Genomic DNA, 140,209 nt, shown 5'->3' on the forward strand with positions numbered 1-140,209 from the left:
CTAAACTGGTCACCAGTCAGCCGCAGTGCACACATAAAGACAAACAACCATCCGCACTCACAATCATACCGCCACCAGCGGCGGGAATCGAGCCCGCGCCTGTCCGCACCGAAGTCAGGCAAATGAAACTAAACACTATGATCCGGCTGAATTTAGGTTACTTCAAGCCGTTTCTTCACAAGACTATTTACATTTTTACAAAAGATTTATGTATTCGCCACCATAACATTTCAGAAAAATGAAATTCAGTTTTTCTAGTAAATTCTTTCTGAATGTCAATCTTTTGTAGTTTAAGTTGAATATACAGAAACTGTATTTGATGAATTATTTAAAAAAAGGTTATTTTAACAATTTTAATACTGTCAAACTTTTGTGTACCACAGGAGGAACTGGCATAGCATACATTGGAGAAGCACTCACCCAGATGTTGTGAGCTTTCAATGACATTAAGCACTTTCACCTCTGTCATCAGCCGCCTTGTGGTGTATAGGTTCACTCGCCTGATTTCGATGCGGGCAGTTGCGGGCTCAATTCCCGCTGGCGGCGGTATAATTGTGAGTGTGTAGGGTCGTTTCTCTCTCTCTGTGCCCTACGGCTGAATGGCGACCAGTCTAGGGTGTAGTGTGCCTTTCACGCAAAGTCATCTGGGTTAGGCTCCAGTAACACCCGCAACCCTTTCAAGGATGCGCGGTATGGGAAATGAGATAATGAGATAATGAGATGATGAGATGAGACCTCTGTCATCATGATGACTGCTGTAAACTTCCTCATTCCAATCCAGTTTCATGACAATTGAGAGCACAATGTTGGACACGGTTTAATCAGTGTTTCTTACCAATTAAAGTGTCAAACGAGTGTCACTGACTTCTCTGCGAACCAGAAAATATCCAGCGTTTGCACAGTCCACAAAAACAAAGAAAATGGTCTTATTTGACAGTTTCTTGTTGGCCAAATCCAGTTGCGATTTTATCTTAGTAGCTCTCATTAGTTACAGCCGCATCTTCCTTTCGGGTTTGATACTCGGCCATCTTCTCCTCATTTTCCTCCTTCTCGTGTGAATTCAACTTGGGGAATTGCGGGAGCTCGCAGTAGGCCGGCGGCAGGCACGGCACCAACTGCACCCCGTCGCTGTCTGTGAGCTGCACACAGCTGTAGAGCTCCTGCAGGGGGCTGACGGGGGAGGGGGCCGGCGGGGGTGCACTTGGCTGCCCCATGGTGCTATAACTTCCCTCTGTAACGGGCCATGACGTTGGCGGGAAGCCCTGAGGAGGTGCCACGCAGTACGGGCTTTGCACATACGTTGTTGAGAGTTGATGGTGGATACCAGTGGGCAAGTCTTGCGGGACGGTGAAGGCATCTGTCACCTGGCCGGGTGACTCTTTGGGCGCGGTGAAACGGATGCTGTCGAGGTGTACTGGTTCCCAAACTTCATTGTCAATGATACTGGGAGGGAAGTAGCTGTGGAAATTATTGAGGTGGTGGTTTATTTCTTCTAAATTCCCCTTCTGAGGACACAAAAAAGGGGACAAAAATTATACCCTTATAAAAGAGTTTATGTTAACCCTACATTTGGAAAATGTTGGAGAAAGACAAAGTGCTTAACTTTGGTTTATCAAGTGATTAATTGTCCTAGATTATGCCGTTCTATATGTCCACACGAAAGACAAAAAACATGCTGCACAGGAACTCACAGATGCAATGACGAGTGTGAATAAATCATCTCATCTCATTTTCTGAACCACTTTATCCTCACTAGGGTAGCGGGGGGTGCTGGAGCCTATCCCAGCTGACCTCGGGCCAGAGGCAGGGGACACCCTGAATGTTGGTGGCCAGCCAATCGCAGGGCACACAGAGACGGACAACTATTCACGCTCACACTCATACCTCGGGGCAATTTAGAGTGTACGCCTATCACACATGTATTTGGAATGTGGGAGGAAACCGGAGTACCCGGAGAAAACCCATGCAGGGGAGAACAGGCAAAGTCCACACAGCTGAACCGACCTAGATCTGAACCCACTCAGCCGCCGGGCTGCCCAGCGTGAATAACTGGCTTGAAAAATCCCAACTACGCCTTTTTGCACCGGTGAATCGTAATATAACATAAACAAATGTAAATGAACTTGGATTACGATGCAGACATACTCAAAAACAAGTTTAATCTAACCTTACACTAAACTTAATTCTAATTTTGTTTTACATTTTTATACCTTTCCCATTGAAATGAACTAAAAACAAATTAATTCGTTCCTACCCTCTGAAAAACACGAAAAACAGGATATTGGATTGGAAAAAAAAAGTTTTATTTCTTCTAATCGCCATCTATTAACAAAGTAAAGGTTGGCTGTTTGACCCGACTCCACCCTCACTTTCACTTTCGATGGGCTGTTTGCTGTTGTATTCCGTTCAAAATGTTCCGAAAATGATGCACACAAATGTCCTCAGAATAGTATAACGCATGACCACTTGCCAACGAGAAGTAGTCTTGAATTAGCGATCGCTCCGGCATTCGCGCTGAGTGACGGAAAAAAACACTGAAAAAAATGCAAAGCTCCGCCCAGTGCTCGTAGATATCTGTTATACACAAAAGAGATGCGGCAAAAAAGCCAGTGCGCTATAATCATAAACAGCCTCACACGTCTTGGCCACCTGGCTTTCTCGCATCTCGAAATTTTTCTCGTATCTAGAGATAATTATTTGCTCTAAATTTTACTCGTATCTCGAAATGCTCGTATGTCGGGGTACTCGTATGTCGAGGTACCACTGTACACTTAAACATATCTAAGACGGTCTGAATGTAATACTTCTCAAAAAGTGCGACAAATAACAGTGACCCCAACGTTTTTATCCAGGGAAAAAAAACAATGTAGTCCAAGACCTTAAATACCTCGGAATCACCCTTGACTCTCAACTTGTCTAAAAACAACAGATAACAAAAAAACACAATTAAATTCAATTTGTCCAATTTCAGGTTCATTAGAAACAATCTAACGCCCGAGTCAGCAAAACTATATTTTGACTCAATGATCATATCAGACATGACTTACTGCCTAACAAGTTGGTCATCGGCCTGCAAAACAATCTCTAAAATCAATTGAAACCATTATAAGCACGCTCTGAAAGTATTGGACAGAAAACCAAAAACGCACCACAACTGTTGAATATAAAAAAAACACACACACACAAACGGCTGAGCTGGGACAATACTGTTAAACATGCAGATTCCACCTTAGTTTACAAAATCCTCCATCACAAAGCTCCTCCTCCACTCCAAGATTTTGTACAAAAAAATTCCAACACATCAACAAGGGCTGGCTCTAGAGGTGACTGTGTAGTTCCCTTCAAAAAGAGTGCATTCAGCCAAAGCACCTTCTCTGTCCCTCCCTCACATACCTGGAATTCAATACCAATTAACATACGTGAACCTCTGCCAATCATCTTAAAGCCCGGCTGTTAGACAAACAAAATTGCGATCACAACGCTGTCTAAAACTGTGCTACTTGTGTGTGTGTGCGTGTGTGTAGCATGTGTCGTCGTTTATGTTCAACCTACACAAGGGACTAAAGATGGAAATGAGCTCTCGGCTACAATCTTACATATGTACATATGTATGTTCATTAACATGAATATGAATATGTTCATTAATATGTGCTGTCCCTTATTAGTTAAATCAAACTGTAACTCAGTTACCTTCAAATGAAGTGAGTCAATGCCAATAATGCGCGGTCTTGGGATAGGTGGCAAGAAATATTCTTTCACTCTGTAAGGTAAAGCAGTTGGACGCAAGATTTCAGGGAAAGGCACACTCAGACTTTGATTTCACATGACGAAAAGGAAGGTAAATCCTCACATGACACATTGTGGCGAGACACGCACGGCGATAGCAAGCAACACCACGACGCATGCGCTCGTCACCAGAATTAGCACCAGCAGTTTGTCTTCTTCAGCAAAGAAATGAAGAAAAAAAAGATAAGATTAGATAAAATATGAAAAAAAGAAGAAGATAAGATTAGACAGAATATGAAAAAAAATGTTGACAACATTTTTTTTGTTCCGTCAGCTGATCAGTGGCTTGCGGCAAGAAAATTGCTCCCTGCGACGTGTGTGTCACATTTATGTGCTGTGCTTTTGCCTTTTTGTATCAAATCGATACATGTTCACCCCCCACGGAGACAACTCCACACGTGAGGACATTACCGTCAGTGAGTTCATTGTACCTGCTGGAGCCTGGGAAGGAATGCTCATCATCCCCAGCTGGCTCCAGTCGCTCCAGATTCCGTAATTGTGCGAGCGGCAGCGTACCCGAAGCACGTAGTCGTCCATGGGAAGGCCCAGCAGTTTGACTTGAGGCTCCCGCATTGAACTCTTGACCTGCCGTCGATGTGACAATTTGAACATTTTTTTCCCAACTTTAGTCCTATTTCTTATTGTATTCCTCTTTTACCTTCCACTTGTCGGGTTCACTAACTCGTCTGTATTGCAGCTCGTACACCAGCGTGATCCAGCCGTACTTGAGGTCGCCGGGTCTCGGGTAGACCCAGGACAGCAGTACGTCATGGCCTATCTCGTCCCCTTCGGCCTTTATCAGTTGATACGTCAGGTTGATGGGCGCTTCGGTCTGAACTGTGAAAGGGATCGGAAAATATAACGTCCAATCATTTGCCATGGACTCTGATTTGGAAGGATGAGATAGCCCAGGTAAATAGGCGATGAATGAAGAAAAATCTTTTTTTAAACTAACTTTCAAAAATAATTGTATTGTATTTAAAATTATTTATATATTTTTTATTACATACTCCTCTTTTTAAAATAACTTGATATTCATAATTTATAATAAGAATCATTTTTTCCCCAAGTTTTTACTATTTAGATACTAATATTTTTTTTCCTCCTAGAATGGATCCTTCAAATGGAATTTCATTCATTCATTCATTTTCCAAACCGCTCTATCCTCACTAGTGTGGCAGGGGGTGCTGGAGGCTATCCCAACTGACTTCGGGCACGAGGCTGGGGACACCCTCAATTGGTGGCCAGCCAATCGCAGGACACGAGGAGACAAACAACCATTCAAGCTGACACTCATACCTAGATGCAATGTAGATTGTCCAACCAGCCTACCATGCATGTTTTTGGAATGTGGGAGGAAACCGGAGTACCAGGGGAAAACCCACGCAGGCTTGGGGAGAACATGCAAAGTCCACACAGGTGGACTGACCTGGATTTGAACCAACGACCCCAGAACTGTGAGTCCGACGCGGTAACCACTCATCCGCCGGGCTGCACTAACTGAATTATATTTAAAAATATTTAGATCAGTGGTTCCCAAACTATCTTACCTGACGCCCCCCTGCTTGCTTCCAGTAGACCCGCACGCCCCCCCCCCCCTCCCTCCCACTTCCTCTTTTGCTCATGTGAACTTAGTGTATTTTATTGCATTTATTTCTTAGCATTGTTCAGGAAAACAGATCTATGTTAATAGAAAATGGGTTGGACCGTTGGAGTGACTGCTATAATAATATTTTGCATGTATTTAATGGCAGATATTTGTTCTTTGATTTTATTATTCTTATAATCTATTTAAAAAAATTTTTAGCAGATGACTTCACGCCCCCCTTGAATTCTCTTTACGCCTCCCTAGGGGGGCGCGCCCCCCAGTTTGGGAACCACTGATTTAGATATTCTGGGATTCTATGCTCATATACATTCACTTTCATACACTGCACTAAATATCTATCATCTGTTACATTGACTCATGTTACTGCTTTCAAATCTTTTCATTTCGCTGCACTTACCAATGTCAGCCACATCAAAGCAGTGCTCTGGCGACGTAAAGTTTTGTTGCGCCGTGATAGCCGTGACGTTCATGCAGTAGATGTTCCATATGGCTGTGTGGCTGCTGTCGAAATGGCAGCTGTTGGGACCAGCGCTCTTGTAGTCTGGACACTCACCTTTAGGCTCTTTGCTGAGTGAAAACAATTAAAAAAACACTTTAAACCAATGGACAATTGCTTGTCCTTCTCTATTCGGAAATATAAGGAGTGTGCTTTTACTCTTTGGAATAGGTGAGCACGTAGTTGACCTCCTCCCCTTCCGTCAGTTTGGTGAGTGGATGCCACCTGCAGGTGAACACCTCCATGTTGGGCGAGCGGCAGTGGTAGATGAGAGGCCTGGTTGTCACGGCATCCCCGCCTGCAGGTGAGGAATCTTCAGGTTAGTCCAGTGTTTTTCAACCTTTTTTGAGTTGCAGCACACTTTTTTCACTGAAAAAGATCTCAAGGGACACCACCATCTGATAATCTTTTAATTTCAAACTATGTCACCTATATTAACAATAGTCATTCTCATCAAAGTTTTATCAGCAGGAATCACATAAACCTCCAAAAATATTCCAAAATCCAAATATTCACACTGACCTAATGTCACCAAATGTTGATGTCTGCGAACCCTGAACAACTGAACAAAGTTCAAGCGATGCAAAAATAAGTATTGTAATGTTTTTAATCGCATTTTATGACTTTTCTCCAAATGTTACTTAAATCTCCTAATATTACACACACTTTATGTCGCCAAAAGTTGATGCCCTAGAAACCAAACAACTTTCGGTTCACGTTAGAGAAAAATAAGCAACAAAATGAGTGTTTCACAATTTGAATCTTGTAATAGTATAATCTATAATTTAACGTTCATCATATATTTTGATTTTAACCTTGCAATAGTTCAATTTTAATCCCGTTATATTCATATTAATTGTTCTATCTGAATATTACATTGTATGACTTCTTGCAATTTCCTGCAGCACACCAGACCATTGCTCACGGCACAGTGGTTGGAAAACACTGGGTTAGTCAAACACATACTCTGCATGCACGTTAACATTCATATTAGTTGCTCAGACATGAAACCTACACTTAGTGGAGGTTCAGCATCGAATATTTAGCTTCGACATCGCTCTTGTTGAATAACCTCGGGCCGTTGACACGCCTCGTCAAACACGCGCAAAGAAAGACGGCCCACCGAGCGAAATTGATGGCCGTCCGCAGCAGGCGGGAACATGGTGGCCACCGCACCATTACAGAAAGATAACCGTCACAGAGTCAAGCAGGCGGAAAGGCTTGCAGCGATCATTCATCGCCAGCCTGTCAAAGTCAAGTTTTTGGAGTGATATTTTGTTCTAAAAAACATTTTTTAAATAATTGTTATGGTCAAACAATTAAACTGTATTTTTTTATTGATTGATTTATTTTCATCAATGAGCTAAATTATCTAGATGAAAAATATATTTAATGTAAACAATTTTCCATACCTTAAAATTTAAACATTTAATTTTTGGTAGAGATTTTGCTTGGATTCAATGTTTACAGTGAGCATTATTTTCCAATTGTTTGGTTGCCATCGACGACGATTGATGCCTGAGGAAGGGCAGGGACTACAACATTTTGACTCATAACCTGTATCCGTTTTAGCTACCGCAACCAAGATGGCGCCGTTCAAGTGGCAGCCGGTGGCGGTAGCTCCGTCCACTCTTGCTGGTTTGTGTTTTTGCTGCTTTTCTGTCTTAATGATTTGATTTGGTGATTCTCAATTATCCTATTTACTTTAATTTGCTTTGTACTTTGTGCTTTTGCTTTGTTGTTCTGTCTAATCACCCTCTTACTACTGCCACAATAAAATTTCCCGAAAATACGGGATGAATAAAGTTATCCAATCCAATCCAACCTGGAATTGAGGACAAAAAAAGTCCATTCAATTTCAAAATGGAGTGGATGTCTATTGCCATCATTGGTAAAGAATAAGATAAAAATCTCAAAACGATAACAAAAAATACAAGAACAATTTCTATTGTTTCTGATGATTTAAATTAAAATCTTGTCTATTTTTTCCTGAGTGGTCATAAAGTCTGCAAAAATGTTTTGAGAGAATTGCTGAAATGTATTAGAAAGCTTAATGCAACTGGTTCAAGGATTATTATAAAGCAATTTTTCACCACAAAATTTGTACAAATTTTTAAAGAATATTTTTTCCTGACCAATGGCTTCAACTGAAGAAAAACTAAACGTGTCCTTTAATAATCATGGTGGGTTATGAAAATCTAAAAAAAGATCAGCGGGAAAACAATAAAACAAAAAGATTCATACCGGGAACTGCAAGTTTATTAGCCACATTTTTCCAACTCCTTGTTATCGCAAATTGTAATCCGTTTATCACATGGCACTAATGCAACGCATTTAGGCCTGTAGACATTGTCGAGGCGATCTGCAGAAACTGATGATGAATCAGAATGTTCAAAAAATAAGAAAACATCCAGTGAGCGAGAGTTTCCCTAACGATGTCAAAGGTCAGGGGAGAATGGCCAGACTGGTTCAATGTGATAGAAAGGCAGCAATAACTCAAATAATTAGCGGGATAACGTGCCATGGCATAAAGTTCAAATGATCTCAGAGCAGCAGAAAAAATTTGCCGTGACCGCATGACGCTTTCATGTCAATATGGCGCAAACACGGAGGAATGATTCCAATAACTAGAAGGATTAAAGCAATTCTGGGGGGTGAAAGGAGGTCCAGCAAAGTACTAGCATGGTGTACCTAATAAAGTGCCAGATGAATCTAACTGCACCTGCTTGGCGCTTGGTGAAATTGGGTTAACATCTGCGTGTTAAAGCGTAACTATACTACACTGCTCCAGTATGGTGGTCAAAACACACATTCTTTATTGATTTAGCCAAAAAGTAAAAGAAATATAGGCTTTAAGATTACCCAATAGGGTGGCCCGGCGGTTTAGTGGTTAGCCGTCGGCCTCACAGTGGGGGTTCAAATCCAGGTCGGTCCACCTGTGTGGAGTTTGTATTTTTTCCCTGGGCCTGCGTGTTTTTTTTCTGGGTATTCTGGTTTCTTCCTACATTACAAAGACATGCATGGTAGGCTGATTGGACACTCTAAATTGCCCCTAGGTATGAGTGTGAGCGTAAATGGTTGCCCGTCTCCTTGTGGCCACCGATTGGCTGGCTACCAATTCAGAGTGTCCCCCGCCTGTGGCCCGAAGTCAGCTGGGATAAATTCCAGCACCCCCCGCGACCCTAGTAAGGATAAAGCAGTTGAGAAAATTAGATGAGATGAGACTACCCAATAAACACTTTAAACATTAGAAAAGTATCCCAATTTTGTATGAAATGTGTATGCAGATGTGTCTGCAAAAAAAGAGAAAAAATATAAGAAAAATATTTATTAAGCCATTAAACAATAAAATTTTCCAATAGGGGTAATTCCAAGTGGCCTTTAAGTACACATGCTTAAACACACTACTTAAAATTATGTTACGCACTCAAAAAACCTCAAGAAAAAAACTATGTAATGACAGAGGGTTGAAGCCACACCAATCAGGAACTAACCACCGGCTGGAGCTGATCAAAGAGGCTTTTGGTCGGAGGGTTGCGCAAACTCTGTCGGTCTGGGGCCAATCCCCCTGCCGGACCCTGCAGCGGCTAACCCTTCACGGGCTGGCTCTAACCTCCACCTACAGCACGCTGACCTTGGTTCCCGCATCATAGAGAGGCAGCTTTCCTCAAGCCAAAAAAAAGACCTGCAAGGTGTTGGGAGATAACCAATGGGAAAGCAACTCTACCCCGACAATTTCAAAATAAAATACCAGGTACAGAAAGTATATTTATTTTTCGCAGGAAAGTCTGAAAAAGATGATAATTCTCCATCTTTCAGCAAACGACAATGCCGACCTGTCTCCTCCTTGAATTGGTGACCAAGGAAGTAGCTTGCTAAGTAACAAACAGACAGACACAATGGTCCCGCAACCCCCTCCCTTGTCCCCCTGCTATGCTAGGTCTCACCTGCCGCTTGTCCGACCCTGGATTGGCTGTCCGGTTGTTGTCGTGTGTTGCAGCCAATTGATGTCATAAGCAGACAGAGCAGCAGCCCCACCATCCTTGCTCAATCTGTCAACACAAACAAACAGACTTTTCATAACTCTGTGGGAAAGTTGGCCCGCAGCAACGGGAGCTTTCCCTAGTCATGAGACATATCACAAGGATGAACCCACCCCAAACACCCCCCCCCCCTCCTCTACCGCCCCCTCACCAATATCAAATCACTGTAAAACATAGGAGTAAGCTCCAAATGAAGTACCATCGGTTGAAAACAAATTTACAAGTAAAAAGGACATTTCTGGGGAAAATGCGTGGGGGTTGCTTTGCTCTCGCATGGGTCATTTCCTGTAGATTTCCAGTCACTTCCTATTAATCCTGAGGCATTTCCAGGGGATTTCCTTATAAACCCGTTCACTGACATTGGAAGGTATAGACATCCAATATAGTTCTATTGCAAAGGCTGGCATACAATTTAGAGTGTCCAATCAGCCCACCATGCATGTTTTTGGAATGTGGGAGGAAAGCGGAGTACCCGGAGGAAACCCACGCAGGCCCCTGGGAGAACATGCAAAGTCCACACAGGTGGATCGACCTGGACTTGAACCCAGACCTGTGAGGCCGACACGCTAACCACTCGCCCCACTGGGCTGCCCTCTTTTTAATTTTAACCATTAAAAAATGTGTTTGAGCTTTTTCGAAAAATGTTTCTTTAATGCTATTGAAAGAATAGGGCCATTGAATAAATATTTAAAATGTGAAAAATGCTCCTTTAGAGCAGTCATAACAAAAGGAAAGTCGTTGATTGATTTCTTGAGTGTGTTTCTATGCCAGGATTACTAAGTGATCAATGTAAAAACTCAAATTTTAGAGCAAATCTGATTAATTTCTCATGGTTCGGTGCTGGCCAACGAGTTAATCATTGTTTCGTGTACTTGCAATAATCTTTGAGGCTAATAATAATAATATAATCTGTCAGAAATCAATAGAATATGACCTACCATTTCAATGTTACGAGTGGCTCCCTAGTGAGCTGTCACCTGTCGGTCATCCCTTAAGGTTAGTTAGACTCCACCTGTTTTTTTTCTGAGCATAAAAGCTTCTTACTTTAATCAGCTTCGGTAGCGCTCACTTGATGGCCGTTGTATAGTCACCAGGTTTCATGGGGATCTTTGAAATTGACCCAATTGGCCGGCAACATATTTTTACACCTTCAACAGAGTCATCCAATGGTCTGTCAGTCCAATAGCCTTAAAGTTGATCAGATAAAGGATGCAGCATCCTTTCTGGATGTCTGCTTGGTGATAGACGACTTCGGAATTTTTCCAAGTCGACAGTAATGTGACGATTGTCAAATCTATCTCGACGGGTCGCGTTTAATGTCATGTCAATTTCTACACTAAATACCTAGCAGATAGTACACATGAGACAACATATCAACTGAGGCATTTGTCATGATGACTCATGGCAAGTACGCCCGTATATGGGAGGATTTATAATGATGCAGATGATAGGTTAATCTATTTTTTACATTCAGATCCAAGTCAAATTACAGTCAAAAGGCGATAGTACGATCAGTATATATATAAATATATATATATATATATATATATATATATATATATATATATATATATATATATATATATATATAAATATATATATAGTATATATATATACATAGTTGAATGATTTTTTTAACATTTTAAAGCAATTTTAATGCTAATTTGAGGCGTTTAAGGCAGGTCTGTGGTGGAATCATTACATTTGGTAAAGGTCTTTTGAATGTTAAGTCACAGCCAAGACAGAATGATTTGGTGTTTAAAAGCAAAAGCAATTCACATTAAAAACAGGATCCATATGTCGAAATAATGCTAGTTATATGAACTCACAGGTGACAACCAGAGACATTTTTTAATTAAAAAAAAAGAGGACATTGAGCTTTCCATGATTTTTAGTTTTAGAATGTTTATTCATCTTTTTCTTTTTTTCAATTAATAAATAATAAATATTAAAAAAACACTTAACTTTTTTTAATGAGGAAAAAATTAAAATATATATTAAAAATTGATTTTTTTAAAAATCCTGAGGTCTTTTTGAATGGGAAAATATTTTTCATAAAATAATTCAACCACGTCCATACGTTTTGTACTTTGTTTTTCTACTTAATAAACAAAAAGATGTGCACATAAAGAGAAAAATGACAGACTATTTATTTTTCTTTTGTTTATTTAAATAAAAATGAATAAAAACAAGTAAATAGATCAATAAAAACATTAAAAGTCAAATTCATGGTGTGACAAAAGTCAACTGGGATAGGCTCCAGCAATCCTTGCGATGATAAGTGGTACAGAAAAATAATGAATACAAACAAATAAAAAAACAAATGAATTAACCATCAAAATAGTGATCGATTCATTTGATCATTGAGGAATTCCGACGGCCCTCCTTTTGCAGCCTGCCAAAAGAAACCATTGCTACAATGGCTGCAATCGACATCTAATCCATTTGAAATGGAACTGCCAGTTCAAATGAGATAAGAAAAATCAATTCTGCTGAAATCATTGAGAAAAACATCTGCTCCTGGCATGAAAGCAGAAGTATCAAATAAAGTTTGACCTACTGGCTCTCTACAATATCTGTGTTTCATACAACAGGTTCATCCCAAACCATGACGTTAGCTTGTAAATAATGAACCACTTTTCCACATATTAGCAACAGTACTGTAAATCGTCACAGCTCATAAACTTGCATGTAGGGTCAAAGTATGTAGCCATCCAGACACGCTCTTATCTAACAACTGTTCATCAAGGATGTACACATCCACCAGATAGCGAAAGTCTTTCCCTCCGTAATTTTCCGATTCACAATTTCCATGTTCAACTCACTCAAACAAATTAGAATTTTCTCTTTGAAAGAGTGTGATGGTCAGCAGAGTGCCTTCCAGTACATAAATACACGCATACGGTCGTTAATCTAAAGCAATTGGACTAATGTAAAAAGACTGTAATGTGGTTTTCAGAGGATTGTCTTCTGTAGCAACAAGCCTGAGGCTCAGAAAGTATCCTTTTGTTCCATGTCACAAGATTCATTGCTTTTAACTGTAAACAGTATAGAGCAGTGTTTCCCAACCACACTGGTGTGCCGTGAGCAATGGTCAGGTGTGCCGCGGGAAATTGCAAGAATTCAAACAATGTAATATTCAGAGAGAAAAATGAATATGAATATAAGGATATTAAAATTGAACTATTACAAGGTTAAAATCAAAATATGGTGAACGTTAAATTATAGATTACAGTAATACCTCGACATATGAGTGCCCCGACATACGAGCAATTTGAGATACGAGTAAAATTTCGAGCAAATATTTCTCTTGAGATACGAGACAAATTTTGATATATGAGCATACAGCGGACGTGAGAGGCTGCTCATAAGAACATCATGGGCACTGTCTTTCTGGTCGCAACTCCCTCATGTGATGTCTCTACGAGCACTGGGCGGAGCGTTGCATTTTTTCAGTGTTTTTCCCCATTAGTCAGTGCGAATGGCGGAGTGATCGCCAATACGAGGAGTATACATACGTATAGTACTTCTCGTTGTCAAGTGGTCGTGCGTTATACTATTGTGAGGAAATTGTGTGCCTCATTTTGGGAATATTTTGAAGGGAAGACAAAAGCAAACAACCCTCAATTGGTTGCATCTGAAAGTCAGGGTGGGGGTGGGGCAAATAGAGCCAAGAAAGGTATCAAAATTTAAAACAAAATTTGAATTAAGTTTAGAGTAAAGTTAGATTAAACTTATTTTTGAGTGTGTGTGCATCGTAATCCAAGTTCATTTAAATTTGTTTATGCAATGTTACGAGCGCGTTGCCGTGCAAAAAGTCTCCCCGCCTCTCTCTGTCCGTCTCGCTCTCCCCTCCGCGAAATCCGTCTAATTTTAGTACTATTAAACACATTTTAGTACTATTAAACCACTAGTTTTTTGTTACTTTGTTAATAGATGGCGAATTAGAACAAATAAAAAGTTTTTCCAATCAAATATCCTGTTTTGGGTTTTTTTTCAGATGGTTGAAACGAATTAATTTGTTTTTAGTTCATTCCTATGGGAAACGTTCATTTGAGTTACAGGTAAATCGACATATGAGCTCAGTCCCGGAACGAATTAAGCTCTTATCTCGAGGTACCACTGTATACTATTACAAGATTCCAATTGTGAAACAATCATTATTTTGCTTATTTTTCTCTAACATGAACCGGAAGTTATTTGGTTTTGAGGGCATCAACTTTTGCCGATGTAAAGTCTGTGTGAACACAACATTTTTTTTTATGTAATATTAGGAGAATTAAGTCATATTTGGATAAAAGTCATAAAATTATCAAATTAAAAACATTACATTACTTATTTATTATTATTTGTTCAAGGTCCGCAGACATTAACTTTTGGTGGCATTAGGTCAGTGTGAAAATTTTGATTTTGGAGGTTTATGTGATTCCTGCTGATAACATTTTGATGAGAATGACTATTGTTATATATAGGTGACATAGTTTTAAATGAAAAGATTTTCAGCTTCCTCAGGATGAGCTAAGGAAGTTAAGAGATTCTCAGAATTTAAGAAATGAAAACACGCTTGACTGAACTGCTAGACAACATTGAGCTGTTTTTCCACTTTTGCAAGCCAAAAACATATTTTCTTTGAATCTACTACCACTATGCCAGTTACTTGACAATGATTCGTCATTGTTTCTCCAATAGGGAATTTTAAGAATGATATTACAATCAAATGGATGATCTAAAATGACAACGGCACTACTGTCATTTATTTATCAGTTTTTAAGTCAAATATTGCTTACTTGCTGGATATTTTTGACTTGCAACCAATGACGCTATAGAAAGACCATTGAGGCAATATTTCACCCTTTTTGTGTGTGGAGAAGAGTCCTGTTGCTTTTGTGCTTTTAAAATTAATCCGTTAAAGAGTGCACTCATTTAAGTCATTGGCTGCCACTGACGGCACTAGACGTCCAATCTATTTTGACTGGGAGGGACGAATGAACAAATGTTCAGTTGCCCCTAATGGAAAGGTCTGAAATCATCTGAATGATGAGCTTTCACAGTCAAGTACTTCCAAGTTTAAATCATTTAGATGTTTCTTGTTGCCAATGGCATTCAGGGAGTTAATTGTCAATATTCTCTTTATATATATATATATATATATATACAGTGGTACCTCGTCATACGACCGTTCGTCATACGGAATGCTCGTCTTACGGGGGAAATTTCGATCGAATAATTCGCCCGTGATGCGGTCAAAATTTCATGATGCGACCAAGCCAGGTCGCCATGGCATTTTTTTGTTTTTGCATCTCTTTCGTGTAAAAAATATGTCTACGAGCACTGGTGGGCGGACTTTGCATTTCCACACGCGTTTTCCCCCCACTTGGTCTACATTTACATACCAGGTAAACAATACGTATTACAATGGATCGGCAAAGTTTTGCTAAGAAAAGGCGACCGTTGACAATGGACATGAAACGCGAAATAATTGAAAAACATGAGCGTGGGGTACGTGTTACCGAGCTCGCTCGGCAATACGAGAGGAATACGTCAACCATATCCTCCACCCTTAAGCAGAGGGACGCAATTAAGGAGAAGAGGCCGACCAAAGGACTATCTATCATTTCCCACCGGCGCAGTGACATTCACGACGAGATGGAGAACCTTCTTTTATTGTGGATAAAAGATAAACAATTAGCAGGAGATAGCCTGGCCGAGTCTACAATTTGTGAAAAAGCCAGCCGAATTTACATAGATTTGATATCAACGAAAGGAGAGCCTTCAACAACTTCACAAACATTTAAAGCGAGTCATGGCTGGTTCGAAACATTTAAAAAACGATCTGGAATACACTCTGTAATCCGACACGGAGAAGCGGCGAGTTGCAATTCGAAAGCTGCGGTGGAATTTATTAAGACATTTGCCTTGATTATCGCCCAGGAAAATTACACCCCCCAGCAAGTTTTCAACTGCGATGAAACTGGTCTTTTTTGGAAAAAATGCCCAGGCGGACAGGATTTAATCGACCTACAGGAGCGTGAACATTTGTTGCCGGAACTTAGTAGCGAGGAGGCGGTGGAATAGGCGGCTACAAAAGATATCAAAAACATGCTCGCGAAGTGGCAAGAGGTTTCGGATTTTATTGAAAAGACTCACCCTGACAAACTGGCAAGTGGTCGCGCATCATCGTATTATGATGACATTTGTATTCGACATTATCGAAATATTTTGAAGGGTAGACAAAAACAAACAACGCTTGATGCGTTTGTTTTGAAGACTTCCGCGGAGCGGCCAGGTGGTGTCAACCCGTAGAACTAAGTAAGGTAAAAAAGATTACAACTAATTTAGAATTTAGTTTTGTTTGAAGTTACATTAAAGGTTGAGTGTCTGTTTTTTTAGTTATCCAAGTTAATTTAAATTTGTTTGTTCGTTTAAGAGTGCAATGTTGCCGTGGAGAAAGTCACCCCGAACTGTCCCCCCCCCCCTCCGCCTCCGTGTGTGTTGTTCTCTTCCCTCCGCGAAATGTGTCTAATTTTACTCCTATTAAACACATTATTACTATCAAACCACTCGTTATTTATTACTTTGTTAATAGATGGTGAATTATAAGAAATAAAACATGTTTTCCAATCCAATATCCTGTTTTTGGTGTTTTCTTCAGATAGTTGGAACGAATTAATTTGTTTCCCATTCATTTCAATGGGAAACTTTACCTCGAGTTACGAGAAACTTGTCATACGAGCTCAGTCCCGGAACGGATTAAGATCGTATGTCGAGGTACCACTGTATATATACACACATATATATATATATATATATACACACATATATATATATATATATATATATATAGTCAGTTTAATCAAAAAATGCTTCAATAAAAAGAGATACAACTGCTATTATTCACTTTATTACTTTATTTTATTTTACTTTAAAACATGTCTTTGATTTTAGTTAAAACGGTATAGGCAATTTATTAAAGTTTTATTTGTTACTAATGTTATTTGTAAATTTTAAAGTGTTATTGGTGGGCAAAACATGCAGATTGTATTTCTGTTTTTCTTCATTTTAAGCTGATTAAAAGTCTTGTCTCATTTTCTGACCGCTTTATCCCCAGTAGGGTCGCGGGCGGGGCTGGAGCCTATCCCAGCTGACTCCGGGCCAGAAGCGGGGGACACCCTGAATTGGTGGTCAGCCAATCGCAGGGCACAAAGAGACAAACAACCATTCACGCTCACACTCATACCTAGGGGCAGGGGCAATTTAGAGTGTCCAATCAGCCTAACATGCATGTTTTTGGAAGGTGGGAGGAAACCGGAGTATCCGGAGGAAACCCACGCAGGCCCGGGGAGAACATGCAAACTCCACACAGATGGACATGACCTGGATTGGAACCCATGACCCCAGAGTTGTGAGGCCAACGCGCTAACTACTTGGTCCACTGGGCCACCCGAAGCAGACCCGAAATTTTACAATTTATTTGTGAGGACTCAGGTCGGAAGGAGGAGTGGTGATTTATGATAACAGATTAAAGCCTGTCTTTTGTAACGAAAGTTAAACAAGACTGCATAAACATTTACATCTTTTATATGATAATAAACATGTTTTGCCGATTTCAATTGTTTAAATGCCTGTTCAGCATCGAGGTGCCAGTCTTTTTGCTCTCGAATGAGCGCAAAGAGCCACATTAACTACATTCAGCGTAGCCAACACAATTTTGTGACGCATATTCAACAATTCAAAGCTTTTCCAAAATTCACACTTACCGCAACTGGTGTGTGTTTCTCTGTTCAGTTCTCCTGTTTATTTATCCTTAACATCTTGCGGCGTTTGTTCCCATGACGTCCGCAGAGCATGCTATGGCTCTGCGGCTCTGCCTCCAATTGCAATGACATTACAGCGTTTTCTCTATTTTATCCAAATTATCTATCTTATAACAAGTAATTCTTAGTTTAGTATCCACACATCGTTTTAGTATACATTTTTATAAACATTTTTTTTAAAGTCAGTGTTTTAGTATACTTTTTTTTTCTTTACTTCTTTCAAAGTAATGATGTGGTTACATGTTATCCCCAGCCTGCGTGGGTTTCCTCCGGGTACTCCAGTTTCCTCCCACATTCCAAAAAACATGCATGGTAGGCTTAATGGACACTAAATTGCCCCTCGTTATGAGTGTGAGCGTGAATGGTAATTTGTCTCCTTGTGCCCTGCGATTGGCTGGCCACCAATTCAGAGTGTCCCCCGCCTCTGGCCCGAAGTCAGCTGGGATGGGCTCCAGCACCACCCGCGAACATAATGAGGATAAAGCGGTTCAGAAAATTCTATTTCAAAGGTGTGGTTTCTATCTCACTAAGTCATTAGCCTCAATTAAATACAAAAGCTACTTCTTACAGCTGCAATAGCAAAGGATCGTCTTATAAACATACTTTCCCCCCTTAAACTTGATCATGTGTTTTAATGGAAGCTAATGGAGTGGACTCGCCTTTTTGAGGAAAACAACTGGTGAATCGCCGGCTGACTCTTCACAGGTAGAGTTTCTTTCTTCAGGTATGTCTTCCGTCCGTCCGTCCGTGTCCAGCAAAGCGGGGGCTCAACTCAAGTCCCAAAGGGGCGAAGGTAAGGCAGCTGTCTGGGCAGCCGATCTTGGTGTGCGCGTATGCCTCCGTCTGTGGGCGTGTCCACTAACCTGAGCGCGCTTGATTCCATTGGAGGCGCCTCGGAATCCGAAGACCAACCGAACAACGCTTTTTCTCTATATACAAGACACATACTCACTCCAAACTTTGACGGCGATACACGTCCAGTCCGTTTTCACTGCGCCGGGCGTGCAAAATGAATTACACGCCAATCGCCGTCAATGGCACTTAAAGGTGGCTCATGCCAACTCAAGCCTAATAAAAAAAATCCTGGATTTATACAGCTCTAAATCATAGAGCAATCAAAAAAGCGTCATAGAAAAGCAGTTGGCATTTAAATATTGAATAAATAACACTAAATAATTTATATTAGCAGAAGATAACATGACATTGGCAAAGCTCATTGGACGAAAACATGATGTTGAGTTGTTGTTGGATGAATATTCATTCATGGAAATATATATTTTTTCCAGCCAAATAAGAAACATTGACTGGAAAACAATTGAGGATTGACCTAGCCTCGTTCAGTAGGATAGGCTCCAGCACCCCACGGCCCTTTTCCTGAAGATGAGTGGTACAGAAGATAAATAAGTAATACCTAACAAGTCAATTATGTAGATCTGCTGATCTTTTATTTCAAACTTGACACAGAATAGAAGGACATTTGGGGTTAGAAATGACTGAAAAAAGCAACTTTGCTCTTGTAATTTTCTGCCACATATTGATCAATATTAGGTAATAAACCAAGCATTGATCATCTTACTTTATTGATTAATTTTTGGAAATTTGACAAATTTCATTCAAGTTGCTAAGACAAACTTGATTTTGAGAATTAGATGGATGAACTCACAAAGACATCAGATTTAAAAAGAATAAGTCATGTCATGATAGAATGAAATAAGCCATCTGCCTCACAGTTGTTGAATTTTAAGATTCTACCCATTTTATATATGGCTTTTCTTTAGGTATACCCCCCTCCCTCCTACAGTCCAAAACGAAAAGCCTTCCTGCACTTTGGAATCACCAACGCAAAATGTCTTTTTGTCATGCATATTTGAACGTGTTTTTTTCACTCCGTGTGAAATGATCCCAACCTCAAATTCAGTTTACGTCACCCCAGAAATGATATGAAAAAGAGCAAAATGTCTCAAACCTCCCAGCCACGAGCGATAATGTGCTTAACGCTACTCAAATATATTAAACCCTAACCACAACAAAAGAGATTAAGAGTTTTGAAATGGTCAGTGCTCATGTCACACTAACTATGCAAAAGATTTAATATACCTAATCCCCGATTTGCAGATTAGAAGAAAATCATAGTAAGCATGAAATTGTGGTGGATGTAGGTTTGGGTCAAATTTAATGACTCAAAATAATGTTTTTGTTTTGTTTTGAATATTTTTACTCATTATATCATCTTATTACTGCAAACTAAAATAATGAAAATACAGAACACCCATTTATAGCTCAGATCTGAGGGTGAAACACTAACTAATAATTATCAGTATATGTTTAACGAGCGGCCAGGTGGATTAGTGGTTAGCGCGTCGGCCTCACAGTGGGGCCTGTGAGATTCAAATCCAGGTCGGTCCACCAGTGTGGAGTTTGCATGTTCTCCCTGGGCCTGCGTGGGTTTTCTCTGGGTACTCCAGTTTCCTCCCACATTCCAAAAACATGCATGGTGGGCTGATTGGATACTCTAAATTGCCCCTAGGTATGAGTGTGAGAGTGAATGGTTGTCCGTCTCCTCGTGCCCTGTGATTGGCTGGCCACAGATTCAGGGTGTCCTCTGCCTCTGGCCCAGAGTCAGATGGGATAGGCTCCAGCACCCCCGCCACCCTAATGAGGAAAATGAGATGAGATGAGAAGTATTAAAAAGTGATAAAAATCCAGTAATTATTCTCATTTTTATATTTTAAATATATTTCTATTTCCATTACCGGTCACCATATCCAAAGTGGCCAAGTTCAGCACCCCCCACAAACCCTGGGAGTATAAATGAAATGCAAAATTAATGGGGCAACATGAATAAAAATGAAAGAAGTAAACATGTCTTTTTCTCAATTTTTTAACAAATATTATAATTTTTTCTCTCGAGGAAACATGTGCATTGCATTTTAGAAAGAAACGTGAGTTTAACACCTGATTTAGTTTTGCGGGCCACATAAAAGGATGTGGTGGAATGTTTTTATGTCAATATTTAAATCCCAACTGTTTTTCTGTGAAGCTTTTTTGGGATCTCTATGATTCAGAGCTGTATAAATCTAAGAAGAATTTTTTTTTGGCTTTTACTGCCATTGACGGCTATTGACGTCCAATCCGGATCTGGCAGCCGGGTCTAGAGTTTGACACAGGTGCAAGAGCTGAACAACCATTCAAACTCAAAGACATTTTAATGTAATCAGGGGGAAATTGTTAACCACAATCAAATGTATGCATGCATTGCCTTCAATATGCGACAATTCAGGATGGCTTCTGCTAGAGGGCACTATGACATCGGTTTGATTGCTGCAGAGTGAAAAAATATAAAAGTATCACCACCAGAAGAGAAGAACATTTTGGATTAAATTTAAGTATTATATTTTAAAAATTGTATTAGATGGAAACACAATTGTTACTTATTAAATGTGCAATGTATGACTTGTGTTGTTTCCAATTTGATTGTATACTTGTTTTTAACAGTGCTTATTTTCATGTGACTTACATGATTTTTTAAATGTGATTTGAAGCACATTGAATTACGTTGTGTTGAATTCTGCATTACAAATAAATTTGCCTTGCCTAATGGTGATCTTGTCATAATTCTTTCCCAAGTACTTTAACCCCTTTGATGCCAAGATTTAAAAATCTTTTACTGGTGTTTTTGCTTCAAATCCCGCTGACAATTGAAATACAACACCTCAAAACAATTAAATAACACACACATGATAAAATAAAATTTCAAAAAAGAAAATATGATGATAAAATTATTTTATCTATGATGGAAATTAGCACTAAAAAATGACTATTTGTCAACAATTGTCTTGAGTTAAACATAAAACATTTATCATGTTTTACCAGTAGACTTTCGCATGTCATCAGAGTTCAAAGCAGGCATTGAATGATGTAAAAATAGATGTGTAAAGAATTTCAATTTATAATCATCTCCCCCATGAGATGTAATTAACATGATTCTCCACTCGACATTGGAATGAATCACGCTGAAGCCAAATGTACGCTTAGAATACGCTTCGGCGCTTACAAATAAGAACAAAGCAATTTAGCCACTTGCCTGAAGGAGCAATTACCTGCATAGACAGGGAGAAAAGCAATTATTAAACAGGAAATACGCCCATGAAATACATAATGCATGTGTATGTATATTTTTGTATTGGTGTAAGTCATTTACTCGTGTACTGCCATTGACAGTGGTAGACATCAAATCTATTTCAACTGGCACGTCTAGCATGAAGTGAACATGTTTCACTGTCATCAAACCAATGTGCATTCGACCCTCCCGGTCAAAATAGATTGGACGTCTATCATCCTCAATGGCGGTCACGGAGTTAACAGTGCTGTGAAATACAATAGAAAGGGCCTTTAAAATGATAGGCATAGTTTGGACAAAAAGACATTCAAAATGTGACAGAAAAGGCTAAATAATAAAATTACGTCCTAATTAGTTTCCTTTCTCAGTGCCCATTAAAAAATGTCCAAACAAAAGATGATGTCCTACCCAGTATGAGCTACAGACTTCTCACAGTCTGCCAGTATGCTTTTCTGTTGTTACCTTTCTGATATTCTGTGGATAGACAAACTAAAGATGGCCATCTGTTCTGGTTGTGACATCACAACCAGAATTGCTGGAAAAAAGTAGGCATTCCCTTATGCATTGTTTGGTTGGGAAAACTATGAAATGGTAAAAGAAAGAAAAAACTAAGGGGAAAAAGAAAGACAGAAAGAAAGAAATCAAGAAAAATGAAAACAAGAATGAATAAAAGCAAGCAAGAAAACACACCTCAGTTGCATGCCAAATTCATTTTTATGTACCTATGTAACATTACATTAGTGGTATATCAGTAAATTTTTTTACGTGTTCACTATTTCATAGCCCCTCTGAGGTTTAGGTGCCGCTACCCCTGCCTGTAAGTCTTTGAAATAGGAAATGTAAAGCAATTCATCCTCTGTTTCCTTTAGGTGTTGAAATTTCCGTGACTTCCTCCACGTTGTTAACAGCCGACATCGAATTACTATCAAACGGTTACCTGAAAAGTGAGCGTGAAATCTAGTTTGAAGCAAAGAAGTTTGTTGCTTCCATATGTAAAAACCAATCAAAGAGATAATCTAAGAAACACAGTGTGGTTTCATCTGCTTAGTAGGAATGAGTTGGGAGTGAAGAAATATTGGCTAATATGCCATCACTCAAGAGAAGGAGAATATTTCAAGATTGCAGTGTTCAGGCCAACTTCCCTATTTGCTCAAAACAAAAAAACGTTGACTCTCTAAGTGTAAGCATTCACTCTTTTTCTGCTTCAGCCCAACATTCACACTCCGACTCAGGATGGGGAACTTGGCAGCCAACGAGGGTCTCTCCATCTTTGTCATTGTGAGAATATTTTACTCAATACGATATTTATGCAGTGATTTTAGTATATTTCAACATTTACAATGCTGTAACTTGATTTTATTTCAATCTGTTGTCTGTTTTTCCTCTGTCTAAATGATAACTTCCTTAAAAAGTTTTTTTTTAAAAAAAGTTAATCAGACATCCAGGTGAACACAGTGTAATTAATTAAAAGTTTTGGAATGAAAAGTGTGTTATCAGATGGAGTGTATGTGCTTGGCTGTTTCAGCTCGTCTGGCTTGGGATTAATGCCTTCCTCTTCGTCCATTTCTACATGGCCTTTTTGGTCGACAAATGGTTCTACACCCGTGTGCTGCTTGGGGTGAGTAAAGATTCCAAATGATGCAGAAAAAGTCAAAATTCAGTGAGGAATGAGAAATGAAATGAAGCTTTTCTTTGAAAAATAAGGGCATGGTGTAGACATTGTATGTCTTCATGTTTTTTGCATTAAAAGTTTATTTAAAGATCGAACACTAGAAATGAGAGATTGATGACTTTTCCTTTTCCTTAAAAAAAAATACATGATCAAAAACAAAAAGAGAATACTCACCTGTCTCTTAATTGTTGTTATTAATTAAAAAGAAATCTAAATGAAGATGTACTCTTTAATCTTTTATAATTAAAAATTGCAATTTGAAAAATAGAAATGAGACAAAGATAATATTTAGAGTATTAGTTTTAAACAAAAAAAGCGAATTTAAAAAACAAAAAATATTTGTTCTTGTTTTTTTCCCTTTTTATAAGGTAAAAATAAAAATATGGTGTCCTCCGCCTCTGGCCTGGAGTCAGCTGGGATAGGCTCCAGCACCCCCCACGACCCGAATACCTCATACTTCACACTCATACCTACGAGCAATTTAGAATGTCCAACCAGCTTACCATGCTTCTTTTTGGAATGTGGGAGGAAACCGGGGTACCCGGAGAAAACCCGCGCAGGCCCAGGGACAAGATGCAAACTCCACACAGGTGGACTGACCTGGATTCGAACTGAGGACCCCAGAACTGTCAGGGTGACAAGCTAAGCACTCTGCCGCCTTCTATATATAGAAGTAACACTATATAAAACAGGGGATGGCCAAATCCGGTCCTCAAGAGCCCCTATCCGGTCTGTTTTCCTTATCTCAGTCCACCAACACACCTGAATCAAATAATCACGGTCATTATCAAGCTTCTGGACAGCTTGCTAATGAGTCTCATCATTTGATTCAGGTGTGGTAGAGGAGGGAGATAAGGGAAACAGACTGGATAGGGGCTCTCGAGGACCAGACTTGCCCACCCCTGATATAAAATAAATATAGAATCAATTTACTATTAGGAGGCTCAAGAAAGATAATTATTTTTAGGTCAAGAATATCCCTTAAATGTTGTCCATTTATGATATAATCAATTAGTCAATGAATTGTGTGCGTCCTAGATGACAGAAATAGTTGCAGAGAGAATTGTACCTATGATGTGACCAGTGACAAAGACCAGTTAGTAACCAATAGGCCAAGAATTGGGAAGAAAGGTCATATAAGGAGGAATCAGGGCAGAAGATTGGCAGTTTGCTAGTAATGACTGAGGGTGAATGGTGATTATTTTTCAGCATGCTCTGTCATGGGCTCGAGCTCCAGCCGCCTGCCTCAACTTCAACTGCATGCTCATCCTGTTACCCGTCTGCAGGAACCTACTCTCCTTCATGCGTGGTTCCATCCAGGTAGCTAAACTTCCAACTCTCCTCTGCTTCACTCAATTCTTGTGCTAAGTGGATAAATGTGCAGTTCTGCAGCCGCACGGCCGCTCGCCAGTTGGACCGAAACATCACCTTCCACAAACTGGTGGCATATATGATCGCTTTCCACACAGGTAGCGTTTGCTAGCCGCTCATGCAATGTCTCACAATGTGTCATCTCTTTAACATTTTCCGGCTCGCCATTTATAGCCGTGCATATTGTTGCACATTTGTTCAACTTTGAGTATTTCATGGACGCTCAGTTGGACCGCAACAGCAGCCTTCTGCCTTTTGTTCTGTCGGAAATCGGCAATGATGACAACGCATCCTTCCTCAACCCAATTAGGTCCAACGAAACGGTGAGTTAACAATAAGGTTCCACCATTTATTGATAACTCGACAATTACCAAAGTAGTTGATGACTATTTTGAGAGTTTATTGATTGATGACTCCAAGATGATCCAAATTCAATTATTGACTACCATTCAAGGCCATAGTAGGTATAGCAGTGACCGAATGAGTTAAAAAGTGTGTTTTGTGATGAGGAAAGTTACTATCTTTGCTACATTTGTGATGTCAGTTGGTCTCGATGGCAGCAAATGAGTGAACGGTCAATTTTCTCTTTTTTTCCGGTTCATTTTTCCCCTCTTTAAAAAAAATTAAATGGAAAAAGCAAATAATCTGTTTTAAGCAAGTATATTCTTATTATATATCTCATCTAACCTCATTTTCTGAACCGCTAAATTGAAAAAGAAAAAATCTGTTTTAAGCAAATATATTCATATTATATTTCTCATCACATTTTCTGAACCGCTTTATCCGCATTAGGGTCGCGGGGGGGTGCTGGAGCCTGTCCCAGCTGACTCCGGGCCAGAGGCAGAGGACACCCTGAATCGGTGGCCAGCCAATCGCAGGGCACGAGGAGACGGACAACCATTCACTCTCACACTCATACCTAGGGGCAATTTAGAGTGTCCAATCAGCCTACCATGCATGTTTTTGGAATGTGTGATGAAACCGGAGTACCCAGTATAAGTATACTGATGTGTAGCTGATGAAAGCAGATGAGTATCTTTATAACCAATCAAAATGAGATTCTCAGACACCTGCTCTTTTGCTGTAAAATGCGAATAACAAGCAAGCAAAGTCCACCTTTCACAGACAGCACTCACAAATGTAACAATAAATGACACGACTTAGTATATTAGAGCTCATTACAAATTGCAAAAAATAACAGTTAAATAGTAGACTACAAATAATCATTTGCGGCAGCCCACGTTCTATTATTAGCAACAAAAAAGCTCTGTCCATTATAGACACCTTCTTCTTAACAGAACCCAACAATTGTCATGTTCACCACCATTGCCGGTGTGACGGGTGTGGTGATCACGTTGGCCCTCATCCTCATCATCACTTCCTCAATGGAGGTCATCCGCCGCTCCTATTTTGAGCTCTTCTGGTACACCCACCACCTTTTTGTCCTGTTTTTCATCGGACTGGTATTCCATGGCTTTGGGTAGGAGATCGCCCTAATCAAGTTCATTTATTCTACGACAACCACGCTCATGAATAGCCATTTTTTTAGGAGGATTGTACGAGGACAGACATCTGCCAGCCTAAAAACAAACAACCCACTGGTCTGTGCAGACCACTTTGACGAATGGGGAAAAAATGGGACCGAATGTGCGGTTCCAGTGTTTGCTGGGAATCCACCAATGGTAAATTGGCAAGCCAACTGGCTTTTAGTTTTCCACACATGCTCATATCCTCGTTTTATTTTTTTTTCAGACCTGGAAGTGGATTGTCGGACCCATGATCTTATACGTTTGCGAGAGGCTCGTTCGCATCTATCGATCTCATCAAAAAGTGGTCATCACGAAGGTGAGTTCTCAATCGGAATAAATGACAAGTTGTGATTTCCCAAAAGCCCAATCAGACAAAAATCCACCTCGCAGGTTGTGATGCATCCTTCAAAAACTCTGGAGCTACAAATGAAGAGGAAAGGTTTCCACATGGAAGTCGGCCAGTACGTCTTCATCCAGTGCCCATCAGTCTCCAGGCTGGAGTGGCACCCGTTCACCCTCACCTCAGCCCCGGAGGAGGACTTCTTCAGCGCCCACGTTCGAATCGTCGGCGACTGGACTCAGGCGTTGTACGAAGCCTGCGGAGGAGACAAAACCGAGACTCAGGAAGCTTGGAAACTGCCCAAGTATGAACACAAATGGTCTTTTTTTCTCTTGAAATGGTCTCTGATTATGTCTGATAACAATTACTGGCAATTTTTGGAGAACCCATTGAGAGCTCATCTTCTCTCTAGGTGGCCCATTGTGCCATCGTAATTCTCACCGTTTAAAGAGTAGATGCAGACGCAAGCGACCATCCAAAGAAACAACGTGATCTGAGCAGCATCAAGTGGATGTTGTGCTGTTTGTCCTGCTTTAAAAAAATGGCAAATGCTACTCATTTTTAACCGGTCAACATGGATCATTGAGGCTCTCATAATAGAATGATTTATCTTACAGAACTCTTCACAACAAATTCGTAAAAGGTGCTACAAAACTATGACCATCACAAGAGAATGACCTCACTAATTCAATTTTACGTGGATAAATTGAATTTCACACTTGTTTACCTTAAATATTCCAGCCAGAACAATGTATCAGGCAATGTCCACTTTTTTCAACAATTCTGGTTGTGACATCACAACCTGAATTGATGATCATTCTAGTGCTGCGCTAGCAAGCCCATATTGACATAATGGTCAGACGTCAAAAAGAGACTAGCGTGTCTAGGGATCGCATGCTAGCAGACAGTAAAATCATCTCATTCTGAATGGAGCATAATCTTTTTTTGGAGAATGTTTTAGTGGGAGGGGCTAATGCATCCGAAAAAGAAAGACTAATCAGGCTCTAATTTTAGTATTAAACCTTTTCTGTCAATTTTTGGGATAAATTATTTTCCCAAAAATTGTCTGCTATCATTTTAAAATCAATTGGTGTATTTATTTATTTATGTCTAAAATGTCTTTTGCTGTGTCTGTATTCTCACCCTCTTGCTACTGTGACCGTGAAATTTCCCAAATATGGGATGAATAAAGTAATCTAATCTAAACTAATTTTAGAGCACCTTTAAGCCTTTTGCCCTGGGTTCCTACAGGGTGGCCATTGACGGACCCTTTGGCACTGCCAGTGAGGACGTGTTCCGGTACGAGGTGGTCATGCTGGTGGGGGCGGGAATCGGTGTGACTCCTTTCGCATCGATACTCAAGTCTGTGTGGTACAAGCGCATCCAGAACCAGGACGTCTTTACCAGAAAGGTAATTCTAAGGTCAACTCACTTTCAGCGAGTAGGAATCATTTCTTTCATGTCCTTATTCAGATCTACTTCTACTGGCTTTGTCCGGAGACTCAGGCCTTTGAGTGGTTTGCGGACTTGCTTCAGTCGCTAGAGGCCCAGATGGCAGCGAAGAGCGTGACGGACTTCTTGAGCTATAATATCTACCTCACCCGCTGGAAGGAGGAAGAGGTGTCTGACTTCCACTGAGGTTTTTCCAGCCTTTCATGGCAAACATCTTTAATCAAACTCTTTGTTTCCAGGCTGCTCACTTCTGGGTGCACCATGAGGAGGAAAATGACCCAATCACAGGGCTCAAGCAGAAGACTCTTTACGGGAAGCCTAACTGGGACAGTGAGTTTACCAGCATCGCGTCAAATCATCCTGGGTGAGATCAGACATTTCACTTTCAGTTGAGTCAGCAATCCTGATTGTACTTTATTGCAATGAGTCGTCTGAATTTGTGCGTCCACAGAACCAAAGTGGGAGTGTTTCTGTGTGGACCACCACAGTTGGGCCAGTCGCTGGAGAAACAGTGTTTGTCAACCTCAGAAGCTGACGTCAAATTCATCTTTAATAAAGAAAACTTTTAACGTGTCCGTCGACACCGAGTTGATGGCCATGAGTATGACGATGCAATCAAACATGCCTGTGAATATTCTCATGTCCGCAGGAAAAATTTGGAAATGTACTTAAAACAGGGGTTCTTATGTGCATGTTTTGGCCATTCTTTTATTTCTCCCGAAGTTAGTAAAACAAAAACGTAAAATGAGCCTACTTCTGTTTTATGGATGTCAACACCAACAACAAAAAAATATAAAATTAATTATCCTGTGTCAGCCCGGTGACCAAGTGGTTGGCATGTCAGCCTCACAATCCTAGGGTCGAGGGTTTGATTTGAGGTCGGTTCTCACTGTGTGGCGTTTGCATGTTCACACTGGGCTTGCGTGGGTTTTCTCTGGGTTCACCGATTTCCCTTATCCCAATCTCCAAGAATCAATGTGATATTTCCGAACTCTTTCTCATAACATCGGCTAGGTACTTAAAAAAAGAAAGAAAAGTAAAAGGAAAAATAAATAAATGAGGAAGTATCCCGTCGCTAGAAAAGAAATTATTTTTAACACTGTGTCGATGGGGTGAGATACACACAAAAAGTTGATGTGACAGTCCAAAACATAATTAATTTTCCAGTTCTCCAGTGTTATTTTTTTTCCGATACAATTCAACCTCATGATAAAATAAAGCTGTTATCTTTCCAATGAGCAAGTTTTCCAAGAATTCCAAGTACAGTCAGTCTTACCCAACTTATGAAATTAACATCCTCAAAATGTTTTTCGGAACTTGGATTTTTTGTAAGTAGAAGCGTATTTTACAAAGAATTAGCATAATTTGTTCCACGATCTTTAATACTACACTGTAGACCATTTAAAAACGATAAATGTAGGATATGCTCTAATAATTTTAGGCAACACTTTGACGAATCTTAAAGCTAAATATTTAGGAGCTCCTTTTTGCACTCATAAAATGTAATGGTTAAGGGACCAAAACTGTCTTGACCTTGTGATTGATATTTTGAGGAAGCTAATCTTCTCTCACATATGCCTCTGACCAGCTGTTTTGCAAACAATTGCACAAAATGACAGAAATAAAATAGTCGGTATTTTCCACATTGAGATTGTTCTGCTTTAGTAGTTTCATAACCTTGCTTCTGTTTTTCCACACAACTTAATTTCATAAGTAGAGGTACAACTGTACTTTTAACAAACTATTTTATTCTTTGAAACAAGTACACCCCCATTATTTTTGAATATCCATTGAGTTGTCAGAGACATGTAATCATTTTAATTATTTGATTTGAAATATGTGTAGGCTGTGTGTTTCAAAATAAATGCCCCCCTGAGTGACGGTGAAGTGGTTCACTCAGTTGACTTTGGTGGGGACAAGCGTGGGATTGATTCTTGCTTGGTGGCGGTATATGCCCTATGGCTGATTGGCAAGCAATCTAGGGTGTAGTCCATCTTTCACCCAAAGTAAGCTGGGATAGGCTCCAGCACCCCCCACAACTTTTGTCTTGGATAAGCGGTACAGAAAATGAATTAAAAGGATCACAAATTTTTCCTGCTTTCAAACCCTGCTGTATCTGCCAGTCGCAGCTCTTTCTGGCTAGGACTTACACCCCAATGCCTTTAAAATTTACTAGCTGCCACCATTCAGAGCAAAATGCTGAAAATGCTAAACTACTGAAAAATAAGGTGGGTCAAACAATGGTGCCTCTAATTTTTTGTTTGTCTGGGCAGAAAGACAACCTCGCTGAGCACACTGAGTACCAGAGTGAGCAACATCATCATTGCTCGCTATGGGCACACACCAGTATCACATCTGCCATAAGCAGGTGCATGTCTACTACACATAAATGATTTAGTAATAATAAAATGTAATGATTAATATCTATGAATGGGCGGCCTGGTAGGTGAGTGGTTCGCGCGTCGGCCTCACAGCCCCCCCCAAAAAATGGGGATTTTATTTTGTGCGCTCCATATGATTTGCTGTGTGCAGAGAAGACGAGAGTAGTGCGCAATTGCAACAACAACAACAACAACAACAGCAGGGGTTGGTGCGTCCATTAGGTGCAGCAGGAATAGAAATACAAAAGTCAATTAAAAGCTTTCAAGAAGAAGCAAAAGGTCGTTGCGTGTTATTTTATTGTGGGTAATGGGGTAGTACCGACTTGTTTGCCAACTCGTCTTTACCTGCGGCTGCCAAAATGTACTCATATTCAAGACAAAATGCAAAAAAAGAAAAATTTGGACAAACTTATTGTAACAATACCTACAAGTGGAAAGACAAAAAAGTAAAAAGGTATGAAGGACAGTAAAATAAAACACAAACCAATCATGCTTGCTTGTTATTTTACGCATTTAAAAAACAAGCTCATTTATACACAAGTATACTGAAATTGAATAAAATACAAGAAAATAAAATTAAAAATGACATAATATAATGTGTTAGTTTTATTCTCACTGTAGCGTGCATAACTGAAATTTAACCTGGAGCTGCTGCCCCTGGTCAAATCTTTTCATCCTTCCTTATTTTCAATATTATGTACAGTACAGCCTTAAAGGTGAAACCCATCTTCTGCTCTCACAGCCATGGTAAGGAAGTGCCATTTTAAATTTCTCCGTTCACATCGAGGTACACGCCTTGCATTCTAGGCGATGGCGACGGCAAAAACGCTGACCACGCAGTACATGGTGCGGCTTTCCCACCTCACAGTCGAACTCCCTGCAAAGACGTGAGTATATTAAACCACATGCCCATTACTCAAGTTAGCCTGGCTGACGGTTCTTATGTACCATCCGCAGCCGTGTCCCAGTAGCAGGAGTTTGCCGTGTGCAGTCCAGCACCGGTTTTCTGCATCAAGGCGCATGTTACTATAGAAAAATAAATAAATATTAACCAGCAATAAACAATTGGAATAGTGCCGTATTTAATTTCATGAATAATCACGATTAAAAGAAACAAATGAGCGCTTATCAGATGGTCACAAATGACTGTCTAGTCAAACATACCGATGAACTTGTAGTGTTTCCCCAGTTTGACTAACTGTTTAAGGCAACGCTCCACTATGGCGGAGGTCCATTTGTTCACCAGATTCGGGTTGTAGTCGTCTTTCCCCACTACATTCTCAATACACTGGAAAACAGTACACAAGACACACAGTACTTGTCAGATGACTGCACGGGTTGCATTACTTAAGAGGCCCAGAGATGAGGAGCATAGTTTCTTCGAACATGCCTCAGCTTTCTTTTGAAATGAAGCATTTAGTGTAATTGTACTTGAAATAGGAACATTAATTCACAAGCAAAACTTGGAGGCCTAGCATCACCCAAATCAAATGGATTGGACAGCTATCGCCGTGAAGCCTTAACAGGGCACTTGTTTAACTCATTGGCTGCCAATCCCAGTTTGGATATCATGGTTTTTCTCACACGTAGCTTTAGAAAAATCATCAGGAAGGATCTTTTTCCTAACATCCTACCTAAGGTGTTTCATCACATGGAATAGATTGATACCGTTGTATAGCATCTTTCAACTTGTTAAATATTCCCTGGTCATCCTGCAGGGGGAAATCCTCTATTTCTCAAAAAAATAAATAACTATAGTTGTTAGCAAATCATAAACAGTGTATTTCTGTTTTTATTTATATTTTACCTGTATTTATTTTGTTGCGAACATATTTATTTATTTATTAGACATTTATTAAGGCATTCAAAACAAGGGAAAAATACAATTAGTATGTATGTATATACACATGCACATTTGGGCTCATGTAAACAACACCTTTGTACTAAATCATGATATTTTTATGACGTAAATGACAGAAATTCTAATTGCCATTGACGGTGACAGGCGACAAACCAACTAATCCTGCGAGTTGTTGCTGCCATCCCTCCAAGTCAAAGTGGATTGGTCGTCTAGTGCCATCAATGGCAACTACTGAGCTTAATTACCAAAGTCAATTCATTTGACCTGGTTTAATGGCAGCAAATAAAGTCTACTTAAGACAAAATCTGAACGTTACCAACAGTAAAACAGTGCTTACCTCTTTGACAATGTTATCGACTTCTTCAGTGTTGAACGAGCTCTGAAAATAGTACGTACAGAGAAATAAAGTAAATAGTAAATAAAGTACTGTATAATTTTAGAATGTCATTATTAAAATATTATTCTAGCCATTTTAAAATTCCTATGGGAACCTAATCCAGTAACAACAAATCCAGCAATGTTCGCTAAAGGTCAAAATTTATTCACTTAATAGCATTGCAAGACATAAAATACAAAGATTCACAAGGATAAAAAGTAAGAATAATAAATAAAATAAATAAAATAAATAAAATAAATAAAATAAATAAAATAAATAAAATAAAATAATAATAATAAAAATTTAAAAATTTAAGTGGAACATGACACATAACACATAACTTCACACCTTCCTCACACAGTCGAGGACACTGTATGCGTTGCCGCGGCACACTGCAAGAGAAATGCGCTGTAACAGCCATTGACACTCGCGTGGCTCGTTTGAAACAGCCACGAGCCGGGAACCTACTTCTAACAGAAACTTCAAAGTGGAGTCCCCACATACACCTGATGTTTCGAAGGCTATGGGCTGGAACAAGTATCTATCGACGAGCGGTGCATACTTGACAGCCTTCATTGACTCTGCCTTGTTCGCAGCTGAGCACGCTTTTATTGCAGATGAAGCAATTGATGATTGAGAAAAGGTATCAACAACGGTCACATCCCACGTCAAACACTTTCCCATCTTCCATGGAAAGATCGACAAGCCGTCAGGCCTTCGCTCGTCTGCACGCACCAGGCCACTTGGCTCGAGGATTGAAGGAACACCAGCTTGACATAGTGCGCGTTTAACGATGTCGTTGATGTTGGAGTGACGAGGGAAGCGACCAGCTTGGACACGGCAGGACAAGGGGTGGAGAGCTCGGCTATCTATTGAATGACCACACTTACACGGAATCGGGTCGCAAACTTTGACACCAAGACGATGAGCAATCGAGATGCAAAGCTCATCGGGGGAGAGCTTATTGCCCAAAGTCACACTTGGCAAGGCATTCAGCCAAGTCCCGGAGGGAAACGTCGACGCTGATAATATTCGACTGCGGTCCCACTGATTCGAGGAATCGATCAAATTGCCTTTCATCCTCAGGCAATTGATTTCGTCCCACTCTTTCTGAACTCCGAGATGTATTGGAGTTGAAGAATGACATTCATTCCAGGCATTTAGTGCGCCATCAATGTCAATTGATTTGTGAGGATCAATTTGAGATGAATGTGTTGTTTGAAAGTTTTTTTCATCCTTCTAGTATAGAAACCATCGAACCCTCATAAAATAATGATCATTATCAGGGAACAGAAATAACGTCCAATTTGCTGAATCTGTTATACTTACAAACATTTTTATACTTATTCATAAAAAGAATGGCGATTTAAAGAGAATGATGCGCTGATTGATTTGGTAGCAGGGAATATAGCACATGATTCCATACAGCGTAGAAATATTAAAGTTTATGTTGCAACTTTACATATAAGGAATGATTAAAATGCCCAAATCATGTCGTTCCGACTAAAAACTACACGTCGTCGGTGCTAGCTACTCTCAACAATACTTAGCAAACTAGCATTAGAAAAACAAACGTTCCCCCACGATGAAAAGACAAAAAACTTACAAACCTCGTTGTGGTATTCCTCCATCTCGATGTCTTTTATATCTTGAAATATTAATAAATAATAAAAGCGATTGTTGTCAGGGATGAATTGAAGAAAATGCAACCAGGGCGCTGCTCCTATTTTCCGCTGAAATGAGTCAACGAGTTTCTGTGAGAAACATTTGAAGCAAGAGTGACACCTGCTGGTGGGAAGACTACTTGTGTTTTCACTTTTTACTGAGAAATTCAATGACGAGAGGGGGGCAAAAAGAGATTTGAATTCTTGAAGTCTTCTTATGAGGAGAAATTCCGAATTTGCACTCAATTAACATGATTGGACTCAAATTTTACTGATTCTTGACACCAATTCGTTTTGGAGTTGCTCTGGTTGCTGTCAAAAAATGTCAATAAATCAGTCCACTAACACTGTTGGTATTTATTTAGTCTCGTAAAGTGCCTTTCCTCATACCATCTTTTTCTAAACAAAAAAAGAAAATGTCAGTCGAGCTCGGTGACACTTAGTATTTAATTTTTTTATATCAAGATTTTTGGCTGATAAAACTGCAAAATCAAAAAACAACAAATTACACATTTGGTAAAAAAAGGCACCATTTCGCAAATACAAATCACAGCTCACATTTACATTGGCTCCCATTGACAGCGGTAAACGAGAAAGGCAAAAATGTCATTAAAAGTGCAAATGTGCTTATTAAAAAATAAAAAAATTAAAAAAAATCACACACAGGCACACTCATAGAAGGCTGCACGCTCCGGAGCGAGGTTCTTTGGTAGCGGGGTCATCAGTTGGGTTACTCGGAGAGTCGGCGCCAGCCACTTCGAACCGGGGTGATGATGCCTGTTGTGGCCTTGAGTTTGATATCCGCCAGAAAAAAGACCGCTGAAACAGAGACCACACGCATGGACACATTGCCCAAAAAGTCAACATCTCTGTGAAAAGGTCAATTTTGTTTGGAGGATTAACCAACAACATTTAAATACTGTCTTTCCCCAAAAGTCATGCTACAATTCCATTGTTTGTATCATTTAGAGCACGGCGGCCGAGTGGTTAGTGCATCAGCTTCACAGTTCTGGGATCGAGGGTTCAAGCTCATGTCGGTCCTCACTGTGTGGAGTTTGCATGTTCTCCCCGGGCTTGCGTGGGTTTTCTCTGGGTACTCCGGTTTCCTCCCACATCCCACAAACATGCACTCAAAATTTCACCGAGCTACGAGTGTGAGCATTAATGGTTTTCCTCCTTGTGCCCTGCGATTGGCTGGCCACCGATTCACCCTGGTGCTTGAAGTCAGGTGGTTTAGGCTCCTGCACCCCCACGACCCTTGTGAGGATAAGGGGTTCAGAAATGAATTAATAAATAAATCAACCACTTTAGTCATTTTGTATCTACTTATTTATGTGACCTCTTATTCATGTTGACTACTACCAATTTATTATGTTGACTACTTATTTATTTATTATTTATTGATTATTGATCTGTTCATTTCTTGTTTATATTTGTGCCCTTCCCTACTTATTTATGTTGTTGACTACTTATATTGACGTATGTATTACTTATTTATTAGTTATTATTTATTGGTTATTTATTTGTCTGTTGTTATTTGTGCACTTCGTGGTGAGGCTTTAAATCTCATTGCACATGTATAATGACAATAAAAGCATGCAATTCAAATCAATAAAAATAAAAGCTGCTGTTTTTTTTTCAATTAAAAAAACAAATAAGAATAAATGCTAATAAGAGGCTTAAAATAGGAGGATTGTGGGTAATTTTTAAGTCAACAAATAACCATTATAACAGTTACCCATTCATTCCCTCACAGATTTGTTAATTAGTCGATGAGTTGTGCTAGCCCTCACTACCACGTGCCTCGTGACAAAGATGAGCTTTAGATAAAAAAAAACTGGAAAAACACTCGATACTGTGTGAAAGAGATCAGGAAGCAAAACTGGAAGTGGAAAGTGACTTTTGGTAAAGCACATAGAAAGAAAAGAGCTAAGAATAATTTCCCCAGAAGCAAATGATTTCTGTCTGCACCTTGTTTTTGGTGGAACCCGATTGGCTCATTGAGGAAATATCTGCCGTCCCATTGGTTGGCTGGTTTGCACCGAGCGTCTTTTCTTCGGCAGACACGTTGACCTCGGCCTTGGCGAGGGCCAGCGTTTTGTCGCGTGGCTTCTCCGCACGAGCGCCTTTTTTCGCCGGCGTGTCCGCCATCCGTGGAGTTTCTTCCAATTTCTCCATGGTCGTCACTCTCGTGCCCACCTCTTTATTCGAGTCGTCCTCGTCCGACTCCTCTTCTTCTTCATCGTCTTCACTTGGGCTGTCAGTTTGAGTAGATTGTTGGGTGAAATCCTGACAAAATGTGAATTCAAGAAATGAGAACAGAGGCGGCGATGTCATTTGCGATCCAAGTCGGATACGGGTAAAGCGAAAACGCAAGCCGATTTCCCGACTAAACGGAATACTAGACCTAGCGGGAGACTGGAAGAACAGCAGGGAATGATGGGAAAGGACTAGATGGGAAATGGATTGGAATATCTAATGGGGAGATTTTAGTGGAGGTAGAAGAGAAGTCCCACCTGCTATTGAAAGTGGAGCCATCCATAAATTCATCGATATTGGGCTTCTATAATAGTTTTTTTTTTTTTTAAATCAAAACATGGAATGATAGTCTAAAGGCGTTGTCTAATAACAAAAAAGAGTGCTTTATTAAAAAAAATGAACTCAAATGAACAGACTCAAATGAAATAGAGTGAAAGGAGCTATTGGAGGTTGAGGTACTGAGGTAAAACGTCATCCCAAAACTCTTCTGATTCTCCAGCTGCATGACCTTTGGATCCTGACTTCTGTTTCCCTGGTGTTGTAGTGCTTTTCTTTTTCACTTCTTCCTCTTCCTCCTCTTCTTCATCCTCCTCCTCCTCCTCCTCCTCCTCCTCCTCCTCCTCCTCCTCATCTTCGTCATCACTTTCATTCTTATCCTCCTCTTCCTCTTCATCATTATCATCGTCATCGCTTTCAGTCTTATCTTCCTCTTCATACTCCTCCTCCTCCTCATCACTTTCTTTCTCGTCATTCTCCTCTTCTTCCTCTTCCCCACTTTCTACCTCTTCGCTCTCCTCCTCCTCCTCCTCCTCCTCATTTTCCTCCTCCTGTTCATCGTCTTCTTCTTCATCTTCCTCTTCTTCCTCCTCCCCCTCTTCATCATTTTCCTTCTCCTCCTCCTCCTCTTCATCATCTTCCTCCTCCTCCTCTTCATCATCTTCCTCCTCCTCCTCTTCATCATCTTCCTCCTCCTCTTCTTCATCATCTTCCTCCTCCTCTTCATCATCTTCCTCCTCCTCCTCTTCTGCATCTTCTTCCTCCTCACCTTCTCCTCCTTCTTCACTCTCTTCTTCCTCTTCCTCACTCTCCTTTGAATCCCGCTCCTCACTTCCATCCTCCGCCTTTTCTTCCTCATCTTCCTCCCCTTCTGATTCCCCACTTGATTCATCCTCCCCTTCGGCCATTTCACCTTCAACACTCCCCTCTTTGCTCTCTTCCTCCCTTTCCCTCCCAATGGTTTTCTCCTCTTCCCGCTCCTCACTTTCACCTTCTTCTTCCCCGTCAGTTACCAAATTGTCTTCTTGCTTAAGCGTATCGCTGTCGCCTTCTTCGCCGACTTTCCCCGAGGTCTGAGTGGCCTCATCCTCTTCCTCTGTGGCGCTTGTTACCTCCCTGACCTGGTCCTCCCCTTCATCCCCTGTATCTGCGCCCGTCCGTCCTACTTGGGCCTCCTCTGCACTCTTTCTTCCTGTTTCAGCTGACAGACTGCCGCTCGACGGATCGCCATCAGCTGCGGTGATGCGGCGAGTGCTCTCAGACAGCAGAGACGAGCTGAGCGCCGCCACCTCTAGGAGCAATGAAGCGCTTCCAGCGAGCAGGCCCGACGAGACTGCGCCTTCCGCATTTTGGGGCTCGGCCTCTTCTTGCTTTCTCTCCTTTTTTGACGTCTTAGAACTGATTTTCTTGGACTTTGCTTTGACCTCAGGACGTTGTCCCGTGTTCACGTCGCAGGCGTCGCCTAGACTAAAGTCAGACACTGGAGTTGCCTTTCCTTTGCGCTGTTTGGAAGTTGTTTTAAGTTCCTCTTGCAATTTGTTTTCATTCAACTGGCGACTCCTGGACGCCGATGGCTGAAGCGCTGCCTTCTTGGTGTCTCCCAAAAACTTGCGAGTGTGCTTGGAAGCTGTAGTGCGATTCTCCTTATCCTGCTCGGTCAGCTTTTGGTCTCGAGCGCCGGTGGCTTTGCCAGCGGCGTCACGGTTATGCGACGGTGAAGTCGGAGGCCAACCCGACCGCTTCGAGAGCTTTCCTTCGTTTAACGGTTTCTCTTTCTGACTGGTTAAGGCCTTACCATGTTTACCCTTCTTCTATTCCAGGAAGCGGAGAGCAATAAGATAGAGAAGAAGCATGCGTTAGCAAGAGAGAGCCAGGCAGACAAAAACAAAACGCAGCAAATAATATTCACAAAAGGGCGCTCAAGTTGGGGAGTCAGCTGATGCCTTCAGGCGTATTCACACCTGCCTTGTTTGGTCCAGACCAAACCTATAGAGACGGTGATGCGCACCTTTTGGGCTGGTGTGAATACAAACCAGCAAACTGTGATGCGGACCAAACAGCCGGTCTGAGATCTCACCAGAGAGGTGGTCTCGGTTTGCGTCCAAATGAACTGTGGTGCGGTTCATGTTGTGTGTGAAAGCAAACACTTATTGGCTGCACGGAATAGGCTTCCATAGTAACAGTCGTTATGGGAAAATGCTGTTTGATTGACAGTACATCGACTAGCGTGAGTCGGGGTTCGACATGGAGAGATGAGGAGACAGAATGTCTTCAAGATATTTGGGCAGATGGCAACATAAAATAGATCTTCCATCAATACCCTTTGATAGGCTAAATGTCCCGGAAATGCTTGTAGTTGGTTGAAACATAAATACAGGCATGAGTGGAAGCAGGAGTTCAGTAAATGTTTACTTTCGTGTTTTACCCCACTGTCCAATGACTGAATCATGTTTGCACATATGTAAGTTTGTTGTCAATTCCTGGATCGCTTGCAAAAATTGCAATGTGAAAGCAAACCGCACTAAAAAAACAGTCCGGACCAAATTTTGGCCCTGAACAAAGAAAGCGAATTATTGACTTTCCTGGTGTGAATACGCCTTTAGAGCAGGGATGTCAAACTAGCGGCCGGGGGCCAGATCCGGCCCGGCAGATCGTTTTGTGTGGCCTACGAAACTAAATGAAGTGAAACATCTTCATGGTTTTTGTAAAAATACAAATTATCGCCATCTGAAAATCTGAGAATGGCAAGGTAATAGTTTTTAATCTTGTTTTTTAAGGAAAATAAAATAAATATTGAGGCTATTTACTGTTAACACTAAAAAGAGAATGTTCACCAACCCCCCCTCAATTCCAGGGGGAATGTTATTGGTAGGCTCAAAGAAAAGAAATTGGAATATTTTTAGGACAAAAATATCTAAAAAGATGACAATTTATTTCGTAGCTAATAAGTCAATTTATGGCAGTCCTATTTTACCTCCCATTGATGGCATGTGACGTTCAATTCATTGTGACTGGGAGAGAAAAATGAGCAAATGTTCATTTGTCCCTCCCAGTCAAAATAGGTTGGACGGCCAATGGCAGTCTAAGGAATTATTTATCTTTATGGATCTGACAACAATTACCCTCTAAAGAAAAGCGAAACTACAACGTGGCCCCGACAATAATGAGTTTGACACCCCTGTTTTAGAGCAAACAAACACTTGTTATTCAATGCACAATGGCGACTTGTATGGAAAAGAAAAGGAACATTGTGACTAACCTTGTGAACTGGAGAAAGCGTGAGTGTTTTATCATTTGGGTCCATCTTCATCACGTGTGTCTGTCGGCCAGAAAACACGAGAGAAGATGTCAAATGAGTTATCGTGTTTATTCATTTGGAGCATTTATTTCCCTCTTGCTCTCACCATATTGAGGAAATCTGTAGTTTCCCCTAAATCTTTCACACTGTCAATGTCACTCAGGCTCTCCACAATGTCATCAACCTGGTCTGAAGATGCCTCTGAACATAACGGAGTATGACAAAATAGAAGTTGAAAACTAATAGAATTACTCAGTGACAGCATGTGGACTGGCACATAGATGCAATCCAAGATCAAATTTAAAGGGACAGACAACAACTCTATTATGGGCATCCCGGCAACAGAAAATCTTGTTTACCAATTAAAAGTAACACAGAACTGATCTTTTTTCCCCTGATACTGAAAAGCAAAATAAAGCCAGTAAATCCAGGAAATGCTTACCCAAGATAGGGCAAACACTTTATCGAAAACTGGTACTATGTTAGCCAATCAAACACGAGTAATCCAGATTACCAGCCTTTCCTCGTGACATCTTTATCATTCATTATCGCATGCACCTTAGCTCGGGTAGTCTATCAGTATGTATCAAGGTTATTATGGTTCACACTCCAGGGGAAGTCAACATGAATACATTATTTGATTCGGTCAAATAAGTAGAAGCCCCACTAACTTTGAATGAATAAAAATATTGCTAAATATATTTAATAAGCCGTCAAACTGGGGCAAAATAAGGCCAATGTGGGCCAACTGTGCTCAAAAGAGACCCTCGCTCATGTGCCAAATGTCTTCACGTTACCAGAGCTTGCTACAATGCGGTTAATGCTTTCATTATATGTTTACCATGTCGACAGAATTCATTTACCATGCTACCAAGGCACGTGAATAAGGAAAGCATTTTTCCTGTTGAATGGAAGTGGAACAGATGTTTTTTTCTAGCTTGCTTTAAAAAAATCTTCCACATTTTCCTTAGTCTTTAAAATACATTTCCTCCATTATAAGACACCTAATTCATACTACGGTAATCCCTCAAATATCGCGGTTAATGTATAATCGAAAAATCGCCAAGTAGTGTCACCCCTATTATAACTTTATTTTTTTTCTGTGCTGAGTCCTAGTAGCAAAAGTGGCTTCCACTTAAGAGTTTCAGCATGGATTTTCACATTTTTATGAACTTTAACAAAAAATAAAAAATAATTAATAGCGGAAAAAATTGAGAAGTAGAGAAAGCGCGATAAATGAAGACGCAAAAATCGAGGGATTGCTGTATAGCACCAGCAAATAAAAATCATTATTCCTAGGTGTTGTCTGTGCCTTTAATTCTGCCACAACTTTTGCTATGAATGTGGAAGATGGAGGTGAGATACCCTTGTTGCCATGTCGATGAGCGCTATGAAGCACCTTTCTTTGCGTCAGTTCTGATGAAAGGCTGGCTAGAGTGTTGTTGCTGGAGACAGGAGTCGGTGGCTGGAGGTACCCAGATGTGGTTGTTGGTAATGTACAGTCGCCAAATAGTTCCGGTGACTTCTCCTGTATGGTGCAATTGGAAAAAAAAAGCTAACAATGTCCTAAAAATATTCGGCAGAAGGACAAACGCATTTTTCCAACCCACCCTCTCTCTGCGTCGAACTCGGGCCGGATTGGAGGTGTCTCCCGCATCCCCTAGTAGCTCCACATACGGCCTCTCCAGGTAATTTTCCGTCATGTTGTGGTCATCCAGCAACGCAACAACACAGTTGGCGTCCCTTGGTCGTGCCAGCACGACCATGTGACAACCGCCGCAAACTGCCTGCGAAATTGCGTGTATTTGAACTGAGGTAGTACATAGCATTGAAGGATCATGTTGAAGTACCATTAACAGCAATAGACGTCCAATCCATTTTGATTGAGTGCCTGGCAGTGATTCTTGGCTGCCAGCGTTCTCAGTCAAATGGATTGGCAGCTAATAACTTCATTGTGGGAATGATTTGGAAAAAGGCTTCATATACTTCAATTCATTTTCATTTCTGCCCCTTTTATGGGAGCACAACTCAGCCAACAGGCCAAAACCTTTTCACCAATCAATACTTCTCAAACTTAAAATGCTCTCAATACTCATATGGCACAAAAATAATTCAAATGACCCCCATAAATTCACCCCACAGTGACAGAAAAAAACCTGAATTTCAAAACATGTTTATCCTACATTTTTTGTCTATTTCGCATAATTCTGCATACGAGTTTAAGCATGAATTTTCACATTTTTATGATCGTTAAAAACAAAACAAAACAAATTAATAGCGGAAAAAACGCTACTAATTTACTGAGCAGTATGAATTTGCTAGCATTTTTTAAACAACAACAGTAGGGAGGTTGTTGATCTGTTTACTTAATCTAAGTGTTTGAAGTGATAATAAACCAACGTTACTGCATCGTCAATGTAAATTTGGCCAATCTGGCTTGGATTTTATTGTCTACAACAGCCAAAAATTAAGTATGCTTCGCTAATGACTAAACAAAGTTGCTGAGAACAATAAAAGCTTTTAAGTGGCAATGTGTGGACAATTTACTATGTTAAAGAACATGACGCACCTCCTTGACTTGACACTTGATGAATTGTGGACACAGAGTTGGCTTGAATTGGTTTGTGAAGTTTTCTCCACTCAGACCCAGCTTGCCATGTCGGCCATCGCCAAAAGTATACAGCAGACCGCTTTCTAAAAACCAAAAGAGGTCACTGATGAGGCTGTTCGTAAGAACAAGTTTTTAAAAATTATTTACCAGACACCTGTAATGACGGCCGAGTGGTTCTCGCCGCATGCCACCTGCCGGACTCGACATTTTTTGAAGTGCTCTATCTGGCGTGGAACCCGCGACTCAAATATGAATGTCCCCAGCCCCAACTGACCGAACTGGCCCAAGCCAAAGGCGTAAACTCCATTTTCTTCAAGACGAGAGAGAAAGATCAAGTACTAACAAGTGTACTAATCACAATTCTTCAGCGTTTCCTTTGTTACCTGTGACGGCCACGGTGTGTCCGCCGCCGCATGCCACCTGAGTGACCGGCTCGGGCATGCTCTTCACCAGCTGAGGGACTCGATGACGAGCCAACTGTTCTGTTCCAAGCCCGAGTTTACCACTGTCACGTTCTCCGAATGTGTACAAAGCTCCATCCTCTAGGGAGCAGAAAAATCAGTTTTGAAATAACATCCCCCACCAAAATAAGAAATTATAAGATAGCCACCAGCTGTTCACAGTACTGTAAAAAAGGGAAGGCTTATTGCCCTTGTCAAGGGGATGATTGACATCCAAACGTGTGGCATCCAATCATTATTCTGCTCATTTCCATAAGTTTATCACAAGTAGACGTCAATCTATTTGAATTTTCCGTTATTGCTAGCAAATAAGTAAAAACAGAGGGGTACCTCTAATTAATGTCCCTATATATCAGTGGTGTGCCGTCAGGGCCTTCAAGGCCTTCTCTGCTGGCCTGAGAAATATCTGAATCACAGACTGATAATTATCAGTTAACTATATTGATGTTAATTATATTTTGTCCATGAATACTTATTAAATAATTCCAAATTGTCTGTTAGCTTCCTTTCATTGCTTTTCCCCTGGTTGCACTGCTTCCAGATGTGTTTTCATATTGAAGCATTTAACCAATCACATTTCAGCCATTATTTGTTGCCAGGGTCAGAAATCTGCCTCAAGGCCTTCACAATCAGTTCTACAGGCTCTGCTGCATTAAACAGATTTACTGTCAAAGCCATTTTCAAGACGGACTTTTCAAGAAAAAAAAGATGGATATCATTAAGAAAGGTCGGACAACTCCAAAGCAAGCAAGCCTGTCACAACCGGGAACGAACATTTTCAGCACTAAATTGAATAAAAACGTATGCCAGAAATACGACAGGACAGGCTCGACTTTCAGCATTAGCTTCGATGGCGATAGAAAAGGAGGAGGAAAGAAAGGAGGATGGATATTGTGTACAGGTAAAAAGGATTTTTGGTGAGTAAAATATGGCTATATTCCTAAATAAAATTTCAATTGTATGAGGTTATTATTGATTGCATTGGATAACTTTATTCATCCCGTATTCAGGAAATTTCATTGTGACAGTAGCAAGAGGGTGAGAATGCAGATACAGGAAAGGCATAGTTACACTAGTTACAAGTTAGACAGTACAGTCGCAAAGGACGCAGAACAACAAAGCAAAAGCACAAAGTACAAAGCAAAGTAAATGGGATCATTAAGAATCACCAAATCAAATCATTTAGACAGAAAAAACACAAAACGAGCAAGCGTGGACAGAGCTACCGCTTCCGGCTGCCACTTGAACGGCGCCATCTTGGTTGCGGTAGCAAAAACAGATACAGACTCAAGAAAAAGACGTTGTAAAGATGATTTTTTGTGTCGCAGCTGTAGCTGCAGTAGAGGTTTTATAGCCATAAAATAGTCTCAAGAAAAAGACGTTGTAAAGATGATTTTTTGTGTCGCAGCTGTAGGTGCAGTAGAGGTTTTATAGCCATAATATAGTTTTTGAGGGTTGGATTGATTTCGACAGCTGAAAGCGTCACTAGGAAATTCACGGAACACCACTGCTATACAGTGGTACCTCGTCATACGACCGCTCGTCATACAAAATGCTCGTCTTACGGGGGAAATTTCGATCGAATAATTCGCCCGTGATGCGGTTAAAATTTCGTGATGCGACCAAGCCAGGTGGCCATGGCATTTTTTTTGCATATCTTTCGTGTATAACAATATTTACGAGCACCGGATGAGTTATTCAGACCAGGAAACGCACAACGCGCATGCGCGGGGAAAAGAGGGCTTTCTGGGTAATGAAGTATACTCGTGCACACAACGCCGACAGGCAATGGCACTCAGAATAAAACTTTACCCACAATCAATACGTGGGTAAGCTCAGCTGCTGCATTTCCTGTTATTTTTATCTAATACGAGGAGTATTATATTACTGCTCGTTGGCTGCTCATAAAAACATCAGGGGCACTGGCTCGCAACAGCATCCCCGGTAACAACTCTATCATAGGCGCCGTTCGAGGGGATGCGAACACAGATGCTACAAGCTAAAAGGAGCCGCTAGCCAGCGCCCCCGAAGCTCCCATGAGCAGCGGTGCGGTTGCTGATAAAAGACTGCTGCTCGTTGGCAAGTAGTTGTGCGTTATCCGATTGTGAGGACATTTGTGTGCATCATTTTCGGAATATTTTGAAGGGAATAGTACGACAGCAAACAGCCCATCGATAGCGAACGTGAGGGTGGAGTGTTTGTTCTGTTTACGAGTGCGTTGTGTGGGAAAAAAAACCGAAGCCCCCCGCCCCTTTTGTGCCCCTCTCCCCTCGGCGAAATCCGCCCAATTTTAGTTAGATTAAACACTTTATTTCTATTAAACCACTAGTTATGTGTTACTTTGTTAATAGATGGGGAATTAGAAGAAATAAAACATTTTTCCAATCCAATATCCTGTTTTTGGTGTTTTTTCAGAGGGCTGGAACGAATTAAATTTTTTTCCATTCATTTCAATGGGAAACATTCGCTCGAGTTACGAGAACCTCGTCATACGATCTCAGTCTCGGAACGGATTACGCTCGTATGTCGACGTACCACTGTATACGAAATATTCAGGTTAGAGAAATGCTTCAATTTAACAAAACGCGAAGTCTCAAAAATTCAAACATGTCCGAAATGTAAATACATGTGTAGCATTCTGTATTTTATGTTGAAATTGGAATGAGAGAATTGCATCTCCCTATTCCTATCTCTCAACACCCTGCTGGCCTCCCATTGGATGGAAGGGACCTGCATCTCGACTGCTTTTCGTGTGCCTTCCTTCAACACAAAATCTGACAAACTCCTCAGTTTTCATCTCCACATTCATATGTTCAGTAAAAGGAGCCTCATCTCATCCCATTTTTTGAACCACTTTATCCTCACGAGGGTTGTAGGGGGTGCTGGAGCCTATCCCAGCTGACTCGCAGGGCTCATGGAGACAAACAACCATTCACGCTCACACTCATACCAAAGGCCAATTTAGAGTGTCCCACTTGCCAACAATGCATGACTTTGGAATGTGGGTGGAAACCAGAGTACCCAGAGAAAACACACGCAGCCCCGGGGAGAACATGCAAACTCCACACAAGGAGTGTGATTTGAACCCGGGTCCCCCACTGTGAGGCCGATGCCCTAACCACTTATCCACCGGGCCAATCATTCATTAAATACGTATGTTTATTATTTCAATAGACATTGAACAAACAGGTTTTTAGAAAATACTTCTGACACAATTCTCACAAGTAAAGCCTAGATTTTCCTATTTTTAAAGTCGATACTGCGTTGGACACAGTGGTTTTATTTTGATTTGGCATTTACAATAAATGGCTCAGCCTCCATTTATTAGCCAGTTACAAGATCTGTTTTGGGGCTGCATCTAGGTTGCCATAGCTCAGGAATCTGTATGCTACTTAAACTAAGGTTGCTACAACTACTACAACAAAGACTCAAAATTAATGTAATCTACCACTTGGGCAAATAAAACTAGTTACAAATATCTGATAACTACCAATACAACAAAGATTGGAGATGCTTTCGATCAATGGAGACTACTAAGAAGGAAAAATTAATGACAGACGGCAAAGTTGCTTGTCTTCCCCTAACCTTACTAAATTTTCTTACAATACACGTGTGTGACAAAATGACATTTGGAATACAATAGACATACCGTGCTACATTGTGTAGTATGTGGGTTCATTGGCGAGGACAAACATTGCGTCTCTATTCGTACATGTTAGACAGTAAGTGAAATTAAAATGGATGGAGGTATAAAATCGTCTTTGTAGATGCTGTCAAAACATTATCAAATGATATAGTATTTATTTTCCAGTGTGCTTATTATGTTGAGAGAAGTAGCAACAGCCAGCTATTTTATCTTTGTGCTATCTCGTTAAAAATGTTTTGTTTATTTATTAATGCATCAACTTAAACCCAGTGCAATTTGAAACCCTTAACTTTGACGAGTGTATCAAGTGTACATTAGATTTTTTCCAGGTAATAGACATAAATTATAGACTACATATGCCAGGGTGGGCAAACCGGTCCTTGAGGGCCGCTGTATGTGCAGGCTTTTGTTCCAACCGATCCAGCACAGACACTTTGACCAATTAGATTTCTGTAGAAAACAATCCACTGATTGCACTTGTAGGATACCAAAGTGGCGAAAACGTGTTCCCTTTATGGGTTGGAATGAAAACCCGCACCCACTAAGGCCCTTAGTGGAATAGTTTGCCCACTCCTGACATATGCTGTATGCTCAAATGACCAATGTTAATGTGTGTAGTGAAATGCAAAAATGGTATGATGACCATTTGTGATACATTGATGCAGTAATACCTCAACATACGAGTGCCCAGACATACGAGCAATTTGATACGAGTAAAATTTCGAGCAAATATTTACCTTGAGATACGAGACAAATTTTGATATACGAGCATACAGCGGACACGAGAGGCTGCTCATAAGAACATCATGGGCACTGTCTTTCTGGTCGCAACTCCCTCATGTAATGTCTCTACGAGCATTGGGCAGAGCGTTGCATTTTTTGCAGCGTTTTTGCCCCCCGTTAGTCAGTGCAGAATGGCGGAGCTTGCTCGCTAATACGAGAGGAGTATACAGGTTGGCAAGTGGTCGTGCGTTATCCTATTGTGAGAACATTTGTGTGCATCATTTTCAGAATATTTTGAAAGAGCAAACAACCCTCGATAGGTTCCTTTTAGCTGCAGCTCAAAGTCAGGGTGGAGACGAGAAGAAAGGGATGAAAATGTAAATCAAAATTAGCATTACATTTAGTGTAAGGTTAGATTAAAGTTATTTTTGAGTGTGTCTGTATCGTAATTCAAGTTCATTTAAATTTGTTTATGCGTCTCTCTCGCTATCACTCTCTCTGTCCCTCTCTCTCCCCCTAAGCGAAATGCCTCTAGTACTATTAAACATCATAACCACTAGTTATTTGTTACTCTGTTAATAGATGGCAAATTGGAACAAATAAAAATGTTTTTCCAATCCAGTATCCTGTTTTTGGTGTTTCTTCAGAGGGTTGGAACAAATTAATTTGTTTTTGGTTTATTTCTATGGGAAACGTTGATGTGAGATACGAGTAAATCGACATACAAGCTCAGTACCGGAATGCATTAAGCTTGTATCTCAAGGTACCGCTGTAAATTGATTGCAATTTCACCCCAAAGTAGATTTATTTTAGTTTATCACGCAGCCCAAAGGTTGTGCTTATCAATATTTTGATCCTGGATCCAGTACAATTTTTGGCAACCAATCTTACTGCATATGCCTCCTTCAAAATGACGTGGCTGTTCATGGATCCCATCTAAAATGAATTTAATCTTCAAACGCCATCTTAAATCAGATATCTGAAATGTTTCAGCCACATAATTTTTATGAATGTCAAATTTGTATGGCGTTTTTGATTGCTGACATGAGCAATTAAGTTTGCGCTCATTTCATACGTGAGCAGACCTTTAGTAAAATAGATAACATCCACTCAAATGCTGAAAGTTTACAGATATTGCATCTCACCTGTTACATAGGCTGAGTGGTAGTACCCACATGACACCCACGCGATAGGCTGCCCAGCGCTGATCTCTTGTGGCAAGCAGGCGTGGCTTTCTTTCCCCAAACCGACTTGACCCTCTGAGTTGTCCCCCCACATGAAAAGCTCACCTCTCTCTGAGAGAAAGAGATGGAGGTAAAAAGGACAGATATCCCTCGTCACATTATTCTATATGCGAGGTTCAGTTGTTCTAAACACATTCCGGTCAGTGATGGTAAAGGTGTAAATAGCATTTTTTTCTAGTTAATCCCGTAAATGGCAGTTAAATAGTTAATTATTTTGCCAAGTGACACTGAAGGTATAATACTGACTTGACTCCCATAGGTCGTGATAGCTATAGTTGCCATCCACAGCTGACACGCGTGACCTCAAGTGACTCACCGGTGAGGGCGGCAGACGTGTTTGAACCAGCAGCGAGCATTCGGAGTGGCCCATGGGAATCAAAGAACTCCACTCTCTGGAAGGACGTCCTCTCATCACAGTCGCCAAGGCCCAGTTGACCCTCGCTGTTGCCGCCCGTGGCGTACACATGCCCCTGAGCTAGTAGGGGAAAAAAGACATGCAAAGACTGGTGAGAATGCTTTGAAGGAATCATGTGACGCTGACCTGTACAGATGAGCGTATGGTTTCTTCCACAGGCCACAAGTTGGACATTCTGCGACTTCAGGGCTGGAGATAAAAACAATAAGTGCACGTTAAATCGAGGAGCCCAACACCAATAGTTGGTGAAAGGCATACCTTTGACACAAGTGGGCTTGTTCACAGTCACTTTAGACCCCAGACCGAGTTGGCCCCAATTGTTGCTGCCAAACATGAACAGTTTGCCATTTTCTGCCAAAACAAATGAAAACAGTGAATAAGGTTGAAAACAAAACGGGTAGGTGAATTTTTTGGTAACTAGGGAAAAAAATCGTAATCATAAAGACCTGACATCCACATATATATGGACATCACATTTTGGGTCACACCGGCCACAATAATAACATTTGAGGCTTAATAACATTGTAAAAGTTTTTTTGTCATTGTTTAAATCATTGCCTGTTATTGACAACAATATATGTCCAATTCCAATAATCTGGGTGAAATAGTTATGTGCCTTTGACAGTGCTACACACACACAAAAAAGATTGGACGTCTAATGTTGTCAATGACAGCCAGTTAATTCTCCTGTGTCGAGTTTGCATGTTCTCCCCGGGCCTGCATAGGTTTTCTTGTTTGTCTCCTTGTGCCCTGCGATTGGCTGGCCACCAATTCAGGGTGTCCCCCGCCTCTGGCCCAAAGTCAGCTGGGATAGGCTCCAGCACCCCCTGTCACCCTAGTGAGGATAAAGCAATTCAAAAAATGAGAGAGAATAAATAAATAAACAAAGCACATTGAGAAGTTACCCGATATTAAGGCGGTGTGTTCATCCCCGCAGGCTATTTTTCGAGGAATATCATTTTTGAGCCAAAATTTAGTGGGCAAGTTATCAGCAAATTTACTCTTTCCAAACGTGAAAACTGCTCCGGATTCTGTAAGAGAAGAACATAATATGTTAATGTTGTTTTACATGAAATCCCAACTAACATGATAAATTCATATATAAACATATTGATATGATTAATTACATTACAGAAACTACAAAAAGACCCCGCTGCGTAAATGACAAAAAAAAAAAAATTTAAATATATTTTTCAAAAAAGGTACACTACTGAATTTGCCCAGCAAAAATAGAATTTGAATCAAATTCGTTTGACTTTAGCATCACTTTAAAACGGGAATTTACAGACTAAAACTACCGGATTACACCATTTTGCAGCTGCGTATATTACGACGACAGCTAAGTAAAAGGTGAAAATAACACACGATGAAACGTGTACGAAACGTTTTATTTACCTGGTATCTCATCCACCTCCTCCCCAGCCATCACCCCGGGACTTTAATCCGCTTTACTTGGCGTTCTGAGCGTGTTTTTGTCCCTCTTGTCTGCTATTCGATAACCCGGAAGCAAACACATCATTGCCTTGACTACAACCATGTGGCTCTTAAAGAGACCGTACACTTGTCAGCTTGCCTGCACACACACATACATATGTGTGTGTGGGTGTGAGCTTGCCTTTCGTTCACTTTAAATCAAATTCATAAAAGTCCATTAAACACAACGTCAATAAAGGTTATATAATGACATCATTATTGAATTTCCAAATGATAGGCCTATTCCCACATGGAGATTTTGTCCCATATAATTTGGTATGTTATTTTTTTCATTCATGTATTCACTCAGTGCTACTCAGAACTAGAATGATCTCATCTCATCTGATCTCATTTTCTGAACCGCTTTGTCCTCACTAGGGTCGCGGGGGGTGCTGGAGCCTATCCCAGCTGACTCCGGGCCAGAGGCGGTGTACACCCTGAATCGGTGGCCAGCCAATCGCAGGGCACAAGGAGACAAACAACCATGCACACTCACACCCATACCTAGGGGGAATTTAGAGTGTCCAATCAGCCTACCATGCATGTTTTTGGAATGTTGGAGGAAACCAGAGTACCTGGAGGAAACCCACGCAGGCCCGGGGAGAACATGCAAACTCCACACAGGTGGACATGACCTGGATTTGAACCTAGGACCCCAGAGCTATGAGGCTGACGTGCTAACCACTCGCTCCACTGGCCCGCCACTGGTTATATTCTTGATATTACTTGATGATTTTAAAGAAGTTTTTTCCCTCTGACTCACTTCGTCATGGAAACAGCAGCCTAATTAAAAAATAAATTGCTTTTTGAACCATTCATTCAAATAAATTAAAACGCAAAGCAGTATGTAGTAATAATCACTTTCAAATAAAATATATTTGCTAAAAGGGTGTAGGTGTCCAAATGGGATGTGTCTTTGACCACTGATAATGGAGAAAAAAATATACAGGCTGTGGGAGCGCTTCCATTTTACGATGTCACTTATACCCACGCATAGACACAATAAGAAACTCGACCAACATATGTGTACTTGATTGGATAGATTAGATATTATTGCAGAATATTAGGAATATACTCTCATTCGAAATGCCAAAATGGTACTGTCATTGATAAATGTCTGTTGGCCCCTTCCTGGAAATGCTCGTATTTATTTTTGTTTTTCCTGTTTGTATTTTCTTTTATTAAAGATTCTTTCCACTGGGCTGGACTTGATGGTGTTGTGTTTCCCTTTAAAGTAAAACTGAACATCATGTCGCTATTTTATTGAAATTTTCCTAGCACGTGTAGAATTCTTCCCCATTTTTCTATGCAATATCCCGCATGGGTCCTAGTTATTCAAAGGTCTTACATTTTTAAATGTAGTTTTAGGGGTTGGAAAAGTGGCCACACAGAGTAGCAAATCACTGAAATGGGAAGAGTTTACAGAAGCTGTTACTTTCTCATTTCAATTCAACTTAAAAATTAGACCTTTTTTTAAATGAGGCTAGTCGTCAAAAATCAAAACAGAGACATCATAGAGGGTTTGAGGTTATTTAATTATTAATATAAATGAGTTTATTTGAATAAAGATAGGTGCAGGATTGTAACAAACCAATTTATTGGACACTTTTCTGATGCAGGTCATCCAGCAACGCAATTGTTGGTTCACCTGAATTGTGGGCACAATTTCATGTTTTAGAGTATTTGAAGATTTAGCAACGATACCCTATGTGAAAGATACAAAGTATGCGGGAAAAAAATCCCTTCACATGTGACCGAATCCTGGGTATGTTGACTCGTGCTTAGGTTTTTCAATACTCTTCTCCCTCCTCTTCATCATCCGCGATGGTGTCCGTGCCCACCTCCTCATAATCTTTCTCTAGAGCGGCCATGTCCTCTCGAGCCTCGGAAAATTCTCCCTCTTCCATCCCCTCGCCGACGTACCAGTGCACGAAGGCCCTCTTGGCGTACATCAGGTCGAACTTGTGGTCAAGTCTGGCCCAGGCCTCGGCGATGGCAGTGGTGTTGCTAAGCATGCAAACGGCTCTCTGGACCTTGGCCAGGTCTCCCCCGGGAACCACTGTAGGGGGCTGGTAGTTGATTCCCACCTTAAAACCAGTGGGACACCAATCCACAAACTGGATGGTGCGCTTGGTTTTGATGGTGGCGATAGCGGAGTTGACATCTTTGGGCACCACGTCGCCACGGTAAAGCAGACAGCACGCCATGTACTTGCCGTGGCGCGGGTCGCATTTCACCATCTGATTGGCCGGCTCAAAACAGGCGTTGGTTATCTCGGCGACGGACAGTTGCTCGTGGTAAGCCTTCTCTGCCGAGATGACGGGGGCGTACGTGGCCAAGGGGAAGTGGATGCGCGGGTACGGCACGAGGTTGGTCTGAAACTCAGTCAAGTCCACATTCAGGGCGCCATCAAAGCGCAGGGAAGCGGTGATGGAAGATACGATTTGACCGATCAGCCTGTTGAGATTGGTGTAGGTGGGACGCTCAATGTCGAGGTTCCTGCGGCAGATATCGTAGATGGCCTCGTTGTCCACCATGAAAGCGCAATCGGAGTGCTCCAAGGTGGTGTGAGTGGTCAGAATGGAGTTATAGGGCTCCACTACCGCAGTTGACACCTGAGGAGCCGGGTAGATGGCAAACTCTAGTTTGGACTTCTTGCCGTAGTCCACTGAGAGACGCTCCATCAGTAGAGAAGTAAAGCCAGAACCGGTTCCTCCCCCGAAGGAATGGAAGATTAGAAAACCTTGGAGACCAGTGCATTGGTCCGCCTACCAAAAGAAAAGCCTTTCTTAGTTAGGCGAGTACAAAGGTCAGTCCAGAAATGGAAGACATTTTGGCCTCAAAATTCTTTTAAAAACATCTTTGGTTTTCTGCTACATATTCCTAATTAATAACTTATTATTGAAGAAATGTGTATTTGTTTTGTTTTTCTGCTACATAATATACATGATTTTTTTTATGTTCACGATAATTTGTTGCAGGGTTGTAAAGCTGAACGAAGGTTAGCTGGTGAGCCAGCTGTTAGTGTTGACAAAGAGGACAAACTCAAATATCTATTTTCAGGTTGTTTTTTTTCTTTACATTTGTTCTGAGTTAATTTTCTCTGAAAAGGTACATTCTCATGTCATCTTGTATCTGAATCATCTAAAATTTGAAGGGTGGCCTCACATTTTGGAATGACCCATAAATGTCTGACCACATTTTAAATAACGCTCACCATTTTTCGAATCCTGTCGAGAACCGAGTCAATGATCTCCTTGTTAATAGCGTGGTGAGCACTTACAGATGAATAGTAAAATTTCTATGACATGATTTTTTTATATTCACGATAACTGGTTGCAGAGTGCAAATCTGTTCTAATGTTAGATTTTTTCAGTTTGTTTGTTTGTTTGGACTCAGGGCAAAAAGATTTACTACAAAAACTGCAACTTTGTGCACTATATTGTGTATCTGGATTAGTATGTAAAAACTGAGGAATGGCAAGTTAAGATGTCCTCAAGTTCTGGAATGACCCATCAATATTTGACCACATTGTAAAATAACGCTCACCAGTTTTCGAACCCTGTCCAGAACCAGGTCAATGATCTCCTTGCCAATAGTGTAGTGACCACGGGCATAGTTGTTAGCTGCGTCTTCCTTCCCTGTGATTAGCTGCTCAGGATGAAAGAGCTGGCGGTAGGTTCCTGTGCGCACTTCATCTAGTAGGCAAACATTAACAAATGTTTTTTTTCATCCCACAGACAATCGGTAGGCTTTGTTCTACTGCGAAACGATTCGAGCTAGTCTCATGTTACCGATGACTGTGGGCTCCAAGTCCACAAAAACTGCCCTGGGCACGTGTTTGCCAGCTCCAGTCTCGCTGAAGAAGGTGTTGAAAGAGTCATCCCCTCCTCCGATGGTCTTGTCACTGGGCATTTGCCCATCCGGCTGAATGCCGTGCTCCAGACAGTATAACTCCCAGCAGGCATTGCCGATCTGGGCTCCGGCCTGGCCGACGTGGACAGAGATGCATTCACGCTGCAAGATGTATACAGAGGTCAAAAACAAAGAATGACAAAATCTACTCTGAAAACTACTTCAACTTTTCCTGGTAATACATTTTTTTCCATTAGAATGTTTGTGTTTACTTCTCACCATGACTCTTGATGATGTTTCTTGTTCACCTGAAATGGAAGCCTGGGGATGTTGTTTGGTCCAAAAGCAGGACGCCGTTTTATAGCTCGGTGTTGCCCAGCAACAACTTGGCGTGTTGTGGCAACCGGAGGAGCTGAAGAAGAAAACGCTATTGGAGGAGGAGCGCAGAAAAGCTCACTCGAGTCTGACCCTTGACAATGGTTGTTGTTGGTAACCAGCAATGAGTTTAAGTGCAGTGAAATGCGACACACAACTGATGCATCTTCTCGTGTTACACGTCTTATGAACAGGACACCTCATGAGGGTTGTTTGGTAGAACTACAGATACTACATCTATAAACATAGAAATATGTATACATGTATTAAGAAATCAATTGTTAATCACCTAGTGCTTGGCCCCATCTTAGAAGATGACGGATGATTTAATGATCATGGTATTTTTTACTTGATTTGAGCTTTCCAATGTAGCCTAGTAACAATAGTCTCTAGTCATTGACTTCCCGGGTTACTTTTTGTTGAAGGCCAATTTGATCTGATAACCCACCACTATCTCAATTTGTCTCAAATCTTTTATGTGGAAACTGTGTTGAATCATGAAATAAATGTAATAAAAACACTTTTTCAGCATGAATATGAAACATTCAAATAAAAATAATGAGCAGAAAATTGTCATGGATTAACACAAAGGCAAACGTGGGTTGCTTTTGCACATTATAATCACTGCTTGCACTTTCAACCTCCTCTGTCGTCCCCTAACCTTTGCTGTTCTCCCTCTCCCTGATTTTGTAATGCTACTTATAACCCGGTAGCATACAGAACATCTATTCTGTTATATTTCATTGAGAAATTATTTTTGGGGCTACATGGATCTGTGTGAGTCTTGTTTGTTTTTAACACTCTTTGACAAGATTCTATCATATAATTAGAGTGTAATAATCCATGACGGTGGCACTTTAAATAACATTTCTGTAGTCCTTATAGAAAGAAGACAACTACATGAATGAAGAAATTTCAAAAAATAAATTAAAATAACAAAAGCCTTAAAGTTTTGCTATTAAGAGGTTCAAAAACGAGGATTTGGACCATATTTCGGTAAAATATGCCTCTAACAATCAATGATCCATCAAAATAAATACGTTTAGTTGATAAATTGCACCAGCACTAATTGGCTGATTCAGGCCCAGGCCAGACAGGTGGGTGGTTGCTGCTCTCACTCAATGACAGGTCCAGCACTTGATGGGCTAAGCTATGGCAGGTGGGGCTCATCAGACATCAAGGAATTATTTAAATCAACCAGAGCTTGACCACATCGCTGGATCATCTTTATCAGTTCACTGTAAAGTACCTTCTCGCGTTACCTCCTTGTTTGATCTTTGACCTCGTTTTGCCCTTGAACCACGATTACGATCACAATCACGACCACGCAACTTGTACATTCATTTTGGATCCCTCTACAGACCTCTCGGCGACCGACCTCCACGCCACGCCCACCGACCTGCCTACGCCGCTTTCCTCGTACCTTTTCCCTTCCCCGGCACATTTTAAATAAACTGAAACCACCATAACTAGAGCTGTCCTTGCGCCTGTTTTGGGGCCCTCCACCCACGATCATAACAGCTGAATTAATAGCCTTTCAGGGGAAAAAAAATTGTGTCCCACGACAGACCTTCAAATCTAAAATAAGACGTCAACGTCACCTTGTAGCTTGCTCTAATAAGATGGACTGTGCGGTAACCTCAGTCTCAGTCTGCAAAAGGGCCCCACCTTGTGGACTTCGTGTGTGTGGCTCCAGTTTTTTACCTAGGTCTACAATGTCTTGTGTGTCTTGTGCCTGTCTTGCTACTGCAACCGAAAAATTTCCCGAATTCGGGATGAAATAAAGTTCTAACCTAACCTAAAATTGAAAATAAACAAGGACCAGACAGATTTCATCACTGTTTAATGATAATATGATTGCTTTATGGAAGTTTTCCACCCGACTAAATATTTCCAAAACTGTCATGTGGTCTTAAAAAAGGAAAGTCTACACATGGGAGCGGCAATATGGACATGGCAATCATAATTCAACTAAAAAAGCTATATCAACAGGTTGAGGTGAGATTTCCTTGTTTACATCACTGAAAAACTTCAGGGGCTATCACACAAATGTCCTCCTGTAGTCACCCGGTGTGAGCTGAATTCTTTTATGCAACGTTCAAAGTCTGCCACTGACACACTGCATTTCTTTGTGGTTCACTTGTTTGTGGGTGAACATATCATGAAGAATAAAAACTCCATAAAGACCTTCTGCGAATGGAAATTAAATATCAGTTGCATTCGGTTTGCTTTCATCTTGAATGAGTTCAATTTTTGATAAATGACACAATTTTTTAGACTTTTGCTATTCCCCGTTTTATTTTATTGAGTTGGAAAACACCTTTAAGAAGGCTGCGTGAACTTCAAAGCTTCTGCGTGAAGTTTTCAGGAAAGACGCCTTTGGATGAAATATCTTTGTTTCGTATCCAGGCAGATTCTTGCACACCCAAGAGCCAGCCGTCATCCTACGCGCACCCGCACAATTGAACCTTGGCTTAGACGCGTGCAACAATTCTGGATGGTGAACGCATCACTGACCTGCTCATCTGGGTTGTCGAAGGCCAAAACGAGCACGATGTCTCCAACGGTCAGCTCCAGCTCGTCCCCATCGGTGGCCGCATATTCGTGGACGGCCTTGACCTGGGGGGGACGTCTGCCTTAGGACTACAAGTCACACCAACATCAGCGAGATTGCTCACCTTGTAGATGAATCCAGGAGGGAGTTTGTAGTCTGAGCTGTTGGATTCAGAACCCTGCAAGGAACCGAGTCAAGTGATTTTCATGTTATTTGACACGAATATTTGAGTCAAGTCGCTCATGCCATTGAATCGGACAGGTTAAAAAAAACAAAAACAAAGCTCTGCCCAAATAGCAAAAAGTTGTTGAAACGCTGTTTTTGTGGTCAGGAATAAGCCATATCTCATATGAAAACATAATAAAATAGAAGCATCCAATTTAAGTAACATTCTAGGCAAGTTACCATAGTATTTAGGGCAGGTTCTTGACTTTCAAAATAATGTAAACAGACATGAGCTCAAAATAGGTTGCTCCAAAATTAGAGGACATGTTGGCTTCAAAATTATTGAAAAATAAGCCTTTACTTTTTGGACTTTCTGTTTCACCTATATATTTATTAATTATAGTAAATAAATGCCTTTTATTGGCTTGAACCGCGCATCTTACAGATGAAAGTTAAACGTTTTAGATATAGTTAATTTAGTGTTTACAATATTTGGTCGTGGTAAACATTCAGTTTAAATTTCAATTGTAAAGACTAAAGAAATATATACTAAATTGGTATAAATATTGACTGCAATAGGGTTAGAAATATATCCTGTACATACTGTTTGCATATTCTCACGAGTAGAAGCTATCTGTTAATGCTAACTAAGAGAAGAAGAAAAAAACCTGATTTATTCTGATCATATGCACAACAGGGTTGGATGAGGAGCAAGAGAAATTCAATCACGGTTTTACAAAAATATGAAAGATAGGTTCAATGTGGTGGTGGGGAGCCTTTGAGGAGGTACTCCAGGCTTAATATATTCCCTTAAATTAGTGTTCTTTATTTAAATTTGAAAACTGCATGTTTTGGTATTTTCTAAGTGGATTCATTGGAACTTCATGGGTGGGATATCAAATGTCCTCCAATTTTGGAATGACCAATATACTAAGAAAGAGAGAGCGATAGAAAGCACAAAAATATTGTAGCAGCATAAACAGATACACCAAATATGGCGGCATAGCATTTCCTTAAATCTAGCATGGTCTTTTCTCAGTAAATCCCCTCCAATATATAGTCGTACCTCTACTTACGAGAATAAAGGGTTCCAAGGCTTTTTTTGTAACTTGAAAATTTCATATGTAGAGGTGTACTTTACATGTAAATTCTCTAATTCATTCAATGGTCCTCACACAACAACCTACTAAACCCTTTAAAATTGGTCAAAGTGTCCCAATTTTGCATGAAAGATATGAGGAAACATACAAAAATGAGAGAAAATTATAAGGAAATGATTTATTAATGTCTTAAAATAAATAAAGCATATGAAAAGGTGACCTGCCATGTTGCATTTGTAGTTTTTAATCGCTTAATAAGGGGAATTCAAAATAAAATAACGGAAAAGGAAATGCATTTACTTTTGGGGGATTTCGTAACTTGGATCTTTTTCGTATCTCGAGTCACTCATTTGCATATTAAAAAATTCGTAACCTGAAACTTTTGTACCTAGAGGCATTCGTAAGTAGAGGTATGACTGTATTTAACACATGTTGCCAAGATGGCCAAAAACGGCCTAGAGCCCTACTTTTAAAGCTCCTCAACTCTTTGTATCCTTGAATTCCAGACCGAGCTTGATTCAGAATTCTTGTTTGGTTTAGTCCTACCTGCACTTGTTCAACATCATGGCCCCATCCCCCCTGAGCCACATTGGCACCATCATCAGACCAAGTGGGCTCAGTGTACAACTCAGCACTCTGGGAACCTCCGTCATCATATTCACATCCACCCTGAACCCCTTCTTGGAGGGGTTCCTCGGCCTGGTCATGCTACCCGGTCGAAGGTTGCGGCGGAAGTCATAGAGGAAAGTTAGTAGGTGAAAGGGTTAACATGCAGAAAAAAAAACAACGCCACTTTGAACGGAAAATGAAGGGAGACCAATCTTACCCGTGCGTCCCAAGATGGCGCCTTCATGCAGCAGTAACGACAAATATTCTCACAATACAAGCCTGAAGGAGCTTAAAGATGCAACATGGACTTGAAATAAAATAGTATTGTCTAATCCACGGATGACAAAGGGTGTGGTCCATAAAATTAAATCTTGTGTGTCTGCGCCAGGTCCGCTCTACAATAACATTTAAACTAAATTTCTGGAGTGCTCAATGGAAGACCGAAAACTTCCCTTTAAATACGTACAAGTAAAAAAAAGAAAACTACAACGTAAGATATATTTCCTGTTATTTTGGGGGGTTGTTTGTTATAATAATTAAAATAAAAACAGACTATTCACTGTATTTTTTTAAACTTAAATATACATTATATTAATTAAACTGAAAGAAAACAATTAAAGGAAAAATAAAATATAAATAAAAGACGATGTTATTCCTTCCCAAGTTTTGTTACTTACCTAATAAATGAAAAAAAATATTTTATATGCATTTAAAAAAGATTATTTACGAAGTTTTCTTTTGTTTTTATAAACTGAAAATCAAACATAAAAAAAAAAGAAAAATACTGGTTTTCTCTTTTTCATTGTTTTTTTAAATGTTTAAATAAAATAAATAATTAACTTTTTTAATGTGAATAGATTTTGATAAATAAATAAATAAATAAAAATACTCACTTTTCTTTTTTTCATTAAAAAAAAAACAAATCAAGGAAAATATTGTATCCCTTTATTTATTTAAAGAAAATTCAAAAGACAGAATATTTGCTATTAAGAGTCATAAATTGTAATATTCCGATTGAAAAGTCTTAATATTATGAGATTAAAATCAAACTATTATGAGATTGAGATCGAACTTTGACGAACATTAAAACATAGATTTTACTATTGAGTAAAAGTCATAAGAGATCAAAAACATTACATTGCATTACTTATTTTTACATCACATGAACCGGAACTTGTTCGAGGTCAAACATCAACTTTTGGCGACTTTAGGTTGGTGTGAAAAATTCGATTTTGGAATAATTATTAGGCTTTACTTGCTTCCTGGTGATAAAACCTCGATGAGAACAACTTTATATGGTTAATATAGGTGACATAAAAACAAATTATGAATTAAATTAGAAGATTTTCAGCTGGAGCTGTGCCTTGAGATTTTTTCAATGCAAAAATTGTGCCGCATCTCAAAAAAGGTTGGGAAACACTGCTTTAGGTCAACGTCTCTAAAGGATTCATTGACTATTGAAACTTTTTAATAGTACTCCTTCTTCCGTTCGTTGATTACTTTGAGCAGCCCTAGTTGGTGGACTTATGGCCCTCGGAATGAAACCATACTTACCAAAATGAGTCACCCCTGTTCTAGTCTTTAGTAGTGTGTGTTTGACCTGCTTACACTGACACATACACACAAGGACACACGGTAGGCTAAAGGTGTCTTACTAAACATCTCGCATAATACTTGGGCTGACCTGTGTTGTTCCGCACTGCGTGTTAACGTCAGGCGTGTCATCATCAAGCGGCTCGGCAGGCCGCGGGGGCCGACCTGGAGGCAGGCTGGGCTTCTTCCAAACGTGTGGACACGGAGAAGCATGCACTTTAGTGTGTGTGTATATATATATATATATATATATATATATATATATATATATATATATATATATATATATATATATATATATGTATATATATATATATATATATATATATATATATATATATATATATATATATATATATATATATACGATTCAGCATCCGCTTTTGATTAATGTTTTTAACTTAATTTGCAGCCATTGACGGAAATGGAGTCCAATCCAGGTAGATGTCCGAATGGATTGGACCGTGAATGATTGAAAGAATCGTCAACAAAAAGGCAAAAAATTAAGCAAGTTTAAGTCAATGCATGTTCGCGCATGCATGGCATTCGTTTGAAGCGTTAAGAGAAATGATGGGATGCTGCATCATGAAATGTCATCAAAATACAGCGAGATTTTTTTTTGTTACCCTTGGTGGCGAGCTGGCCGCCTGGCTATGGTTGGCATCCTCACTGCAAGAAAAAAGTGGGAAGGAAAAAATGAGGGACAAATGATGTATGTACCATAGATAACCATTGCAACAACTGATCATGGCAGAACATACAAACTCCACACAGGAAGGTTAGAATCCACTAGGGGTTGAACCCTTCGATAACAGACCTGCTAACCACTCCACCGTGCCACCATGACTGAGGGAACTAAACTTCATATTTTCGCTAAGTGATTAGTCCAGAAAGAATAAATTGATTAAAAATACAGTATGATATGCAATAAATCACAATCAAAATTGTTTCCGTCTCGACCACCATGCCACTATCGCGATAGGAAACAATCAGTCACTTATTCCCTTAGTTTCAGATTTGGGATAAGCGATTGGTACAAAAAGAAATGGCCTCAAATGAATCCATTTATTCATTCATTTTGTGAACCACTTTATCCTGATAAGGGTCGCAGGGGGTGTTGGAGTCTATCCCAGCTGACCATCGGGCAAGAGGCGGGGGACACCTTGAATCGGTCAGGACAATCGCAGGGCACAGGGAGACGGACAACCATACACACACACCCATACCTAGGGGCAATTTAGAGTGTCCAATCAACCTACCATGCACGTTTATGGAATGTGGGAGGGAACCGGAGTACCCGGAGAAAACCCACGCAGGCCCGGGGAGAACCTGCAAACTTCACACAGTGAGGACCCACCTGGGATGAAACCCTCCACACCAGAATTGTTTGCCGACGCGCTAACCCTCAGCCGCAGGGCCCAAATGAATCCAAATGGGTGAAAATCTTAAGAGTAACTATCATTAGAGTTTAGTTTACACCAAAGGCAAATTCCTATATGAAAATCAAAACCCAACCAGGTGTTTCAAACACATGCAGCAGGTTACCTCTTGTCTCCTGCCTTGGCTGCTGCACCATCTTTTCTAAAGTAAGGGTGACGAACATGACTTTTTGGCTTACGTGTTACGTTGAATGCATTGATTGAAATAATAGTAATAAAATCGAACGAACGTACTTGATCTGTCTCTGTTCATCCAGTTTGGTCATGATGTCATTCAGGTTTTGACTCAGCTGAGGAGGCAAGAACAGAATCATCAAGACGAGAGTGGTTGAAGAAGGTTGGAATATTCACTTACCTTGCTCATCTCTTTGTGGAACCTCTCTTGGTGATTTGCCAGACTCTGGAATGTGTTAACATAGACGCCAACACGGCTAACAATGTGTACACGCAAAAAACAAAAAAACAAAAAAACAGGCACATCAATCAGATAGAATCATCAATACAGTGGTACTTGGCTATGAAACTATTTATTCACCTGTCCCACAGCACCGGAAGCTGGTCTTGTAATTCTACGTTCAGCTCTTCGAAAATTTTCTGGGAGCGACCAAGCTCCTCCTCGGCCTAAACAATGAAGCATAACCCAAACTCAATGAGATCCAATGGCATGTTGACAAACTCGGATCCATGTTTGAAATGACATATTTACACATGGACTATTAAAAAAAAGAAAAATACTTACTTCAAATTTAACCTCCTAAGACCCAAACTCATGCATTTTTATTTTTTCTTTGATATTTAGGCTAATTGGGACCTGATGAGTGTAAAAACTAACAATGATCTTTTTACATGATGTAGTTTCTGAGAAAAATGTTGTCCACATCATAATTGGACACCAGGCCCTTGTAGTCCAGAATTTAACATTGTAGTCTTGTGACAATCAAAATTGTGATGTCCACACATGTGGACGCCAGGTCGTAGGAGGTTAAAGTAGAGATACCTTAAATCTTGAAGTAACTTGTCATTTTGAAGTATTTCACACTTTTTTTACAAGCCTTATCAGCCATGGTGTTAAGCTCCGTTGTCATACAATTCCTGCTTGATGTAATGTATTTATATATTTACCGCATTTAAGTACAGTCTAGTGAAGTTCAAATGTTCAATTTAAACTACTTAACTAAAGTTTGAGTTAATATTTCAACTTCTTCCAATAATATTTAATCAGTCGTTTTCTGAACCACTTTCCCTCACGAGGGTCGCAAGGGGTGCTGGAGCCTATCCCAGCTACCTACACCAGGCGAGAGACACCCTGAATCCGTGTGCGGTCGTTTGGTCGGCTGTCTTTTGGTCGCCGTCTTTTGGTCGCCGGTCTTTTGGTCGCCGGTCTTTTGGTCGCCCGTCTTTTGGTCGCCCGTCTTTTGGTCGCCCGTCTTTTGGTCGCCCGTCTTTTGGTCGCCCGGACCCAAACAACGGGCGACCAAAAGACCGGCAACCAAAAGACCGGCGACAAAACAAGGTAAAACAACACGGTCTACGCATCAATAAAAGCCAACAATGGCCCTGAGCAGTTTCACTGAGCGGACGTGTGAGTGTATAAGAGTATGTATGTACATGGGTTGTCCCCTTAGGAAGGGACGTCAGTCAGGGTCTTAACAAGTTCTCCAACAAAACACAATAAAAGTACGGGAAATTTGGAGCTTTTCTTTAGCCTAATAATTAATAGGGCATTAAGTATGACTAAATATTAATTTGCAGTTTGTATTTAGGGAATTTGAGCAACGATTTAAATGTTAATTATCAATAACCTTCTGGGCAACCAAAAGACCGGCGACCAAAAGACCGAGTACCCCCTGAATCGGTGGTCAGCCAATCGCAGGGAAACTTTATGAAATATTTAATTTATAATGACTTTTTACCTGTACCTGCATACCTAATAGGTTTGTGGGAATCAAAAATTGGATAGTCAAACCAGCATGTTCCTCCATGAGCAAATAGCTATTAAATAAGAACTCTTGGATGTGCTTCAGTGGTTTGACTGTGAACTCACAAGAAACAACTGGCTGTAAGATGTTATTTCAACAGACTCCAAAAAGTCTTAATCATAAAATCAGAGTTAGGTGGCATGTTGGGTTCATTTAGCGGTCCTTGGGCTTTTGCTTTATTTAAGCTCATTCGTCACCTGATTGTAGGAGAGGTTAGTCTGAGCCACCTGGTGGGCTGAAAGTAAACCCTGAGCCCAGCTTGGTGCCGCCATCTCCAACAGCGCTGCAGGCTAGCCATGCAGGGGCGAGGCCACAAGGGTTAAAGGTCAGGCCAAGGTGAAGGTGGAAGGTGAGAAGACAAAAAAACAGCAATCCTTTTAGCTTGTGTTAGTGTGTTGTTTTTAGCCAGGTCAAGCAATCACAAACACGACATATTGACGGAATTACTTTGGCGATCTTGGCCTCATCCTTTTTCTTTCCTTTCTGCAAGGAGGAAAAGTGGTGCCTGGCGCTGTCGAAGTCCACCATTTTTCGGTCCCGCTTTGCAATGCGAGCCTGCAAGGGGGCGCAGGAGAGTCAGCAGGTCTTTCTTTTTCAGACATTAACCATTTTTTCACAATCCCACCAACAAGATTAATATTGTCACATTTCCATATTTAAACACCTTGATTTCAGGGAACTGAGCCAGGTACGAATCAATGGAGAGCATCGAGTTATCTGTGATGTTCTGATGGAAATCCAACCACAGTGTGTCGGTGTCCTACAACACAACATGACATATACGGTCACATTTCATCACATGCTTATTTAAATCTCTAAATACAAATACTTTACTTCCTGGTGGTTTGACACACCCAAAATTCCTATTGCTACATTTTTAACCAATGTACCTCCATGTTATTGTCCATCTCCTTCTCTATCATCTCCTTCAGGAGGCACACGCGCATGCATTTAGAGCGAAGAAAGTGACAACAGAGTGAAATAAAAGTGAGGAGGGGCTCAAAGTGGAAAGAGAGAGGCAGGCAGGTCCGGCACAATCAAGGTAGAAAAGATTAAAAGTCAGGATTTTACCTCCACCACGGCGTTCATCTCTTCTTTGCCAAACCACTCCGGTTCGTACATGTCAGCCAGGCAGTCCTGCAGCCTGCGCGATGCCTCGTGCAAAGCTGAAATATGCCAGAAAACAAGTGGCAAATATCATATTAAGATATAGATAGATATATTTAGAATATTCACATATTTTTAAGGATGTATATTACTTTGTGAGTAGCCATACGCAGTTCATTATACACTGAGGAACAATTTTAGGAGGGGGGATTCTATATTAGATACATTTTTACGCTGATTAAACTAACATGCAGATTGTAAAATAGCGTTTTTTTCTCAGAAATTTACTTACTTCCTATGTAGTTACTACTACCGTATATTACGGACAATAAGTCCCACTTTTTTTATAGTTTGGCTCAGGCTGCGACTAATATATTATGTTTTGTTTTTGTTATGTTGTTTATTTTGGCTATAGTTATCTGAAAAACTGTTATGTTAACTGCTATGTCTATTTAGCCTAGTATTCTCCATTTTACCATTGTTACTTTAACATATGTTTATTCTAGAGTTCAGTTTAAATAAAAAATGTCCCTTCGAAAAATGCGACTTTTACTCCAGTGCGACTTATATTTCTTTTCGTCTTCGTCTGAAAAATATGGTAATTACAGTGGCCATATTCTCTGAAATAAACATTGCAGTCATGCCTGTTTCATTCATTTGTATTTGTATGTCAAGGTGCTGGATTTTTCATATTATTTAAGAAAAGACATGACTTGATAAAGATAAACTGAGATCAGTTTTTCATTTGGCCTAGTAAAAGTAGTTTAAACAAGCCTCTGAGACCTCTGTTAGACCACAAAAATTGGATTCGCCAGTGTTATCTTACTCTTCACCGCTACCATGTACGCTTTCATATCCCTCTGCAGCTTGCTGCCTTCTCCCTAGACATGAGAGATGTCATTACATTCAAAGGCAAATGAACATTAATGACACTAATTGTATGACGTTTGAAGTGACAAAATATAGTAGTAACCATCTGCTTGTTGAAATTAGTCACCATCTCCTCAAAGACTACATCTCTGGTCTCGTCGGCTTTGCCAAGTTTCTGCAAAACCTGAAAAAACACAGTGAGACCTTTTACAATGTCCAAACCAGAAGGAATAAAGTGCAGGTTGTTCTCAGATCTAAGTGTGAAGAAAAAAAATAACCACAACAACAACAGCCTGATGCCCTTTGATCACCTTTGACCTTAAGATAGGCCCAGATGTGTTTGGTGTGTGTGCAACCAGGTGATTCACGTACTCGGATGACTAGTGCCTCAGAGCTACAATTAGCTCACGCAAAGGGACTTCCCCTCAGCCTGCTAACGTCGCTCATATTTCATCCGCAATCTTGACCTTGATGGTGCAGGGGGCCTATGCATGCATGTCTAGGCATTGTGTCTAACATTTATCCTCATTAGCGTCGCAGGTGAGCTGACTTTGACTCCCCGTACTGAATGCCAACATTGTAAAAAATGAAACTTCCATTAAGTGTTGGTCTTTTTCACCAAGTTATCTTGAGGATTTGCCACTCGTCAATTTAACACCGTTAATTTGATCAAATGAGTTGTACTTGAAGTATCAAATATTGGGGCAGTGGGGAAACGTTAAATTTTGAATTGTTAAGTTGTGGGAACTTAGCCTTACTCCCATTGTTTAAAAAAAAACTCATTCACTCACTTGTCTACGTATTGCGCTGCCAGTGAGAAGAATTAGGATGTACCATACTTAAAATTAAGTGGAGTTTACTTACATTTTTTAGTTCTACTTACTAAGTTGTCATCGATAACTGACATTTGCAAGTTACCGCATCGGCCCGAATATAACACGATCCTGATTATAAGACAACTCCCTGTTTTTCAAGACTCAAGTTTGAAAAAAGACTTTTTGAACACCAAATTAATTTTTTATACAAAAAATAATTACAGTACATCTGAAACGAATGATTAGATTAGATTAGATAACTTTATTCATCCCGTATTCGGGAAATTTCATTGTCACAGTAGCAATAGGGTGAGAATACAGACACAGGAAAAGACATTTTAGACATAAATAAATAGGTAATAAATAAGTAAATAAATAAATAAATAAATAAGCGTGTTGCTGAAATATATGTATATATGTATATATATATGTATATATATATTTATATATATTTATATATATGTATATATGTATATATATATATATATATATATATATATATATATATATACATATACACATATATACATAGTATATATACACAGATGTATTGATGATTATAACATGATTATAACAAATATATTCGAGAGAAAAGGCCTGTTATTTCAAATGCAAAAAAATTCTATCACATCTTAAAATTTAGTATGTTCTGCCAACGTAATTTCATTGATTTAGGTACCTGTACCTGCATACCTAAAAAGTTTTTTCGGGGGGAGGTCAATAGTCAAAACCAGCATATTGCTCCATCAGAAAATAATAACTATTCAATAAGAACTCCTGTATGTGGTTCAATGCCTCATACATGTCCGCAATGTACCGGTGTTCAATTTCTGAAGCCAAAAATACACACAGACACTTTGTGGCTATGAGAAAAATGAGGAAGCAGGGGTAGGGGACTATTCATAGATATGTATATCTCCCCCTTACATCCCCCCTCCCCATACACTGAGAATCCTGTGAGGAATAAAGGACAGGTGCCCACACCAAGCAAGTTTTTAGACTGACACATCTCAGGGATGTTGGACACGAACAGTCCAAAGACACCAAGAGTTTGTGTTTTTCTTTGGCTGTTTCATTCGCTAACACACGGGAAGAGTGATGAGCAATGAGAGGATAGGTGTCAGCAAGGCGACTCCAGTCGACAGACAGCTGCAGCCCAAACACCCATCCCACCCCTACCCCCACCACGACAGCCGGTCCCTGCACAATGGATACAATTCTGACCTTTCCCGTTACATCCAAAAACTTGCTTTCTCTCATCCCGTTCATTTTGCCCTTTTTTCGTGATAGCTCGAGCCTGCACTTCCCATTTATAAAATGAAATGAAAATCATTTTGCTTGTGTCAAGCGTGTATGTTGGGGGGAATTGCTCACCAGAATTTGGAAATTGTATTTTCAAAGGCAACTGAGAATCGTAGTGTCTTTTCCATGTGTGTGGTTGCGCATGTGCAAGGTGAATAGAAAGCAAAAGATCAGTAGGCGTTAGTTAATTCAGCTTGAACTGATTTACACGAGTTGCTTAAGGTTGTGAATCCAAGAGAAAAGTTCTTTTATATTTATATGACTAACTGACAGCTACCTATCATGCCACCTGCTTCAAATTCTACATGATAAAGGTTTTCGAAAAGTAGGGTATCATATAAATAAAAATGTACATTTAAATTTGGTAAACTGAATTCCTTCAGTGCCATTGACGATGATACACGTCCAATCATGTGGCTCATTTTACCCCTCTGTTGTGGATTTAAATTACTTAGTCACTATTAGACACCGAACTCATTTAATCTAGAGATTTTTTTTAGACAGTGATTTTTTTTAATTAGCTGCCAGACCTCCCAGGTCAAATTGTGTTACAATTTTTGAAATTTTAACTTTGAAAAAAATCTTCCACTTTAGAAGTGATTTTTTTTGCCGTCAAGTGCAACATAAGACCTTATAAGAATGCTTTATTTATAAAAGACACTTGTTCAAAGTATTTGTCTATCAAAAATGTTATTTTTCAAGGAGAAAATAATATTTAAACACACCCAAAAAAGACGAACCATTTTGTGATGTCAGTTATACCCACACTGTTCGCACTAATGTGTACTAAACTCCCACTGTGGAACGGCTGGTAATTGGTGATACTCACCTCTGATTGGCTAAAATAGTTGCCCCATTAATCAAACATCTGCTCAAGTGGCCACTTTCCAAAAATACTGTGTTTTATTTTTGCTTTTCTTGACTATCATACATAAAAAAGTGAGATTCCACGTTTTTCAATTAATCAAATTATCATTTCTCATCTTTCCCATCAACGTTTCTTAAGTGTTCACTATTTTCCCTCCTGCTCAACACAAAAAAAAATTCTTCCACCTGTTTTTTTTTTCGATCAAATTTTCCATTTTTAAGAGATTAAATTCGACGTTCTGGTGTTGTTTACCCCTCAACTGTAAAAAATAATAATGATAATTCAAAAAAGTTTAATGCTGTTAATTCTTCTGCTACAAAAAAAATCTCTTTTCTCTTCCACCGTTCCTTTTTTTCCATCACAAATTCCATTTTTTTGCATTTCTGATGTCAAACCCTAAAAATAATATTTTTTAAAAAGTTTAAGCAGCTAAACTGCAGCCATGTAATTAATTTCCATTATTATTTTTTGTTTATCTGTATGAAAAATCCTCCAAATAATAAAATTAAACAGCAGAAATACACCTCGACATTTATTTTTGATTAAATTTGAGGAATAAAAAAAAACAGAATATGAAAGAATGAACAATAAAAATGGATTTCCCCAAAACGAGTCAAGTGTTTTCTCGTACCTTCTCCTGGGCTCTGCTCAACCTCTTCTGGACGGTGATGGCCAGTTTCCCGGCGGTGACCCCCTTCCCAGTGTTCCCAGTCTCGGCCATGTCTCGCTGCTTAGTGGGTTGAGGCCCGTACCGACTCAGTACCGAGTGACGATCGTCTCCCGTGGATACAAAGTGTGTGTAAAAAAGCACCGGCCGCCGAGTTGGCTCGCCGCTCGTAACTCTAATCCCGTTGGAGCTTCTTAAAGGAGCAGCGTGTAACTTAATCCGGATTTTGTGGCAGTCCAAAAGAACAAGGGGGAAGAAAGTAGATGTGGAATAGCGTCGATCTGCTCGGGAAAGTTCACAAAGACTTGCACTATAAATGCGGACCGATTGGATTTCCCACTCATGGTTTCATGTCATTTATATGTCATTCATGCGCGCTTTTTCCAGGCAGGTGTGTGTAATGTGCAAAAAGCACCGCAAGAGAGCAGTAAAGGAGGAAAGAATGACTTTTCATGGATTTATTTCCCAAAAAATAAATATTATAGATACTACTCCCACCACGCTTCATGTTGATGTAAACAAGGAGAGCATAAATACATAGGAATGGGTCTCAGATATCTCATTGTTACGTACAAGGTTTTCAAAAGAAAAAGGAAGAATACTGTAATACTGTAAATGGAAGAAAAATGCAAATACTAAAACACTGTTTCTATTAAGACATTTTCTATGGAACAAAAAGCATATTTCTCTCAACTATGTTATTATTTATCGGTTCGTTTGTTTGTTGTTATTTGTGCACTTGCCTACTTATTTATGTTGTTGACTACTTATTATGTTGACTATTTATTTATTGGTTATTTATTTATTAGTTACTATCTATTGATTATTTATTTGTCTGTTTGTTGTTGTTGTGCACTTTGTGGTTAAATGTGATTGTACTTGTATAATGACAATCAAAACATTCAATTCAATTCAATTTGATATATAGTCCGATAGGATTATCTGAGCAGTATATCAATTAGGATATTGAAATAATGCGAACAAGGGGTCTAGATTTTTATTTTTACTTATCCAGCATTCCAAAACAAAAATGGTGCTTAAATTATTGGCTGCCATTGACAGCAATAGAAATCACATCTATTTTAACTTTAAAGATAGCAGCAATCATTTGCATTCCAGCTCCAGTTTGGGAGTTTGCAAACTACTATAACATATACACTACGCATACTAAACGTAAATGATGTCTATATTTTTTAATGGATGCGAATCATTATATTTGAGGGAACTTGACATTTTGCGTCGATTAAAAATTCCCCCCCAAAAAGAAGCATTCGCTGACAGATGTGGAACAGTATGTGGAAAAAAGTACATTTTGGAGAGAAATAGGCTTTCAGTTGAGCTTGTGAGAAATGAGAATAAAAAACAGTATTGCATAATTATAGGTGTATCGCCTTTTTCATGTGCAACCTTTCATTTCAGTAGACTTCAATCCAGATAAAAGCATGTTTGAGGGGTTAATGGGGGCTAACCGACTTTTAACTCGCCGTTCGACACCAACGTTCTTTTTCATCTTTGAGTGACTGTGCACTCCCATGATGCTTAGCAGCAATCTAAATAGCTCAATTGGCTTTTCATTTTTTCACTTTATCTCCTCATTTGGGGGTGACGCCCATCGGATGGAGGTGTCTGGAGTCCAGCAGCAACCCCCCCAGCCAGTGTAAAAGCTCAGCGTACCAGTGGACCCCGTCGCCACGGTAACCACTGCCGCCAGTCCAGCTGTGCATCAGCCTGAGAGGCGAGAAGGCCCAGTGAGCCAACGAATGCTGTTCCACCACCGCGTAACAGGATGCCACCATCCCATCTACCACTAGGGTCCCCTGTGGCGTCAGAGGAGCGAAAGCCCCCCTCCGCTCCATCACGGTGACCCTAACAATGCGGGAAAAAGTCCCCCGTCCGCCGGTGCCGGCCACCAACGCGCACTGGCCGGGCCGGGCGTCGCAAGCGTACGCCGTCCTGAGGGAGCCGGGGCTGGGCGCCGACCCCTCGGAACAGTTACCCTGAGACAAAAACAGCAAGTGGGCGGCGGTGAGAGACAGATTGGTCCCGCCTTCCGTCTCCAGCGTGTAGAAGAGCTTGCGGGTGCCCGGGTCGCGATCCAGAAAGGTCAAGACTCGGCCGTACACCAGTTTGAATCCGTCGTTGCTGGCGGACAGGGTCAGGACTCGCTCGCCAGGGTGAAGGTCGCGGATGTGCTTCTGGAGGCCGTTTTCCATCGTGACCGAGGCGTCGCCAGGGAAACAACCTCCAGACTTGGCTGCCACTGAGTGGTCTGAAACACAAAGAGGTTTAAATGTGATAACAAGTCAGGTAGCGTCTCACTCAGGGCTGTCAAACTCTTCTTTGAGTGAAGTTAAGGGTTTCTTACAGAGTGCCTTAAAGTCGGCCAAACCATATGAATACATAAATAGCAGGAGTCAACTCACATATTAATGAACGCCTTTAACTATTTTAATCATGCATTTGGATCAGAGTTATTTGTCTGATTTATGTTTGTATTTTCCACCAGCATTTCAGTGGTGGACCAAATTCATAATGTACTACGACTCTAAATATTAGATTAGATTAGATTAGATAACTTTATTCATCCCGTATTCGGGAAATTTCATTGTCACAGTAGCAAGAGGGTGAGAATACAGACACAGGAAAAGACATTTTAGACATAAGTAAATAAGTAAGAAATAAGTAAATAAATAAATATATATATATATATAAATACATATGCGTGTTGCTGAAATATATACATATATATACATATATATATATATATATATATATATATATATATATATATATATATATATATATATATATACATACATATACATACGGTTGCTCTTAACATTCAGCCATTTATTTTGTTACTGTATATTAGGGATGCCCCAATCACATATTTTTGTCCTAGTCACTTGATTTTCAGGATCTACCAATACAGACTCCAGACCGATATTGCAGAAAATATTAAGAACTACTAAGAAGTGGAAAAGCGCAAATGCAAATGTCTTTTTCCCCCAATTTGAATAAAGCTAACCCACATGAGAGCCTTATAAAATGACTGATTTCAATGTCAAAGCTGAACAGGACCCGCTAAAAATAATCATTTTTTTATTGTTATTAGTACACCAGTGGTTTCAAGTTAACAAAAAAAGAATTGACGTCAAAGTAATAATAAATAATAGAACTTGGATGCTGAATCATGATAGGTTAATCAAAATGCAATACGCAACAATAGGCATGAGGGGGTCAAGAATAATAATAATTTTTGAAAATGCATAAATCAGCTAGAATTATGGTTGCAAAGGCACAAGTGGATGGAAAAATGGCAACAATGTCTGCCAGCCCTCCCATTGCAAATGAATTGGATCGCTGTCAATGGTAATGAATGAGTTACATTTTTTTCCAATTCTTTTCTCATTAATTGTCTTTGTAATTCAAATTAGGGGGTGGGGGGATTGGGTTGTGAATGCTCATCGTTCAGTGTTATTGATAAATTCCCAGTCAAAATGAATTGGACGCTTAGCACCGTTAATGGAACAGTCAAGCGCACTTTAGAGGGCAAAAAATGATTTTTGGACTAATATACAGCATGTGTTGTCGTAGTTATTAACAGAAGAATATGTACATTAAAACCAAGCATTGATTGCCATATTTTGAAAACATTTAAAAATGAAATCGGAGATTTGATACCAACTTGATTGGTTGCCCTTGTAATCAGGTCAAGGAGTGCACCCTCGCAACCCGATCTGAGAGAAAAGAGAAAAAAGGAGGAAAAGAGGGAAAGAAAAGGAGAACTTCAGTTACTACTCAGAGTATGTGTTCACGTACGTGATTCTGCTTTACTTTTCGCGTGCACGTTTGCGTCACACATTGGTTTTGCCAAGCTGCGGGCTGGTCATCGTCGGGAAGAAGTCAGCGGATAAAGGAGGGGAACGGAAAAGAAACATGGTGGAAACGTTAGTGAGTCAAGCAGAGAGAGGAAGAACAGCACAGAGGAAGCGACGGACGGTGCAGCTCGTTTTGTCTTGTCTGCAGGTCCAGGCGACAGACTTTCAAGGCTGCGAGTGTTTTAGTCGCCGGGCATGAAGCGACATAACAGTCATGGCGTTTTAGTGACAAACCTTGATAACTGTAGCCGGTTTGTTTAAGTCAAGCTCAAACGTAGCTGCTGTTCTTTTGGTAATTTTTAGTGCTCTTTTGGTCATTTTTAAATGAAACTCACTGTAAATTGAACTATAGTTTGTTTATGTTTTTTATTTTGCCTGACACACTGAAGACTTCTTTTGAAACATAACCTTTTCTACAGTATATAGAAATGAATAGAGGAAAAAACAAACTGGATGTCATTAGTAGTATTTAGGTTTACTACTACTAGTAGTCATGTTTTTTGCACTGAACTTTGCATGGGATTCCATTTTTTCTCATTGTTTATTCCACAGACTCATTCGTGACAAATGAGCGTGTGATTTAGTGGGAGTGACTGCGGTTTGCAAGGTGGGTTCTAGTCTGGAAAATTGGGGTGCATCTAAATGACGGTGTCACTGGTACGGGTGTCCATTGCTTAATATGTGGCGATACCATTCGATTCAATCCAGATTATTCTCTCTTGCAATTGTTGATTCCTACCCTTTTTGGATTTTGACAGCAGATCTGCAAACAAGCAGATCTGAAATTGGTGCAATTTCACGATTTTCCTTGCAACCTTCATTGGTGGCCAGCCAATAGCAGGGCACAAGGAAACAAACAACCATTCACGCTCACACTCATACCTAAGGGCAATTTAGAGTTTGCCTACCCTGCATATTTTTGGAATGTGGGAGAAAACCGGAGTACCCAGAAAAAAAACCACGCAGGCCCGGGGAGAACATGAAAACTCCACACAGGTGGACCGACTTGGATTTGAACTCAGGTCCCACACTGTGAGGCCGACGCGCTAACCACTAACCCGCTGGCCACCCAAGCCAAGAATTTAAATATAAAAACTGAATATTCAAATTTGATACATTTTACTGGACTTACAATGCAGCTGTTTGCAGAGGCAAGCAAAATAACCAAGCACCATTATGGCCACACACAAATGATGATTTCGGATTTATTTCAGGCCATCTGTAGGAACCACTTATTAAAAAAATGTCAACATTTCTAAAATGTTTATTCCAATGAATGTGGACCAGTTGGTTGTCATGGCAATGGTTTTTGAGGCAGAAAAAAATATTTGAGTCTGATCAATATATTATTTTTGAGCAATTGTGAGGTCAATTCTTGACAACTCCACTTGGCCGAGATGCACCTTTATATCAAGTTGAGCAAAAAACTGTATGATATGAAAAGAAAAATCCAATTTCACCACCCTGGATGTGGGCCCTAACTCACCAGACTTGACGCTGCAGTGGATGTGGGCCTTGGACTCGTAGTAGACCCAGTCGAAGCCCGCCTCTACTGCCAGTCGAGCCAGCATGGCATACTTGTTCCTGTCCCGGTCCGAGGTGGTGATGTCCACCGCACGGCCCTCGTAGTGGAGCGACTCCTCCGAATGGTGACCGTCCTCGTCCCAGCCCTCGGTGACCCGCAGCCGGACGCCGGGCCAGAGGTTCATCACCGAGATGGCCAGAGAGTTCAGCTTGTCTTTGCAGCGCTGCGGGACAGACGGCGAGTTGAGTTCTGGGCTTGATCCCATCGCAAAGTTGTGACATTTACGAGGCTAGCTTTATGACGAACGTTGTCGGGGGTGTCGTGTGGACCTCCGCTGTCTGGTTAAGCAAACACAAGGTGAGAAGGCCCATTGAGAGCCCCCTCCAATTTGCCCGCTTACAACGCCGCTCATAAAGATGCCATCTGAACTCTTCGTCTGGCTTGCGATTGGCTGAGAGTCGTAGCTGAAAATTAGGCAACCGGTAGGTTTTTTCATTCACAGTCATTGACTGATTATGAATGCTTCAGTGCCATTGACGGCAATAGACGTTCAATCCATTTGTACTGAGAGTTTTCAAGCTATTGTACATTTTCTTTTTGTTTTACAACACATTCTATGAATACGACTGCTTCACGAAACATGACCTGTTTTTATGTCATTTTATGAGGTTTGGAAATAAAATTGCTCTGAAATTGCCAACATCACTATACTATTTTGGCCAATCAAATGAGAGTATCCCAGGTGGCCTATCCTTTTTCGTGACATCATTAATACTCATTATCACGTGCCCCTGTGCTCAAGTCCATTAGTGTATGTGAGTGTGTGTGTGTGTGTGTGTGTGTGTGTGTGTGTGTGTGTGTGTGCGTGTGTGTGTGTGTGTGTGCGCGGGCGCGCACGGGTCTAACTGATGTCACAAAATGCTTGCTCTTACAAGCAGTCATTTTTTGGTTAAACATTATTTTCGTCGGTATAGGTGGTCCAAGAAATTTCTCATTTGCATATGTAAATACTTTGAGGAATTGTCTTTGACATGAAGGTCATTTATATTAGGTAGGTTGTTTTTGTTATTAAATCAAGCGTGGCATTCTAAAACAAATCCTAGTATATCCTTGAGTCCAATTATAACAGACACCAAAAAGGCGTGATATATACTTCCGTAATTTTCCACCAGTGCCACAATTCTTTTTGAATGAAGGAAGTTCATCAATTCACTTCAACACCGTCGTGAGTTTGTGTAATTCAAACAATATCGACAAAAAAGCCCCCAAAAAGGAATATTTGCGAAAGCCAAATCGCAAATCTTACGCTCTTTAACATCTACAGTTGTATCGTGTTACTTAAATTTAAAGAAAATAACTTCATATTTCAAATTTCTGTATACAGTATTTAGATGGAACAGTTGGTAGAACTAAGCATTCGAGCTAACGTTTCTTACACATGTGCAATTAATAATCCCACAGACAAAAAAAACACAAAAAAATATAAAATTATATACATCCAATACCTACTACAATACACCTACCAAATTTCATTCTGATAATGTCCACAAACAATAAAGGTGTCGCAAATTTAGCTACCGTCCTCAACCAGAAGGAGAACCAAGTGAGTGACCTTTGGGGCCTGACCCCAAGTGTTCTAAAAAGTTTAGACACCCCTTGACAAAGAGATGAAAATACAGAGAAATTTAAGACTAGCGTGTTGTTTTTTTCATACAGATATGGTCCATCTGCATGTTGACAAAGATCATTTCGGAGCAGGGGGTTATGGTTAGGTCTGTGGGCCCTCAAGTCTCTGAAGGGTAAAAGGCGAGGATTGAATCCAATATAAAACGTTAGCTGTGATAAGAATAGCCCCCGACGATGACCACAGTTGCCTTTTCACAGCTCCCGTGGATTCGAACATTGGTGTTTTCTCTGCGTGGTCAGACTTCATAAATTAGACGCTCCATTTAGCACACACGCACAGCGGTTTGAGGACCAAACCGCCGGCTACACAAACATTGCACACTCACGCTGACAATCGGCACCTTTGCGCACCTCCCGATCGACGCGTCAACGATGGTTCGCTCTCCGAGTCTAAAGTGTTGACAGTTTCTCCTCTGCGGTGATCATATGAATTTGACCGCAGTAAAGTTACACGTTTGTGTCGCCACAAAGTGATTAAGTGGGCTTCTGGAACAGGAACTTCTGTATGCACGACAGGAAAAAGCGAATAAAAAAAGGCAAGGGGTGAAAAATTCACTTTCATTACGGCTTCAAAGTGCGCTCGCTATTTCTGTCTGCGCGCGCTGAGAAAACAACCTAAAAGTAACACGCAACCGTTAAAGACAAACAGTCGGACTGTGTGCCACGCAATGCAGGAGCTCGTAAATTGCGCAAAGGCGCGTTAAAAATAATGCACAGACCGAATGCATATATCGAGTCAAATCGAAAGACAACATATTTAGTATGCGCAAATCAAGAGTTAACTCGTTCTCTGCCAGCTCAGATAGCAGTTGAAGTGTGCACATTGTATGTACTGTGGTAGTTAGCAAGAGAAGTCAGTTAATCCCCCTTAACCCTTTTCTTTACGAATTCAGACTTTTTTTGTTGTTACTCTTAAAGGCCATTCATTTAACTTATTGGTTGCCAATGATGATGCGAGACGTCAAATCCATTTTGACTGTGAGAGGCGAATAAAACTCAAAAAGGATTGGACGTTTCGCGTCATCAACAGGAATGGAAAGAAAGGCATTCACGGTCAGCCATGTGTGTATTCCTGTTTTCATTCATTTTTATTTCATTTAGTTTTCATTACATTGTATTAATTATACATTCATTAGCACCATATGGTGCAGTGGTTCTGCGATCGGCTGGCCAGCGATTCAGGGTGTTCCCCGCCTTTGACCCGGAGTCAGCTGGGATAGGCTCCAGCACCCCCGCGACCCTAATGAGGATGAAGCGGTTCAGAAAATGAGATGAGGTGCAGTGGTTCTTTCGCCTGAAGTCAGCTGGGATAGTCGTGTTGAAAATGACTGAAACGAATGTATTTATGTATATGAAAAAATATATTTTAAAAATACAATAAGTATTATCTCATCTCATTTGCTGAACCGCTTTATCCTCATTAGGGTCGCGAGGGGTGCTGGATCTTATCCCAGCTGACTCCGGGCCAGAGGCGGGGGACACCCTGAATCGTTCCAACCATTTGCACTCACACCCATAACTATGGGCAATTTAGTGTGTCCAATCAGCCTACCATGCATGTTTTTGGAATGTGGCCTGGGGAGAACATGCAAACTCCACACAGGTGGACGTGACCTGGAATTGAACCCAGGACCCCAGAGCTGTGAGGCTGACGCGGTAACCACTCGCGTCACCGGCCTGCCCACAATAAGTATTAAGAATTTAAAAACTTTTATTTATATTATCACAATAGCTAATATAAAAAGAATTAAACTAAAACACTACTTCTTATTAGAAGAGTTAATAGATGAAGTTAATCAAAACGTTTTATAAATGACAAAAAATAGCAATGAGTGTGGGCGTGAATGTTTGTTTGTTTCCTTGTGCCTGGAGTCAGCTGGGATAGGCTCCAGCACCCCCTGCGACCTAATGAGGATAAAGCGGTTCAGAAAATGAAATGGAAAAAAAAATGATCATGTTAAACTTAGTAAATAAAAGTATATGTAGTGAGTAGTGAGTCAATACAGACACTTGCCGTAAAAAGACCGCCACTGACGGTAATAGGCGTCCAATTCAGTCATTTTGACTGTGAGGTCAAAACAAAAAGTCACTTTCATTGCAGTCATTGTCTTTAACTTTTCGCCCCCCTCCAGCACGTTCAGTTTGAATAATGAAGCATTGAATATCGCGTATTACCAAGACACAACAAAAACCCGTTCCAGCCTTGAGTCAACAAGGAATGTCGCGGAGATAACGGCGTCCACGCGTCTCAAGACTGCTCAAAGGGCACCAAAAATCGAGCTTCGAGTTTCATTCACTTAGGACCAAAGTGGAAAAGTTCTCATCCCCCTTACCTGGGTCATCATGCGGTCCGCACCTGTGTTCTCCTCATCCTTGAAGATGATATCGGGGTTGTAGTTGGGGGTGAGCTCCTTGAAGCGCTCGGAGCTCCGGGTTATTTTCCCTTCATACCTCCCGCTGGCCCCCAGCGTCTTCTCGGCCACGTTGGGGCTGAACTGCTTGTAAGCCAGCGGTGCCAACTTCCGCGGCGAGCGCCTCTTGCCGTAACCGCGACCCGGCCCGCAGGACCCGCAGCCCGTCGTCAGGAGCCAGGCGCACCCGGCGAAGCATAGCAGCCACGGGAGCGGCATTCCAGTCCCGCCACACACGCCCCCCAGGTCAAACGCTCGGGCCGCCGGGCACTAGAACTCGGGCGTAGACGGCGCGGGGCTTCCACCCGAGTGCCCCCGAGTTGCCATTCCAGGTGCGAAGAGGGATGCTGCCAGCCGGCTGCCGACAATCGAGTGTCCCGGGGGCGCTTGGAGGCAGGGGCATAAATAGGCGGCCAGGGGAGTTTGTCTTGGCAGGCGCCTTCAAAGTGGTCTCGCACAGAGACACGGAGGCGCGCGGCGGTCAAAGGGTGTCCCCGCTGTGGCTTCATGTGCAAGGACGCCCGCATACAAGGTGCCCCTCGACACCATCCCCACCCCATCCCCTCCCACCAAGGGGCATATGTTTGCCAGTGTGCATGCAGGTGAGTCAGTCAGTCAGTCTCCACTCCACTCTGTGGGTGGGTGACGTTGACCGACGTGGAACTTCCCATCCTTGCACTGCTGGCTAGGGGGCGAGTCCACAAGAAGGGGGGAGCAAATTCCCCATGCAAACGCAAATGACTAAGATGACATTACTCTCATTTCACAAAGAGTCTTTAGGGGGAAAAAGTTAAATAAAAATTTAACCCTAGACGGTCCGGTAGCGAGTGGTTAGTGCGTCGGCCTCACAGCTCCAGGGTCCTGGGTTCGAATCCAGGTCGATCCACTTTGGGCGAAAGGCAGACTACACCCTAGACCAGGGGTGGCCAAGTCCGCTTCTCGAGAGCCCCTATCCAGTCCGTTTTCCATGTCTCCATCCACCAACACACCTGAATCAAACCATCGGGATCGGTATGAAGCTTCTGGACAGCATGCTGATGAGTTGAACATTTGATTCAGGTGTGGTAGAGGAGGGAGATATGGAAAACAGACTGGATAGGGGCTCTCGAGGACCGGACTTGGCCACCCCTGCCCTAGACTGGTCGCCAGTCAGCCGTAGGGCACACAGAGAGACAGACGACCATTCGCACTCACAATCATACCGCCACCAGCGGGAAATGAGCCTGCACCGAAATCAGGCAAGTGAACCCCACCACCGTGAGGGGGCTAAATTGACACCTCACCTAGAAGCCTATCCTGCGTTAGATGTGGGGGGAAACCGGAGAAAATCCACGCAAGCGTGGGGAGGACATGCAAACTCCACACAATAAGGACCCACCTGGGATCGAACCCTCAACACCAGAACTCTGAGACTGACGCGCTGACCACTTGGGCACACAAACTAATAACTTATATGATAAATTAAAAACAGGATATTTTTAACTGCTACAACGCTGGCTAATGTTCTGTTGTTTTTCGGTTCCCAAGACATTGCAAGCAGTCTTTGGTACAGGGGTGGGCAAACAGGTCCTCGAGGGCCACTGTGGGTGCAGGTTTTTTTAGCAACCGATCTAGCAAAGGCACTTTAATCAATGAGATTACTGCAGAAAACAAGAAACACCTGACTGTAATACACTGATTGCACTTGCAGGACGCCAAATTGGTGAAAAGGTGGCCTCTTTATGGGTTGGAATAGTTTGCCCACCCCTGCTTTAGTACGTTTTGATTAAAACATTACAATAAGCTACTTACCGGTTGTTTCACATTCATTCATTCATTCATCCATACTGCCCATCCTCGAAATGGTTGCAGGGGTTGCTGGAGCCCAACCCAACTGTCTTCAGGCGAAAGGCAGATTACACCCTAGAATGGTCGCCAGTCAGCTCGTTAGTTAGACTTTAAACTCTTTTTGGGTGACTATTTTTGGTAATTTAAAAAGAAAATTTAATATTAGCAATTATTATATATTCCTGAGAGGCCCGGCAGCTGAGTGGTTAGCGTGTGTGCGTCACAGATGTGGGGTGCTGGGTTCGAATCCAGGTCTGTCCACCTGTGTGGAGTTGCATGTTCTCCCTGGACCTGTGTGGATTTTCTCCAGGTACTCCACTTTTCTCCCACTTTTCAAAGACATGCGGGGTAGGCTGATTGAACACTCAAAATTATCCATGAGTGTGAGCATGAATGATTGTCCATCTCCTCGAGCCCTACAAATAGCTTACCACCAGTTTAGGGGGTCCCAAAATTGGCTGGGATAGGCTCCAGCACCGCCGTGACCCATAAGCGTTTCAGAAAATGAATGAATGATATATTTCTCATTCATCGTTGTGTTTCATATTATTTTGTATGATATAAATGATATAGAAATATATAAATTAAAACAATGTTAATCAAAACTCCATTAATAAAATAAAAATTAATCAAAACAAAAATACATACTAGTTCCAGCTCCAAGTAATACTCTGAAGTTGATTTTTTAAAAATAGTATTTAACTCATTGCATGCCACTGATGGTGTTAGACGTCCAATTTATGTTGACTGGGAGGGGTGAAAATGAAGAAATGTTCACCCCATTCATGCTATATAAAAAAGACATTCCTAATGTAATAACAGTCATCAAATGGTTAAGAAAAAATGATACAACAACAATACTGTAAATATTTAAATATATATTTTAAAGTATGGATAATGTAGCAGCCACATATCAAATGCACTTCAGTTTACACCAAACATGGCTCGTCCAATTTAACGTCAATAAAATAAAAAGTCCCTTTGAGCAACTTTTAATGGGTAGAAAACGAGTAGGATAATGTAAAAATGTATGCATCTGAAAAAAACAGTTTATCAACCACTGCCATTTATTTTGTTTTTTGCTGTTTTTTATGGGAATTCAGAAAAAAATGGCCCCCAATTGGTCGCACAAGCAACCACATGGCAAGAGTGAATCATCTGCCTCGCCAAAATCTCCTCATGTTCAAAACAATTCAACTACAAGTATATTTTATTTTCAGGTTACAAAAGCTTTTCATATGCAAATGATTGCCGCGAGATACGAATAAGATCCAAGTAACGAAATCCCCCAAAAAGTAAATACCTTTCCTTATCTGTTATTTTATTTTGAAATTGTTGCAGAACCATTTATTTTCACTTTAGATTGAACCTCGCTACACTGTATGGCTCATTGGCTGTCTCACAACAACCACTATCCATGTTTCAAGATTCTCTCTTATATACTTTTGACCACTGTTCATCGTCACAGAGTTCTGACGGAGTTTTTTTGTTGAATTTTTCCAAGTGTGGATAAACCTTCTGTTTTTATCATCATGCCTCCCAAGAAAATTACCAGTGTGAATGAAAAGTAGTGGTCAGCGAAGAGAACAATGGCGAGTTGGTCGAGGGGCATAAAAACAAACTCTCTAAAGTTAATGGAACACTCGAAAATACAGGAGGAAATAAGTGAGAAGTTCAGAAGCGAGTATTGCAACAGCAAAAACCAAAGAAATGCTTTTCACAAACTTTCTGTCTTTGTAGAAAATATATATATATTCTCTCATTTTTGTGTGTTTATCACATCTTTTATACAAAATTGGGACACTTTAACCAATTTTAAAGGGTTTAGTTGGTAGTTGTGTGAGGACAGTGGAACGAATTAGAGATTTTACATATAAGGTACTGCTCTACTTATGAAATTTTCAAGTTACGAAAAAAGTTCTGGAACCAATTAATTTCGTAAGTAGAGGTACGACTGTAAAATAAACATACAGTGTTGTGCCATACAAAAAAATATCATTATATACAATGTTTTATTTTTATATTTTGATTCATTTTTATGGCGAAAAATACCACAACCCAACATTCTCCAAGTACATTAGTGATATTTGTCATTCTTTGCAGATGATAAAGACTATATGCCTGTGAGGATTGTTAATCTCTGTGGAACCTGTTGCACAGCTTTTGTTCAGATCGCTGTTTGTTAACTTATTCAGTGCCTTTGACGGTAATAGATGTCCATGCAATTTAAACACCAGTTCAAAAGGATTGGACGTCGATCACCTTAAAAGCGAGTAAATACGTTAAAGACCAACACTGCCACATGAATGCTAATTGCCAAAGGTGTTTACTCATTGTGAGCCAGCAGAGGAAATAGAGTTGCTCCAAAAACACAACATGTAATTATCTTTGTTTATTGCTTACTTTGAGAGTAAACATCAAGTTAGAGTGGCAATTTAAACTTTAAAGCCTACTTTTTCATCAAAATTCAGCAATTGGTTTCCATCAAATAATACTTTTCGCTTTTGAAATCTACCCCCAAAAATTCTATTTTAGTCTAGAATACGGGATGAATAAAGTTATCCAATCCAATTACATAAATATTTTTGACCAAACCCTTCCCATTAAAACCCATTGACATTCAATGAGGACCCACAAAAAACATTCTTTGGAGAATTTTAACCATTCCATTTTTAAAGTGTTGTGCTCGCTCCTCTTGAGAAAAATTATTGAGGCGAAAGTATGAAAAATAAAAACAATTGACTGTTTCAAGTAATTTGAATAAAATAATAAATAAGTAATAAAATAAAAGGTTCATCTAACAGCTTGTTTGATTCAATAAAAAGTGGTTTATTTACATTTGAATAGTCACATGAAAGGCCTACTTCCCATTTTAAAATCATAATCATTTATTAACATCGAGTCTAAAAGATTAAAATATATTTAAAACAACCTCAATTAAAATGTCCTTTTTTAAAAAGAGTGTTTTTGACAAAGGCGCTCATTTAAACAATCCCACTGCTTTCTTCTTCTTTGCTTTGGTCGACGCTCGCTCAGCACGGCGGCAGGTGACCAGCTGTGGAATATATTTAGTCATCTCAGAATTAAGTATACACATTGTTTTTTTTTTATTTTTTACAAAAACTAACTTCAACAAGCCAAATTCAAATATTTGGACAATTTTTCCAGTTGGAGAAACATTTTTGTTTTTAAAGACCAGTGGATGAACTGAGTTAGTTTAAAAATAATTTATTTTGATGAAAAATGTATGAATTAGTTCATAATTTGGGATGAATATGAATTGAAAGTGTTTTTAAACGATTAAAGAAAACGTTTTTGTCATCTCAGTAGTTTTATTTAATGCAATTGTTATTTTTTTATTCTAAATGCATTTTTTTTAAATGGCTACATTAGTTGGAATCATTTACAGGAGGACGCTTACCAATACAATGGCGTTTAATGATTAGTTTGATAAAATGTTAAGCAACAGATGGCGCTATTTCTTTCATTTACACAATGAATGAAGACTAATGGCAGGCAGCAGTTTCTGCAAGCATGAGTGTGTGACTGAAAATGAAACCTAATGAAGGTAAAATTGTGTGATATTGAAATGTTTGCATTTGACAGGCATAGCAGTAACTTCCACGATGCGGACAAAAAGGATGAGATCAAGCACCAGTACATCTAAAAATTGTTATACTTGTGTCTCTGTGGAAATTTACCTGCTGCTGTGCTGTGGAAGTTTGCACTACTTGATTTCCAGCTTCCTCCGCTGGACTGCTATGGTTCTGCTCGCTGACATCTTTTTCCTCAGCACCTAAATGATGTAAAGGCCAAAAGACACTAAGTTTGATCTTCTTGGAGACAAAATTTGACCTTTTGAGATTTACTTGATGACATGTTTGGTCATGTCCAGATATAATCTGCAAATTGGAAAAATCTATACTCACGGCTTGTGCCTCTAAAACTATTTGAACAACATTTTTTACCTAGGTCTACAATGTCTTGTGTGTCTTGTGTCTGTCTTGCTACTGCAACGAAGAAATTTGCCGAATAAGGGATGAAATAAAGTTCTAATCTAATCTAATTATACATCAATTCTTATCTTTTTTTAAGAAACTAAAGAAAATTAACAAAATTAAATTAAAGAATATAAATTGAAACAGATGAGGAAATGATAGCTTAAACTCAAACTTAACAACTCATGTCAAAAATTATATCAACGCAAACTAAGGCTCTTAAATGTTGTACCAACCTTTCTTCTTGCCATGAACAATATTCGTTCATTCATTCATTTTCCGTACTGCTTAGGGTTAGGATGTGGAAGGACATCGGGTACCCGGAGAAAACCCACGTAACCCCAGAAAGATTTGGTGAATAAATGTTTGACAGTGTTTTTTTCCCTTTGGAAAAAAATAATAATAAAATTGATATTTTCTAATGAGAGGTTACAAAAAGGGAATTTAGACATTTTTAGGCCACATTGTCTCTAAATGATTCATCAACTATTAAAATAGTTGTCCAGTCATTTGCAAATGCATTAGTTGCTGATTAGGCGATAAACTGTGGGAGTAGTTTTTAAAATCTAATACATTTTCCCAATGGGTACATCACAAAATATTGAATCTCTTTCACAAATGCCTAAATGAACAATATTAATCTCAATGAAAACATGTAAAAATCATTGTCTAATGTTGAGTTTTGAAAGAAACCCATTTCACCAAAGCGACAAACTACAGCAATGAAAATTTTTCTATTCATGGGTTACAATGTCAAAAGGAATTTAAATAATTGATTATTGACATTTAAAGACCTAGGAAATTAGAAAATTCCTCAATTGTAATCTGGATATAATTTCAATTAAAACCTGCAAATAGCCAACAAAAAACAAGAAATGCAAGAATTCAGCACAGAGCCCACAATGTAAACGTCTTCTGGTAACTCCATAAAAATCTCACAAACCTGAGGAAATGGCAGGGTCAGGACCTGTGGCTACCAAATGTTCCTGCTCAGCCAGTTTGCGCTTGCGTGAATTTCCGTGCGCCGCCACAGCGCTGTAAAGCTCCCGAAGGTCACCCCCGAAGTCTCGGACACCGCGAAGCTCACAACAAAGTGCAGGAAGAGTCTGATGAGGAGACACCTCAGTAAGATACGTATGTTACACTCCATTATTTCAGTGATTCCTAACCAAATATGTGTCGAGAAATAACCAGGCAAACTTTTCAGTACAACAGCTTTGTATTCAAAGAAGTCCAAACTCCACACTGAGTAAAGTAAATTGAGAGAATCGTTACGTAAGGTCAAGAAAATGTGCCTTGGCTCAAAGTTGAGGAAAACCTATCTTAAGGTGGATTGGATCATCAAGGCTTCAGTAATCGTATTGTGGCTGTCGCCCCTTTATGAGATAGAGGAAAAACACTCCAGTCACTAAGCCCTTATTTCCCCCAGTGGATAGCGCACACTCTCCAAATTAGCTCCTCAAATATTTACCATCAGAAATTGGTGGTCTTCTGCTCTCTCTCGGAGCCGAGGGGCTCCTCGGCACACTTTGGTCAGGTTTCGAGGTTTCGCATTGATTTATTTTGGTGATTTGTCTGTTTAAATGCCTGAGGGCAGGGGGTCTTGGCACTGCTTTGGACACAGAGGAGCCAATGTGCTGAGGGAGTGGGAGGGATTCAAGCAGAAAGCCTACTTTATAGTCTATTTTTTATTAAACAGTGCCCCCTTTCCTCACTAGATCACGTGTCCTTCAGACCCTTTTGATTGATAGGAAATGCTGAGCTCAATTACTTTGTATGCTTAGTTTGAAGACCATTCATAAAAACACTGAACCGATTACACATGCTCTTACGACTCATGCGCACTGAAACATAAGCATTCTCTTCTAGTCCTCAAAGTTCAAATGAAATGTCTATTCAATATGAATGGCACGACTATAATACGTCAGTGTAGTACAGTGCCGGCCCTCAGCTTAGGCGAGGGAGGCGGTGGTCTAAGGCGCTCTCTAGTGGAGGTGGCATCAAAAAAATATAATGCAGTGGTACCTCTACATACGGGCACCTCTATATACGAGCACCTCTACATACGAGGAAAATTTCGAGCAAATATTTATCTCTAGATACGAGAACAATTCCGAGATGCGAGAAAGCCAGGTGGTCAAGACATGAGAGGTTGTTTATCATTGTAGCGCACTGTCTTTTTTGCCGCATCTCTTTCGTGTATAACAGATATCTACGAGCACTGGGCGGAGCGTTCTGTCGTGCGTTATCCTATTGTGAGGACATTTGTGTGCATCATTTTCGGAATATTTTGAAGGGAATACAACAGCAAGCAGCCCATCGATAGCGAACGTGAGGGTGGAGGCGTGGCAAACAGCTAACCCAGATAACAACGGTAAAACAAAACTAGAATTCAGTTTTGTGTAAAGTTACGTTTAACGTGTTTGAGTGTGTCTGTATATATTAATCCAAGTTAATTTAAATTTGTTTGTTCTGTTACGAGTGCGTTGCCGTGGAAAGTCCCCCCCTCTCTCTGTCCCTCTCTCTCTACCCTCCGCGAAATCCGTCTAATTTTAGTTCTATTAAACACATTTTATTACTATTAAACCACTAGTTATGTGTTACTTTGTTAATAGATGGCGAATTAGAAGAAAAAAAACATTTTTTCCAATCCAATATCCTGTTTTTGGTGTTTTTTCAGAGGGTTGGAAATAATTAATTTGTTTTGAGTTCATTTCAATGGGAAACGTTCGTTCGAGTTACGAGAATATCGACATGCAAGCTCAGTCCCGGAACGAATTAAGCTCGTATGTAGAGGTACCACTGTATCAAGTACAATTTGTTATACTACATATAAACAAAAAATATTTTCTAAATTACTTCCAGTCCGAATCGGTGACTGTGAGTAAAATCATGACCTGCCGCTCGGATCGTCTTGTTGCTCGTTTGGATCTTTTTGTTGACGCCTCATGCTCTTAATTAATAAAGGTCTCACTTCTGTTGCCGTCAATACAACATTTTAGACTTTTGGGGTTCAATCCCTGCTTTAAGAAAGTAACGAAAGGGGGTGGAAAAGAGAAGCTGACTCCAGGCCAAAGGTGGGGGACACCCTGAATCGGTGGCCAGCCCATCACGGGGAACAAGGAGACAGACAACCATGCACACTCGCACCCATACCTAGGGGCAATTTAGTGTGTCCAATCAGCCTACCATGCACGTTTTTGGAATGTGGGAGCAAACCGGAGTACCCGGAGGAAACCCATGCAGGTCCAGGGAGAACATGCAAACTCCACACAGATGGACATGACCTGGATTTGAACCCAGGACCCCAGAGCCGCCCTGAAACAACTTCACTTGTTTATTATTTAGTATTTTTTATTACTTTTAATAATTAGTGAAGGTATAATTGCAAAAAGTTATGCAATTAATCACCAAATCATTGACCTAATTATCCGATTAGTTGATAAGGTAAATTATCGTTAGTTGCAGCTCATAATTGGATAGATTGTCATAAACCTACCACTGGTAGGTGTGACAATACATCATACCAGACTATGAAAAACCAGCATTGTAAACGCAAACAAGGTGAAGAATAAAAGATCAAGAAGTCCTGCTTGAAGATGAAGATAGTATGCTCGTGTTTTGCCCTTATGACAGGAAAACATCCTCAAGTTGATAAAGGGGTGCTCACCTGGTGGCCACGCCCCTAAAATCCTGACTCTTGTGGTGGGAAAGGTGAGGCGAGGAAGGCTGTTGATATTTGGTTATTATTAGCAAGTTAGCGGCTCTGATTTTAGAAACTGTTGTTTGTCTAAGAGGGGCTTAGGAGGCACAGTGTGTCAGGCTGGGGTTTGCTGGTGCCAGCAAGTCTCATACTCGCTAAAGTTTGTCTCATCTCTGTTCCCGACCTGGTGTTTACTCTTTCCACACACTATGTGACCTCAGCTTCCTGGCCTGAATCAAAAAGTCATCTATAGCGAGCTGCTCCGACACTGAATTAACCTTCATCTTTGACAAAGACAAGAATCAACAGATATCTTGTAAACATCTGGCAGGGTGGGCACTCAGTTCTTACCTGCTAGTGACAGATTAATAAGGCTCTTACACAGAAAACTGAACGCCTTTACGTTTCATCAGAGATGATTTAAAAACTATCAATAAAACCTAGTTTAAAAATCTAGTTAAAAATAGAAAATAATCCATATGGTACAGTAATCCCTCGAATATCGCGGCTTCACTACCTTGCAGATTTTTTATGGGGGAATTTTTTTTAAATTAAATTGTTTTTTGTAATGTCAAGAAAAAGGATAGGACATCTGGGATACTCTCATTTGATTGGCCAAAATAGTATACAGTAATCCCTTGCATATTGCGGCTTCAACTTCCGCGGTTTCACAACATCGCAGATTTTTTTCTGGGCAATTTTTTTTAAATTGTATTTTATTTTTTCCATAAAAATGTGAAAATCCATGGTGAAACTCGCAAGAGCGGAAGCCACTCCCCTGTCCTCCGCTTGCTGCTAGAACTCAGCACTGAAGTAAAAAAAAATATTTAAAAAAAAATTAAAATAGGGGTGACCCTACTTCGCGGTTTTTCGTTTATGCATTAACCGCGATAATCGAGGGATTACTGTATGACAAACTAAATTGGGATCACTTTGTTTACTTGCCAGATCGCCCTACTGTACTCTCTACTAATGTCCAAGTTAAAATCACCCCTGTTATGCTATATACACACACACACACAAAGTTAAATCTCCTGGTTATGACTCACTCCCAATCAAGTTAAGGAGTGTTGGAGTCATAATAAATAATCGACATAAAAAGCTGACTACACTGACAATTTTTGCAGTTTTATGACTGTGTTATGTTTTTAATTTACACGGCCTTGCCTTGAACAGAATTGGCATACTTCCATTTATTTTCATTAATCGGTAAATAAAAGAAAGGGTAAACCTTTGGACTGTCATATCCAAATCATTTTGAGCACTGTGCAGTGGCTTGCAAAGAATCTTGGCATATAGTAGGCCACCAAAAATAGCAATGTATTTCATCTGAAAATAGGAAAAATAAGCCCCACAAAGAATTTTGTGGCCTGCATTTAAAGGCGTTTCATTTTGGAAATACCTTCGAACAGTAGGATGGCGTCATCATCTTTCATAAGGGTAGAACACTTGGAGTGCAAAAGTCAAAATAAATCCTTAATGTGCTGGATTGAGGAAGACTGAACTTGAATGTATGTTTAAGGAAGCTCGAACGTAAAGATGAGGTTTCCTGTCCTGATTTTAACTTTGACCACAGCTAGCACATTTTGGGAGGTTAATTGAAATCAGGACTGGTCACCCAAAGGAAAATGATGTGGACAAGTAAGGCAGGCTAATTTAAAACCAAGTCAATGTTGACTTGGACAGAGTGGAAGTGGCTTGAGAGGAAAACCGCCAGTCATTTCACCGCAGTCCCGAACCCCTTCGTTTGTCACCAGGGAGTTGGAAAGGGTGAGGAAAAGAGAAGGCATTTGTGTGCTAGCAGGTCAACACATCCATAACAACCTCAATCTCCTAATGGCAACCCAATTACAATCAAGCAGAGGTAAATTCAAAGCGATTCACTAACGAGCCCAGACTCATTCACACTCGATTAAGACGGTATTCAATGGTAACAGAGAATCAGACACACAAAAGGGAAGACAACAAACAAAAAGCGACCAAGTTTTAGAGTGAGTAGACCTTGATAAATATTGCACACAAACCCTAAACACCTCCACTCACACTCACACAGCGCTAAATCTAGTCTGTGGGTCTCGCTTTAATGAAACTTTTTTCTTTCTTCAAACAACCTTCCAATTTCAGTTGGTCTGAAGCAACTTGCCCGGCAGAATTTGTCACCTTAGACCAAATCTTGAGTCTTCTTCTGCGGTGTTTACTCACCAAATGTTGACAGTCAAGAAAGAAAAATAGAACCCCATTTATTTATCTATCAACCAGGTGCTAGTTGCCACTCTTCATTATTTTGTGTTCAAAACAGGCCTAACTTCTGTTATATTTTTGTTATGAACGCAACTAATGTTTCATCTCTAGTAACCTGTACTACAAGCATGTGTACTTTCTGGAGTACCATTTTTGGTCAGAAATCCTATATTTCTAGTATTATGATTTCTTTTTATACATTTTATTCTCATCATTTTTTTTAAATTAAAAAGAGTAAATATTCTCTGATTCCCTTAGTCCTCTGTGAAAGCAGATGATTATCTTTGTAATCAATTAAAATTGGACATAGGCAGAGATCTGCTTTCTTGCTGGAAAACAATGAGAGTAAATATCTGATCTCTCATCTAATTTTCTGAACCGCTTTATCCTCATTTGGGTCGCTGGGGGTGCTGGAGCATATCCCAGCTGTCTCCGGGCGAGAGGCGGGGGACACCCTGAATCGGTAGCCAGCCAATCGCAGGGCACAAGGAGACGGACAACCATGCACACTCACACCCACACCTAAGGGCAATTTAGAGTGTCCAATCGGCCTACTATGCATGTTTTGAAATGTGCGAGTACCCGGAGGAAACCCACGCAGGCTCGGGGAGAACATGCAAACTCAGGTGGACTGACCTGGACTTGAATCCAGAAGCCAATCATGAAATTACGAGAATAAAACCACTACATTACTTATTTCAACATCAGGTCAGGTCGGTGTGAAAATGTTGATACTGAAATACTTCTTGGTGATTTTCTGATTCCTGTTGGTAAAACTTTAATGAGAATGACTTTATATTGTAAAAGGTGTAGGTGACCGTGTTGCCTTGACATTTTTGCAATGCAAAAAGTGTGCCACAGCTCAAAAACGGTGTGGAAACACTGGATTAGTCAACAATCAAAACAAATAAGTGGCTATTAGTCAAGTGTCCAAATAAAAAGTTTGTGGCAACCTTAATCGCTAGCATACACTCGATGTTCTTGTTTCTTTCATTGTGCCATTGGTTAAGAGGAAGAGTCACCATACTTTAGTCAGTGACCCGAAATAAACCTGTGATGAAAAAACGCTCAGGCTGACACACCTTGGACATTCCTCGAGTAGATACAAAATGCTGAATCACTCACTCTCATACACGCGCCCACACACATGCGAGAAGCCAGGGTTCCATAAAGAAAGACTCAAGAAATTCCACACCTCCATACAGTAAACAAATGTCTGCTACAGACCGGAGGCAAAGAGACACCGCACAATTGTCCACTGAGCTTTGTGAGGAGAGTGAGAAAAAGATGTGACACTGCGGTCTTGTGACAAGTGTGTTGATCTCTGACCTTTGCCAGGAAGTCACCTTTGAAGGTTTGCCGCTCAAAAATGTCCGTCTGGAGGCGTGCTGCACACAAGAACAAACATTATGTGTTAAAATTGCTAGGAAATGTTGACTGTGACATTAAATGTACTTCAGAAGGGGAAAAAAAATTCCAATGTCATTTGACCAAAGCATCGGTCAAAAGACAAAATAAAAGAGAGGGAGAAAAATGAGTAACCTGATTCTAGAAAAGTTGGGACAAAATACAATTTATGAATTATTGAGCCAAATTTCAATATTTTGTTCAAAATAGAACATAGATCAAATGTTGATTTCAAAATACAATTTTGGCAAGCAACACAGGGTTTGACAACAAACCTAAACATGAGCAAACATCATTCAATCATTGGACAAAATGGTCCGGGTGGACTAAAATAAGGAAGTAAACAATCATAGAGCTCTTGCTTGGAGCACTCATGCTCATATTAATATGGTTCATCCAACTATAAGCGTTTGCGGTACATTTGGTGAATCAGACCATCCATATTGATGCAACGTGGTTATCAGAATTTTGGGTGGAAAAAAAATCGTGGATCAACATAATACCTCGTTTATTAGGAGCCACCAACTCTGGACCTCGAGGCCAACAATACAGACTGTTTTCCATGTCTCCCTTCTACAACACACCTGAATCAAATAATGAGGATCGCTATGAGGCTTCTGGAGATATTGCTTAGGAGATGATCATTTCATTCAGGTGAGTTTGAGGAGGGACACATTGAGAACAGAACCCCATTCCATACACCATTCCTTTATCTACACCAAATATGTGTTGTATAAAATGGAGGGAAACGGGCTCTAAAAATAGCCATGCTGACATTATCATCGCATATGACATTAACATGCACGTATACTGACAATTTCGGAAAATATGTAAAAGCAATATGTACATATAAATGGCGGTGACATTATGTAAATGTATGTACTGCATTAACTAGCAGATTGTACCTCTGCTGAGTGTGGCTCCATTCTCTTTGTAGTCCTGGATCTCCACATCCTTCCTTAGCAGCAAGTCTTCCAGTTGATCCACCTGCTGGTGTAACAGCTGGCTCATGGACAACAAGGGCTGCACCAGATGAAGACAAACCTAGTAGAAAAACATTTCAGGAGGACCTATTTTTCTCTGTAGGACTTCTCTCAACTCCTAACATGAAAAAATCCAAATGTACCACAGTGATGGGAGCAGGAGTGCAGCGAAACTCCCAAAAAAATGGCAGACCCTCGAGCTTGCTCTTCAACCTCAAGTTTAAGCCGCCTTCATTCATCTGCATCACAACGATTCCAGCCTCACCTTCAGGTGGTTGACTGCTTCCCGACAAACTGGGTTGAACCACCTCGCACAGGTGTGTGAAGAACGCTTGGACAGAGGCTTGCAAACGCTTGTTCAGCTCCTGAAAAACATGTTGGCAAAATGGAAAAAAATGGTCTATATTTGAATTATTATAGCCTCTTTATCTCACCGGGTAGTGGGATCAATCATGATGGACCTAGAAGTGTAACTAAAAGCTTTAAAATCAGAATCTGCATACCTGAGCCCGGCTCTGGATGGCAGCTGAGTGCATGGTCTCTTCCCAGACACCGTGCAAGTCAGTGAGAAGGATGTGGTATGTCGTCCCCCTAAAGCAGCTCTTAACCAGAAGGTTCCAGCCATCGATGGTGACAGGAAGCCAAGGTTGCCGCAGGAGAGCATTGGCGGATGCTTCGGTGCCCTCCATCCTGATCCTGATCCACTGGCCCCAAAGTTACAGCTTACAGGTCAAAGAGGAGAGGATTCAGTCAAATGCCCAACCATGTAACTGTGACTGAGTCTTCACCAGTCAAACATGGAGTCCCAGTCAAATCGGGTGTTTAATAAATAATGTTTTTTTCCTTCATAGTATTAGGCATGCAAGCCAAACATACAGACTGAGAAGTGTGCAAAAACACATCAATTTCACTAACACAAAACATGCAGGCTTCGTTTTAACTTGAAAGGACATAAACGTTAAATGCGCAATGTAAACAAAGTATACTTACTTCCGGGCAGTGACAGTAGGGGGGGAAAGTAATACCTTACTTAAAATAAATTTATAAATCCAGAGACTCTCAAGTTGTGTGTTAAATTTTAAACATAAAAAATAAAAAATATATATAAACGTTTTCAGTTTTGCTGAGATAACCAGCCTAGTTACTACGGCTTTCCATCTCTTTGTTTTGAACGACTGCAGCAATCTGATACAACGTTCATAAAAAGAGCGACATCAGCATTGGTTACAGCAGTCTGTCTCCAAACCAGACATTAAAAAAAATAACTAAAAAGAAAAATAAGAAAGTTGGAACATTTTTTAGGTAAACCATGGGTCTTGTCACTACACGGATACTCCTATATCCGGTTTGTACTATTGAATATTAACACCGACAAGAAACAAGACGGGCATTTTTAACTTCCGCCATGGCATTTTGCCCCTCTGTTTATTATATTCATTTGTACGGCCGATAATTTTACGACTATTAATTTAGTATATTTTCATTGAAATTTTCGCTTGTCAGGGTCGCGGGGGTGCTGGAGCCTATCCATGTTGAATTCGGGTGAAAGGCAAATGTCTCGTCTAACAAACTGAATATTTAGACAATAAAGGCGTATTTGCAGTAACAGTGCTTCATATTTTAGGCGCAGACAAAGAGAAACAAATTGATTGCAGCACTTAAACACGAAAATATTTATTCATAATTTCACAGTAATAAAATATTTTGTCATTGAACAGTTTTTTTTTTCATTTTCTAAATTGCATGAGGTATACAGCAATACAACACAGAAAAGGACCAGCATTCTGCAGATGTCATGAGTACCGATAATCAACAACAAGTATCACCCTTGCTATCTTATACTTTACCAAAGGAGTAAATCTGATAAAGTAAATCAATTTCTTCCTGAGGCATAAAGATGGTGTATTAAACAGTACAATATGCAACAAACCACATAAGCACAAAGCAAGCAACCGCTTGAGGCTCCCACAAGAAAACCATCAGTGGATCATCGCGTCGGATTTATGCAAGTATGAGTGAGACCTGATTTACATACTTCCCAGAGGTCGTTTTTTTTTAAATTAAGTAGCAGGCAGGGAGACGGCATTTTAAAATGTCAATTAAATAGTTTTACCGGGATTACCTGTGCATCGACACTATCATCTATGGCAAATGTCACGCCGCAATTGTTTTTCATGCGCCTGTACAAATCCTCCCCAAAGGTTACAATAGATTTTTCATGGTGTGACATCACTGTTGACTTGCAAGGCAAAAGGCAGTTAGGAGAGAAAAGGCGGTCTGAGCTTGGGTGCCGCTTTACTGGGGCATCGCTTTGAGGATGACATTCACCTCTTCAGCCACAGCAGTCAGGGCAAATTCAAATTGGTCCTGAAAAGAGCAAAGTCAGAGTTTTTCCTTGACTTTTCTTAGATGCAGAAATTTGAGGCTATTTTTAAAATATGCTTACCTTAGTACGAACCATCCCAGGCCTTTGGTCACGAACGTGTTCCAGTGTTGCAGCAATGTCGATTTCTTTCACACCTTTAGTACAACCGACACCCCAAAAAATACAGTAATTTTTCTCCCTTCTAGTGATGATACCACCTAGAAATGTGAAAGCTCACCTTTAGCCATACGGTTAAGAGCCATGTCCATGAGGATGTATGTACCAGTCCGACCTGTCCCGTTACTAAAACCAGAAAATATCAATCACGACGTTTAGTTTTGAATTGAGATTGAGTTTTTATCTTGAAATGAACATCATGACAAACCTGCAATGAACAATGATGGGGCATGAGCGTCCTCGGTAGCATTTATTCACCTTCCTGGGAAGAGATAAGCAGGAAATGTTGGCCGCCATCAATAAATTCAGGATCAAAGTCAATTTAACTCGTTGGCTGCCATTGACATAGAGGTGGAAGTTGGTTACTCTACTCGTACGAACCAAAAATGCATGATTAAAACTGGCAAGACCATAAGTCTTAACCAATGTGCAGTATATCGATGACTGAATTGTTGAAAAATAAATATTTCCTTTCAATGTGTTTATGTATACAGACTTATAGACCACTTTAAATGACACAAGGGCAGAAATGAAGTGACTAGCTCCAATTGGCAGTGGTACAAACTCCCAGTTCAAATGGATTGGACGTCTACCGCTGTCAATATCAGCCATGGAGTCGAACAAGTTGTTCATTTGAGTGATGGGCCTTTTGCTGCAGCCACATCAGTCCATGATCATTTTTGTGACTATGCAACTGGACCCAGACTACTAGCTGCAAACCACAAGAATGACACAGACAGATATGTTAAACAATAAACCACAGGCATAAGACAAATGTATGTTTCCTTCATCTTATTTTCTTCTGTTCCTGGCATTGTTTTTGAAGTCACTGCGGTTATACCTGCGGAAATCCAGTAGGGGACGTGTGGAACTGGGGATCCCGTGTGCCGGCCAGCTGAGGAAATGGAACTGAGTCAGGGTTCTGGTCTCCTGGGTCTGAACATTCTTCAGGTAAAAGCTTCGCACCAGGAAGTCATTGCACCAGATGTGCTCTGACACCAGGTTCACCTACAAGTAGCCCATGTCACAAGATAATATGACTATAAGTGCCTTCTTCAGTCTTTTGTATATGTGCTGCGCTCACCTCATAGATATGATAGAGCGAGGAGCCCTCATCTGGCCAGTAGCGGTCACACTGCTTCTCCCCTTCCTCCACCAGAGCTGTCATCATGACGATCACAGAGCAACCGGTCTCCCACACCATCTGCACACCGACACATGACATAAACACATCTCATCTCATTTTCTGAACCGCTTTATCCTCATTAGGGTTGCAGGGGGTGCTGGAGCCTATCCCAGCTGACTCCGGGCCAGAGGCGGAGGACACCCTGAATTGGTGGCCAGCTGATCACAGGGCACAAGGAGACAAACAACCATTCACGCTCACATTCATACCTAGGGGCAATTTGGAGTGTCCAATCAGCCTACCATGCATGTTTTTGGAATGTGGAAGGAAAGCGGAGTTCCCGGAGGAAACCCACGCAGGCCCGGGAAGAACATGCAAGCTCCACACAGATGGACATGACCTAGGTTTGAACGCAGGACCCCAGAGCTGATATAAACACATACGTTGTTACAATTTTACACTACACTTGTAATAAAGACGTCTGTATTTTAGAGTTCTTACTTTGCCAAAATATGCCATTTGTTGTTTGTTTTTACATAGTGATGGGCAAATGAAATCGAGGCGCTGGAGCTCGTGTCACTCTTCCTGACGCAGAGTGGTTTGAAATGATACGTCGTTGCTTGAGTCATTCACTAATGTCACATGACCAATGACGTCTGAGCCTTAGAAGGTAGCTGAGGTTTCTGACCAGTGAGGTAAAGGCCAAAAACTCTACTCCTAACATTTTAAGTCAGGGGTGTCAGACTCGGGTTGGTTCGCGGGCCGCGTTAACGTCAACTCGATTTCATGTGGGGTGGACCATTTTAGATATGATATTTAGATTTTTTTTAATAAATGGATTAAAAGAACTGGATTAAAAGCTCTGAATACTCAGTTTTTTTATAGATCTAAAACAATGTTATTTTAGCTTTTTTTATATATTTTTAGATTTTACAAAATGATTTTTGAACTAAAAACACGAAAAAAATTGATTAAAAAATTACAATTATTGATTTAAAAGGGGGAAAACAGGACATTTAATATACATCTATACTCTTCATTTTAATTTGATCCTAAAACAGAAAGTCGGCACTCATGATTTACTTTCCCGGGCCACACAAAATGATGCAGCGGGACAGATTTGGCCCCCGGGCCTCCACTTTGACACATGTGGTCTAAGTCAAGGCATCGGAATTGAAGTTTTCTAAAATGTTCTTGGCTCATGCATCGATGTTTTCGGACCCATCACGACTTTCGACCCGCGTAATGCCATCTGAACCCCAGTTTTGTGTCCTAGCAATTGAGTCCACACTATGCTTACAACTTTTTAAACATTTTTTTCTTCCAAAATCAAAGTACTTTTTGGAACAGGGTATTGAGGCTGTGAAAACATTATAACTGTACACCAAACTGTGCACCTTGCATAAGATCTAATATGAGTCACTCACCTGCCAGAAGTCAGAGATGGTATGGGACAGTGGCCCTTGAGTAGCGATATATGCCGGCATCCGAGGGTCGTGGTCAATCTGAAATGAGGGACCGACAGGATGAGTTGACCGCCAAGTGTTTATTAAACAGGTCCAAAAAAAGTCAAACTCAAGTCAAACTCACTATGGTACTGGCGTTGATGTAGTCAGAACGAGAAGGGTTGATCTCGGGTTTGAGCTTCACCCTGGTGTGATCGTCTAAGATAACAAAGATATCAAGTATTTGTGATATGTTCCGTGTTGCAGTGCGACAGGCTGAAAGGTGCTGTCGGGACTCACAAGGCAGCGAGTGGTGGAAGCGGTTCTTCTTGAAATTAGATTCACTCAGAGCCACGGTAACACTGCTGGGCTCTGCCTGGTAGGAACAGAGAGCTTCCCACTCCTTCAGCAAACGGTCTTTATTCTTCAAGTGGTCCTCCATGTATGCCTGTTTTAAAATGGAACCATGACAATCAGTTCCTTTTGCAGACGCTACTTGCAAAAAGTTTTGTTGAGATATTCAGTGATGACAGCAAACAGAAAATTACAAGAATTTCAGCAGGAAAATTTGGTTGCTAACTTTTTCAGGGCCTATTTTAAAATTGAGAATCTTGTCTTCAATTACATTTTTTATAGGGCTGGTTCGGTAAGGAGACATGTAGCTATGGAATGAGGAACACATTGTTCAGGTGTCTCAGTTGCCCCCAAAGCAAAATATAGTGGTGTCAAAGTCACTGTTGCGCAAAAAACATTTACGGTATTTTCGCAAATAGCTGTTTGTCTGGTTACCACCTAAAATAGATCATTTTTCCCAAATGTATGCATGCTCAACTCAGATTACTAAAGGCCATAACAAAGAAGAAACAAATGTATTTTTCTGATAAAAGACTCATCTTTCATTTGGTAGTCTCTGTGTTTACAGAAAATAACTAGAATTGTCAATGTTTCACTGCTTCATTGCACAATACAGTGAGCCAGCAGTCAAGAGCCTCTCATTGGACACTTTTGATGGAAACAAAAGAGAACTTTTGAAACGTACAAGAATCAGGTGCCCAGTGGAGATATCCATATTTGCCTGTGCTGGCTCCTCACACCATGACGGCGTGCTGCTGATAGAGCTAGGACTGGGCTGGGCTGCGTCGCTGAACTGGGATGACACGCTGCTCACTCTCGAATCGGCGCTCCCTGCTGTTCCACATCCTCTGCCGGCGCCAGCAGCGTTCGTCCCACCCACGGCACCGAGGGCAGCTGCTTCCAGGCGTCCAAAAGCACCTTTGGATGCCATACGCTGGCGACACAGGTCCTGGTGAGCCAGTTATGCATGTCTTCAGTTGTTAACTTGGTTCTTTTTGTATTCACTAAACTTAAAATGTCTCCAATCTCATTAAGAAAGCATCTCACAGGTGCACATATCTATGTACTTTTTGCCCCAAAATTAGAGTTTTGCAGAAATTTGAAAAGACAAACTCCACCATTCAGTATATAATGCCAAATTTACTTCGATTCATTTTGATCTCAGATCAGGGGAAAAAATCCAATGTTGGAGCAGAAAACAAACAGGAAGTGCTCTCATGGGAGTTTAATGACCAGCAATCATTGTTTTCCACTCTTAATTGAGGCAGGGTTTGAAATCATATCCCTTTTTTATTGTTCTGTTCACCTGCTTAGACATGGAGGATAGTACATTTGAGTGTCTTTACGGGCACATTTGTATACTCTGATTGTGGTTGTTTATATAAGATTGTTTATTCGGGGGGGGGGGGGAAACAACGGGACATAAAAGGGTTTAGGGCTCTACAGTGAGAAATTTAGAAAAGAGGAAATAATGATACAAAATATCAAATTAAATAAATATGCTACCTAATGTAAGTAGCATTGTTATCTCAATATGACTACTCTTACCGAGGGGACACCACCTGAGTACGGGATACAGGACATCGTTCAGATAAGAGTGTGATTAGGTAAGGTGAGGGCATAGGCAATGTTACTAATGTGTAATGGGAAACCCAATATTGGGACATTTGGATATCAACGCGTCTATATCTTACATTTTGCTATGTCGTTGCTAATCCTGGCAGTTTTGGTATATACCAGTACATGTCTAGCTGCTATATGCATGACTGAAAGCCGCTAGACCAGGGGTGGCCAAGTCCGGTCCTCGAGAGCCCCTATCCAGTCTGTTTTCCATGTCTCCCTCCACCAACACACCTGAATCAAATCATCAGGTTCGGTATCAAGCGTCTGGACAGCTTACTAATGAGTTGATCATTTGATTCAGGTGTGGTAGAGGAGGGAGATATGGAAAACAGAGTGGCTAGGAGCTCTCGGGGACCAGACTCGGCCACCCCTGCACTAGACTCTAGCGACTCTCAGTCATGCATATACCCAACCTAACCTTGTGTTAGTCATGCGAAGAATGAAACTAATGCGTGTCAGTTGTCAGATGTGCTTGACGTAGTTCCCGCCACCCCAGTGGGGGAGCAAGCATCATCAACAATGGCTGGCTCTAGAGGTGACCGTGTAGTTCCCTTAAAAAACAGTGCTTTCAGCCAAAGCACCTTCTCTATTCATACCTGGAGCTCAATACCAATTATACATATACGTGAACTCCCGTTGCTGAACCTCTTCGCCAATCATCTTAGAGCCTGGCTGTTAGACGGACAAAATTGCAATCACGACGCTGTCGAAAATTGTGCTACGTGTGTGTATGTGTCTAATCTTTGTCATCGTTTACCTTGTACCTACACAAGGGACAAAAGATGGAAATTAGCCCACGGCTACAATCTTACATATTTACATATATATGTATGTTCATTATGAATATAAATATGTTCATTAATATGTGCTGTCCCTTATCAAATAAATCAAAGCACAAACAGTGTTTGTGAACACATGTTGATTTATCTAATTTTTGTGGAATAAATGGAGATTTTGTTCACCTCAAAGTCTGGATTGTACCATATTGGAGAGAATTTGCACAGTACTAGCTGTGATTGAGTGATCTCCATGCATTTCCACATTGCTTTTATCGTTGGAATAATAATATATAAGAATGCGTGCAAGTCCCTACTTTTTACACGTTCTTACCTGGTACTCCTGGTGGCTGAAGCTTCCACCCTGCGGCGCCAGGCCCAGTTTCTTGGCAGCCAAACGGTGGGCATGGTGGCGCAGGCAGGTGACACTGAGGGCTGCCAAAAGGATGCCAACAATGCAGGCGAGAGCCACCAAGGTAGAGGAAACCCAGCGAGAGCCAGTTTTGACTCGTGTGGCCACAGGTGACGCTTTGGCAAACTTCTCCACTTGCTGACAAAACAAAACCATTTTAAAAAAGATAAAACCAAATAATCTTGTTATCTTATTCTCATTTAGGGTAACTGTTTCATTCCATCTAATGTATGTCTGTTTGTTGTCACCTGGTTGTCGCTGTGCTGCAAAACTTTCAGACTTGTCTCAGATTTCTGAATGTTCTTATCTGTGAGCGTATTCAGAATTACAACTTTGTTACTATTGAATACTTGAGAATGGCCAACCTACAACAGCGATACAATATTAACCTTCTTTCTCCGATAGGTTCTCTTCGTTTGGCTTCGTCCCGTAAGTGGTCGTTACACCCAAATCACTGGCGGAAGGACAGAAAAGAGTATTTGTCAAAGAAAGTCATCCCAAAAGCGTTTTGCCCATGTAAGACATACATGTCAGATCTGTTTTGTTCCACCTTGCCCACTTGGGGAGGGCTGATATTCTTTGGGACCACCATTGGTTTAGAATACTTTATGATCGGCACTGTATCTGGGGCGGCGATCTTGTTCTCGCTGAAACTCTCTGTGACCTGATGAATGACAACATTTGTGTAACAAAAAAAATTACATTTTGAAGATTTTCCAAACTGAGATAAAAATGTTGACATAAAAAAGATGTTGAGTATTTCAGTGTTTAAACAAATGTTGTTTAGTGGCCAGAATCATAAAATATATGAAAAATGGCTTAAATTGGAAGACTGAAGGAAGGTAGTCAAGAAGAAAGGTATCAAAATTTAAAACAAAATTAGAATTAAGTTTAGTGTATGGTTAGATTAAACTTATTTTTGAGTGTGTCTGCATCGTAATCCAAGTTCATTTAGATTTGTTTATGTTATGTTACGAGCGCGTTACCAAACTTTCATTTTGGAAACAAAAATGGATACATATTTTATACTAAGCAAAAGAATAGTTCCAAAATAAACCATGTCTGCATGTGGACAAGTCATGACACTGACCTTCTTCCATGAGCCGACATTGTTTCCATAGTTTTCTGAAACGTGGAGACATCAAAGATCAGCGCTAAATTCCTGCATTGTACGCTCCCTCAATTTACGTCAATATTATTATCGATGGTGTCGAGTACACGTTAGAAGGATGTTGAAACCTTTAATGGCTTTGAGGCCAAAGGACTTCTCCAGCTGCATCTGCTTGTGCAGAGCCGCTGTTAGCTGTTCGGGGGACAAATCTTCAACATCCAGGCCGTATTTGTCTAGCAGCCGCTGAAGACGCGCCACAGAGCTTTCTGCAAAACAGATAAACATCAGATAGAATACTATTGGATCTTGAAATACGGTGAAATTTAACAGATTACAACTTCGCGGCGCCATGTTCCAATACAGAGAGTCATCGAGTTATGACCAGGTTCTGTTTTGTTCCAGTCAAAATTGTCATCAAAATAATTAATATTAAAAAGTAAAATAGATTCATTCATAAATCGTCTGCACCGCGCATTCTTATAAGGGTTGCTGGAGCCTCTCCCAGCTGATTTTGAGTGAAAAGCAGACTACACCTTAGACTGGTCGCCAGTCAGACCTAGGGCACATTGAGAGACAGACAACCATTCGCATTTACAATCACATACCTGTCAACTTATAAGTTTTTCCTGTATTTTATATGTTTATTGATCATTTCAAATTGTGTACGGTGTATAACAACTTTTGTACGGGATTCTTTTTGTAAAACCGATCTCGTTTTACCCATTTCGGCTCTAATCCGGATCGTCTCGGTCACTGGTAGCAGACGAAAACGTCATCATCGACTGCTTTAAGCATGATATGCCCTTTCACACATCCGCCTTTTCACTATATAAATATAGCGCGTCAGCAAGCAATGTACCCAGACAATCAAGCTGTCAGCGTCATACAGCGACATCTACACAATCTTGAATTTCGTGCATACAAAAGGTGCATCGACTGAATGAGCATTACGTCCACTTTGCGGTCAATTTTAGCACCCTATGTGAGTAAATATGTGCAGTGTTGCATTTGTATGGTTTTTATCGCTAAATAAGGGGAATTGCAATCATTAATTGGCTGAGGTTGACAGGTATGCAATCATACAACCACCAGCGGAAATGAAGCTCGCGATTGCCCGCACCGAAGGCAAGTGAACCACTACACAATCAGGTGGCTAAAGTAAGGTACATTAAAATCATAATTGCTGATGGGTAAATGGAATGTTAGGGTTTTCAATGACTACTGCGGCGGCAACAAAACCAAAACTTCTCCACCATTCCCTTCTGTCACGCCAGTCAATAATCGATCATGAAGCAAACATGCAAGCCGATTTGTTATGTAACTTATTTTTAGGTTACGTGATCCAGAGGTTGTTTGACTTTGACTGTCAGCGATGTAAGGTTTGTGTCGGCCAGGTAAGATTTGTGAAAACACAAAACTGCATTTGATGACAAGGCATTTAACGTTGGCCTGAACGCCGCATCTTTACGGATGTGTGTCAGTATCGTTCTCCTTACTCCATGCTTTTTGCTTTTGCTTAGTTTTCATGGTCATTGCTATTCTTTTGGCTCAATTTAGAAGATGCACCAGAAACTTTTGGTGCAGAAGACTTAAGCGCCATAAAGTCGAAAGGTCGTAGGTCGAGGACATCGTAACCCAAAGACTCCCCGTATTCAAACAAAGAAGTGAACAGTTGTACTTTTCTCACCGTCCAGTCCCGCCAAAGCGTCGTACTTCGACGCTACCTTGCTCTGCGACCGAAGATTTTCAACTTGGGAAATGTAATTCTGGTTGTAGCCCAGTGGTAAGTCAATCTCTTTGAAGGCGGAAGCTGACGCTAAAGATTGTGCAGGTGCCCCCCTGGGGCGAGAATCAGCCTGGACAGGGGCGTCTAAGTAATAGGACACCAAATTCTGTAGAAGTTGCTGGTCCCTGTTGAGAGCTTTTCCTCTGGATCTGGAGCGTGGATGGGAGAAGCGGATGAATGGAGTAGTTGGGTTATCTTCCAGGGAATTCAGGGAACGTTCAACTTCATCCTGATGAGAATAATAACAGAATTGAAGCATAAATAGTGAAAACCTTTTACATCAAGTGCTTCCCTTTTCCTCCACTGTAAATGTCTTTAACAAAGCGCGCCAACATGGTGTTCAAAAACATGATCTTTATATCATCAACATTTAAAATATTACTGATTTAAAATATCACGGCACCGTAAGATTTTTATTAGATTTAGTCTGTTTTTTGTTTCTTTTTTTTAGACAAAAACCTTTTCAATAGTTGATTCAATACCTACAAGAACATTTACATTGAACTTGAATTTGAATTGAACTTTGGCCTGCAAAAAACTCAATTTGCAGACTCCCCAAAACATTTTTTTAATGAAAAATTCCCATTGAATGTCGTTGACACATTCGTATCGTGTGCGGTCGATTGGTCGCGGGCGACCAAAAGACCGGCGACCAATCGACCGTGTACCCATTCGTATACAAGGTTCCTATTTTTGCCTATTGACATTTTGACATAATACCAATTTCACACATTTGAAATGTTCACAATTTTAAACAAAAAGCATGAAAGCATTCCCATGCAATTTCTCCAGAAATGTATTTATGTAGTTTTCTGCATTTATTGTAATAATAGAAATTGATACATAGTTAAAAATAAGTACTACTACTTGTTTCCTAATTGTGTGAATAATTTTGGAGACACTCATTAGCTGCTATTGATAACAGAAAGGGATACCCTTTAAAAGCCTTTGTAACAGGAACGCAACTGCTTTTACCTGGTTGTACATTTGGGAATCCAGTATGGGCATCTGTCCATGCATGGAGGATGGAGACGGCTCCATTGTCAGATAATCTATGTACTTTTGGATCCGTTGTTTGTCACCTGTCTCTCCAGCTCTTAAAATCGCACGGGGAGTCAGCAACCTGGGAACACAAGAGCAAAAGATTTATTCAGAAATTCTCCCCTGAGACATTGCTGGTGTGACATTTCTTACTGTTTTCGCTGCAGCAGCTGTGAGGAGCTAATGGTAGGAATGTGACTCAAAGCTTGGCCGACTATTGCCTGGGTGATGTCATCCCTCCAGGTCATACCTGCTCAGTCCACAAAGGTGTCAAAAGTGATTTCCACAGATAAATGTTGATGGGGAGACTTACCCTGCGCCATCAAGTCTTCAAGGAGCTCCTGAAGCTTATAGAGAGCAGGTGCCGACACCACATACTGGATTGGATCGTGGTGTGGGCTACCACATTGTCCGAACAATCCGTCTGTATAGAAACAGATTATGTACTATACTAAGATGCTAAGTGCGCTTTATAAAAAATGTATATACGTGTGTGTACAGTGGTACCTTGACATACGAGCAACCCGACATACGAGCATTTCGAGATACGAGTAAAATTTCGAGCAAATAATTATCTCTAGATACGAGAAAACATTCGAGATACGAGAAAGCCAGGTGGCCAAGACATGAGAGGCTGTTTATCATTGTAGCGCACTGTCTTTTTTGCCTCATCTCTTTCGTGTGTAACAGATATCTACGAGCACTGGGCGGAGCGTTGCATTTTTTTCAGTGTTTTTTTCCGTCACTCAGCGCGAATGGCGGAGCGATAGTTCCGAGGCGTATATATTACTTCTTGTTGGCTGCTCATAAGAACATCATGGGCACTGGCTCTCTCCCGCAACTCCCTCTTTGTAATCTCTCTGGTCGCAAATGTTTCTGCGAGCACTGGTCGGAGCGTTGCATTTTTTCAGTGTTTTTCCCCCTTAGCCTGTTAGCTCCCGTTGGCGGAGCGATCGCTAATTCAAGACTACTTCTCGTTGGCAAGTGGGCGTGCGTTATCCTATTGTGAGGACATTTGTGTGCATCATTTTCTGAATATTTTGAAGGGAATACAACAGCAAACAACTTTCGATAATGACTGAAAGTCAGTGTGGAGGCGGGGCAAACAGAGTCAACCCGGCCGGGAGAATTGTATAAAAATGTAAAAGAAAATTAGAATTAAGTTTAGTGTAAGGCTAGATTAAACTTATTTTTAAGTGTGTCTGCATCGTAATCCAAGTTCATTTAAATTTGTTTATGTTATATTACGATTCACCGGTGCAAAAAGTCTCCCCCTTGAAATTATAGTTTACTATTGAAATTCTCCAAAAGTCCCCACCTTGCGGACTTCCTGTGTGTGGCTCCAGTTTTTGTCTTGTGTCTGTCTTGCTACTGCAACCAAGAAATTTCCCGAATACGGGATGAGGCAAACCTTCGCAGTCGCCGGGAGCTGGTTGCGCTCGGGAGGTGATGCGATGTATCCATCACGGCAGAATGCCAGCAAGTTTGATCTATCACTTGGTTGGGCTCTTGCCTGAGAAAAGTGCACTTCGTGTAGAAGCACCTTCAATTTCGTCATACGCAGCTGGGTATGATGACAATTAGGCTTTTGTCTAGTCAATGATGATGACAGGCCTAAGTCTGATTTTATTTTTATTTTATTTTAAATAAAGTTCTAATCTAATGTAATCTAATTTTCCGAACCGCTTTATCTTCACTAGGGTAACGGGGGGTACTGGGGCCTCCCCCAGCTGACTTCGGGCCAGAGGCGGGGGACACCCTGAATTTGTGGCCAGCCAATCGCAGGGCACAAGGAGATAAACAACCATTCACACTCACACTCATACCTAGGGGCAATTTAGAGTGTCCAATCAGCCTTCCATGTATGTCTATAGAATGTGGGAGGAAACCAGAGTACCCAGAGAAAACCCACGCAGGAGAACATGCAAACGCCACACAGGTGGACCGACCTGGATTTGAACCCAGGTCCCCATTGTGAGCCCAACGCGCTAACCACTCAACCGGCGGGCCGCCACTATTGAAATTGAATACTATATATACTACTATTGAACTAACTGTAAGTATGCATGTACAGTGGTACCTCGTCATACGACCGCTCGTCATACAAAATGCTCGTCTTACGAGGGAAATTTCGATCTAATAATTTGCCCGTGATGCGGTCAAAATTTCGTGATGCGACCAAGCCAGGTGGCCATGGCATTTTTTTTTTGCATATCTTTCGTGTATAACAATATTTACGAGCACAGGATGAGTTATTCAGACCAGGAAATGCACAACGCGCATGCGCGGGGAAAAGAGGGCTTTCTGGGTAATGAAGTATACTCGTGCACACAACGCCGACAGGCAATGGCACTCAGAATAAAACTTTACCCACAATCAATACGTGGGTAAGCTCAGCTGCTGCATTTCCTGTTATTTTTATCTAATACGAGGAGTATTATATTACTGCTCGTTGGCTGCTCGTGGGAGCGTCGTGGGCGCTGGTTCGCGGCTCCCCGCAGTAGCGGCCACGGTGGCAACTCTGTCATGGGCGCCATTCGAGGGGATGCGACCGCAGATGCTACAAGCTAAAAGGAGCCGCTAGCCGGCGCCCCCGAGGCTCCCATGGGCAGCGGAGCGATCGCTGATAAAAGACTGCTGCTCGTTGGCAAGTGGTCGTGCGTTATCCGATTGTGAGGACATTTGTGTGCATCATTTTCGGAATATTTTGAAGGGAATAGTACGACAGCAAACAGCCCATCGATAGCGAACGTGAGGGTGGAGTGTTTGTTCCGTTTACGAGTGCGTTGTGTGGAAAAAAAAAAAACGAAGCCCCCCGCCCCTTTTGTGCCCCTCTCCCCTCGGCGAAATCCGCCCAATTTTAGTTAGATTAAACACTTTATTTCTATTAAACCACTAGTTATGTGTTACTTTGTTAATGGATGGGGAATTAGAAGAAATAAAACATTTTTCCAATCCAATATCCTGTTTTTGGTGTTTTTTCAGAGGGCTGGAACGAATTAAATTTTTTTCCATTCATTTCAATGGGAAACGTCCGCTCGAGTTACGAGAACCTCGTCATACGATCTCAGTCTCGGAACGGATTACGCTCGTATGTCAAGGTACCACTGTATAAGATGTCATTAAAGGTAAAAAAAAACTAAAATTAATGGGATTTTGCACACCTGGGAAGAACTGATAATAAACGATGTGTCTATACTTAGACCGCTGCACTTTCAGGCACCTTGACGTATGAAAATCACATCAATATTCACTGCAGAGGTGACTGTGCGTGCGTTGATGAGTCATCCAATGTCTTCTCCCGCTATCTCTGATCAAAACAAACTCACTCGCGCACACAACGTAGGCCCGCAGTTGTCAGGCAGGTGATGTCACTGTCACCATAGTAACGGCTTCCGCCGTCTGCAATTGGCGGATCGCGGCTGACGGTGGGAACCATGTTTACGTTTCACTTCCCACTTTCTCGCTCTCTCGTATGTTCTATTGAATCTCATTGACATAACAATCTGATTTACAAGCTCTACTTTGACTAGTGTTACATCCTCAAGCCTAATGGGAGCGCCAATTGTCTGTGATGCAGCCACGAAAGCCACACATTCATGCTGAGTCGTAATGACATGTCATTACGGCTCAGTATGCTTCCGGGGGTATTATAATGACTCCAAAAAAGCAGCTGGTCCCAAAAGCAAAACACATAATGGAGATTAGTGCAACTTACCATCATTACAGCGCTCATCTCTTGGGCAAAGCTTCTTTTCGAAAAGGCAGCCTGTAAACACAGAAACAGACTCAGTCTTCTCTGCAAGACAATAGCGCTTCGTGCTACGCACATTAGCACGGGTGAATATTAACCTCATTGTGTGCCCCATATACCCCGCGACCCTTGTGAGGATAAGCAGTTTAGAAAATGAATGAATGAATGTGCTCCATTTTACCTTTTGGAGTCTTGTGAGACGGTAAACAGCGGCAGGTGTAATGCCACCTAACTCTGTTCGTTAAAAATACACCTATTTCATCATTATCCTGTGTGTGCTCGATGACTGAAAAGTAAATATTTTCTAACCCCTTCCGTGCCATTGACAGCTATAGGCATTCCAGTTTTGTCTGATGGCGACTTTGTATCTCTGGCTGTCAGTGACGATGATACAAGTTTAATTTAAGACGTTCAGTGCACTGGAGTGGTGATGCGAGCTGAGAAAATGGTTTTAAAAAAATAAAAAAAAGAACACAGTGGCGTAACAAAACAGGAAAGCTTCACCATGCTGCGCCCCGAGATGACTAATACCTCCTCCACACACTTGCATGTAACACCTTGCTCTAGCCTCAACTCTGGCCTCATCTAAGGCTAAAAATTTCAAGCCAATTCAAGAGGTTATATAATGCAATAAAATGTTGAGCACGACGGCATGAAATTGAACACGTTTAGTAAACATGAAACTGTCAAGCGTTGCAAATCTCCTTATTGTATGTAAGTACAGAAAATTAATTGAAAAAAAACAGAATTAACAAAAGGGATGGGCGTGGAAATTATTAAATCGGTTGCAACGATTGAAACCAAGGGTAGAATACTTTGGGATTTGTATCTCTATGAGTCGGTGGAATCGACATAAGACAGAGGTTGTATATGTTGTATATGTATATATATATATATATATATATATATATATATATATATATATATATATATATATATATATATATACACACACACACACACAGTTGTGGTCAAAAGTTTACATACACTTGTGAAGAACATAATGAGTTTCCAGTTATTTCTACAACTCTGATTTTACTCTGATATCGTGATTGGAACAGATACTTCTGTGTCACAAAAAACATTCATGAAGTTTGGTTCTTTTATGACTTTATTATGGGTGAACAGAAAAAAGTGATCAAATCTGCTGGGTCAAAAATATATGAGTATGTATATATGCATATATATATATATATATATATATATATATATATATATATATATATATATATATATATATATATATATATATTTCAGCGATGCACTTATTTATTTATTTATTTATTTATTACCTATTTATCTAAATACGGGATGAATAAAGTTATCTAATCTAATCCAATCTAATCTATTCGGATACGTAAATCTGTGTCTTTGTGTTCAAAAAACCTCGAGCACGAAGAAAGGTTTTATTACTAAACGTGCATGTTTGTAATAATACGTTACGGAAGAAGTAATTTAACGTTGGGGTCACGAGCAAAAGGTCACAGAGGTCACAAAAGGATTTTCGAAATAGTGTGATCATGGGCTATATAACTCAAATTTCCAGGGTCGGTGAAATAATGAGAGGTGAAGAGGAGAGGACATTTTGGGGCCTGGGGACAATGTTTGAGTGTCCACTCCAACAAATATGTTGATGCTTTGAATTTTGTTGCTTAGGCGAAAATCTGCTTCCTCAAATGGGTTCTTGAATTCATAATAATTATATTGAGTATTTTTTGTTTTGTAATGCCGTTAGTTTTTGGACCGCATTTGCCAGCTATTATTAACTAGATCTTTTTAGTATTAGTTTTTATTAATATGGCCTATTTGTTATGCAATTACCAAAAAGAAGATTTTTTTTATATAACAAGAAACAACATTTCCCAGGATAAATTACATTAATGAAAGAATGAGGCTCAGGTGATCACAACCAATGATACATTTGGGTGATGTTCACAACAACTGCATGAGCAAACAAATGTGTTTACCATTAAAAATGTGTGCCATATTGTTAAGTCTAAAATACAACAATCAAGAGGCAGATTGTGAACTGAAGTAAGAATGAGAAACAACATTGAACAATTCTTAGCTGCTGGCCACTGTAAACGGGGGCCTGATGTGACTTCAAGACAAGGATGATTGTTCCTATGTGAACACACACAATATTGACTCCTCTTTTAATGGACTGCTAAGCGCCTCACTTCCTCCATCATGAACCCGCTCTGCACTGGCCTTCTATGTCATTTAAAACCACAGTAATTATTGACAAGTCAGTGATTGAGATCATAAAACTGAGTGTCACATGGTAATCATTAATGTTTCCCATCGGGCGATTTCAGTTGACAAGAGACACAAGGATTTTTTCGGTCCTGCTAAAACAGTACGCTTTCGACTTCATTAAGCTTGCACATAATCATAGAAGAACTTTTTTTACAAAGTATTCCACAAGGACATTCTAAATGATCTAAAAAAAAAAAAGAAAACCGTCACCGTTTTACTGACGAAAACACCCACTAGGAAAATTCCCAATTTACGTAAATCCGTATAAATGTGCTATGTTTGTACATATTGTTATATATTGTATAAACTCACAAGTACACTGACGTTCCGGGAACAGGAAGTGAGACTGGTAATGCGGTCTGTGAACACCAGGAAGGCTGCTGGCCCAGACGGAGTACCTGGGAAGGTGCTCAAAGCCTGTGCTGACCAGCTGGCTGGAGTCTTCACAAACATTTTCTATTGTTCCCTGCAACAATCCATCATTCCATCCTGTCTGAAATCTGCCACCATTATCCCTGTCCCCAAAAAGCCAACCATTGACAGCATGAACTATTATAGGCCTGTTGCACTCACGCCTGTGATCATGAAGTGCTTTGAAAAGTTGGTAGCCCGCCATATCAGGAATACAATCCCTCCCTCAATTGACCCTCACCAGTTTGCTTATAGAGCAAACAGGTCCACTGAGGATGCTATTGCCATTGCTCTACATCAGGGGTCCCCAAACTTTTTCTTGTGAGGGCCACATAACTTTTCCCTTCTCTGATGGGGGGCCGGTGTCAGTTTGTAACAGAAAAAGCCATGGAACATTAACTTTCTGTTGTGCCATGCACAATCTTCTCCCTTTGCTCTGAAGTTTATGCACGACACCACAACCGTCATTACAGAATCCAACGTCAACATTTTGCAGCACGGTGCTTGCTGGTGAATTTGGCAGTGGACTCGTAGCGGGGCGGTGAGACCCCTTTTTTCCAACTCCTGGTTCATGCGTCCCATTATTAGACCGCAAGTTTCGGCCACCATGCTAGGAGCCCCGTCAGTCGTGATGCTAGCTAGCTTTGACCAGTCCAGGTCCAACTTCTCCATGGTTTGGCACACTTTGTCAAAAATATCCTCTCCCGTTGTAGTCCCTTTGAGACTTTGGAGGGCTGCCAGATCCTCGCAAATCTCAAAGTTTGCGCTAACTCCACGAATAAAAATGAGCAGTTGCGCTGTGTCTTGCACGTCCGTGCTTTCATCCAGTGCTAATGAAAAAAAGTCAAATTATTTCGTCTTCTGCTGCAGCTGGGCATATACATTACTCCCGATTTCTTCAACGCGTCTGGTCATTGTACTCACCGACAGACTTACGGCATTAAATGCATCTTTCTTCTCGGGACACACCTCCTCCGCGACAGTATCCATACATTTCTTAACAAACTCTCCGTCACTGCTTGCTATCAATTTAGCAACCCAAAAGCTGGCCCGAACGGATGCCTGGTTCTGCTAAGATAGTAGTCCACTTTTTCGCTTTGAGAGTTTGTCTGCTCGTATTTGGCCTTGCAATCTATCGTACTTGTCTTTGTGACGGGATTCATAGTGTCGGCAAAGATTGTATTATTTGAATACCGCCACCGTCTCTTGACAAATGAGACAAACAGCCTTTTCTTTGCATTGAACAAAAAAATAATCGTTTGTCCACTCCAGGTTAAATATCCTGCATTCTGAATCAATTTTTCTCTCACCTAACTTTTTCGCCATTATTCCGTTCTCAAACAGGTTGCAGTTTTAATATGCTTGAATAGTCCGCGATGGTCCCAGGGCTCCGCCCTCACCTGCGATCGTCCAGATGTCTCGGTAACACTGCTCGTGCATGCAACGGTGGACGTGCCCGCATGCATCAAAGGGAATCACTCTCCCCGCGCGTGTCACCAAAGAAGCAATGCGAAGCCCCGCTTCACTGGGATGATTTGTGGGCTCAGCAGGGGTGCAATGAACCAAACACAAGATTAAAATGTCCCAGTCTTCAAGGCCAAATAGGAAAAAAAATCCGATAGCGTCTCTGGTATTGTTCAGAGGGCCGGTCCAAATGTGCCAGCGGGCCGCATCCCCCCCCCCCCCCAAAAAAAAAAAAAAAATTCAAAAAAAAAAAAAAAAAAAAAAAATTCCGATAGCGTCTCTGGTATTGTTCAGAGGGCCGGTCCAAATGTGCCGGCGGGCCGTATCCGGCCCGCGGGCCGTAGTTTGGTGACCCCTGCTCTACATACAGCACTGAGCCACCTGGAACACCATGGGTACTACGTGAGGATGCTCTTCATTGACTATAGCTCAGCCTTCAACACCATAAAACCGGACATTCTGACTGACAAACTCTCCCACCTTGGACTATCCTCTTCAATCTGCTGCTGGATAAAGAACTTCTTGACCAACCGACCACAGACTGTTAGACTTGGTCCCCACCTCTCTTCCTCCATTACACTGAGCACTGGCTCCCCTCAAGGCTGTGTACTGAGTCCTCTTCTGTACTCCCTGTACACATACGACTGTACACCCACCCACCAGTCTAACGCCATCATCAAATTCGCTGACGACACCACTGTGGTCGGACTCATCTCAGGAGGGGATGAGTCGGCCTACAGAGATGAGGTCAACAAACTGCCTTCGTGGTGCTCGGTGAACAATCTCACACTGAACACCACGAAAACTAAAGAAATAATTCTGGACTTTCGCAAACACGGCACAGATCTGGCCCCACTCCTCATAAATGGAGTATGTGTAGACAGGGTCCATTCCTTTAAATTCCTGGGGGTCCATGTCACGGATAAGCTCTCATGGTCTACAAACATCACGGCAGTAGTGAACAAGGCTCAGAAACGACTCCATTTCCTCAGGGTACTTAGGAAGAACAACTTGGGCACCAAGCTTCTGATAACCTTCTATAGAACCACTGTAGAGAGCATCCTGGCGTACTGCATCACAGTGTGGTACGCTGTAAGCATGGCGGCAGACAAAAAGGCCATGCAGAAAGTGATTAACACTGCCCAGAGGATTGTCGGCTGCTCTCTGCCCTCACTGGAAGACATTGCCAGCCCTCGTTACCTCAGCAGAGCCAGGAACATCATAGGGGACCCTTACCACCCTGGTCACAATCTGTTCCAGCTGCTGCCCTCTGGCAGACGCTATAGGTCCCACAAAGTACGGACAAATAGGCTTAAGGACAGTTTTTTTCCCCACATCCATCAGAACTCTAAATTTACGGTAACACAACACACATTCCCTTCTGAGGTAATATGAAAAGATGTTTGGGTGGTGATCTGCCTCCTACTAGCTGACTGAAGGTAAGTGAAAGACTGTGAGAGGTAAGCGACCTGTATCCATAACAGCAGAATGCCAAATTACAAGATTTCCGTAACTATCACTTATTTAGGTCTTTTGCCGAGTAAACGCAGCTTATGGAGAAGCACCACCAATTTCGTCACACGCAGTTTCTGGGTGTGATGACAAGTAGGCTTTTTGTGTTGTTGATAATGACGACAGGGCCTATGTCCGATTATTATTATTATTATTATTATTATTATTAAGTATGAGGCCCATTTGACTTCGGGCACATTGATCAAAGTGTTTGCTTGTATTGTCATTCGGGTTGCATAACTTGTCACACGTATGTGTGACAGTGGCCGGTATCATAAACCTGTCCCTGACCCAGTGTGGGGACGGTCCAATTTCCTGGAGCTGCTCTGCTTAGGAGAAAGCCCCATATTTTGGAAAGTTTCTTCCAAACTGAAACATGCCCACTGATATTCAAATTACCGCCCTCTTTTGCCTGCTGGAGAAGAATATAAACAGGGGTCAGCTATCGAAAAGTCATCGTTCTTGCAATAAAGCCATGTGGGTGTGCCAAAAAAAAACAGAACAGAAAACGAGAATGTGGCGTCAATTTATATATTTTTCCTGTATTTTATACTTTTTTGTTGATAATATCAAATTGTGTACGCCGTATAGCAACTTTTGTACGTGTTTTTTTTAAGTATGTGTTTTGTAAAACCGATCTCGTTTTACCCATTTCGGCTCTAATCCCTGATCGTCTCGGTCACCGGTAACAGACGAAAACGTCATCGTCAACTGCCAATATTGTCACGTTTTAAGCATGATATGCCCTTTCACACGTCCACTATATAAATATAGCGCGTCAGCAAGCAATGTACCCAGACAGTCAAGCTGTCAGCGTCTTACAGCGACATCCACAGAATCTTGATTTTAGTGCATACAAAAGGTGCACCGACTGAATGGGCACTACTCCACTTTGTGGGAAATTTTACACTTTTAAGTGCACCCTATGTGAGCAAATGTGTTGCATTTGTATGGTTTGTTATCGCTTAAAAAGGAGAATTGCAATCATTAATAAGAGGAGCAATTGGTCGAGGTTGACAGGTATGGTCCAAAACGAACAACGCTAATAATATCAAGGTATGAAAGAAAAAAAACATGAAAAACAGACTAATAAAGAAGATTTCTTCTTTCTTCAATCAAGACTCAACACACAACCGGGATGCAAAATCGGTATCAGTGCAACATTAGTTGATATGTCACTGGAAAAATGAGATTTTTTTCACTCTTGGATGAATCTAATCGATTGATAGATGCTTGACTGTGACTCATTTTTCAAAACAGCAACAAGTCGGCTACTCTAGCAGTACCATTTTGGAATTTGCAAAACTGCACTTTATCACATCGCTGGAAAAGAAAAAGCCTCTTCCCTGCCCCCACCCAATTCGAAAATTATCTATCATTTGCGTCATCTGGACGCATTTCAACTGCTCACGTAGACACGCCAAAGTGGATTTGAGCATTTGAAGCAGCTCATAAACCACGCAAAAAAATGGTTTTAAAAGCGCATAATATAATAATATCGAGCGTCAAGTGAGCCAACGACTTGGGGCTGTTTTCTTTTGAGCGTTCTCCGGAGCTCGACTCACCGTGTCGGGCGGCCGTGCTGAGGCGACAGGAGGCGGTGAGGAGGAAGAGGAAGAGGACGCACACGACCACCCGCGGCCGACGACCCTTCATGATCCACCGGCTCGAGGAAGGGGTCTTGGCGGTCTAGCAGCGGTCCATTGGCGAGGAGGAGGAGGAGGAGATGCTAGGTCGCCTCTTGCTGCTGCGCGGATGGAGAATGAAGAGGCGACAGGTGGCGGACATCGCCAAAAGGGGGCGCTAAATCACAGAAAGCCACAGAACAAGGACCGCACCAAACTTAGAAACATCAAGGTTTCTGGTGAACATTTGGGGGAGTTCTTATTCTAGCACAAAAGGATAACTTTGAACTAATTCAGTGGCTGTCATAGACAGTGTTAGACATTCAATCCGTTTGAACTCTCTGTTCAAATGGAATGGATACTGACTAGTCGTACAGCAGAAGGGTGGAAATTCATTCGCTTTATCCTCACAAGGGTCGAGGGGGGTGCTGGAGCCTATCACAGCTGACTTTCTGCGGGGGACACCCTGAATCGGTGGCCAGCCAATCGCAGGGCACAACGAGACGGACAACCATTCACACACATCTAGGGGCAATATAGTGTCCAATCAGCCTACTATGCATGTTTTTGGAATGTGGGAGGAAACCAGAGTACCCGGAGAAAACCCACACAGGCCGAGGAGAACATGCAAACTCCACAAAGGTGGATTCGAACCCAGGACCCCAGAGTTGTGAGGCTGAAGCACTGGCCACTCCTGCCGGGCCACCCGAAAGGGTTCAAATCCAGGTCGGTCCATCTGTGTGGAGTATGCATGTTCTCCCGGGTCCGCGTGGGTTTCCTCCGGGAACTCCGGTTTCCTCCCACATTCCAAAGTCACTCTAAATTGCCTTTAGGTGTGAGTGTGAGCGTGAAATATTCCGTCTTCTCGTGTCCTGTGAATGGCTGACCGCCGATTCACCCCGTCCCCCTCCTTGTGCCCGAAAGTCCGCTGGGATAGGCTCCAGCACCCCAAAGTAGTATAGCTGTACTCAAAATGATCATTCATTTTTGAATGAATGCACCAACTTGGGAAAATAAACCGATTGGGGGGAAAAATGGAAGTGAAGGCTGCCCCTGAGAAAATATCATGGTTGGAATTCTGATGAAATTTTAACACGAAGCAATAAGAACAGACAAAACTAGGGGCAGATGATTCCAGTTCTGGTACATCTCTCATATAGCCACGTGGCTTGGGTATGTCTTGTCCAAATCAAATTTCATATGAATTTTGCCATTTGTCGTAGAAATACAATTCAACTATTAACACCAGCAATTAATTTGAAGTTTGTTTCGAAACAACAAGCTCCTAAAATGGCTTCCATTCAAAACTAAAGCTTGTATTTAATTTTCAATGTGAGAATTTAACAATACTCTGTGACTGACTGGCTCCTAACTAATGGTGTGTCAGGATTTTATTTGACACTTGAACCCTGTGGCTGTGGTACAGCAAGGTTCTATAGTAATTCAAATAGTTACAGGCAAGTGTCACAAAAAAGAATGTCATAAAGAGTAAACACAGCTTGCAATGTACAGTTGCTTAATCTTTGAATGTCCTTTATTGAAGGCCGAAATACAGGTGTGTAAATAAAATGATGTCTTTCATACCAGAATGCATTTATTGTCATTGATCAAAAGTGCTACAAAAGCAATTATGTTCTAAAGTGAATCCACCTCATGTTGGTTATTCCTGTTCACTTGCTTCTAATCGACCAGCAGTGACCTCCTTATTTGAGGAAACAACTCGAAGAAAGCCTAGGGAAAGATATTTATGGATCAGGAAGCATTTTCAATACATTTTCTGGATGTGTAAGAAAGAAAGAATGAAAGAAAAAAAAAAAGGCCCACAAAAATAAAATCAGAGAATAAAGTCAGAATATGTAAAGTCGTAATATTACAAGAATAAAGTCATACGTAGTATTAGTACGAGAAAAAGTTGCAACATTATGAGAAAATACATTAACAATTATTAAGTAAAATGAATACATTTTAATATGAGATTAAAGTCATTGAGGAAAAAATTTTAGTATTATAAATTGACGTCGCAAAATGAGGACGATTTCCTAATTTTAGGAGACAAAAAAATTGTCATACTAATAAATAAATAAGTCGTTATAATATTTTTAAGTAACATGTAGGGGTGCATCGTAGCTAATTTAGCTGCTACATACTTTATATACGTCGCCTAGTTTAAAATGAACTGTAATTTCGAGCATCTCCTGAGGGTGTATTTCACAACTGGTTTCATACATAAAGACGTGCTAAATATTCTGGCACATGGACTGTACATAAATTTATAATCAATCGGATTTATACTAATGTTTCATCATAGCTCTGAATTAGTTCATTTTAACAGAGGGTTCAGCATTCTGTTAAACACAAAGCAGTTACCTTAGCTTAGTTAGTTGTACTGCATCTATGCATATTAACAAACGTAAAGATATGTGATATAACAACATTAAATCTCCTAATATTCCGACTTTTTCCCAGTAACATTAGTGTATGTATGACCTTTGTTGTAATATGTCAACATTAATCTCATAATATTATGACTATTCTCTTAAATCTTTTTTCTGTTTGAACCTGCACAATAAAACTTGTTCTGTGACTGATTTTATTAAACAAAAATGTATTTCTAACATATACATATTTTTTCTCATTAATGCTTCATTTACTTTTTAACATGGTTGTCTAAAATTTCATCAAAACATTAATGTATTCAGATGCTCAGATTTTGTGTGCCTGTTTGCTACACTGAATAGTTCATACCTTAAATAGCACAGTGCTCTGCAACACGCTGGAGGTACAGCACATCTCCCGGATGGAGTGCATGGAAAGCTGAGGCGCCCCGATGTCCACCACTGGTATCCCCAGCTGTGCGGAAAGAATGGGTCCAATGGTGCTTCCGCATGTGCTGTCGTTGCGCACCAGAACGTCCTGCGGAAAAAGGAGCCGCAGTCACAGCTCACTGTTCATTTCAACGTGGGTGGCAGCATACAGTGTAGGAAATTGGGTGTGAGAGCTCTAGAGTCACACAAAAGTAATTTTTTAAAAAAAACCCTCTGTGCTTATTATAATTAACACAGTTTTCCACTGTGGAAACAGAAGTGACTCCCCAAAAACTCAAAAATTGTACCTGAAGAGGAACACCAGCCTGAATTGCCACCTCGCGGACAACGGAGGCTGTGACGGCAGTTGTGGCGTAGCGCTGGTTGCTGTTAAATTTGATCACTGGACCCTGAAACATCATCGTCGGAAATGAATGACAGATCGCAGAAACCCTTTTAACAACAATATACAGTAAAGTATTTCGTTAGCATGGAGTTTGCATGTTCTCCCCAGGCCTGTGTGGGTTTCCTCCGGATACTCCGGTTTCCTCCCACATACCAAAAACATTTTTTTCCTGGACAAAAACTTTGGGGTCACTGTTATTTGTCACACTTTGAGAAGTATTACATTCAGACCGTCTTAGATATGTTTAAGTGTAGTTGGGATTTTTCAAACCAGTTATTCACGCTGGGTGGCCCGGCGGCTGAGTGGGTTGAAATCTAGGTCGCTTCACCCGTGTGGAGTTTGAATGTTCGCCCCGGGCCTGCGTGGGTTTCCCCCAGGTACTCTGGTTTCCTCCCACATTCCAAAAACATGCATGGTAGGCTGATTGGACACTCTAAATTGCCCCTAGGTATAAGTGTGAGCGTGAATACTTGTTTGTCTCCTTGTGCCCTGCGATTGGCTGGCCACCAATTCAGGGTGTCCCCCACCTCTGGCCCAGAGTCAGCTAGGATAGGCTCCAGCACCCCCGGTGACCCATTTTTGTCATGAACACATCTGGTTTGTGACACTACCTTGTGAAAAGCTGGCCGATGGTTCTCCTCATGCTTTTCCCTGACAATATCAAATGTTTGGCTCATTAAGCAAGCTTTGCATTGGTTTTCTTGTCATCTTTAGAATACTGACAGGTAGTTAGGGTGCACAGCATGAGCCATGTCAGCGCTTATCATGAAGGAGAGTGGTGCCGCCTGCTGGAACGCGGTGGGGTTGGAGGAAGAGCTGGCCAGGCGACTGAGGATGAGGGCGGTAAGGTTGGACTGAGCGCCTTGTGCGCTCATCGAACCCACCTAAAAAACACCATAGATATCACATATTGAACTTTCTATTAAAATTTGTAGTCTTAACATGGCGAAATCTGGACATAAATTTGTATTAACGTGGCTATGATTCAGGCTCGTATTGAAATAACACTGGCCAGTAAGTAGTGATCTACAAATAAATGGCCCAAAAAGAACAGAAAATGATCCAGAAAGAACAATAGGGGACCTATAATTGAACAGAAAGTGACCCAAAATGAACAGGAGTCGATGCGTAATAGACCAAAAATAAACAGTGTCCCAAAATGAACAGAAGTCCATGCGTAATACATGCAAAATAAACATTACACGACCTAAAATGAACAGAAATCGATGTGTAATGGACTCAAAATAAACAGACGGAATGCAGAATTGTCCAAAAATGAACAGAAAGTGACCTGTATTTGCTACGCCATTAATTGGAACTGACCAAAACCATCAGGAGTGTACCAAATACTCGAAAAATAACAGAACGTGTCACAAAAAGAACAGGTGACCCATAGTTAAACAGAAAGTGACCCAAACTGAACAGGAATGATGCATAATAGCCCCAAAATGAAGACAAAGTGACTTAGAATAAATTGAAAATAATGTGTAATTGTCCAAAAATTAACCTGTATTTGCCTCAAAATTAATTAAGTGGCCAAAACCATCAGGAAGGGAGCAGCAAATACCTCAGAATTAGTAGGAACTGACCCTTAAATGCCCAAAATCAACGTTAAGTGACCTATGTGAGTTCACTGACAATTCTATGTAGAGGTTGATCAGTTATAAACTATAATAACTCACCTCTTCATTGTCAAAGAGCGTCACCATGCGGATGTTGGGATCTTGGGTCAGAGAATCCCCTGAGCAGGACTCGATCAGCGCCTGACAAGTTTCAAAATCGCTGTCATTCCCACTGAAACGTGATCATTCTCTGTGAGCTAGTGAGACCTGCAGGGCGCAGTAGCAGCTGTGTAGGTTGTCCAAGCGAGGGGAATAAATAAACTCTTCATACACGCCTCCTAATGCCTGCATAAAACAAAAAATGGCGGTTCGCCAATACCTCACCCGTTTACAGGCAGTTATTGACGAGGATATTGTCTCACCGCCGGCTGAGTGTCAGCAAGACAGAGCTCAAAGTCCAGCAGAGCTTCAGGCTCCACTTGCAGCTCCGAACACAAAAGCTTTACCAGTGCTGGGTGGTGTTTATCGGCCTTGAAGAGGCACAGATCATATATACGCATGCTGTCAAAATGTAAATAAGCATCCTCCACGTGATGTTTCAGTGCCGCCTTTACCGTGCTGGCGACGCCAGAGACGTCCCCTGCAGCCGTGCTGCCAGTCTCCAGCTCTTCCTGGATGGCGGTGGCCAGAATGGGCACTCTGAAATAGAAACCAGTTGAGTTTATACCACATTACACATTAATGTAGTAGGAATAGTAAAATAAGTAACAAAAGTTAAAAATAAGCATCTGTTAATGTAACATATTAAGATTTTTTTATAACTTCAGCCCCAAAAAAACACAGCATAAGAAGCTGTTGGCTGTCATGGTGAAAAAAAATAAGATGTAAACCGCAGATCCAGCCAGACTATTAAAAAAATTGTGACTTAAGTCCGAAAAAAAACGGTAAATGTCACATAGTACAACTCGGTTGCAGCCAACATCAACATAATACGTGAAAAACATTCACGAATTTAACATGTACCTAATTTCATATTAAATTGCTCAAAGTTGCATGAATCAAATTGAATTATAACACTGCAATATCGCCAAATATTGTTTCGTCATGGCAATTAAATTAGCAATTTCCACCCTTACAAGCTAAGTAGCTTCCAATTTTCATCATCTCTCCAAATACTGACAGGTGGTTCTCCTTGTTGGGCCCAAAGGAGTCGTTGATGTCCCTCTGTAGGTGGATGGCCAGGTGGGGGATCCTCAGCACAGGTCGTGGCACATGCACCAGCCGATGGAGCAGTTTGCCATCTCCCTGTACGACGATACAGATCCACCAATCAATGCCATGCAAGTGCTTGAATTTGAAAAATAATTACCTTAACCATGACACGGCCCGCAACGGTCAGGTCGCGGTCAAACCAGGTGTTCCAGATGCCGCCGCCGTAGCACTCCACACCCACCTGGAGGCAGTCTTGCTTTGTCCTCTTCGACCTCGTCTTTACCTAAAGCACAAAATGTTGCAGTCATTATAAATGGCCTTAAAAATAGACTTGTGTTGAATTCTTACCCTCAGACAGGGGCTGTCTGTATGGGCTCCAATCATGGAAAAGCCATTTCCAGGAGAGTAACGTCCGCCCACAGCAAAGGCAATGACACTGGAAAAGTTTCGGGTCACAAAGTACTGAAAAATACACAGAATTTCCCATAAGAAACTACAATGATTAATACAACAGCATAGCCCTGTATGATATGATATACTTTACCTGCCAAATTGTCCCTGTTTCCTTTCAATAGTTAACCATCTGGCCTCCCCTGCCAATTGTATGTGACTAACCCATCCAAGAAAATTGAAAATAGCAACACACAATCGACACAGAACTCTGACAACACAATTTGTTCCAATATTAATTTATTGATTAGGGATATCCACGACCCAATGACGTGAACAGAGATTAGTTCTCATTACCTTGATTTTAAAAGATCAGAATTGGGGGAAAATAAATACAATTTTAAAGTGTTCTTTAAGGGTACAAAGTAACAAGATAATCAGTAAGTATGGAGATATAAAAATTATATTTTGTAGTACGCAACATTAAAACACCAGTCAGAAATAGCAGAAGGGGATGTAAATACCACCAGTAGGAAAATGCTCTTTGAAGTATAGAAAAATGTTTCATTTAGATGTGTTTTTTTCCCTTAATAAATAAGTGCGTAATCAGATTGTTATTCTGTATCAGCAGAACAATCCGCTGACTCAGATCTGAACCTGGGTGCAACAATTTTAAATGATATAATGCTACCTTAAAATGCAGCAGTATTGAAGGTCAAAACAACTCATCACAAGTATTAGCTGACAATTAGATATCTATATTTGAGAAATATGTAGTATTCTTCTGTGCTGTTTCTGTTTACACGGGATAGATTAAGGTGACAGTACTACTACATGATACGTTTGACAGTTTAATTTCAATTCAAAGGTAAAGTGAGTGGGACAAAAGCTGTTATACTTTTTTGTGTAATTTTTCATCAAATAATTAAAAGTGTAAAATCGAAGGATATCGATATCATGATATAAAATGCCCTAAAGGGTGATAGATTTTTTTCTTCTAAACTGCACAGCACTACAACAGCAGCTGACGAACTCAACTTACTTTGTTAGATGGTTGAACGTCCCACTTTTCCGTCTCCTTCAACTCCACAAATCCCGCCGCTAGTAGACGCTTCCGGCATTCTTCCACCACTGAAGAAATCATTTATTTGAGCACTTTTCCATCATTCTTTCACGAGATAACATTAACTCATTGCTAGCCATGGACAACAACAGACATCCCATTCATTTCAACTGGGCTTTGAATGTTTAGCTTTCTGAGATATTGATGACGTCTAGCGCCGCCAATGATTTAAAGCCGTTGAAACAGAAGGAAAGTTGTTGATCAGTTTCTGCAGTTTTTTTGTTGTAATATGGCAGTTACTATGTGGTAAATGTTTATTTTTAGAGAAGAGTTTGAAATTGATTTATTTAATAAGGGAGAGCATCCCAGAGCTGTGAGGCCAATGCGCTAACCACTCGTGCCACCGGGCCGCCCTGTTAATGAACATATATCCGTAAATATATAAGATTGTAGTCAAGGCAAATTTCCATCTTTAGTCCCTTGTCCAGGTTGAAGGTAAACGATGACACAAAATATACAAACATTGATATACAAACCAGTGATCTGGGGGATGAAATAAAATTCTAATCTAATCTAACCGTTAAAGGTGATTTACGATCTCTTAAATGCGGTAATGTTATGGCCACTGGGAAGCAAAGTTCAAAGGTGAAAGACAACTGTAGTAATCTTAACTAAATCTGCAAAGACATAGTTTGAACTGCACACAAATTGACATAGTGCGGTCATCAGCAAATTTAAGTGATTTAAAAAAAGTGATTGGCAACCAGTATGTCGTGACTTGTAAGAAATTTAATTAAAATCCAATTTTCTACATTTAGTCCAAAAGGGGTTTGGAAAATTGGGTATAATTTTTTTTATCCATTTATGCCAGCATTGTAGAGAAACACAATTTTCAAATATATCAAATCCTTCGGCTCCAAGAGTGCACATGAATCGCGATTTAAAAGAAAAATAGAATTTAGGGACATCTAGTAAATGCAATGAAAGGAGACTTTACCGTGATATGGAGATACGCCTTTGTTGACAAACTGCAAAAACTCTTTAGCTGCTGACTGAATGGCTTCCTTAGAGCTCTTCATTATGAAGCACTACCGGGGAAAATTCGAGAAATAAAAACAGTTAAGGAAGCTAGTGTCTTTGCAAAAGCGCCACTGTCACGCCCCACACAATAGGAGTCGTTCAAAGTGATTTACCTGCATTAGTTGGACTTTGAAACTAGTATGCGAGGCGGTGAAGTACGTACTACGAAGCGCAGATATCAACAATAAACTGCTGTCGAAACAAGCGTGCGCAAGGTGATTACATCGCGGCCATATTGGGAAGGTCGTCACAACGCATGACGATTGCACATTGTTGCGCAACAGCAAAGGTTAGAATGCAAAGCTAGTCCGTCTTGTACGCCCTTTGATTCATTGGGGACTGACAACCTGAAACAACGGCCATCTTGGGACAGATCCAACGCTTATAACTATCATAAAATACAAATGATCAAATAAAATAATACTAAAAAGGTGGAAACAGTTATTATCAGAATGTCAGAGAGTTTTAGTGTACTTAGATAATACGCATTAGTATGGCTTACTGTTCCAATATGACCGCCAGCAGCGACCGGCGCCAGAATACCGTGAAGCTGGAGAAGAGGACACATACTGCCACAGCGACGTCTAGCGCTCAGGGTGTGTAACTTACATACAACAAATACAATTTCTTGTAAAATTAAATAAAATCCGTTAATATAGTTGGAGCTAAAATAGCATATACTGTTACATTGTCACATCACCTACACCACATAATTAAACCCACTTTATGGAGGCATGTAAAATACAAAACACAAGATAATAGTTATCTTAAAAAATAAGTTTTTTTCCTTTTAATTATCTCTGTATTTTGTCAATTCCACCCGAGTTGTGTCCATTTAATATATTTTTTATCTAACCAACATTTTCCATGGAAGCATATCACTATTGCATGTCAGTGCAAATATTGTTCATTCCGCTTATCCTCACAAGGGTCGCGGGGGTGCTGGAGCGTATCCTAGTTAACTACAGCCACCAGGCAGGGGACATCCTGAATTGGTGGCCATCCAATCACAGGGCAAAAGGAGATGGACAACCATTCATGCTCATATGCATACCTAGGGGCAATTTAGAGTGTTTAATCAGCCTACCATGAATTTTTTTTGGGATGTGGGAGCAAAGTGGAGTACCTGGAGAAAACACACACAAGCCCAGGGAGAACATGCAAACTCCCCACAGGAAGGCCCGGACCCGGGATTGAACCCTCCACCTCAGAACTGTGCGGCTGACATGCTTTACTAAAAATAGGATTTGTGTGGGAAATTTTGCAGGAAGTAAAATATTATGGCATTGGGAAGTACTAAACCTTCATTGCCACGTGTGAAATAATTTTTGATTGCAAAAACCGAAACAACATTGCAGAAAACCAGAGGAAAACCAAAACAAATTTTAATTTAAGAAAACAAAGGATAGCAGATTAAACAAATATTGTGTGCGTAACGTTTACACTAACAAGATTTGACTTAATTTTTTTTCAAACGATGCAGATTTAGCCACGCATAACAATAAATAGACCTTGCATATTTGTCTCTTGAGATTACAGAGAGCCAATGTTTTTACAAAAGATTTTTAGATTTCGCATAGCACAACACTTTTGACTTGGATCCTTACAATCTGCAGAGAAAATATGTTTTATCGTACAAGATGATAACTAGGATGGGGGATCTGGTACGTTGCTTTCCTGAGGCACTTGCCACTAGCACATATATATAAAGCAGGTTGAAGCAGGAAAAATAACTGGCATGTTGCAACAGGCCATAGTTGCTCTGAATATTTTTACCTGCATCAAGTTCAAATATCATGTTCTTATTCAAGTGCAAGGAGGTAAGCTGAAAAAGAACTCATAATAATCTATATTGGGCAAACAAATTGAACAAACTGAGTTTTCAAATTTGGGTGGAAAATGTCAGAAAATGAGGACTGTTTGTCCCTAAGATACTTTCTGATATGGTTTTTGTGTTGCTTACAACAAACAATGAAGACCAAGGAAAACATAAGCAACAGTCATCAGATGTGACCAACATCACCAGAGTTTATTATCAATGTGCCACTGCATGTAGCAATGAATTTTATCTACATTTTTCTACATATACAGACAGGTTAGAGAACATGTTATCAAGTTGGCGGATGGAGGCAATAAAAGTGTGCGTGCGTAAGTGTGCAAGTGGGTGTCTGTGAACAGTGAGACCAACCGAAATGCGTGTGTGCATCAATGAGCTTTTCAGAGTTTGAACCTGTAATTGTAAGAACAAAAGAATACATCGAGCCATATGTTTTAGGGAACAACTCGTCGCACACACTGACAGCACATTAGCCCACAGGAAGGCATGCTTTAATGTTGGAATAAAACTACAGATTCAAACTAAAGGAAGGAAAAAGAACACAAAATGTTCTTCGGTCAAACTGACTTGGATGCACATACAGCGGAGGGATTTTGGAGCCAAGAGGAAGTCACTATCAAGGTTCAGGGTGTTTGATTTCATGCAAACTCATTGTACATTCTCTCCTCGCTTTACAACGACTATTTTTTTTACAGAAATGCCACTGAGGCAATTATTTACCTCTCTGTAGTTCAGGACATGAACCGGTTGCATTGTGACACAACAACAGACCATGCGATGTAGTATAAAAACAGTGAAATCAACCTCCAGGGCTCTATTTTCTTACGCTGTGTAACTGTTGGAAAAGGGTTTTTGGATGTGGGTGTTAATTTTGTAGATGCCATCAAGCCAGTGTATTTGCACCAACACTTATTCCATTAATTGCCAATCCAAGGGGATCTTTTCAATCCCTTTAATTGAGGCCCAATACAAAAGCAGTGATAGGGATTAAGTGAGTGTGTGTGATTTTTTTTTCATGACAAAGATGAAAATAAATGTTTCTACAACTATTTACGCTTTATGTTAGATTAGGGAATCGCGGTCCGGCGGAGTGAGTGGTTAGCGCGTTGGCCTCAGAGCCCAGTCCTGGGTTCAAATCCAGTTAACGTCCACCTGTGTGGAGTTTGCATGTTCTCCCAGGGCCTGGGTGGGTTTCCTCCGGGCACTCCGGTTTTCCCCCACATTCCAAACACATGTATGGTAGACGGATTGGACACTCTAAATTGCCCCTAGGTATGAGTGTGAGCGTGAAGTTGTTTGTCTCCTTGTGCCCTGCGATTGGCTGGAACCCTAATGAGGATAAAGCAGTTCAGAAAATGAGATGAAATGAGATGTTTGATTAGAGTGTTTTTAGGGTTCTATGCACACTGGTTAGAGATAAAGTACACATAGTATAGACACACAATGTGCATCAGAATGTGTGTCTGACTTCAACTCAATTCAATCCACCAAAATCGTGCTAGACCGGCGTTCTACCTCTTAGTTAGGCAGGCTTTTTTTTCCCACCAAAATATCAATCTGCCAGACCCTCATTATCCCAGTATACCCAGCTTGGCCCAAAAAAGTAAATCAAATTTGCGAACCTTTTTGCAATCCACCTATATTGGTCCAGCTTTTGCGCTTAAATGCAGATACACCATTCACGAAAATAGAGCCCAAGTTTCAAACCATCAGACCCTCATTATGACCCCAAGGTCAAACAAATTCCCAAACGTGTTGGCGACCCAACCAAGTTCCTCCAGCTATTGTGGTCAACCTCTGATGCACCATCTTCGAAAATAGAGCCCCTAGTCTCAAAACGAACAGAACAATGAAAACCTCTCGGTGACACTTTTGTTTGGACTTGTTCCATGAGATTAAATTCGTAAAATAAGTGCCTTGATGCATTAAAATTTGGCAAACACTATTGTGGAACGTAGCTGAGCTGAAAACGATCGTGTCCTGATGGCTTTGTGACCGAGTGGCACTGAACCCAAGCTCCATTCAAATGTCAAGATTTCTAACTTGAGTGTTTGAGAGCATTGAGTGCGATGCCACGGTCCATTATGGCTTTCTAATACCGCACTGAAATGTAACCCTGTGCGAGCACCCAAACACCAGCGGAAAAAAACCCTCCGTAGTCACAGGGAAAGCAAGGCACCCATTACAGCAAAATCACTTGAAGACATTTAAGGTCCAGCACCGAGAAGGGCAACGGCCCATTTGAAAGTTGACTCATGTTATTCCAGATTATGGCACGAGTGGGCCGCGGAGTGAGGATCATCTGTTGTCTGTGGTGAGGATGCCTGAGGTGGGTTTGCTAACGGATCCCTGATCTGATCTGAGGCGCTAAAACGGATGTCAGCCCATCATATAGCAGCCGCTGTATGTGTAAATCATCATCAGCGAGAGGAGGTTAAAAGTGAACGCGTTTTCCCGTCCATTATGCTTGGATACAATTAGGAGTGCACACACAAGACACACGGGTGCATGTACGGTAAGTGCTTGTCCGGACCGAATTGAGCCGATGTTTTAATTTCGTAGGGAAGGTCCTGCCGCCCCAGTGAGGGGCGCCGCTGAGCCAGAGTCGTATCCCAGATCCACTGCGGCGTGTGGACCGCCAAACAGCTGGCTGGGAAAAGGCTGAGCCTGCACCTGCCTGTCCCGGAAATTCTGGATGTAGCTCTGGGAAATGTCAGGGGAAAGTTTTTTTAAAATCCAAAAGCCATCTGAAACGGATTAAGTTGACATTTAAAGTTTCTACTCACTGGTGAGAGGACGTCGGTGTCGTAGCGGCGAATTGGGTTGGGCTTTCGGCGATAGGCGGACTCCTGGAGTTGCTTGGCTTGGTTTTGGTTGGACGAAGACCCCAAGTGCTTCTTCTTCTTCTTCTTGTGCCGGTAGCGGTCGTCGCGTTGGCGAATGCGCATGACCTGCATCCTCCTCTGCTGACGACTGATGATGACTAAAATTGGTTCACAGTTAAGTGGTGCAAATGAAAAAAAGAAGAATCTAGAATTAGAAGCACTCTAAAGCTGTATCTGTGACCCAATTAAGAACCCATTTGAATCACAACCTTTATCTAGCCAAGACACAAATTGAAGAATCTAACAGGAGACTACAATACGAAAAATATCTACGACCCCTGGCAATAATTATAGAATCACCATTCCTGGAAGATGTCCACTCATTTGTATTATTATAAAAGAAAAAAAATCTAAACAAATGAGAAGAAAGTGAGAGAAAGCAAAGCCATTGATAATACTGGTCTGAGTGTCTGGGGAAAAGCACTGGGGTACATCTTCATAAAAATACCCCAATTTACATCGACATTTTGGCCATATTTCTTATCGCATCGTTTGACAAGATGTTGTAGGTAGATGAAATCCCTGAAGATGACAAAGTATACTTTGCCATTGAGACCAAACCGTTAAAACACATCTAGGGACGATGTCATATAGTAGCAAATAGTTCAGGCTTAAAGCAAGAGGAAATTAGTGGATGAAGTTTGAAATAATGCTTCCCGACAAGACAATTAGAGAAAGTTAGAGCCAAATTGACCAAATGCCCTGTTTGTCAGTCATTAAAATCAATTTCGCAGAGACTGAAAGCTGTTATAAAAGCAACAAACAGGCAATGTTCTGCAACAAAGTTAATTGTGTAGTGATAGTTCTCTCCTACGAATTGAATGATTCCATTTTCTTTTATGAGAATTGAGTTATTCGTCTTTTTTTGCCCTGTGTTTTTATTTCTCGGTTACTTTTATTTTCTCAAAGCCATTTAAAATGACTTTAATTTTGAGTCAGGTCTATAACGAGCTCTTTTTCTTACACAATAAAAAAAAATGCTAAGCATCCACTGCAACTGGCGATTCCATAATTATTGCCAGGGTTGCGCACTTCAAATTTGGACCGTTTTTTAGCATTGGCCACATGACGTCTCCTCACCCTTGGTGTGGGAGTATCCCTCTGCGGTCACCTTCCACTGGACCACGACGCCCAATAGGGTAAGCGCGGGCCACACCCCCAGCACCACCCACGTCAGCCAGCAAACGGGCTTCCCGGGGACGGCTTTCATCCGTTCGTACATGTAGAGGACAAGCGCGAAGAGCTCCACGAAGTAGTCCAGCGCCACGGTGATGACGGCGGCGCCGAAAACAGCGGTGGACAGCGTGGTGAAGATGCGCTGCCACTGCAGCGTGAGCACGGCAAAAAGCATGCCCAGGCCAAGCAGCACCCCCAGAGGCACCCAGACGGAGCGTGGGGGGCTGTGGGAAAGCTCCTCCATTCCCACCAAGGTGGCCACGGCCACCAAGAGGCCGAGCAGCAGACCCACCATAAAGAGGCCCACGCTGCGAACCAGCATGGTGACCAGGCCGCACAGAGTGCCGATGCCCAGGCCGATACCCACCGAGGCCTCGACACTGAGCTGGGTGTCTAGCACGCGCTCCTTGTAGCACAGCATGAAGATGACGACCGAACCGAACATCAGGCCTGTCAGGAACATCACCGCCTTAAAGCAGCGGTAGCCTGGACGAGAGTCAACCACAGCTGGGTTCATCTACAGGTCCAATGCAGACTCATTGTGATTGTATTTGGACTGCAAGTTCAAGTGACAGAATCAGAGTCTTATTGATATTTTTCAATATTGTAAAGTTTTTCTTACATAAGATCGAAAGGGGAGCTCACCCTGGTCGAAACATCTATGTGTTTTTTTGGTTTTTTTTACTTGATTGATTTTAGAAGTGAATTCTTTCTGCAAACAGAAGGTGCCCTCTTTGTTCAACCTCACCCCCACTAATATTTGTCTACAGTAAGTACACGAGCATTTAGTTGGACTAGTTCCTGTCTTTGTTCTTTTTTTTTTCTCCAAGACCTCCACACCCTGCCGTCGTTGGCTGTCCGAGGCGCACTTTCGGACAGCCGGAAAAAGTCAACCTCATCACCTGGCTCTTTTTCAAACTTTATCTATTTCCTGTGCGTCGTCACTAGATGTCTGCAAAACAACAATGACCTCCAAACTTAACTTAACTCAACTCTTTAACAAAAAAATGGCTAAGTGTTAAGACCTACCGTATGCATGCATGTACATCTACGTGTATGTATATATATATGTGCTTATATATATGTATGTATATGTATACATATGTGTATGTATGTATATGTATATATGTATGTATATATATATATATATATGCAACACGCTTATTTATTTATTCATGTATTTATTTATTAACTTACTTATTACCTATCTATTTATGTCTAAAATGCCTTTTCTATTTCTGCATCCTCACGCTCTTGCTACTGTGACAACGAACAACGAAACGGGATAAATAAAGTTATCCAATCCAACACATATTTCTGAGTGTGTTTGCGTCATTTGAGTGAACGTTGATTGAAATGACGCATTCTGAAGTGGCGTCTCTATTCATTCATTTTCTGAACCGCTTTATCCTCAATAGGGTCGCGGGGAGGGGGGGCACTGGAGCCTATCCCAGCTGACTTCGGGCCAGAGGCGGGGGGACACCCTGAATCGGTGGCTAGCCGATCGCAGGGCACAAGGAGATGGACAACCATTCACGCACACACTCATACCTACGGGCAATTTAGAGTGTCCAATCAGCCTACCATGCATGTTTTTGAGAAAACTCACACAGAACATGCAAACTCCACACAGGTGGACCGACCTGGATTTGAACCCAGGACCCCAGAGCGACGTGCTGACCACTCAACACGCCGGATTGCTCTGGGGTCTCTACTGAGAAACAATAATTTGAAAAGGCCATTGTGACTGCAGACAAATATATGTAAATGTATGATCGGCACACATTCGTTCATTTTCCAAACTGCTTATCCTCACAAGGGTCCGCGGGGGATGCTGGAGCCCATGGGACAGCCTGAATTGGTGGCCAGCCAATCGCATTGCACAAGGAGACAGACAACCATTCATGCTCACACTCATACCTAGGGGCAATTTGGAGTATCCAATCAGCCTACCGTGCATGTTTTTGGGATGTGGGAGGAAACCGCAGTACCAGTAGAAAACCCACACAAGCCCGGTAGGGATCAAACCCTCAACCCAGAATTGTGAGGCCGACGCGCTAACCACTTGCCCCCGGCATATGCGTGAAAAATTGAATAAAACCTAGTTTCAAATTCAGTAATAATTATTCCATTAATTTGAAAAAGGGGTAGTGATTAGAAAACTAAAAAATGTTTGACTAACTGGCAATCAACATGAAGTCGACTCATTTAATTTGCATTTGAAGGCCACAAAAAGTAATATGGCAGGCCAAATGCAGTCTTGTGGTTTGAAATTTCCAGGAAGGTGAATGTATGTATTTGGGTTGATGTAGTGGTCACTTGAACATGCAGTGTGAATCCATCCACTCTTGTTGCTGGTCAACTCACCAAAGAAGCAGTAAATGACGCCAAAGAGGCAGCACATGGAGCAGACAACTGAAGGAACCACCTTGTAGCGTCCGGCCGAGTCTTCGCATCCGGTCAACAGCTGTGGGCTCAGCTCCAGTTCGGGGAGCGTGTGCAATGTTTCCAGGGTGGTCGTCATGATGAAACGGAATAAGAATGGAGAACCCAGGAAATGAAAGATGGAAGGGAATCAGCTGAGAAGCCAAGGTATGGGCAGACTATGGAGCACCTTCTTCACCTGTGGATGGAAGACATTTCAAAATCGTGTCTAGCCACGACATACATAACATTAATAAGCATATTTTGGTGGGGGATTAGCAGAACACTGCCAAGCACCCCACCAGAATGTCTGTGTTTATGCGTGCGTGCGTACGTGTGTGTGTGTGTGTGTGGTGGACTAAAGCCATTTTGGCCCGCAGATGTCAATGTGCATCATCCTCTTAGATAAATAAATCAAACAAAATCTCAGAGACACGTTTTCATCCAAAGCTACAACATAAATACTGACCCCCCGTGCCCTGCTTCCTGTCTGTTGCTACGACAACGGCGGTACGCTGACAAGAGATTTGTAAGCGTTGGTCTGCCGCCTCAAAATGAAGGGCCGGCGACTGTCATGGCAACAGCATGTGAGCCAATCAGAGTCTTGGTATGTAGTTATGCAATGTGTGGTGGGTTTTGTTAAGCTCCTACTGATCAATTATTGTATCAAAACAAACGTGCTGATCAGCGAACATCTCGCTGGGAACAGAACAAACAATAAAAATATAGCGGTGAGGAGACAAACAAGTGAAAGTGAACCATAAAAAATGAGTTCAGTAGGGGTGCGATCACATGGAGGGTCTGGATCGACTCGCTACCTCCTTCACCTCATCCTTAGATGACTCCATACACCCGGCAACCTATTTTTATTCATTCCGTACACACCGTCTGAAGTTAGAGGAAAGCAAAAACAGACATGGCATGCTTGGAGTAGATGTGGGTGTCACTGTCCAGAGAATAGCCCGTGTGGGTGGATATGAGGCTGCTGTGAAAAGTGGGACTGTGTGGTATCACGTGTAAGGCAGGTTTAAGCGTGGCATTTTTTTTAAATATAGGCCAGATTAAAGCTTAATGAGTGAATATTACATACATCATTTTGTTTGGTGCCAGTAGGGCTCCCACAAATAATGATTTCTGCTGGTGAAATACTAATCATCGATTGATTAGATTTGAAATTAGTCAAGTAATATTCTCGTGTAAATTGTAGGTTATTTCCTGTTATATTGCGCTGGTTGTACATTTTAGCTGGAGATGTGCATTAGAGGATATCACAACACATTGAGAAAAGTCTCTCTCTCATCTCATTTTCTGAACCACTTTATCCTCACTAGGGTGCTGGAGCCTATCCCAGCTGACTTCGGGCCAGATGTGGGGGACACCCTGAATTGGTGGCCAGCCAATCGCAGGGCACAACGAGACAAACAACCATTCACGCTCATACTCATACCCAGGGGCAATTTAGAGTGTCCAATTGGCCTAGCATCCATGTCTTTGGAATGTGGGAGGAAACCGGAGTACCCGGAAAAAAACAACGCAGGCCCGGGAGATCATGCAAACTCCACACAGGTGGACAGAGTTGGATTTGAACCCAGGTGTGAGGCTGACGCACTAACCACTCACCCACCGGACCGCATTGAGAAAAGTTGAAACATGAAAATTATGTAAACACAGTGCTTTACAAACATGGCAGGCTTATCTAAGCTCTCCCAACCATCAAAGAATTGTGGTAGTCCTAGCTGTTAATTTGCTAAATGCCAGGTTTTTAAAGGCCACTCGCCAAAAGAAAGGTCAAACAAAGCCAGGTTACAATACACAGCGGGACAAAGATGTTAACTATATTGGTATTTGAACAAAAACTGAATTAGGGTATTGACCATGGTTAAAAGACGACATAAAAAAACGATCACTGGGTCTCCGAGTCAAAATGAATTGAAAGTCTATCACAGTAAATGGCAGCCATTAGCTCAAATAACCCTTTTCTATGGCGTTCATCTCCTTTAACCTCCTAAGACCCAAACTCTTGCAAGGCATGCATTTTTATTTTCTCTTTGAAAAACAAAGAATGATCTTTTTACATGATGTACTTCTGAGAAAAATGATGCCTTCATCATTAATGGACGCCAGGCCCTTGCAGTCCAAAATTTAACATTGACTAACAACCAAAAATGCGATGTCCACACATGTGGACACCAGATCATAGGAGGTTAATATGTTTTAAAGCCAATCCCAAAGCACAAAAACAGAACATTCACCACATCCCCACCACCAATCTGTGAATCGCAGGTGGTCTTTAGGCCACCCACCATCATGCGCAGCTACGCATCACAATCGACACGCCAACCTCCTCCGACAAAGCCTCCTCTTTTTCCGTGGCCTCTCAGCCTGAGCCAAAAGAACCGAGACGCCTCCGTCCAGAGTTGAGCCAAAGAATCTCAATGATGCTTGTTGCCACGGACAACGGCCGTCGTTCTTCGGAGGAACTAAACAAACAAAGGCCTCGTGGAGGTGTTGCGAGAACCTCAGGCGCAGAGGAGAGTGACGATAGCATAGGAGGGTGAAGCTAAAATGACGGGTCATGTTTTTTCTCTCCTCGTGCTAACTCTCACTGAGCCGCAGGGCTTGTATGAAGCCGTCTGATACGGCAGCCGCTTGCACACAACCCAGAGCTCGTCACACTTGACACAAATCATGCTTCTCCAGTCCAGAGGATTCTTCACAGAAGCTATCAAACAGCCTGATAACCATTTCGTCCTAGTTCATTTCAAATGAAGACGAAAACACAATTCATTTGACTTTTACATTTGGCAAAAAATAATTCATTTCTTTGTTTTGAAATCACCTTTATCAGTCTTAAAAGTAACTGGCTACTCTATGGCAATGTAAAGCTGTCAAAAATAGGCCAACCATTCAAGAATATTTCACATTCTAAGAAAAGATATACATACAGTACCTACTTTATAAAAAACACTGACCTGTAATGGAAAGATTAGCTTCATTGTGTCAAAATTTGAGCATATCTACATTCATCTAACATTATAATTCACCAGAATCTGTTAGTCTGTTTGTCTGGCAGCATCAAGGAATACAAAGTATTCAAAGCCAAAGGGGTTATATAGACAGTGTACAGAGCGGTCCAATTGGCATCAATCAAAGGATTTAACAGTGTTGCAATTTTACATTTTTAAAATATAATTAGAAATTCATGATATTCAGTTCATCTGTTATTTTTTTTAATTGCCTGGAGAGAGGTTGCTTGCTTTCTCTCATTTTGACACTCCATATTCTATCCATCTACTCCACTAGATAAAAAAAAAAAACTTCCCAGTGCTGATTAATAAGATTGATTGTTTGTGGAATTTGCTATCCGGTTATTCGTCGTCCCAGCTGACTTCGGGCCAGAGGTGGGAGACACCCTGAATTGGTGGCCAGCCGATCACAGGGCACGAGGGGACAGACAACCATTCACATTCATACCTAGGAGCAATTTAGATTGTCCAATCAGCCTACCATGGATGTTTTTTTGGAGTCAGCCGATTCTGGGTGTCCCCCGCTTCTAGCCCAGAGTCAGCTGGCATAGGCTCCAGCACCCCCCGCGACCCTAATCAGGATAAAGCAGTTCAGAAAATGAGATGGGATGAGATGAGATAATAATATAGAAAATATGTCCTTACATTTAAAGTCCAAATTGCTCACAGGTTTTTGTTTAAATGCTAATGACAATCTCGCGTGAGGTGAGGGGGTTGTCGTTTTACCATATATGTATGTATTTATTGTTATTATTTATTGATTTTTTTTTTATTTGGTTGTGCACTTTGTGGTGAAGCTTTAAATGTAATTATACTATAATGACAATAAAATAATTCTATTTAATTCATTTCAATTCAATTCAGTCTGTAGTAAAAACCGATTGTTTGCGATGCCCTCAATGACTGCTGAGTGTTTGTTTGTTTGTTTGTTTGTTTGTTTTTTAAGCCCCCATGTCAGTGCCTCACGTTGCAATACCATCCATCTGCTGAGCCACACTTGCTCCCCGGACAAATCCATCGACCGCGATGCGGCCATCCGGGTGACTCGGATCGACCTCCAACCTCGAGCGACCTCGATTCAATCTTTCTCACAAATGGCAGCGCAGCATCCGTCATTTGACTGCAGGTGGTGACTGAGAAACAGAACAAACGGGACTCACCATCATCAGCTCCGACGTGACGGCGGCCCATCCCCGCGGCGTCCCGGTGACTGCAGAGGGGGCCACCGCAGTCGAAAACCCCGGCCATGCCATCAACAGCTACCCCGGGGAAGGGTGTGTTCCGCCTGGCCGTCGGCGTGAGGCGAACCGGTGGATCCGGACGCCACTAGTCCAGCATGGCGGGGGCCGCTACGGACAGATGGGCCGACGGTCGGGAAAACCCCCGTGACGGTGGGTGCGGGGGTCCTGAATCTGAAGTGGAGCCCCGAGCGAAGGATGGACGGATCGATGCAGGATGTCGTGTTTGCCGTGAAGGTGGCAGCAGGCAAACGCTCGTGCTCGCGCATCTCCTACTGTTGCGCGTGTGCGTGCTTGTCATGTGCGCCCACTACAGGCCTAGAGTGAAAAGACACTGTTTTATTTTTACATTTTTCAAGTAAGGGGGGGCTGTGGGGATTAACTTCACGATGGCGTCATCGCCTCCAAAAAGAATCCTCAATATCTCGAAAATTAAAACAGCACAAACAAAACTTAAAGCACAAAATATATATTTTTTTAAATCCACTATGGGGGCAACTTCACTGCAAACACCTCCTTAACTGTCATTGACGGCAAGAGACGTCCAATGCATTTTGACTGGGAGAGGCTGGGCAGCGATTACAAAAAAAGACTTGACCAGGAATAGACATTTGCTCTATAAATCGGGGGTCCCCAAACCGGTCCTCGAGGGCCGCTGGGGGTGCAGGTTTTTGTTCCAACCGATCCAGCACAGGCATTTTGACCAATGAGATTTCTGCAGAAAACAAGAAGCACCTGACTGCAATCCACTGATTGCACTCGTAGGACACCAGATTGGTGAAAAAAAGGTATCCTCTTTCTGGGTTGGAATGAAAACTTGCACCCACTGCGGCCCTTTGTGGAATAGTTTGGAGACCACTGCTATAAAAAGTAAAAGGTCTTAAGCGGTGGTCTCCAAACTATTCCAGGTTTTCATCCTCAAAGGGCCGAAGTGGGTGCAGGTTTTCATTCCAACTCAACAAGAGGATACCTTTTGCAAGTGTAATCAGTTAATTAAAGTCAGGTGCTACTTATTTTAGAAGACACCTGATTGGTTAAAATGTCGGTACTGGATCGGTTGGAACAAAGACCAGGGCCCACTGCGGCCCTCGGCGGAATCGGTTTGAGACATGTGGTCTTAAGTGTCAACTTTTGAAGAGCTGTCCACTGTAGTGCAGATTTCATCTCCGGAATGATATAAGCAAAATGAAATCATTTTATTTGATGGCAGGGAGATTAGCGTCAGTTGCCAAAGTCTAATAAACACAATTTAAGCAATATGATTGGGCTTGCTAGAATTAGTAGAGTAGTAGAGAGAATAAACAATGCAAATAATAAACTAACATCAATACGGTACCACTACTGGCTCAGTGGTCGAGTAATCGTTCCCGAAACCAAGAAGATGCGAGTTCGATTGTCGGCCCCGGTGAGCTCGTCTAAGTATCCTTGAGTAAGATAATGAACCCAACATTGCTTCCGAGTGTGTCATCAGAAGGTGAATGACGATATAGTAGTGTCAAAATGCTCTGGGTGTCATGATGGTGGAAAGGCGCTTCACAAGTATTAGTATAGCGATCCCTCACTTATCGCAAATTCACTACTTCACAATTTTTCCCGCTATTAATTATTTATTTTATTTATTTTTTAAGTTCATAAAAATGTGAAAATCAACGCTGAAACTCGTAAGCAGAAGCCACTCTTGTTACTAGGACTTAGCACTGAAGAAAAAAAAGTTACAATAGGGGTGACCCTACCTCGCGATTTTTCGATTATCGCGGCCATGTTTGGTGTACATTAACTGCGATATTCGAGGGATTACTGTACTTGTTTATTTACCATGCATCCATTTATTATGGCTAACCAAATCATATTTTAGTCATAGTAACGAAGTGTGATCTCTACATGGCATGTTTCAAAGGTTGTGCAAAGGATGCTTTGCCTCAGGCTCGGGGCAGAAAACGAAGACTGATGGGCTTTGCGGGGATGAGCAGTGTCCGTGTTTTGGC

At 41.1% G+C, this 140,209-nt stretch overlaps 12 protein-coding genes across 23 annotated transcripts in view; 1 reads left to right on the top strand and 11 right to left on the bottom strand.

Annotated features, from left to right (window-relative positions):
- Positions 1-638: 638 nt before the first annotated feature.
- On the bottom strand, positions 639-9,919 carry crfa4 (cytokine receptor family, class I receptor 4). The gene is made up of 8 exons (XM_077600683.1): positions 9,839-9,919; positions 6,051-6,189; positions 5,793-5,962; positions 4,445-4,623; positions 4,218-4,371; positions 3,851-3,941; positions 3,691-3,760; positions 639-1,505 (listed from the first exon to the last, which is right to left on the bottom strand). The coding sequence occupies exons 1-8, from the start codon at positions 9,903-9,905 to the stop codon at positions 972-974; spliced, it is 1,404 nt and encodes a 467-aa protein (XP_077456809.1). The 5' UTR covers positions 9,906-9,919; the 3' UTR covers positions 639-971.
- Positions 9,920-23,072: 13,153 nt separating this feature from the next.
- On the top strand, positions 23,073-30,112 carry cybb (cytochrome b-245, beta polypeptide (chronic granulomatous disease)). Its single transcript, XM_077589499.1, has 13 exons — positions 23,073-23,146; positions 23,394-23,486; positions 24,750-24,860; positions 24,925-25,009; positions 25,086-25,234; positions 26,210-26,391; positions 26,461-26,593; positions 26,664-26,756; positions 26,831-27,084; positions 28,032-28,191; positions 28,254-28,400; positions 28,472-28,596; positions 28,684-30,112. The coding sequence occupies exons 1-13, from the start codon at positions 23,102-23,104 to the stop codon at positions 28,799-28,801; spliced, it is 1,695 nt and encodes a 564-aa protein (XP_077445625.1). The 5' UTR covers positions 23,073-23,101; the 3' UTR covers positions 28,802-30,112.
- A 988-nt stretch (positions 30,113-31,100) lies between these two features.
- LOC144077092 (dynein light chain Tctex-type 3-like) lies at positions 31,101-34,575 on the bottom strand. Its single transcript, XM_077604561.1, has 5 exons — positions 34,461-34,575; positions 32,812-32,853; positions 31,778-31,901; positions 31,562-31,639; positions 31,101-31,490 (listed from the first exon to the last, which is right to left on the bottom strand). Exons 1-5 carry the CDS (start codon positions 34,479-34,481, stop codon positions 31,417-31,419), a joined length of 339 nt encoding a protein of 112 aa, XP_077460687.1. The 5' UTR covers positions 34,482-34,575; the 3' UTR covers positions 31,101-31,416.
- A 2,234-nt stretch (positions 34,576-36,809) lies between these two features.
- Positions 36,810-50,985, bottom strand: rpgrb (retinitis pigmentosa GTPase regulator b). Of its 2 annotated transcripts, none has more exons than XM_077608288.1 (14): positions 50,843-50,985; positions 50,353-50,478; positions 49,706-49,798; positions 49,574-49,636; positions 49,349-49,507; positions 48,934-49,083; positions 43,342-43,500; positions 43,113-43,268; positions 42,917-43,041; positions 41,958-42,134; positions 41,713-41,875; positions 40,454-40,548; positions 40,309-40,368; positions 36,810-38,857 (listed from the first exon to the last, which is right to left on the bottom strand). In XM_077608288.1, the coding sequence occupies exons 1-14, from the start codon at positions 50,871-50,873 to the stop codon at positions 37,214-37,216; spliced, it is 3,201 nt and encodes a 1,066-aa protein (XP_077464414.1). In that variant the 5' UTR covers positions 50,874-50,985; the 3' UTR covers positions 36,810-37,213. The 2 variants fall into 2 exon arrangements, with proteins under 2 accessions (XP_077464414.1, XP_077464412.1); XM_077608286.1 differs by having other exon boundaries at positions 36,810-38,860.
- Positions 50,986-52,480: 1,495 nt separating this feature from the next.
- Positions 52,481-55,576, bottom strand: LOC144080296 (tubulin alpha-1C chain-like). Its single transcript, XM_077608354.1, has 5 exons — positions 55,440-55,576; positions 55,055-55,187; positions 54,715-54,937; positions 54,470-54,618; positions 52,481-53,688 (listed from the first exon to the last, which is right to left on the bottom strand). The coding sequence occupies exons 1-5, from the start codon at positions 55,454-55,456 to the stop codon at positions 52,711-52,713; spliced, it is 1,500 nt and encodes a 499-aa protein (XP_077464480.1). The 5' UTR covers positions 55,457-55,576; the 3' UTR covers positions 52,481-52,710.
- A 1,400-nt stretch (positions 55,577-56,976) lies between these two features.
- On the bottom strand, positions 56,977-70,441 carry bin1b (bridging integrator 1b). Of its 8 annotated transcripts, XM_077602525.1 has the most exons (20): positions 70,183-70,438; positions 66,670-66,750; positions 66,523-66,577; positions 65,661-65,755; positions 65,480-65,515; positions 65,254-65,349; positions 65,037-65,144; positions 64,787-64,879; positions 63,146-63,231; positions 62,966-63,041; positions 62,845-62,900; positions 62,717-62,752; positions 61,798-61,840; positions 61,263-61,355; positions 59,796-59,816; positions 59,516-59,677; positions 57,829-57,882; positions 57,668-57,769; positions 57,471-57,594; positions 56,977-57,340 (listed from the first exon to the last, which is right to left on the bottom strand). In XM_077602525.1, the coding sequence occupies exons 1-19, from the start codon at positions 70,270-70,272 to the stop codon at positions 57,493-57,495; spliced, it is 1,485 nt and encodes a 494-aa protein (XP_077458651.1). In that variant the 5' UTR covers positions 70,273-70,438; the 3' UTR covers positions 56,977-57,340; positions 57,471-57,492. The 8 variants fall into 8 exon arrangements, with proteins under 8 accessions (XP_077458651.1, XP_077458660.1, XP_077458641.1 ...); XM_077602534.1 differs by having other exon boundaries at positions 56,977-57,594; positions 61,263-61,352; XM_077602515.1 differs by having other exon boundaries at positions 56,977-57,594; positions 70,183-70,437.
- Positions 70,442-71,636: 1,195 nt separating this feature from the next.
- Positions 71,637-79,940, bottom strand: LOC144072560 (indian hedgehog B protein-like). Its single transcript, XM_077597654.1, has 3 exons — positions 79,644-79,940; positions 75,586-75,847; positions 71,637-72,487 (listed from the first exon to the last, which is right to left on the bottom strand). The coding sequence occupies exons 1-3, from the start codon at positions 79,938-79,940 to the stop codon at positions 71,811-71,813; spliced, it is 1,236 nt and encodes a 411-aa protein (XP_077453780.1). The 3' UTR covers positions 71,637-71,810.
- Positions 79,941-84,353: 4,413 nt separating this feature from the next.
- Positions 84,354-95,252, bottom strand: nhej1 (nonhomologous end-joining factor 1). The gene is made up of 8 exons (XM_077611876.1): positions 94,871-95,252; positions 94,384-94,602; positions 94,024-94,245; positions 93,803-93,941; positions 92,820-92,878; positions 86,490-86,652; positions 85,250-85,344; positions 84,354-84,603 (listed from the first exon to the last, which is right to left on the bottom strand). The coding sequence occupies exons 2-8, from the start codon at positions 94,567-94,569 to the stop codon at positions 84,529-84,531; spliced, it is 939 nt and encodes a 312-aa protein (XP_077468002.1). The 5' UTR covers positions 94,570-94,602; positions 94,871-95,252; the 3' UTR covers positions 84,354-84,528.
- Positions 95,253-95,529: 277 nt separating this feature from the next.
- On the bottom strand, positions 95,530-117,281 carry LOC144077080 (receptor-type tyrosine-protein phosphatase-like N). Of its 2 annotated transcripts, none has more exons than XM_077604550.1 (22): positions 117,062-117,281; positions 109,815-109,865; positions 106,410-106,520; positions 106,250-106,346; positions 106,031-106,178; positions 104,957-105,284; positions 103,398-103,535; positions 103,249-103,283; positions 102,686-102,822; positions 102,548-102,612; positions 102,407-102,465; positions 102,081-102,296; positions 100,033-100,281; positions 99,294-99,441; positions 99,139-99,212; positions 98,976-99,053; positions 97,507-97,626; positions 97,264-97,430; positions 96,631-96,684; positions 96,484-96,548; positions 96,327-96,400; positions 95,530-96,247 (listed from the first exon to the last, which is right to left on the bottom strand). In XM_077604550.1, the coding sequence occupies exons 1-22, from the start codon at positions 117,150-117,152 to the stop codon at positions 96,176-96,178; spliced, it is 2,577 nt and encodes an 858-aa protein (XP_077460676.1). In that variant the 5' UTR covers positions 117,153-117,281; the 3' UTR covers positions 95,530-96,175. The 2 variants fall into 2 exon arrangements, with proteins under 2 accessions (XP_077460676.1, XP_077460668.1); XM_077604542.1 differs by having other exon boundaries at positions 100,033-100,296.
- Positions 117,282-118,697: 1,416 nt separating this feature from the next.
- dnpep (aspartyl aminopeptidase) lies at positions 118,698-126,690 on the bottom strand. Its single transcript, XM_077587054.1, has 15 exons — positions 125,752-126,690; positions 125,556-125,646; positions 124,538-124,626; positions 123,454-123,567; positions 123,263-123,388; positions 123,074-123,198; positions 122,508-122,592; positions 122,316-122,423; positions 122,161-122,238; positions 122,014-122,094; positions 121,055-121,215; positions 120,943-120,982; positions 120,234-120,335; positions 119,867-120,034; positions 118,698-118,852 (listed from the first exon to the last, which is right to left on the bottom strand). Exons 1-15 carry the CDS (start codon positions 125,755-125,757, stop codon positions 118,802-118,804), a joined length of 1,425 nt encoding a protein of 474 aa, XP_077443180.1. The 5' UTR covers positions 125,758-126,690; the 3' UTR covers positions 118,698-118,801.
- A 943-nt stretch (positions 126,691-127,633) lies between these two features.
- On the bottom strand, positions 127,634-138,584 carry tmem198ab (transmembrane protein 198ab). Of its 2 annotated transcripts, none has more exons than XM_077586837.1 (5): positions 138,147-138,584; positions 133,904-134,159; positions 131,441-132,022; positions 130,262-130,458; positions 127,634-130,178 (listed from the first exon to the last, which is right to left on the bottom strand). In XM_077586837.1, the coding sequence occupies exons 2-5, from the start codon at positions 134,058-134,060 to the stop codon at positions 130,026-130,028; spliced, it is 1,089 nt and encodes a 362-aa protein (XP_077442963.1). In that variant the 5' UTR covers positions 134,061-134,159; positions 138,147-138,584; the 3' UTR covers positions 127,634-130,025. The 2 variants fall into 2 exon arrangements, with proteins under 2 accessions (XP_077442963.1, XP_077443050.1); XM_077586924.1 differs by lacking the exon at positions 138,147-138,584 and adding an exon at positions 136,933-137,529.
- An 817-nt stretch (positions 138,585-139,401) lies between these two features.
- Positions 139,402-140,209, bottom strand: part of cyp27a2 (cytochrome P450 family 27 subfamily A member 2) — a 7,764-nt gene continuing 6,956 nt past the window's right edge. For both annotated transcript variants that reach the window (XM_077602417.1, XM_077602427.1), the window contains exon 9: positions 139,402-140,209. This exon is cut by the window's right edge and continues 51 nt beyond it. In XM_077602417.1, the coding sequence (XP_077458543.1) occupies positions 140,144-140,209 (66 nt within the window). In that variant the 3' untranslated portion in view covers positions 139,402-140,143.

This window comes from Stigmatopora argus, chromosome 1 (genome assembly GCF_051989625.1).
Source record: "Stigmatopora argus isolate UIUO_Sarg chromosome 1, RoL_Sarg_1.0, whole genome shotgun sequence".
Classification (NCBI taxonomy): Eukaryota; Metazoa; Chordata; class Actinopteri; order Syngnathiformes; family Syngnathidae; genus Stigmatopora; species Stigmatopora argus.

What these genes read in the sequence shown, in the direction of transcription:
- crfa4 (XM_077600683.1), bottom strand. Translation starts at nt 9,905, where the DNA reads ATGACATCAATTGGCTGCAACACACGACAACAACCGGACAGCCAATCC. An exon ending in GTGCTCACCTATTCCAAAGA is followed by an intron (nt 5,963 to 6,050) that starts GTAAAAGCACAC and finishes GTTTTCACTCAG; the next exon opens with CAAAGAGCCTAAAGGTGAGT. An exon ending in TTGACTCACTTCATTTGAAG is followed by an intron (nt 1,506 to 3,690) that starts GTAACTGAGTTA and finishes TTGTGTCCTCAG; the next exon opens with AAGGGGAATTTAGAAGAAAT.
- cybb (XM_077589499.1), top strand. Translation starts at nt 23,102, where the DNA reads ATGGGGAACTTGGCAGCCAACGAGGGTCTCTCCATCTTTGTCATT. An exon ending in TATGATCGCTTTCCACACAG is followed by an intron (nt 25,010 to 25,085) that starts GTAGCGTTTGCT and finishes CGCCATTTATAG; the next exon opens with CCGTGCATATTGTTGCACAT. An exon ending in GAAGCTTGGAAACTGCCCAA is followed by an intron (nt 27,085 to 28,031) that starts GTATGAACACAA and finishes GGGTTCCTACAG; the next exon opens with GGTGGCCATTGACGGACCCT.
- LOC144077092 (XM_077604561.1), bottom strand. Translation starts at nt 34,481, where the DNA reads ATGGAGGAATACCACAACGAG. An exon ending in TGGAGGAATACCACAACGAG is followed by an intron (nt 32,854 to 34,460) that starts GTTTGTAAGTTT and finishes TACTATTTTCAG; the next exon opens with AGCTCGTTCAACACTGAAGA. An exon ending in GAAACACTACAAGTTCATCG is followed by an intron (nt 31,640 to 31,777) that starts GTATGTTTGACT and finishes ATTTTTCTATAG; the next exon opens with TAACATGCGCCTTGATGCAG.
- rpgrb (XM_077608286.1), bottom strand. Translation starts at nt 50,873, where the DNA reads ATGGCTGGGGAGGAGGTGGATGAGATACCAG. An exon ending in CCACTCGGCCGTCATTACAG is followed by an intron (nt 43,042 to 43,112) that starts GTGTCTGGTAAA and finishes TTTGGTTTTTAG; the next exon opens with AAAGCGGTCTGCTGTATACT. An exon ending in TCAAGTGTCAAGTCAAGGAG is followed by an intron (nt 42,135 to 42,916) that starts GTGCGTCATGTT and finishes GCAATTTCGCAG; the next exon opens with GCAGTTTGCGGCGGTTGTCA.
- LOC144080296 (XM_077608354.1), bottom strand. An exon ending in AAACATCATCAAGAGTCATG is followed by an intron (nt 54,938 to 55,054) that starts GTGAGAAGTAAA and finishes TACATCTTGCAG; the next exon opens with CGTGAATGCATCTCTGTCCA. An exon ending in CTTGGAGCCCACAGTCATCG is followed by an intron (nt 54,619 to 54,714) that starts GTAACATGAGAC and finishes TTTGCCTACTAG; the next exon opens with ATGAAGTGCGCACAGGAACC.
- bin1b (XM_077602525.1), bottom strand. Translation starts at nt 70,272, where the DNA reads ATGGCCGAGACTGGGAACACTGGGAAGGGGGTCACCGCCGGGAAACTG. An exon ending in CTAATTTCAACAAGCAGATG is followed by an intron (nt 66,578 to 66,669) that starts GTTACTACTATA and finishes TCTCATGTCTAG; the next exon opens with GGAGAAGGCAGCAAGCTGCA. An exon ending in CTCAGTTCCCTGAAATCAAG is followed by an intron (nt 65,145 to 65,253) that starts GTGTTTAAATAT and finishes GCCCCCTTGCAG; the next exon opens with GCTCGCATTGCAAAGCGGGA.
- LOC144072560 (XM_077597654.1), bottom strand. Translation starts at nt 79,940, where the DNA reads ATGCCGCTCCCGTGGCTGCTATGCTTCGCCGGGTGCGCCTGGCTCCTG. An exon ending in CGGACCGCATGATGACCCAG is followed by an intron (nt 75,848 to 79,643) that starts GTAAGGGGGATG and finishes TCTGTCCCGCAG; the next exon opens with CGCTGCAAAGACAAGCTGAA. An exon ending in CCACTGCAGCGTCAAGTCTG is followed by an intron (nt 72,488 to 75,585) that starts GTGAGTTAGGGC and finishes TTTGTGTTTCAG; the next exon opens with ACCACTCAGTGGCAGCCAAG.
- nhej1 (XM_077611876.1), bottom strand. Translation starts at nt 94,569, where the DNA reads ATGGAGGGCACCGAAGCATCCGCCAATGCTCTCCTGCGGCAACCTTGG. An exon ending in TGGAGCCACACTCAGCAGAG is followed by an intron (nt 92,879 to 93,802) that starts GTACAATCTGCT and finishes TCTTGTGTGCAG; the next exon opens with CACGCCTCCAGACGGACATT. An exon ending in AAGGTGACTTCCTGGCAAAG is followed by an intron (nt 86,653 to 92,819) that starts GTCAGAGATCAA and finishes TCTCCTCATCAG; the next exon opens with ACTCTTCCTGCACTTTGTTG.
- LOC144077080 (XM_077604542.1), bottom strand. Translation starts at nt 117,152, where the DNA reads ATGAAGGGTCGTCGGCCGCGGGTGGTCGTGTGCGTCCTCTTCCTCTTC. An exon ending in TGAAGACTTGATGGCGCAGG is followed by an intron (nt 106,347 to 106,409) that starts GTAAGTCTCCCC and finishes TGGACTGAGCAG; the next exon opens with GTATGACCTGGAGGGATGAC. An exon ending in CTGGGATGGTTCGTACTAAG is followed by an intron (nt 96,248 to 96,326) that starts GTAAGCATATTT and finishes TGCTCTTTTCAG; the next exon opens with GACCAATTTGAATTTGCCCT.
- dnpep (XM_077587054.1), bottom strand. An exon ending in AGGCGTATCTCCATATCACG is followed by an intron (nt 124,627 to 125,555) that starts GTAAAGTCTCCT and finishes TGATTTCTTCAG; the next exon opens with TGGTGGAAGAATGCCGGAAG. An exon ending in GCTGTGCACCCTAACTACCT is followed by an intron (nt 120,983 to 121,054) that starts GTCAGTATTCTA and finishes TGATATTGTCAG; the next exon opens with GGAAAAGCATGAGGAGAACC.
- tmem198ab (XM_077586837.1), bottom strand. Translation starts at nt 134,060, where the DNA reads ATGACGACCACCCTGGAAACATTGCACACGCTCCCCGAACTGGAGCTG. An exon ending in GGGATACTCCCACACCAAGG is followed by an intron (nt 130,459 to 131,440) that starts GTGAGGAGACGT and finishes AACCAATTTTAG; the next exon opens with TCATCATCAGTCGTCAGCAG. An exon ending in ACACCGACGTCCTCTCACCA is followed by an intron (nt 130,179 to 130,261) that starts GTGAGTAGAAAC and finishes GACATTTCCCAG; the next exon opens with AGCTACATCCAGAATTTCCG.